A 144,179-nucleotide genomic window follows, 5' to 3' on the forward strand; every position below is an offset into this window, starting at 1 on the left:
CAAAACAGGTAGGAGGTAGAACCGGTTCTAGTGTCTCCGGGATAAAAGCAGAAGTTTGGCAAAATTGACAGGACAAGGCATTGACTTTCTTGTTCTTAGTCCCTGGGATATAGGAGAGAACAAAATTAAAGCAAGAAAAAAAAGAGCCCATCGAGCTTGTCTGGCTTCAGTCGTTGGGCGGATTGCAAATAGGTCAGGTTTTTGTGGTCATTTAGTATAAGTTTCGGTATTTCAGTACCCTCCAACCAGTGTCTCCATTCTGTAAGGGTCAATTTCATAGCAAGACGTTCCTTATTTCCCACATCATAATTCATCTCAGGTGCAAAAAAAACATTTAGAAAAGAAGGCCACTGGATGGAATTCTTTGCGAAAGTACTGCACCTGCTCCCAGGTAACATGCATCCACCTCTAGAATGAACTGTAACTCTGGATTAGGATGTTTAACACAGGTGCAGAACAAAAGGCAGTTTTTAGCTTTTTAAAGGCAGTAATGACTGAGTCAGGCCATTCCTTGCAATTCTGGTTATGTTTAGTCAGCTGAGAGATAGGTGCACTGATTCTTGAAAAGTTCTGGATCAATTTCTGATAATAGTTGACGAATCCCAAAAAACGTTGTATGCCTTTTAGAGTGGTAGGTTGTGGCCAATTCAATACAACCTGTAATTTAAAGTCCATAAAAAAACCCATCTTTAGAGATTATATATCCAATAAACTGTATTTGTACCTTGTCAAATTCACACTTCTCTAATTTAGCATGTGACAAAGTATTTCATAATTGACAAAGAACTTGTAGTACATGTTGTAGATGTTCAGCAAGAGACTTAGAGAAAATCAAAATGTTGTCTAGGTATACAATAACTCTTCTGTATAGAAGATCCTGAAAAATGTAATTGACAAGAGCTTGAAAGACCGCTGCGACATTACAAATCCCAAAGGGCATCACTAAGTATTCGTAATGTCCTGTTCGTAGTGTTGAAGGTGGTCTTTTACTCATCACCCTTGTGTATGCGGACTAAGTTGTATGCCCCTATGTAGATCTAATTTTGTAAAATAGTGGCGGGGTTCTTGAAGACAATCAAATAACTCAGGTATCAAGGGTAGAGGGTATCGGTTCTTGATCATGATTTGCTTTAAAGCCCTATTGTCAATGCATGGACGTAAGCCTCCATATTTTTTGCTTACAAAAAAGAAACCTGCCCCAGCAGGAGAGGGGGAAGGATGGATAAATCCTTTAGCAAGGTTTTCTTGTATGTATTCCTCCATAGCCTTGAACTCCTGTTTGAAAAGAGGATAAGTTTGCCCCTTAGGAATAGGGGCTCCAGGGTACAGTTTGATCTTGCGGTCATATGGGCAATGGGGAGGAAGAATGACCACCCCCTTTTTCTTGAAATACATCTGCAAATGCAGAATACACCTCCGGTACTGTAGGAGATGTGTTAATATTGACTATGGACTTGGAGGATGTACTTTTTGGAGACATGAAAAAAAGCAGTTCCTTCCCCAGGAGACCAACTGACCCAAGGATTGTGTAGGATTGTGACTTTGTAACCACGGAAGACCTAAGATTACAGGCTGAGTAGGAGAGTCTATAATATCGAATTGCAATTTTTCACCCACAGAGAAGGAGATTGCTGGAGTCTCAAAATGGAGCCAAGAGTAGAACCATCCATAGTGGTGATCTTGATGTACTGGGTTTTAGAAAGAAGAGGAATCCCACATTACTTGGCAATGTCCAGAAAATTTCCAGCAGCCCTGGAGTCTACAAAGGCCTGAGAAGAGATTGCTAGTCTGTCGAATTTTAGAGTAACTGGAACCAGGATCTTTGTGGGTAGACAAGCTTTCTTAGAAGTTCTGCTTAATGGTACTCCTCTAGAACCCACTAAGCTCTTACTTTTTCCTGACAGAAGGGACATGACTTTAACAGATGAGAACTTGAGCCACAGTAGAAGCAAAGCCCTTGTTGTCTTTATCTTTGCCTTTCTGCCTCAGACAGTTTAACAAAGGACACATCCGTGGGTTCTCCCTCAGTAGTTAGATGAGACAAAGGAACAGGGGAAGTGGAAGGCTTAGGTACCAGACGCGTAATAGGTTGAGAGGATACTGATCTCCTCTTTCTCTATCTGGCATTCTTGAAAACGAGTATCCAACTGGATACAAAGAGAAATTAAATCCTCGAGGGAAGAGGGTAGATCTTGATAAGTAAGCTGATCCTTGATGCTGTCGTTCAGACCCTTTCTAAAGCCTGCCCTAAGGGCACCACAATCCCAACAGGTTTCATAGGCCAAAGTACGGAATTCCATAGCATTTTGTGCCACAGGTCTATTATTTTGTGATAGATCCAGCAAAGAAGCCTCTGCCGCAGAGGCACGGCCAGGTACAACAACACAGAGATTAAGGCGTCAATGAAGGTGTCTGCGTTATTCAGAAGCTCTGCATCCTTTTCCAGTAAAGGGGAGACCCAAGCTAAGGCTTTACCTTTAAGTAGAGAAATGATGAAGGTTATTTTTGCTTGAGAGGATTGGAAGGTAACAGGTTCGTTGCGAAAATGAAGTCTGCACTGATTGAGGAATCTTCTACATTCAGTAGTAGTACTATCAAACTTGTCCGGAAGAGGAATCTTTGGGATTGCTAAGCTAGATGAAGAGGAACTAGGTTCAGAGGGGGAAGTAGCAGTGGTACTAGAAGTCATCCCAGTAGTAGAAGGAACTCGGACTCCCAAAGAGGCCAACATGGCAGTAATGGCTTCAAGCTTGGAGTCCAAGTTTTGGAGTTGAATAGCATGAGCTCCCAACATTTGTCCCTGATGGGAAACACCCCTCGCTACCTCATCTGGGTTCATTTTATGGCTCGAGTATAATGCCACACATTAGTGTCAGAGTCAGAAATACCCAGAGACTGAGGTAGTACCTGGAATATGAGCTTCCCAGAGCTGCAGGAGGAATATGAACACCAGGAACAGAAGCTGAGGTGCAAGGATAGAAGAGACCAAGGTCACAGCCCAGGCCAAAATTCAAAGCGAAGTATCAGTCTAATCTTGCAAGGTACCAAAGGAGGAAGAAAAGCCAAGGTCAAAGTTCAATCCAAATTCAAAGCCAGGTAATCAGTCCAATCTTGCAAGGTACCAAAGGAGGAAGAAAAGCCAAGGTCAAAGTTCAATCCAAATTCAAAACCAGGTATCAGTCCAATCTTACAAGGTACCAAAGGAAGAAGAAAAGCCAAGGTCAATTAGCGACGCCCAAAAATGATGCGAAAAGGTAAACAAAAGCAGTTGCTGACAGTCACTTTTCATTCAGATGGCAACGAATAGTGAGAGCAGACACATTTGTACCCTGTGCCTGAAGGTCAGCTTGAATTTGTCTGGAAGCAGATCTTGATCCAACATTCGAAGAAATCCTTTGTTTCAATCTTTGATCAATTGTTCTCTTTCGTCTACATCCAGGGAGATTAGCTACAGTGCCATGGGCTGTAAACTTCTTGACAATGTTGCGCACAGTGTACACAGGAACATTAAGATCTCTGGAGATAAACTTGTAACCTTGAGATTGTCCATGCTTTTCCACAATTTTTGTTCTCAAATCCTCAGACAATTATTTGCTGCTCTTTCTCTTCTCCATGCTCAGTGTGGTACACAGAGACACACAACAGAAAGGATGAGTCAATTTTTCACTATTTTAACTGGTTGTGTGATTTCTATATATTGTCAGCACCTGTTAATTGATACAGGTGAGATTAATTACAAATTACAGGAGCATCACAAACTTGAAATGCAATTATTTCTTACAATTTTAAGAAGGTGCCAATAATTTTGTCCAGTCCATTTTTGGAGTTTTGCATGGAATGTGTCCACTTTTTTGTGTCATACCAATACAAACAAAAGAAATAAACAATTTTCTGGGCAAAGTGGTGCATTATCTGACAGAAATGCAGGGGTGCCAATATTTTTGGCCAAGACTCTATATATTTATAGTGAAAACACAGTCCCCCATTGACCGCAATGTGAAGGCAGTTTAAAAAAAAAAAATGTTCATCTTTTTTTGTAAATATAAATGCACTATCCTCTTTATTTTGGGGGCAGTTGGGGCATTTTTTTTAACCTGAGGTCTGACCTCTGGTTATATGCGCTTAGAACAAAGTTAAACTACAAGCTTGCTGTCACATTAACCAGCCATTTGTAATGGCTGTTTAATTAATGTGCTCTCCACTTGTAATCTGGCCCAATATTTCTGGAAATATGTGTAGTAGGAGAGCTGCTTGTTGTACACATTGGCTACACATTACTTTTTTTAATTTAAGTGAGTGCTTTTGCTTTTGTCACCTCTTGCCCTCCCCCTGCACTCATGAGCACCACATGTGTTTACAAGGAGACATGTTTAAAATAGATTACATAACTAAAAGATGATTCACTGTGTAATCTATTTGCATGTTTGTACCCAAAACCCCTAGCTGCAGTTAAAAAATTGCATTCTTAATTGGTGGGAAACCAGGTATCCTGACATATGTGGGCTATGTATGTTCTTCATAATTAAGGGCTTTATTTGTTTGATTTAAAAAAAAAAGAATTCAGAAACTTTTCCAGGATTACCCATGCACCATTTTTTTTTTATTGTTTTTATATTAAATACAGCTTTCAAAAAGGAGTCTGACATATACTGGACAATAATAAAAAAAAATTGTGTTACACAGTGAAATTGTTGATAAGATAATTGTACCATTTCTAATTAATTAAAACAGCCTTTAGAACACTGAGGTGACATGACATGTTTGTTGACTCCCTATATTTAGTCAGTGCAGTGAAACAGGTGAACATTCTTGTTCTAATATCAAAATGACAATGGGAAGAATAGTCCATCGTTCTACATTTTTCCATGTGTGTAGATCCTTAGTGCAGACTGAACCCAGCCATTGTTATTTGTGTCTATATATGGTCTTTGTTCTGGTTGGGCAATGTAATTTAAGCCTCTATCTCAGGTAAATGGTATGATTTTATTAACACTTTATTGAAAGGGTATGGACAGAAAAGTATAATATATGTTAAAAGATAAGTGTAGATCTTAGTAAAGCAACCCAGGCAGCAAATTAATGTACAAACTGCATTTGTCAACTGGATATTATTTGGTTAAAGACATAGACATCATAAGGTGTGAAATCTATGCAGGATGGGAGAAGAAAATTAGAAGTGAAAACTGAGGGTGGTGGTTTCCGGTGGGCGGGAAGTTTGTTCAGCAGTAGCAGTGGCAGACAGAAGATAACTCTCCCATGCCTAATCCTCATAGGCACCCAAGATCGTAGAGAAGCCAGAGGCACTGACAGTGGTCGATGAAAAAGGTTGAGGGGGCTTTCCGAAGTTGCTCCTCGCCTGGAAATCCTAAGCTGCTCTGGAGTACACCTGAGTGCAGTGTCTTGGTGAAGGAAGGCACCTGTTCATATATAGAGAACCCTTAGGAGCAAGCATACCCGGGCGCAAGTACAAAAGAAGCGCCATGATGCACGCATAGAGGGAAAGTATTTGCATCACACCACGTAAGCCTGTGTCCCAGCTGGCCTTTAAGTCTAAGAGCTGCTGCTCAGTGACTGCAGCCCTGTGCCCTATGGTAAGGGACGAAGAAATGTGAGTACGGTATAGCATATACTGGTAAGGGTTAGGTCTTAAATACCCTAAGGGGGGCCAAAAGCATAAACCAATATATTAACTTAGTGAAGAAGCCAGGTGTGATTGAAGTAAGGAGACCTATGATAAAGATTTAAGTGGATTATAGGAAAATTTCCTCTTTGACAACTTGGACTTTCTGTTATTAGGAACTGTGTTTGCTCGAGTTTTTTCTTTTTTTTTAATTATTCGTAGAACTTTTGTTTGTTGGCCTGGAATATATCTGCTTAAATGGATTCATTGGTAACAAATATACGTTTTGATGGCGGGCATAAAAGCCATATAAATAGGCAAATAGGAGAAAGAAAACATTGCAAATTCTGGATAAAAGAAGATTAATGACAATGGATATGGAAGAGCAAGCTTGAATTTGATATGTTTCTTTAAAGCAGAATATATCGATAACAATTACTATTGGATGGTAAAATGTATAATATAAATGTGGTCTAACACAGATATCTAAGGAGTGTTTTTGCCAGTTAAATGTATATGGTATAATATTGATAGTTAGAAAAAGTATTGTAAAACTGTTCTTCTGGATAAAAGAAGAATTGTATAATAAGAATGGTGCCATATAATTAATGGATACGGGAGAGCATACTTGAATGTGTTATGTTTTTTTAAGCAGAACATATATGTAACAACTGCGGTTGAATGGTAAAATGTATAATATAAATGAAGTAGATAATTAAGGATTGTTTCTGCTAGTTAAACTTATATAGTATAATTTTTGATAGCCAGATGGGGAACTTGTATTGATTACGGTATATAATTAAGTATGAAGGTCTGTGGTTGACAAAAAAGGCTTAGTTTCTATTATATATGTGAGTCTACACAGAATGAAAAGGTTTTTCTTTTCCCGAGGAACCTCCTATTGAGGAAGAGGGGAAACATACGCAAAGCTAGGGAATTGATATTGTATTCTCCTGAGGCTGTGCTGGTCTTAAAATATACACTGGTTCTTTCTTTATGCACTTACACATATTTGTTAGTCTATCCATATTTTTAGAGACTATGGGGCATATGTATCAAGCTCCGAATGGATGAAGGCTCGCCAGAAACAGCAGTTATGAAGCAGCGGTCACAAAGACCGCTGCTCCATAACCTGTGCTCTGAGCAGGCGGACAGACATCGCCGGAAATCAACCCGATCGAGTACGGGCCGCGAGTCTGCAGGGGGTGGCATTGCACCAGCAGCTCTTGTGAGCTGCTGGTGCCATGCTGAATACGGCGAGCGTATTGCTCGCCGTATTCAGTGAGGTCTGTCGGACCTGATCAGCACTGTCGGATCAGGTCCGACAGACCTTCATAACTAGAGGCCTATATGTCACACTTGGTTTAAAACTCCGATCACTCAACCACCCACCCACCTTAATTGGTCTTATATTTTTGTTGTTGTTGTTGTTTTTCTTTTCACATGGACAAATTTATTGCACTACATAAAACTAACTCTCCAGCAATGTCCTCTAGGGGTAAGGACAAGAAAACCAAAAATAGCAATGAACCCATTGCAGAAAAACTAAATGAAAGTGTTAGTCAATGGGATACACAAACAATAGTTACAAATCTGTCATACATTTTCCTCCCTCAATTTGAACAGATAAAAAAGGAAATTACCACACTGACTAGTGAAGTAAGACAATATGACTCCAGACTTGTAGAAGCAGAGCAACGTATATCAGATTTGAAAGATGATGCCTGGATATTAAAACCATCCACACAACAGGAAATAAAAGCGAGTGCAACATTTTAAAATTCGGTAACAAGACCGGGAAATTTTTAAGCTAATTTGATAAATAGATGGAGCAGACCAAGGCCTATAGGACCTATTAAAATGATGGATAAAGTATACGTAGAAACTGAAGAGGTATTAAAGATTGTAGAAGAGTATTGCCAAAAGGTATATAGCTCTCAAGAATTAAATTATAATAATAAGGAGAACTTCTGGGCTCAACTAAACGCACCTAAATATAATGAAGATCACACAGAAACGCTTATAGCACCTATCTCAGAGAAGAAAATTAAATATGTTATTAAGAATTTGAAGAATAGTAAATTGCCAGGTCCAGACTTACTGCTGAATGAATATTATAAATTAATGCTTGATCAGGTTACTCTGGCATTAGAAGCTTTATTTAATTGGTACTTTATGGAGGGGAAAAAAATTCATTTAATTTTACATTGTCATGGACGACCTTAATACTTAAACCTAATAAAAATCCAGAGAATCTAGATGCATATAGACCCATATCCTTGTCAAACACGGATTATAAAATTTTGACAGGAATTGTTGCAGATAGACTTCAGACCTCCTTAAGAACCATAATACATCTGAATCAAACAGGGTTTCTAAGAGGCAGGAACTCTGCCACAAATATTAGAAAAAAAAATTCTAACAATTGATTATTTTAATAGAAATACTAGATCTATATTAGATAATGAAGATAGAGATGCATTAATTTTCTCATTTGATGCGGAAAAAGGTTTTGATTTTTTAGAATTGAATAATTTATTTTCAACATTACATCCACTTGGGTTTCCTAGAAGATTAATAGAAATAGGGAAGAATACATACAACAAACCCAAAACGGCTTTTTTAGTAAATGGCCAATTATCTAAGAGTATAGGGTTAGAAAGAGGTATGCGGCAAGGATGCCCCCTCTCTCCTTTGTTGTTTGATATAGCAATTGAGGTATTGGCATGTGCTTTAAGAGATAGGGTTCAAGGCATTAAGGTAGGCACAAAGGTACTGATTGTCTCATTATATGCAGATGATCTGCTTTTATTTGTCCGAGATACGAAGAAGAATATTCCTATTGTACTTGATACCCTTAAACAATTTAGTTCCTTCTCCGGATATAAAATAAATCCAAATAAATTGGAATTGTTATGGATAAAAAAAAAAGGAATCGGAAATAAATAGACTATTTAAGGATACAGGAGAGGAATTTAAATATTTAGGCATTCAAATTTCTATTGAAGATGATAAATGGTATAGTTTGAATTTTTCCCTGTTATTAAAAACAATAAAAGAAGATTTAAAAAAATGGGTTAAATTACCAATTTCTATAACAGGCAGGGTGAACCTGGTAAAAATTATAATATTACAAAATTATTATATATAATGCAAAATGTACCATGACCATTAGTTAAAAAGGACCTCAAAGATATACAGACTGCGGTCTCTCAGTTTTTTGGGGATAATAAAAAACCTAGAGAAATAGGGGATTAGCCCTCCCCCAATTTGAACATTACAACTGGATATGTCTGGGTAAAATAGCGGTTGAATGGCTGTCAGAGGCATCATATTATTCAGTTCCGGAAGTAGAGAAAATTCTTGCTAGTCCCTATTTGCTACAGAATATTTTACATATTCCTTATAATAAGGTCCCAGTTGAGATTAAAAAACTGAAGACAATGTACTATCCTATCTGATCCTAGCAAAAGATATGTATAAAGTTGGGGATTAAATATGGTGTATCTAAATATCTCATGGCAATAGGGAACCCAGCATTTCCGGAAGGGGTAAATTTAATTGTATTTAAGAGGTGGTATGATAATACATTCAAATATATTCATCAATTGATGAATGAAGAAGAAAATGTTGTTAGGTCATTTGAAACAGTACAAAGAGATTATTCGCTATTGAATAGAGATTTCCTTGCATATTTGCAAACCCGGCACTATATAAATGAACTATATAGGGAAAATGGGTTTGAGTGGGGTGGGAGAAAATAGAACCTTGGGTAAAAATGACTAGACAGGGCATATTTTCGATATCGCTATGGTATCAGAGGGTTAGGAAAACCTAGAAAAATTGGCTAGGAACTGGAGCCAACATATAAGGATAGAAGTAACTCCGAAAATTATAAAACACTCTATAAGAGAAGTCGAAAAGTCCACAGAATCAATTTAATCAATTAATAAATGCCCAAAATGTAGCTTTTATGCTGCTGACTTAATGCATCTCATATGGGATTGTCCACTAATAAGACAATTCTGTCGTAAAGTGGAGTTTTGGGTTGATAACATTTTTAAAAAGTCCCTTATGGGAGCAGAAGCAGTTTGCAGCAGCTCTGCTCAAATAATACTAAGAATTAGCTACAAAGGTGATATTTTCAGTAGAATCTGTCCAAATCCCAACCTTTGGGCACCTGTGTATTGAGGAGGATCAATTTTCACAAAAATTTGCAAAGTTTGAGGAAGATCGTAGCGGGCCGGTTCACAGAACCAGAGAAAAAGTAGGAAAGGCTGGGGCTGCGGCCTACACCGGACCCCAGATCACAGTTCGTCACCGGCGAAAAAAAGAAGAAAATTGGATTGTCTCAGATCTAAGGGCTTCACTGGACATACACCAGAGGATTGGAGTAAGAACCCACTATTTTTATTCCTAATTTTTGATTGAAAAAGAAATAACAGCTCAGAGATCACAGAGTTAAGCTGCGGTTCTCTAACAGCAACTGGAGGTGAAATACAGTTAGGATACACTTGGGGAGACTGCTGGCTTGTTCTGGGGACTTGCAAATCATAACTACTACATAGACTGTGTGGCAAGAGGATACAGGAGAGGGGCTTGTGGCGGGAAAGTCGCCATTTTCTATCTGTCCTGTACATATCACTTCATCATCAAAGCCCAAATAATTTGCAAGAGTATTTATAGTGTCTGGAGTGCTAACCTAATAGAACTTTTTATATTCTCACTAAAAAGACTGCTAATCTGATAGCTTGTGCAACATTACAGCGTAACACAGTACAACAGCTTTGAGTTCTTGGAACTTTGAAAACAACTAGATTTTTATCTCCCCCCCCTTTCCTGCCATCCTCTGTGGTGGTGGGTCATATCCCCAATTCCTTCTTCCGTGATCGTCCTGTGAGGACAAAGCTCCTGGGGAGAGAGATTATATGGCAGGACAAGCTTAAGTAACTTGCAATACCTGAGAGGAGTGTTTGCTACAGTTAAAGGACTTTACAGACACTGGTTGCCCCTTCCCTAACCCCACAGGAGTTAGTTGGGCCTGGGATACCAAGGGAGCAGCATTCAATAAGCCTCAAAAACTGGCACCCTCTAGGTACATACTGATTTATAAGCTGCAACCTGTTCAACATATTGACATGAAGCTGAATTAAAAGCATATTCTACAAGCGGACTGAGTGGGAACCCTTTCCTATGCATTTATTATAACTGCCCTAAATATTGTGGTCTGCCAGTGCTTTGTCAATAATTATTGATTTCCAGTTTTTGTTATCTACTGTAATCTATCTAGTTTGCCATGATGAAAGGAAGAAATCAGTCAGTCAAAGACTGTCTCTCTAGATCTCAGCTAAAAAAAAACCAAAGTGCTGGGGAACTATCTGTAGACGCAGAGTCCCAACCATCCTCCCCCAAAAAAACCCACACAGCTGCAGAGGGGGATTCACAGAGTAGTGATCTCCTATTACAGATTAAGCAAATGTTTAAGGAAGAGATGAGGGCAGCTCTCTCAGAATTAAAACAAGATATATCAGAAATTGGAGATAGGACGGCAACTTTGGAGGATAAAATGGACAATATTGCAGAAGAAATACCTATTTTGCAAAACACTATACAAACACAGCAGGAGCAAATACAGAAGTTGGAGGATGCATTAGAGGATCTGGAGAACAGATCCAGAAGATCCAATATTAGAATTCGAAACCTGCCAGAATCATACAACAACTTACCGGATACATTGCTAAAAATATTTCAACAATTAGTACCGGATACAGATCCTTCATTGTTTCTGATGGACAGAGCACACAGAGCACTGGCCAGACCACCCACAACAGCGACAGCAAGAGATGTGATCACCAAGTTACATTATTATCATATCAAGGACCAAATCATGCAAGCAGTACGCAATGTTCCTAGAATAACATTTGAAGGTCATGCCTTGCAGCTTTTCACAGATCTTTCGCCAACTACCCTCAGGAGGAGAAGAGAGATCAAACCAGTGGTTTCAGTGTTAATCAAGGCACAGATCAAATATCATTGGGGTTTCCCATTCAAGCTTATTTTCATGTATGAGAAGTCATCATACTCTTGTTCATCTCTTTCAGAAGGACAAAGCATTTTGGAGAAACTAAAGCTAGAGAAAATAAACGAAGCAGAGTCCTCTTCCCCAAAGCCTCAACGTAAAGCGATTACAAAAGAATGGACATCTGTGGGCAAGAACAGCAAAAATGCTCGGCCTAGTAGAAATCAAGAGAGTCCTACTTGAGGAGAGCAGTTGGGGACACTTTTGATATCCATTTTTGATACTTCAACTCTAATTCTTCATGAGTGGAGAAACCAATAAAGAGTGGCTAATGTCATTATTCTTCATTCAGTTCACTGGTTCAGCTTGGAGTTCCTGGCGGGCTTCTTTTCATGATAACCCCCTTGCTGGACCTTTCCCCTTTCCCTTCCCACTGAGTCCGCTAACAGTTTTCTTACAGGTTTTTTCCTGGTTGTTTTTTGTTATCATTTTATTATGTTCTCAAACCCGGATGTTGGGGTACAAATAATGTTGTTTGTATATTCAGTTCTACAGTTTTATGTTACTGTTGGCAATGTTTATTGTCTTTTCCTCGGCAGGTCAAGGTCTTCTAAGTCGTTGGTTTTCAGGTACCGAATGTATCAGAATGTGTTTAGGGTCCAATCCTTATCTTGTTTATTGTATGCAGGTTCACGTCTCTTGTTAGGGAGAGGTGCACTATGGTTATTTAAAGAAATGTATAGCAATGTACAAATGTTGAAAGCAGATATTAATCGTTACATATATGTCACTTAAGGTGCTTACGCATAATGTTAAAGGTCTTCATTCCAATGTAAAAAGACGCAAAGCCATTAGCATGTATAAATCCCTAGGGGCACACATTATTTTCATGCAGGAGACACATTTCACCAAGACAGCAACCCCTAAATATTGGGACAGAGCATATCCATTACAGTATCACGCCACTTGTAGTAAGAAAAAGTGTGGTGTCTCTATTCTTATGCACAATAGTATCAATTTCCAGGAAGAAGAGTCTTTTATAGATACACAGGGTAGGTACATAATTCTCAGAGGTAAAATTCATGACACCCCAGTGGTAATAGGAAATATCTATGCTCCTAATGAATCTCAGGCGCCTTTCTTGGCTAAACTCAGTAAGTTACTAACGTACTGGAAACAGTATAGGCTAATCATTGGGGGAGATTTTAACACGGTGGTAGACCCCGAAATGGACAGATCAGGGACGAGGTCAGCTTCTCAAACACAGAAATTTAGAAAAGTACTATATGATTTTTTGTTAGATCACAACCTATTAGATAGCTGGAGAGTCCAAAATGGAAATAATAGGGATTATACCTTTTATTCCTCAGCCCATAAGGTTTATTCACGAATTGACCATATTCTTGTGAGCCAAATATTGGCACCATTAATTATGAAATCAGACATAATAGTTAGCACCTGGTCAGACCATAATGTGGTTTTGACGACACTTTCAGGCTTAATAGACCCACTCAGAAACAAGAGTTGGCATTTGAACCCTACCCTATTCAAAGATAAATTGTTCTTAGAGTTTTTGAGAAGGGAAATTGGAGTTTTTATTGGCTCTAATCAACAGTCAGTAGAAAATCCTTCATATGTGTGGGGGGGCGCTTAAGGCCTTTACAAGAGGCATATTAATTAGAGAATCTAGCTCCAAATTAAAAGCGGCACATGCTTATGGTGAGAGGCTAAAGGAAGAAATTAAGCAATTACACAATCTTCACTGCACCACTCAGAGCGCAAATACCCTTAAAAGGCTAAATAGTAAAAGGGAGGAACTGGATAAATTGTTATCTCAGGAAGCATCTAGATCCTTAAAACTTATTGATACACAATATTTCATCCACGCTAACAAGCCTGACAGAATGTTAGCTTGTAGGCTGAAAGATATGACAAGGCTCACAACGGTCCCTCAGTTGCAGAAGCCAGATGGTTCTACCACTAACCATCCTCAAATTATAGCAGATACCTTTGCATCATATTACCAATCATTATATGCACTCCCTCGGGGAGACAGGAATCCCCGACAATTTGAAAACTACCAGGAATTTTTGGGCCATGACGATATGCCTAAGCTTGACGCAGATGATGTAGATGGGCTAAACGCACCTATCACATTAGCTGAAATTAGACAAACAATCAAACACCTAAAAATCAATAAAGCACCTGGTCCGGATGGATACACTGGTATTTTTTATAAGACATTTCTAGACGAATTAGGCCCCTTATTAGTGAACACCTTTAACCAAATGTTAAAAGGGGGATATATCCCGAAAGAATTCTTACTAGCTCGAATTTCAGTAATTCCGAAGCCGGGCAAAAACAAGCAACACTGCAAAAATTATCGGCCTATATCTTTAATTAACCAAGACATATAGATTTTCTCAAAAATTTTAGCCACCAGACTCAACAAACTAATGCCTAAACTAGTCCATCCGGATCAGGTGGGGTTCATAGCGAACAGGGAGGCCCCGGATAATGTGAGAAAGGTGATTGATTTGATTAATCTTGCGTCGGTTAAAGGGATGCCTTCTCTGTTCCTTTCCTTGGACGCAGAGAAGGAATTTGACCGTATTTACTGGGACTACCTCGATAAGGTATTAGATGCATTTGGCATAACGGGAGACTTTAGAAAAGCGATCGCCACGATATACTCTCATCCCTCAGCATTTGTTAAAATTGCGGGGTATAAGTCAGGACCCATTGAAATAGCAAATGGTACTAGACAGGGATGCCCTCTTTCCCCGCTTCTATTTGCCCTGTGTATCGAACCTTTAGCAGCCAGCATCAGACGAAATGTAGATATTACAGGCATACATATAAAGGCAAAAGAATATAAAATCAGTCTTTTTGCAGATGACATTATTCTTTCGATCACAAAGCCACTTATTTCTCTTCCAGTACTGTATTCCACTATAGATAAGTTTGTAGCAATATCAGGTTATAAAATCAACAATGATAAGTGTGAGGCTATTAGTGTAAATCTACCAGCACACACTAAAAAACTCATGGAGATTAATTTCTCTTTCTCATGGGCTGAGAAGGGAATGAGATATTTAGGAGTGATACTTACAAATAGGACTGAAGATCTGTATCAATTAAACTACATGCCTTTGATATTACTGATTAAAAACTTGCTACAGAAATGGGAAAAGTTGAAAATTTCGCTATATGGCAGAATAATTGGAATTAAAATGACAATTCTCCCAAAAATATTATACCTATTTAGATGCTTACCAGTCTCTGTGCCATCCAAAACACTCACACAACTCCAGAAGTATGTAATTTTGTTTATTTGGCAAGGTAAAAGAGCAAGAACTAATAGACAAACTCTCTGCAGAAGTAGAAGAGGGGGAGGGATGGGATTGCCAGATTTTCTAGCATATTACCATGCGGCCCGTGTGGCTTAGACTGCGTTATGGCATAACAAGATTGATAATATTCAATGGGTACAACTGGAGTCAGATATGGTTGGGGTGGAGCCAATTTATAAACTTCTATGGACTAATAGAACTCATAGGCCTAACATATGGAAAACTTTTGCAGCAGTAGCACACTCCGTCTCGCTATGGGACTCTTTGTCTACTAAATTTAAGCTAATCTCAGATACTTCTAAGGCAATGCCATTAATAACGCTATCTACTACACTTGACATGGGGCTTCAGAATAAGTGGGCCAATAGGGGGCTGTACAGAATTGCTGACACTTTAAGGGGACAGAACTTTATGGACTTTAACACATATGCTAGCCTTAATGAATGGGATAGACCCAGTTGGTATCAATATCTTCAGTTGAAGGCAAGAGTTTGCGAGGTGATAGGTAACTCATACAAAGGGAGCACCACATACTTAGAACAAATTTGCTTAGCTGGACAGAGAATGAGAGGGACCATTATTGGACTGTATGCCATTTTTAACTCTCCACCAAAGACTCATAAGCTTCCTTTTATGCAAAAGTGGGAAGAAGAATTTCAATTTACTTGGTCTTTAGAAAAATGGAATGATGTTTTGTTTAGGGGACCCTCCTTTTCCATATGCGCTCATTTAAAAGAAAATTACATGAAGACTGCTTTTCGTTGGTATTTTCACCCCTCGAGATTACATAAATTGGAGATAGGTCATAGAAAATGTCTAAGAGGGTGTGATGAGTTACGTACTTATTCACACATGTGGTGGGACTGCCCACGGGTAGCAAATATCTGGTCACAAACCTTCAGTCTATTGGGCAACATTTTTGGGCGCACTTTAAGAGTGTCGGCCTCTCAAGCCCTTCTGCATGAGCCTATTCCAGGGTTAAACAGGGCACGAAACAAGTTTATTTTTACCATCTTTACTATAGTAAGATTAACAATAGCCCAGTATTGGAAAGTTGAGATCCCTAACTTTCAGATTATTCTAAATAAAATTGGTTACTACTACCAAATGAGTAATAATGCAGCTAATATGCTTGACACTGAAGAACAGTTTGTTTCTGTCTGGGAACCATGGATTATGTTTTCTGAAGCCAGAGTTGTTTGTTAACAACCTAAGTTTCTGAGAGTATTTATTGCTTAATGAGTATTGGTTTATAATGTTACCTGAAATGTACGGTAAAATTTATTGATGTTTATATGACATGCTGACCTGCTGAGATATACCTCAATATGTTTCAAGTTATGTTGATGTAACATTTGCATTTACTTTGTTATGTAATTAAGAAGAAAAATTCAATAAAAATCTTTTCAATTAAAAAGTCCCTTATGCTTGATCTAGAACAAATAATATTACTGATTAATAAGGAGTTAGATAAAGAGTAGAAATTTGTAAATATGGCTATTCTAGCTGCTAGAAATATTATATTTAGAAATTGGAAAAAAAACAAAAAAAACTATTTCAATGAGTGGAAAAACTTTATTTTGAAGCAACTAATTTTAGATCATCATGCTACACCACTTCACCTGGATAATTCAAGTTCTTTGGGAAATGGTTTAGCTTTATAAAATGCCTTCCGGAACCCTCATTAAATCAACTGTTGTATCCTCTTAAAAATACAGACTACTACCGCTTTTTGATGGCTGAATAGAGTTTTTTTTTCCTTTGGGGGAGGTGGGTTTAGTGGAAGTATGAATGTGGATTGAATGGGGAATAAAAAAAGTATAAAATACAGCTGTATAGAAATACAGCTTAGGGTTAATTTACATCTCAAGGCTGATATATGAATTGAATATACATGTTATTAAGTAAAATAAGGACAAGATTGCCTTAATTTAAAGGAATTGTATAAATTTGTTGAATACGCCAGTGAATATACTTTGAATTAATTATTAAAAGGAAAAAGAAGAGAGAAAGTTTATATAATGGATTACCATAAATTGCTGGTTTATTAATTTATTATTTGAAGTATGATTTATGTATATGGGAGAAATATGATGTAATCACAACTATGTGGATATTTTTGATATGTATCTTTTCCTTTGATTTTTCTTTATCTTTTCTGTACAGCGGAGAATAAATAAAGAATAAAAAAAAAAGAAGTGAAAACTGAGAGAGATAGAGGGAGAGAGAAAAAGAGAAAGAGAGAAAGAAAATATATAGGGGGAGTGGCACAAAGAGAGTGTTTGTGTGTGAGAGAGAGAGAGAGAAAGTGTGAGTGAGTGAGTGAGTGTGTGAGTGAGAGTGTGAGAAAAAGAAAGAAAGAAAGAGAAGGGAAGAAAGTGAAAGAAAATGAGATATTAATGTCCTACAATGATAAACAGAAAAAGTTCAAGAGGAGAAAGATAAGGTGCAGTGAATGAGGAGAAATTGAGACTAGTTGCCAGCAAGAAGAAATAGTCATAAGAGGAATACAGCCTATTCATATACCCCCTTTGTATGGAGCAGTAATAAATAAAATGCAGGTCAGAATAAATGACTCAAACAGCCAACCACATCTTAAAGGAATATAAAACCCACAAATTGTATTTTGTGAAACAGACAGAGCATATAATTGTAAAAAAAGTTTCCAATTTACTTCTATTATCAAATTTGCTTCATTCCCATAATATTCTGTGTTTAACAGATATCTAGGTAGGCATCTAGAGCGCTACATGCATAAATTTTTTAACAAAAGATACCAAGAGAAAGAAGAAAACAAGTAAATTAGAACGTTGTTTAAAATCACATGCTCTATCTGAGTTAGATAAGAAAATGTTTGAGTTTCATATCCCTCTGACCACATTGCTTTGTTTTGTTTTGACCAGTTTAAAAGAACCCTGTATTAAAGGCCTGTCTAACCTAGGGGCTACAATGCAGCCAGTGCTTTTTGTCACTACCCCACATTTTTTGTTTTTGAGCTAGGCTAGTGCTTGATCCTAAAATAGCTATAGTCATCATCAAGCAGCAACAATGTATAGGTGTAGGAAATAGAAATTTGGGGGTCCTGGTCTGCATTAAATCACACAATGCAGTCCCCTTACAAGACAAGGGAAGAATCATTTTTGAGTAGCTGAAAAATAAAACAAGAGGTCTTGCTCCTTACATAGCTGGCTAAAACATTGTTACTATCGGTCATTCTCAAGTAACTTTCCCAATCACTCCTGTCCCACCTCAGTCATACCTATGGTAAAAAACCTTACTATGGCTAAGCTGTCACAAGCCCACATGCCTCATCGGACTATGTCATATGGCCCCAAACGTAAATGCGTATTGCAAAGGAGGCTAATGACATTTCCCCCTGGCTATATCACTTTAAATTCTTTAAAACAAAAATCTCTTCACCTGATCAAAATAAGTAGGTTTCAGTATACAAATAGGTTTGGCAAGTAAAAGGTTAAATCCAAAGCAAGAAACCTGGGCTGCACATGCGACCCTCAAAGTAATACAGATTGCTCATCATTGGGCTGTATACTTGTTGTTACTCCGCTTTTATTAACAGTCTCTGTCAGCGTGGTTGTCTTTTTTTTTTTTTTTTAATGCTAGAGACATTTATGTCTCAGTTGCCAAACATTTCTGTGAAAATAATGTGGGAGGATTGTGACAGACATAATTCTCCATCCTACAGCCTCATCAAGTTGAGTTCTGTTAAGCCTTACCCGCTGGGCCCGGCTCCTTTTAAAGTTTCCGCCCTGACAGCTGGATTTATTAGTTTTGAAATTTGTACAAAAATCACACGTCACGTCACAGGAAAGCTGTCAAAACGTCAGCCAGAGGAGATCTCGCATTAAAAGCATTTCCAGGCAGGCCGTCTCTCTCTTTAAAGAAGCAGAACGCAGCCTGAAGAAATATCAGTTATATTCTCCCCCTGTGCTCAGTCCTGCAATGTCAACTGCTTCATCTCAGGTTTAATTATAAGGTGTCAGGTGAAAGCTGTGACATGTGATTACACAGTGGTTCTAACACCAACTGTATGTGTTACCAACTCTCTTTCACTTACAAATACACACAAATATATATATATATATATATATATATATATATATATATATATATATATATATATATATATATATATATACACATATATATGTATTTGTACTGTTGTAATAAAAAAGGGGGGACAAACCTATGATTAAAAGTGGTGCTACAATACAATTCCATGTTATTATCCAGTTATGGATTTTCTTGTCCCTTTTTTATTGTTTACCAATATGATCAGGAGTTAGAACTAGACTACAAGATTCCGTCAATCAAACAAGGGGCGGGCCTAGCTATAATCAGCAACAACCTCAACAGTAAACAAGGATTTCAGGATATTCCTCACCTGTGCATGATTAAGTTTACAAAGCCATCAATTAGCCACCTGTTCTGAAGGATATACTGAAAACATGGTCATTTATCATTGGTCTGTCCGACATGATCCGCTTAGCGGATCATGTCCGACAGACATCGATGAATGATATTCATCATTGCACAAACAGTTCTTGTGACCTGCTTGTGCAATGGCGCCTCCTGCAGATTCGCGGCCAATTGGCCGCTAGCAGGGGTGTCAATCAACCCGATCGTACAGGATTGGGCGGATTGCAGACCACAGCATCAGAGGCAGCAGACCAGTTATGGAGCAGCAGTCTTAAGACCGCTGCTTCATAACTGCTGTTTCTGGCTAGCCTGAAGGCTTGCGCGGAAACAGGGGCATCAGGGGCCATTCGGCCCTTGATAAATTGGCCCCATGTCTTTAATCACTGCAGGGCCTTTTTTTCCCTCCAGAGTGTTGTTCTGAAGTCTCAAGAATGCATTTTGCTACTATTAAATACAATATTAAAATGCTGTTTTTTAGGGCATTTTATTATTGCACAAATTCTTGTTGTATTTAATCACTATGGGGTAGATTTTTTAAGTTTGTCCTATACCCTATAGCACTGTTTTTTAAACCTGTCCTCATGACTCCCTGACAGGCCAGATTTTGAGGATATTCTGTAAAGGTGAAATAATCAGGTTATTAGTAAACATAGGCCTAGATTTGGAGTTTGGCAGTAGCCGTGAAAACCAGCGTTAGAGGCTCCTAACGCTGGTTTTAGGCTACCGCCGGTATTTGGAGTCAGTCAAAAAAGGGTCTAACGCTCACTTTTCAGCCGCGACTTTTCCATACCGCAGATCCCCTTACGTCAATTGCGTATCCTATCTTTTCAATGGGATCTTTCTAACTCCGGTATTTAGAGTCGTGGCTGAAGTGAGCGTTAGAAATCTAACGACAAAACTCCAGCCGCAGAAAAAAGTCAGTAGTTAAGAGCTTTCTGGGCTAACGCCGGTTTATAAAGCTCTTAACTACTGTGCTCTAAAGTACACTAACACCCATAAACTACCTATGTACCCCTAAACCGAGGTCCCCCCACATCGCCGCCACTCGATTACATTTTTTTAACCCCTAATCTGCTGACCGCCACCTACGTTATCCTTATGTACCCCTAATCTGCTGCCCCTAACACCGCCGACTCCTATATTATATTTATTAACCCCTAACCTGCCCCCCTCAACGTCGCCGCCAGCTACCTACACTTATTAACCCCTAATCTGCCGAGCGGATCTCACCGCTACTATAATAAAGTTATTAACCCCTAATCCGCCTCACTCCCGCCTCAATAACCCTATAATAAATAGTATTAACCCCTAATCTGCCCTCCCTAACATCACCGACACCTAACTTCAATTATTAACCCCTAATCTGCTGACCGAATCTCGCCGCTATTCTAATAAATGGATTAACCCCTAAAGCTAAGTTTAACCCTAACACTAACACCCCCCTAAGTTAAATATAATTTAAATCTAACGAAATAAATTAACTCTTATTAAATAAATTATTCCTATTTAAAGCTAAATACTTACCTGTAAAATAAACCCTAATATAGCTACAATATAAATTATAATTATATTATAGCTATTTTAGGATTAATATTTATTTTACAGGCAACTTTGTATTTATTTTAACCAGGTACAATAGCTATTAAATAGTTAAGAACTATTTAATAGCTAAAATAGTTAAAATAATTACAAAATTACCTGTAAAATAAATCCTAACCTAAGTTACAATTAAACCTAACACTACATTATCAATAAATTAATTAAATACAATACCTACAATTACCTACAATTAAACCTAACACTACACTATCAATAAATTAATTAAATACAATACCTACAAATAACTACAATTAAATAAACTAACTAAAGTACAAAAAATAAAAAAGAACTAAGTTACAAAAAATAAAAAATATTTACAAACATAAGAAAAATATTACAACAATTTTAAACTAATTACACTTACTCTAAGCCCCCTAATAAAATAACAAAGCCCCCCAAAATAAAAAATGCCCTACCCTATTCTAAATTACTAAAGTTCAAAGCTCTTTTACCTTACCAGCCCTGAACAGGGCCCTTTGCGGGGCATGCCCCAAAGAATTCAGTTCTTTTGCCTGTAAAAAAAAACATACAATACCCCCCCCAAACATTACAACCCACCACCCACATACTCCTAATCTAACCCAAACCCCCCTTAAATAAACCTAACACTAAGCCCCTGAAGATCTTCCTACCTTGTCTTCACCATGCCAGGTATGACCGTCCGTTCCAGGCTCCGATATCTTCATCTAAGCCCAAGCGGGGGCTAGACATCCATCATCCGACGGCTGAAGAAGTCCAGAAGAGGCTCCAAAGTCTTCATCCTATCCGGGAAGAAGAGTAGATCCGGATCGGCAACCATCTTCTTCCAAGCGGCATCTTCTATCTTCATCTGATGAGGACCGGCTCCATCTTGAAGACCTCCACCGCGGACCCATCTTCTTCCGACGACGACTTCCCGACGAATGACGGTTCCTTTAAGGGACGTCATCCAAGATGGCGTCCCTCGAATTCCGATTGGCTGATAGGATTCTATCAGCCAAACGGAATTAAGGTAGGAAAATTCTGATTGGCTGATGGAATCAGCCAATCAGAATCAAGTTCAATCCGATTGACTGATCCAATCAGCCAATCAGATTGAGCTCGCATTCTATTGGCTGATCGGAACAGCCAATAGAATGCGAGCTCAATCTGATTGGCTGATTGGATCAGCCAATCGGATTGAACTTGATTCTGATTGGCTGATTCCATCAGCCAATCAGAATATTCCTACCTTAATTCCGATTGGCTGATAGAATCCTATCAGCCAATCGGAATTCGAGGGACGCCATCTTGGATGACGTCATTTAAAGGAACCGTCATTCGGCGAGTAGGCGTCGGGAGAAGAGGATGTTCCGCGTCGGATGGAAGATGATGGCTCCCGAAGAAAGAAGATTGAAGATGCCGTTGATAGAAGACTTCAGCCGGATCATGGACCTCTTCAGCTCCCGCTTGGATGAAGACTTCAGCCGGATCATGGACCTCTTCAGCTCCCGCTTGGATGATGACTTCAGCCGGATCATGGACCTCTTCAGCCCCCCGCTTGGGCTTGGATCAGGACATCGGAGGAGCTCTTCTGGATCGATCGGTGAACCTGGTATGGTGAAGATAAGGTAGGAAGATCTTCAGGGGCTTAGTGTTAGGTTTATTTAAGGGTGGTTTCGGTTAGATTAGGGGTATGTGGGTGGTGGGTTGTAATGTTGGGGGGGGTATTGTATGTTTTTTTTTACAGGCAAAAGAGCTGAATTCTTTGGGGCATGCCCCGCAAAGGGCCCTGTTCAGGGCTGGTAAGGTAAAAGAGCTTTGAACTTTAGTAATTTAGAATAGGGTAGGGCATTTTTTTATTTTGGGGGTCTTTGTTATTTTATTAGGGGGCTTAGAGTAGGTGTAATTAGTTTAAAATTGTTGTAATATTTTTCTGATGTTTGTAAATATTTTTTTATTTTTTGTAACTTAGTTCTTTTTTATTTTTTGTACTTTAGTTAGTTTATTTCATTGTATTTATTTGTAGGTATTGTATTTAATTAATTTATTGATAGTGTAGTGTTAGGTTTAATTGTAACTTAGGTTAGGATTTATTTTACAGGTAATTTTGTAATTATTTTAACTATTTTAGCTATTAAATAGTTCTTAACTATTTAATAGCTATTGTACCTGGTTAAAATAAATACAAAGTTACCTGTAAAATAAATATTAATCCTAAAATAGCTATAATATAATTATAATTTATATTGTAGCTATATTAGGATTTATTTTACAGGTAAGTATTTAGCTTTAAATAGGAATAATTTATTTAATAAGAGTTAATTAATTTCGTTAGATTTAAATTATATTTAACTTAGGGGGGTGTTAGTGTTAGGGTTAGACTTAGCTTTAGGGGTTAATACATTTATTAGAATAGCGGTGAGCTCCAGTCGGCAGATTAGGGGTTAATGTTTGAAGTTAGGTGTCGGCGATGTTAGGGAGGGCAGATTAGGGGTTAATACTATTTATTATAGGGTTAGTGAGGCGGATTAGGGGTTAATAACTTTATTATAATAGCGGTGCGGTCCGGTCGGCAGATTAGGGGTTAATAAGTGTAGGCAGGTGGAGGCGACGTTGTGGGGGCAGATTAGGGGTTAATAAATATAATATAGGGGTCGGCGATGTTAGGGCAGCAGATTAGGGGTACATAGGGATAATGTAAGTAGCGGCGGTTTACGGAGCGGCAGATTAGGGGTTAATAATAATATGCAGGGGTCAGCGATAGCGGGGGCGGCAGATTAGGGGTTAATAAGTGTAAGGTTAGGGGTGTTTAGACTCGGGGTACATGTTAGAGTGTTAGGTGCAGACGTAGGAAGTGTTTCCCCATAGCAAACCATGGGGCTGCGTTAGGAGCTGAACGCGGCTTTTTTGCAGGTGTTAGTTTTTTTTTCAGCTCAAACAGCCCCATTGTTTCCTATGGGGGAATCGTGCACGAGCACGTTTTTGAAGCTGGCCACTTCCGTAAGCAACTCTGGTATCGAGAGTTGCAGTGGCGTTAAATATGCCTGTACGCTCCCTTTTTGGAGCCTAACGCAGCCATTCTGTGGACTCTCAATACCAGAGTTATTTTAAAGCCAGCGTTAGCTACGCGGGTCGTTACCGACAAAACTCTAAATCTAGCCGATAGTTATTTTACCTGACCTCACCCAAGGCAATCCTGAAAATCTGTCCTGTCCTGAGGATAGGTTTGAAAACCAGTGCTATATATATTTGTATAAATGTATGTATGTATTTATGTATGGGTAAAATGTTTTAAAGGGACATGAAACCCAAATTGTTTATTAATTGATTTAGATAGATCGGGCAATTTTAAACAACTTTCCAATCTACTTCTATTACCCAATGTTGTTGTGTTCTTTTGGTAACCTTTGTTGAAAAGCATACCTAGGTAGGCTCAGGAGCTGATGATTGGTGACTGCACATACATGCCTGTTATTGGCTCACCAAGGTGCATTGTTGTTTCTTCAACAAAGGATACAAGGAGAATACTAAAGGGATACTAAACCCACATTTTTTATTTTGTGATTCAGATACAGCACGCAATTTAAAGAACCGTTCTAATAGACTCCTATCAATTTTTCTTTGTTCTCTTGCTATCTTTATTTAAAAGCAGGAATGTAAAGCTTAGGAGCAGACCCATTTTAGGTTCAGCCCCCTGAATAGCGCTTGCTTATTGGTGGCTACATTTAGCCACCAATAAGCAAGCACAACCCAGGTTCAAGAGCTTACATGGAAGAAAAAAATACATTTTAATTGCCCTTTTATGTGTACGACAACAATTTTGATCTTAATGCCCCATTAAAGACTAGATTACAAGTGGCTGTGCTAACATTAGCGCAGGCACAATATTGCTAACTTCCACACATATTACAAGCTGAAAGTAAATGTGTACCGCCGAGCACAAATTCAGAGCGACTTAAGACCTCGCGTAAAGATGAATGTTCATCAAACACAACATAAATATATTAAAATAATGTGTTACATTTATATATACACTATATAATAAATTATTCATATGTATACATGTATATTCATATATGTATATAAGTATATACCTACATATATAAACATAAAAACACATATATACATATGTATACAGTTTTATATATATATATATATATATATATATATATATATATATATATATATATATATATATATACACATACAACCCTGATTCCGAAAAAGTTGGGACAGTATGGAAAATACAAAAACAAAAAACAAAAAGAGTAATTTGAAAATGTAATTCACCCTGTACTATATTGAAAACACATTATTAACACATTATTTGATGTTTTACTTTGTGAATGTAATGTATTTTTGAAAATATACACTCATTTCTGATGACTGCAACACACTCCAAAAAAGTTGGGACAGTGGACTATTTACAACAGTGTAACATTACCTTTTATTTTAATAACACTTATTAAGCATTTAGGCACTGAAGACACCAGTTGGTTACAGGGACAGTCAAGTCCCAAAAAAGCTATCATGTTTCAAATATTGCATGTGATTTTAAACAACTTTACAATTTAATTTTTTCACCAATTTTGCTTTGTTCTATTTGTATTATTTGTTGAAAGCTAAACCTAGGAAGGCTCATATGATAATTTCTAAGCCCTTGAAGGCCGCCTCTTATCACATGATTTTTTATTTGCTTTTCACAACAGGGGAGAGCTAGTTCATGGGAGCCATATAGATAACATTGTGATCACACCGTGGCTTGTGGCAGACACTGCACTAATTGGCTAAAATGAAAGTCAATAGATAATAAATAAAATGTCATGTGATCAGGGGGCTGTCAGAAGATGCTTAGATACAAGTTAATCACAGAGGTAAAAAGTATATTAATATAACCGTGTTGGTTAAGCAAAACTTGTGAATGGGTAATAAAGGGATTATCTATCTTTTTAAACAATAAAAATCTGGTGTTGACTGTCCCGTTAAGTTTAGCAAGCGGAATTTTCCTCCATTCATCCATTATTCATCTCTTCAGCTGCGCAACTGTATGGGGGCCTTTGTTGCCTTATTTTGCGCTTCATAATGCACCACACATTCTGAATCGGCGACAGGTCAGGACTGCAGGCAGGCCATGCTAGCACCAGAACTCTCTGCTAATGCAACTATGTGCTTGTAATCTGGGCAGAATGTGGTTTGGCATTGTCGTCTAGATGGCAGCATATGTTGCTCCAAAATGTATACATATCTTTCTGAATGGTGCCCACACAGATTTGCAAGTTACCCATGCCATGGACACTAACACCCCCATATCATGACAGATGTTGGCTTTTGGACCTGACTCTGCTGATGGTCCGGACAGCTTGGATGGTTCTTTTTCCCTTTGGCTGGGAGATCACGATGGCTGTTTTTTCCAAAAACTATTTGAAATGTTGACTCGTCGGACCACAAAACACTATTCAACTGTGCTACTGTCCATCTCAGATGAGACAGAGCCCAGATAAGTAGTCGGCGCTTCTGGACAGTGTTGATGTATGACTTCTGCTTTGCATAGTAAAGCCTTAACTTGCATCTGTGGAATAGTGTTGACTGACAAAGGTTTACCAAAGTTTTCCAGAGTCAGGATATCCATTACAGACTCATGACAGTTTTTGAGACAGTGAAGTCTGAGGGATCGTAGATCACGCACATTCAGAATTGGTTTTCGGCCTTGACCTTTACACACCAAGATTTGAATGAATTCCTTAAATCTTTTATTATATTGTGCACTGTAGAATGTGAAATGCTTAAAGTCCTACGTAACGATTTGTCTTTGGGGAATGTTGTTCTTAAAGTGTTGGATTAATCACTAACGCATCTGTTGGCAGAATGGTGAGCCTCGACCCATCTGCTCTTGAAGGACTAGGACTTTTTGGAGGCTCTTTATATACTATGATTACATGATTACCTCACCTGTTTCACATCAGCTTCTTATTTAAACTTGTCACATCACTATTAGTCCTAAATTGCCCCTGTCCTAACTTTTTTGGAATGTGTTGCTATAGCGAATCATGTCCGCCCTGCATCGCTAAATGCTGACAGCATACGCTGTCGGCATTTAACATTGCACAAGAATTTCACAAGAAATGCTTGTGCAATGCCGCCCCCTGCACAATTGTGGCCAATTGGCTGCTAGCAGGGGGTGTCAATCATCCTGATCGTATCTTATGACCGCTGCGTCTTAATTACAGTTTCCGACGATTCGGAAACTACGTGGGGAGATAGTAGCATCCACTGCTTGGTAACTCTTCCCTTTAGATTGCACACAGGTGGACTTTATTTAACCAATTATGTGACTTCTGAAGGTAATTGGTTGCACAAGATCTTATTTAGGGGCTTCATAGCAAAGGGGGTTAATACATATGCACACATACATATGCAACTTTTCAGTTTTTTTTATAATTTTGTTAAAAAAGTTATTTTCTTAATTTTACTTCCCCATTTTGGACTATTGTGTGTATTTCCATTACATGTAATCTAAAAAAAAATCCATTTTAATTCCAGGTTGTAATGCAACAAAATAGGAAAATTTACACTTTTGCAAGGCGCTGTAGGTAGATATATAAAGCTATATATATATATATGAATACCTATTTAAAAATACAAAGAACATATTCTACTATGTGAAGAACATTGGAATGTGAAATATTTACAGTAAAAACACAGTATCACACTTTATTAACTATGAATATTGCATAAATATGCTTTAACATGTTTTCATCTACTTGACTGCAAAGGGCTCCAATGCACACACACACACACACACACACACATATATATATATATATATATATATATATATATATATATATATATATATATATATATATACAGTATGTATACATATGTATACATATGTATTTATTTGTTTATATGTGCATATATTTCATATGTCTGTAAATACATATAAACACATAAATACACATATACACATATAAATACATAAGTACACACACACATATATATATTTATTATGAATGGCGCAAAACAGCGCACCATTCATAATCTGGTCCTAAGTGTTTAACCCCATTGCAAGCCATATATCATGGGGTTTTATTGAATCAGGTACATTTTATTTTTAATTAATGCCCCTATTTTATTGTTTTTGAAAATTATGTATGTAATTCACTAATTACAAATGAGAAACTAGTACATTGCTTGGTTACATTTAAGGTTGTTACAACTTCATCAGTTTTGTTTCAGTGAAAACACACAGTAACAATGTTAATAAATTCACTGTGGGAATCAATCATTTTAATCATTTTAACTGATTAAAAGGACAGTAAAAACACCTCTTGCTTTTGTCTAAAAATTGTACTTGTCCCATGTTACCTTGAGAGGCCAAAAAGCAGATTGTGTTGTTTTAAAAATTCTGCAAATCATAAAATGGATATTAAACAGTATGCGATTGTAATATAAAGGGCTAGATTACAAGTGGAGTGCTAATTTATCGCGCATGCAAACGGGCAAATTTGCCCGTTTGCGGGGTGTGCAATAAAAAAACAGCCATTGTAACAGTGATGTGCAGTCACTAGAGGCAGGTGAGGCAGTGCTTCACCTTTCATATGGGCAAAAATATATTTTTTTTTATTAGCTTTAAAAAAAAAAATTGTAATTTTTTTCCCCCAGCATTTTTTTTTCTCACAGCTAGATGTTGTGCAATGGAGAGGCACAAGCAGGTCTGCCCACCATTACACAACATGCTTCGCCACCTACTGGATGCAAGTGGTTAAGATCATTGCATTGCCCATTAACTGCTTATTTGAGGCAGTCCTATTTGGGCTGAACCAATCCAGCGAGAGGCATTAGTAAGTGGAACATAGGGTTGGGGCTGGATGTTAAATCATATAAAACAAAACAAAAACGGAAAAAAACAACTTTCATATATTTTGTTGCTGTCCTGTGAACCTGCTAGCTTTGCTAAAGTGAAAAAGAGAGTTCTGTTCTTCCCCTCTAAGTGCAGTGGAATGTGCCACTGTCACTTCCTGAATCCTTACAGAGCAGGAAAAGAGGCACAGAGAGCAGTGTTTAAGCCACATCTTATTAAAGTAAGATTTTACTGAAAGGGATTCTGTTAGTGAAAATGATAATTTAATGAATGTGGTTTAGTGTTTTTTTACTCTTTTACAGCAGGGTCATTTTTGTATTTTGTTTACTCAAAGTTTACACCCACTAACTTAGCAGCTTGCCTCTGTACTTCACACTAAATTATAGACTCATTTTCTGAACTCTCTGTAGCTCTGCTGTTTTATTACTTTAAAATGCAGTGGTCCCCCCCCTTGTGTGTGTGTGTGTGTGTGTGTCTCTCTATCTATCCATCTCTCTCATGTGTTGTTCTCCCCCATGGTCTCTTTCTCTCTCTGTCTTTCTTCCTCCCCCTCTGACTCTCATCCCTTATGTAATGAAAGAATCTATAAGCATGATTTGCAGCATTAAAGTAAAAAGTATGTTTAAACATATTTTAATTGGCATGGATTTCTAGATCTCATAATCAGAGCAAGCATTGTGTTATCTGGCAAGAGTTTCTGTTACAATCCTTTTAGACTAAAATCAGATGCTTACTAAGTTGACTAGTTTTCCAAGACACCATTTAAAGGGACATGAAACCCATATGCAAATTTAAATAACTTTCCAATTTACATCTATCTAATTTTCTTCATTCTTTTGATGTCCTTTGTTGAAAATCATATCTAAATATGCTCAGTAGCTGCTGATTGGTGGCTGCACATAGATACCTCATGTGATTGGCTCACCCATGTGCATTGCTATTTCTTCAACAAAGGATATCTAAAGAATGAAGGCGTATCCTAGCCACTGCCTCACCAACCTCTGACGTCACTGCACGTCACTGCATTGTAAGTGGATGGTTATTGCTACCGCAAACTTGCGGTAGCAATTAACACTTATACAATTAAACAGAGATCAGATCTCTGGTTCATTTTATAAATGTCCACAAAATGCCCCTAAAATCAAGTGTGATATGTGAAAAAGCAGTTTTGGGGGTCTAAAGGGAGCGGGTGTGGGGTGTTAGAAAAAAAAAAACAGCACTAAAAAGTGCCTTTACATCAGGGTCTATGGGAACTGTGCGTTCCCAGTAAATATATATGTATATGCTTATATACATATATATTTATGTGTTGTTAATATGTGTTTATTCACATATTAACACACACACACACACATATATGAATATATATATATATATATATATATATATATATATATATATATATATATATATATATATATATATATACAGTGGGGCAAAAAAGTATTTAGTCAGCCACCAATTGTGCAAGTTCTCCCACTTAAGAAGATGAGAGAGGTCTGTAATTTTCATCATAGGTATACCTCAACTATGAGAGACAAAATGTGGAAACAAATCCAGACAATCACATTGTCTGATTTGGAAATAATTTATTTGCAAATTATGGTGGAAAATAAGTATTTGGTCAATATCAAAACTTCATCTCAATACTTTGTTATATATCCTTTGTTGGCAATGACAGAGGTCAAACGTTTTCTGTAAGTCTTCACAAGGTTGTCACACACTGTTGCTGGTATGTTGGCCCATTCCTGCATGCAGATCTCCTCTAGAGCAGTGAGTGTTTTGGGGCTGTCGCTGGGCAACACAGACTTTCAACTCCCTCCAAAGGTTTTCTATGGGGTTGAGATCTGGAGACTGGCTAGGCCACTCTAGGACCTTGAAATGCTTCTTACGAAGCCACTCCTTTGTTGCCCGGGCGGTGTGTTTGGGATCATTGTCATGCTGAAAGACCCAGCCACGTTTCATCTTCAATGCCCTTGCTGATGGAAGGAGGTTTGCACTCAAAATCTCAAGATACATGGCCCCATTCATTCTTTCATGTACACGGATCAGTCGTCCTGTTCCCTTTGCAGAGAAACAGCCCCAAAGCATGATGTTGCCACCCCCATGCTTCACACTAGGTATGGTGTTCTTTGGTTGCAACTCAGCATTCTCTCTCCTCCAAACACGACGAGTTGTGTTTCTACCAAACAGTTCTACTTTGGTTTCATCTGACCATATGACATTCTCCCAATCCGCTTCTGGATCATCCAAATTCTCTCTAGCATACTTCAGACAGGCCCGGACATGTACTTGCTTAAGCAGGGGGACACATCTGGCACTGCAGGATCTGAGTCCTTGGCGGCGTAGTGTGTTACTGATGGTAGCCTTTGTTACGTTGGTCCCATCTCTCTGCAGGTCATTCACTAGGTCCCCCCGTGTGGTTCTGGGATGTTTGCTCACCGTTCTTGTGATCATTTTGACCCCATGGGGTGAGATCTTGCATGGAGCCCCAGATCGAGGGAGATTATCAGTGGTCTTGTATGTCTTCCATTTTCTAATTATTGCTCCCACAGTTGATTTCTTCACACCAAGTTGCTTGCCTATTGCAGATTCAGTCTTCCCAGCCTGGTGCAGGTCTACAATTTTGTTTCTGGTGTCTTTCGACAGCTCTTTGGTCTTTACCATAGTGGAGTTTGGAGTGTGACTGTTTGAGGTTGTGGACAGGTGTCTTTTCTACTGATAACAATTTCAAACAGGTGCCATTAATACACGTAATGAGTGGAGGACAGAGAAGCCTCTTAAAGAAGAAGATACAGGTCTGTGAGAGCCAGAAATCTTGCTTGTTTGTAGGTGACCAAATACTTATTTTCCACCATAATATGCAAATAAATTCTTTCCAAATCAGACAATGTGATTGTCTGGATTTGTTTCCACATTTTGTCTCTCATAGTTGAGGTATACCTATGATGAAACTTACAGACCTCTCTCATCTTCTTAAGTGGGAGAACTTGCACAATTGGAGGCTGACTAAATATTTTTTGCCCCACTGTATATATACAGTATCTCACAAAAGTGAGTACACCCCTCACATTTTTGTTAATATTTTATTATATCTTTTCATGTGACAACACTGAAGAAATGACACTTTGCTACAATGTAAAGTAGTGAGTGTACAGCCTGCATAACAGGTTAAATTTGCTGTCCCCTCAAAATAACTCAACACACAGTCATTAATGTCTAAAACATTGGCAACAAAAGTGAGTACACCCCTAAGTGGAAATGTCCAAATTGGGCCCAAAGTGTCAATTTTTTGTGTGGCCACCATTATTTTCCAGCACTGCCTATACCCTCTTGGGCATGGAGTGCCCCTGGAATCCTCTTCCATTCCTCCATGACAACTTCACAGAGCTGGTGGATGTTAGAGACCTTGCACTCCCCCACCTTCTGTTTGAGGATGCCCCACAGATGTTCAATAGAGTTTAGGTCTGGAGACATGCTTGGCCAGTCCATCACCTTTACCCTCAGCTTCTTTAGCAAGGCAGAGGTCATCTTGGAGGTGTGTTTGGGGTTGTTATCATGTTGTATTACTGCCCTGCAGGGCAGTCTCAGAAGGGAGGGGGTCATGCTCTGCTTCAGCATGTCACAGTACATGTTGGCATTCATGGTTCCCTCAATGAACTGTAGCTCCCCAGTGCCGGCAGCACTTATGCAGGCCCAGACCATGACACTTCCATCACCATGCTTGACACACTTGTCTTTGTACTCCTCACCTGGTTGCCGCCACACATGCTTAACACCATCTAAACCAAATAAGTTTATCTTGGTCTCATCGGACCACAGTACATTGTTCCAGTAATCCATGTCCTTAGTCTGCTTGTCTTCAGCAAACTGTTTGCAGGCTTTCTTGTGCATCATCTTTAGAAGAGGCTTCCTTCTGGGACAACAGCTATGCAGGCCAATTTGATGCAATGTGCGGCATATGGTCTGAGCACTGACAGGCTTACCCCCCACCCCTTCAACCTCTGCAGCAATGCTGGCAGCACTCATACGTCTATTTCCCAAAGACAACCTCTGGATATGACGCTGAGCATGTGCACTCAACTTCTTTTGGTCGACTATGGCAAGGCCTGTTCTGAGTGAAACCTGTCCTGTGAAACTGCTGTATGGTCTTGCCCACAGTGCTGCAGCTCAGTTTCAGGGTTTTGGCAATCTTCTTATAGTCTAGGCCATCTTTATGTAGAGCAACAATTCTTTTTTTTTCAGATCCTCAGAGAGTTCTTTGCCATGAACTTCCAGTGACCAGTATGAGAGAGTGTGAGAGCGATAACACCAAATTTAACACACCTGCTCCCCATTCACACCTGAGACCTTGTTGGGCCCAATTTGGACATTTCCACTTAGGGGTGTACTCACTTTTATTGTTAACGGTTTAGACATTAATGGCTGTGGGGGATATTTATCAAAGGTCTGGCGGACCTGATCCTACAGTGCGGATCAAGTCCGCCAGACGTCACTGAATGCGGAGAGCAATACGCTCTCCGTATTCAGCATTGCACCAGCAGCTCAACACATAACCATTAATGTCTAAACCGGCCAGAAATGTCTAAACTAGCCAGAAACACGGACCCTCAAGCTCCATCCGGAGCTTGATAAATGGACCCCTGTGTGTTGAGTTATTTTGAGGGGACAGCAAATTTACACTGTTATGCAGGCTGTACACTCACTACTCTACATTGTAGCAAAGTATCATTTCTTCAGTGTTGTCACATGAAAAGATATAATAAAATATTAACAAAAATGTGAGGGGTGTTCTCACTTTTGTGAGATACTGTGTGTGTATATATAAATATATATATATACAGTATATATATATATATATATATTTATATTTATATATATATATATATATATAAGCATATACATATATATTTACACCTTGCTGCCATCGCTGTACTACTTATCCCATGCGCTGCGTGAGTTCTCATGCCGTGTTTCTTACACCCTTTTTGTATCATGCAGCAGTAATAGTAAAAAAGTTATTTTAAAATGACTATTGTTTCTTGTCACTTTGAAATGGCTGCCAAGCTCTGCCCACTGATCACATAACAATCTGGGCTGCATTAAAGGGTTCACTAGTTACAAAAGACTCACTAGTTGGATTCAACAAACTGTAAATGCTATTCAGCAGAGTGCATAGATGCCGCCCCGATCGTGATGTCATCAGTGGGTGGAGCTTGGCAGCCATTTCAAAGTGACCAGTATCAATATTCATTTTAAAATAACTTTTTACTGTTACTGCTGCATGATATAGAAAGGGTGCAGGAGGCTATTTGCAGTTTAATCTAAAGTAAGACTTTAAGATGACTGAGGTATAGGCTGTCCCTTTAAGTGATTTGCAGCATATAAAAAAACCAACAACCCAGGTTGCATAATTTACGTTTGTGCCTCTCAAAGGAGTTTGTGAACAAGCACAATTTTTATGTAAAGGAAGTGGTCTTTAAAGTCTTTAAAGCTGCTCTGCATTGGTAAACAAAGGCAATACTGATAATGCAGATAAAACTATGAAAATGTGCTGTTTATTTGCCCTATTGCTGGCAGACTGACCCTTCAAGAAGACAGGGTTTGCCATATACAACTTTCTAAAGGGATAACAATGTTACTGGGTCCTGAGCTGATAGTATGTGATTACTTTGCAAAGGAAGGGAACCATGTATAGCTAGTTATCTGTAAATGCACTTAGTTCTCATAAAGACAAATACCTAAGAGGTAACATATGCATTTCACCCTCCCACAATAAAAAAGTAAAACAATAAAGAGGGGAAAGAAAATATTGGCCCCATTTCAGGCACATTATCAACACCCACATATGTATGTTATATGTCAAAGACAATTAGTCACAATAAAACTGAGTGAATAATATCCATGTATCATTCTAAGGGAACACAAATGGTTAGAAGGAAGTCTATGAAGTGGAAATAAAGGGGCATATGTATCAAGGTCTGGCGGACCTGATCCGACACTGCAGATCAGGTCCGCCAGACCTCGCTGAATACGGCGAGCAATACGCTCTCCGTATTCAGCATTGCACCAGCAGCTCACAAGAGCTGCTGGTGCAACGCCGCCCCCCTGCAGACTTGCAGCCAATCAGCCACCAGCAGGGAGGTGTCAATCAACCCGATCGTTATGTACAGGCGGACAGGTTATGTAGCAGTGGTCTTTGTGACCGGTGCTTCATAACTGCTGTTTCTGGCGAGCCTGCAGGCTCGCCAGAAACACGGGGCATCAAGCTCCGTTCAGAGCTTGATACATATGCCCCAAAGAGAGCTGTTTCATTATCAAATGGGCCTGGGACTGCATTTGGTCTGTTTTATAAATGTCTCTTTACGCAGTTGCAGCTCTCAATTTCTGTTTCTTGATTTATTTATTTTTAATTAAAACTGTCAAATAATGTGCCTTTGAATGGTAAAAGCAACAATTAAACACATTAAACATGTTTTGGGTGAAAACTATAATGCAATAGCTGTTTAAATTTATACTGAAACTAATTATGCTTGGTGCACAAGTGGCACTGCAGTGCTACATTATATACATGTTCATTGGCTAATAAGGACAATTCCCATAGCTGTTTAATATTCCTAAAGAGATAGTAAACCCCAACATTTATTTTATGATTCAGATAGAACATACAATTTTAAATAACTTTCCAATTTAATTCTATTTTAAAATTTTCTTCATTCTCTTGTTATCCATTGCTGAAGGGACAGCATTGCACTACTGACAGTAAGCTGAAAATATCTATTTAGCCAATCACAAGAGGCAAATGTGTGCAGGCATCAATTAGCAGCAGCTCACACTCGTGTATGATATGTGCGTATTCATTTTTTAACAAGGGATACTAAGAGAACGAAGCACATTTGAAAATAAAAGTGAATTTAAAAGTGTCTTAAAATGACATACTCTATCCGAATCATGCAAGTTTAATTTTGACTTTCTTATCCCTCTAAAGATAAGGCTTTATGATATCTGAACAATTGCCTTTCAACTCAGTCCTTACATTATGTTCCTGTTTTTCAGCATTTTTGTGCACCTACTTAGTTTATGACGGTATTAACTATTTAACTGCCTAGGGGCAGCAACAAATGACTTGCCCTTTAGCTGCCAAATAATTCGAAAGGGTGCAGTCTGCCTTCCAACAGAGAAACACAATATTCAGTGAGATAACATCTCTGAGCTCATACGATTAATGTATGTACTTGCTGTTCATACCCAGGTGACAGTTTTGTTCATCACGGTGGGGAAAAGCTTTTTGAAGTATTAAAACCGGCTTTCATGTTAAACTATCCGTCAAAAAGTTCTCTATAGCTGTAGACAATGTGTCACCTTAATTATGAAAACTTTGACGGGGAAACGATGCGAACGAGTGTGTTACATTCACAGTGTGAAGGGCCCCCGCGCTTTCAGAGCAAAGCTAATATTTCACTGTGCTTGCCTAATTAAATCAATTAAATCTTACAGAGTATTTATAAATGAGTACAGTAATCACAAAGAGAACTCTTTGTAGTTAAGATCTGTGTCTTGGCATTGACCTTTTGTACAAAAAATATAGCTGGCTGTATGTTAACTCTTTCTCTTTGCAATAGGGTATTGAGTTATATGAAAAAGTACAACTACTTTTTTTTTTTTAACTTGTTGAATGAATAAAGTATAATTACAAATCATTTCAAATGTGTCCTTAATTAGTTGTAAAGGGAAATGCAAATCCTTACAACAATCTCCTTATAAAGTAATAAAATAAAAACATTTAACTAAGAAAAAAAGCCTTTTCAGTGTTTCAAAATGCTGAGAGCACAACTGTCTCCATTTAGGTTTGCACTTCCTATAATTGTATGCATATGAGACTTATGGCTGTATTGGCTCAAGATTGACTGAGGGAATTTCTGTAGCCAATCCAGACTCACCTGCTCATGCCTGTCAACCATTCAAAGAGCTGCATTTCTGTATGGATTTTTAATGCTACACAAGTTAGTGCTCCTTACTGATATTGTCTCAGAAGGGTCCTACTCTGTTTTTCAAAATTTGTATGTTATTGTAAATTTAAAGATCTGAATAAAAGGATGGATTTGAATAAAAAGTTTGAAATCTTACCTGTGAGGTCTGTGGGTTTTTTAAACTATGGATTCATCTTAGAGCTAACTTAGGGATTGATCACAATCTATCGCCTGATAATTATCTGCAGATGAACCATTTCAATGCCAGCACAATCACAATCAACCACTCTCATTGATTATCAGCAGCACTGCTTTCATTATCAGTTTGTTTAAAAATGTCCACAATATTTATGTATTATATGGGCCAGTACTGGTCAGTCCAGTCAAATTCTGGATAATGAATGACAAATTTTCAGGGACATTTTTCGCTTATCATATTCTACAGCTAAAAAGACTTGATAAACCTAAGACCAACACTTTTCCATTCTGGAAGGAGAGTTCTATTTGTGATTCACTGTGTTACACTATGTGCTGTTCTCCTCCAACTTCATAGTTGCCTAATATTGTTCTCTCAACTGGAGGCCAGGGACACACCAGGTTATGATACTTTGCTAGACAACTAGGGTTAACCGATTTATAATAAAACAAATAAATGAAATATTTAGAGAACATAGGCGTGGGAAGGCATTATGCCATAGAACTTCAGCTTTGCTGTCCCTCTAAGTCTTGCTGCTCTAGGAACAGGATGAGATGGTTGGCATAGGCCAAAATATTTTGGTGTCTGAGTTATTACGCCAATGCCATACTTGCATATACACATAATTGACCTTGGAGAAGAATACATTTCATAGGGAACAATTTCTATTACTTGTAAATGGTGGTCCTGTTAGTGCAGTTAGTGTAGAGAGCTAGAGTTATAGAGAGATTATTACTTTAATAAACACCTAGAAACCTGTTCTTCACTTTGCCATAACCTGCTTTATTACAAAGCAAAAATGACAACCACTATATACTGAAAATAGCCTCAAGGGCTACCATTATTCTTGATGTTTGTCTACTCCAAGTAGGATTCAGGGGCAGTCATAGGACTTAGAATTTGAATGGCTTAAAAACTCATAACAAGTTAAATATCAAGGGTGGTGGATGGTATTGGTTCTGGGGTGCTGTCTCTTCTTATTTTATATAAAATCCTTATTATATTCCCTATTCACTATTTTTTATTTTGATCCCTTATTTTTTATGCATTCTCCAGCCCTCATTACTTGTGCAGGCATAAAACAAATAATTATGCATGCAGGTTCAGTTAAATTATTTGCAATTTAATATTCACAAAGTAGCTGTATAACCAACATCCCCACATGCAGTGTCCAGGTGCATAGCTAGTAATCCAATATACAAAAACAGGCATATCTATATAGTCACTAACTCTCAAATGCGTAAAGTAGGAATGAAGTCACCTAATTCAACATACTGCTAAAGTCAAAATTAAACTTTCATGATTCTGATTGAGAATGCAGTTTTAAGAGACTTACTCAAATTGTGCGCAGTATTATATGCACACTTTCTCAGGCACAAGCTACTACTGAGCATGTGCAAAGGTTCACAATGTATATGCATACAAATCTGTGATTGGGTTATAGCTGTCACACATGATGCTGAGAGCTAGCAAACTGAAATAATTTTAGAAATTTGTCAGAAAAAAATCACTGCTATTCCATTGTTTGTCTATTATGTACTATGCAATTATACTGTGTTAATGTTTTTTAAGGTACAAATATAGGGCTAGATGTCAATTTCAATAGTAACTGAATGGCTGCCACCATTTTAGTCAGCAAAGAAGCTTCAGTAACCATAAGCTCTCATATCTAATCAATATAACATTTTCTAGCAGTATCTGCTTAGCCAGATCATCTTACATCAACCTAAGGCTAGATAACAAGAGGCACTCTATTTAGCACTCCAGCTCGAGCATAAAAATCGCTAGAAATTCAATTTTAAGTTCAAAATAGTATTTCTTAGCTACAATTTTCTTTTATAATGCAATATTCAAATTCGTTTTTATAATTCAGTTATCTTATAAATATTAGAATTATTTAATATTCAAATTTAAGTATTCCAATCAACTTTTTCCCTCCCATATGTAAATGTTATAGTTGTAGTTGTTAAAATGTCATTTGACAGGTTTAGTTTTGGAGAAAAGGGACGTACTGGTTTGGTGGTAGTGTTGGAATAGTTTAATACTGCTTTTTTTCTATATACTAACTATTATCTGTCTATTTGCTCCTGTGGTATCTTTTATTTTTTATTTTTGTGTGGACACAACTGTGGAGGGTGGACTGCACACCATGAGAAGACGCATTTTTTATCTTCATCGTGAATTAATTTCATATATTTTTGGAGAGGTAATATGTGGTCTATAATATTTTATAGGCAAAAAAATTCAGGTGATAGTGATAGGTGGCTACCTGCTTTTACTTTGTGCATTTATTTAGTTGTTGTTTTTTAAAGAATTTAATTTGAAAACTGATTCATCTTTATATTCATTGTAATTTTTTAAGTCTATTCTATATTAGTGTTTCTTAACCAGAAGTGGCCCTAACAAGCCATATTTTCATGATGTTTTAACTAGAGCACTGGTATAATAATCAGTACCTATGGGGAGAGCCAGGTTAGTTACCATGGTTACTGATTATTTTACCTGTGCTCCAGTTAAGACGTTCTGAAAATATTGCCTACTAGCCTAGGTTTACTTGAGGACTGTGGCTTAGAAGTACTGATGTTCATCATAGAGATGTTGTACTTGTAATGTAGTGTGGGTTGTGTTTTACTGTGCTTGTCCTGCCTTGTATCTGGGTACTATTTAATGGGCATTGGCAACCAGTGATGCTGACTGACTAGGGTCTAATTTATATTTGTAGACTAGATTTTCTTTTAGATTTGTGAAGTATGATATGTTAAAAAGATACATTTTGGGGGGGCGGAGCCTGGAGCTCAATGTGAATGGAAGTGTAATCCTTGAGCTCCGTTAAACACTGCCTAAATATATACTGTTAACGGGCAAATAACTCCCTAGCACAAGTTGAAAAATGTCAGGGGAAGTTGTGTGAACTGATCTGTAACAATTGAGAGACCAAGCCAGCCGTTATAAGACCCGACAGGTAGCAGATATAAGACGGAGCAGACAGAGCCGCATGCCGCCCGCCATCTTGGGTATGGGGCCTGCAAACTATGGGCCATCAAGAGACGCACTGATCTGACTGCCGATTCCAACACACTGTCGGTAAGCTACTAAAACCGGGTTCCGGATCCTATCCGACTGCACAACTCAGCAGCACTGTACCGGGCCGACCGTTAGCCAGCTAACCTGAGAGACGGCTAAGGAGAGGAGCGGTTTCTCCTCTCACCTTCACTAACGCTGCGGTTGACGGTCCCGCTGCAGGGATATTTGAAATAAAAGGCGAAGTGCTGATTATAGGTTATACCGACCAACAGATGGGGACAAATAACCTCCGGTAGGAGACGCACTAATTAGAGACCATGAAGTCTGACTAACAAGGCATGAAACAATCGCCTGTTAAAATAAACTGACAATGACAAGTGGGGCAAGAAAAGAGTCGATTAAAAATAAAGACACAGTCTGCACTCACATGTGACTTTAACTTTAGTGATTGCCAACTCAAGTAAAGAAAGGTTTAACCTGCCACAAAGCATAGCTGTACTAAGAGGATATGAAAACCATGCCAACATTAAGGTTGCACATTTAAGACACTGCACTGTAGATCTCCATAAGCCGCCATTTTAATACAGTAAAAGCAGAGCCATGCTCCTTCACCACTAGATATTAGAAATTCAACTACTGTACTGATAAGAGACCCGGCTAAGATCTATACGAGCAGTCTACACTAAAGGCCACTGTAATAAAGACAGAAATATATAACCTATCATGAGTAGGGGAAACAAGCTTCAGAAACAGTGGAGTACAGATGTTTATTTGCCACAGACGACATCAGAATAATCTGAGAACCAACGACTGCGGATTAAACCGCTAAGTAGATGCAAGATAGATAAATGCTACGGATATAACTACTAAGGTGTGAAACAACAGATCACAACAAGAAGAGCAATTAGGTATATGCCAATATCCCCAACTTAAAGCTGCTATTATTTTCTCTCCAGAGGCGAAAGTTAAACATCTATCATGGCGGCGAGGAAACATACTAAATCCTCTCAGGGTCTTAAAACACCTACGGCTAACTTATTTTTTAAGCCCGCACGAGAAAAGGTTACAGAGTCAACTAACAACGCTACAGAAGAAGATATAGACTCTGAAACAGATTCGCAGTTCGCTGAAGAGGACTCTATTCCTGTCACTAAGGCTGACCTCAGGTCACTGGTATCTAAAAAAGATATTGATAAAAACTTCAACAAACTTTGGGAAAAATTTGACGCTTTCCAGAGCACTGTGACTAATAGTCTGACTGAAATAAAACAAGATGTGACAGAATTAGGCACTAGAGTAGCGGCTCTAGAGGAAACTGAAACTTCAGTAACAGAAGAACTCACAAGTGTCACCCAAAAACTTGCAGCACAACATCAAGAGCTCTCTGAGATGCAAGATAAACTAGAAGATCTTGAAAACAGAAGCCGTAGGTGTAACCTGAGACTAAAAGGGATTCCGGAATCTGTAACAGCTGAAGAATTGAATATTTACCTCCACCAACTCTTTCAAGCTATCTCAGGCGAGGTCAACGATGAGAAATACCAACTAGAAAGGGCTCATAGAGCATTACGACCCAAACCAAAAGAAGAAGCACCCCCCAGAGATGTGGTTGTCAAGTTCTTCAGATTTCAGGAAAAAGAAGAAATCCTTTCAGCAGCAAGAAAAAATCCTACATTTAAATTCCAAGGATCGGTGATCCAATTCTATCAAGACCTCTGTGTCAAAACGCTGCAGAAGAGAAGCGAACTGAGACCACTCACTTCGCTATTGAGGAAACATCAAATCAGATACAGATGGGGATTTCCTTTCAATTTATACATTCTACACAACGGCAGATCTCTGAGCCTTAAAGATCCAGCAGAGATCCCAACAATCTGCAAGCAACTAACATTAGAAACGCCGGAACTACCGCAATTGGAACAAACAGAGGAATTGATGCATCAATCATCTAGATCTACTCATCAGAGAAAGCAACAGTGGACAAAAGTCACGAAAAAGAAACCCAAGCTCTGAGGTTCCTGCCCTATGCACAATGAGGTGACCATTTGCCTGTGGAGATGGTGAAGACACGAAGCAAGGAGATCAGGAACTGTAAGTGTTAGAAATTCATTGACTGTTGAAGATGGTTTAAGAACTAGACTATTAATGGCAGAAACAAGGTAAACTTGAACATTTTCTATGCCCAACGTTACTCTCTTAGCAGTGGGAGTAAACATACACTCATAAAGTGGATAATGTAAAGAGGGGGGGGGAGGGTGGGAGTAGGGTTTTTCTTCCTTTTTTATGTTTTACTTCTACATTCAGTTTTTAAATGTAGGAGACTTTGGTTTTACACTGTTTTTTATGTTCTCACTCAGTGTGTCATGGATATTTTGTTGAAAGTACTATGTAACTTGACTGTTCTTGCTTCTGTTTTTGTCCTGCTGTGTTGTTTTCTCTACTCAAATAAGTTTCCCAGAAACAGAGGTTCCTGTTTGAAGTCTCCAGAGAAGACATCAATGGAATTGGTACAGACAGATCCGGGGGTGGGAGCCCCAAGCCTCAAACTGTAAGTAATGACTAATGACATTCGTTTAGTGTCACACAATGTTAGGGGCCTTAATTCAGACCTTAAGAGACGAACAGCATTAGCCCAGTATCTGAAACTTAAAGCTAATATAATATTCCTACAAGAGACACACTTTACTAAAGAAGTAATTCCGAAATATTGGTCGAGACACTTTACTCAACACTATCATTCAACGACAGACAAAAAGAAAAGAGGGGTCTCGATCCTGATACACCAGTCCCTGGGTTTAATAGTAGAGGAAACGATCAGAGATCCAGAAGGGAGGTTTTTAATAGTAAGAGGGAGGCAACGAGATAAACAAATTGTTTTATGCAATATTTACGCCCCCAATGAGACACAGATTTCTTTTTTTACGCATATTTCCTATCTGATCACCCAGTGGTCACAAGATAGAATCCTTTTAGGTGGTGACTTTAATATAGAGCTGTATAAATACCAAGGTACAGACCAAACCAAACTGACTCAGAAACAACTTAGACATAATTCTATGGTAAATAAAATAAGAGAGGTCTTCCTATCTCACAACATACTAGACTCCTGGGACACTCTATATGGGAGAACGGTAGACTACACCTATTATTCGCATGCTCATAAAACATACTCAAAATTAGACTACATTTACGTGAGCCAGATCTGGCTTCCTGACTTATCATCCTCTACCATCCATGCATGCGCCTGGTCAGACCATTCCATAGTTCAAATCCACATTAAAGAAACATTCCAGATTAGTACAGCACGTTCCTGGAATTTTGACCCTTATGTTTTACAAAAACCAGGTATACATAACTATATCTCACAAGCGATGTCAGAATACTGGACATTAAACACGGGTACCACCTCCAATCCGATCAACACCTGGGCAGCACACAAGCCTTTCATTAGAGGGTTACTCATAAAAGAAAAGGCGGCCTTTACCAAAGCTAATAGATCACAGATAGACTCTCTACAGGCTCAAATAGATTCGCTCACAAAACAACATCAACAGGGCCAGTCAGAAACGGTATTCCAAGACCTACAAGCAAAGAGAGTAGAATTATCAACCATTATGAATAGGGCATCTCTTAGGGCAGCTCACAGGTTGAAAGCAAACTATTTTCTCTACTCTAACAAGCCAGACAAGTATTTAGCGCATAAGCTCAGGGAACAGACAAAATCCTTTTCTATACCAATCCTACAAAAACAGGACGGAACATGTACTTCAAACCCACAAGAAATAGCTGATAGCTTTGCTCAATATTATGCCCAACTTTATGACGGGGGAAAAACGACGCAAAATGACAGGACGAGACAGACACTGCATAGATTTTTAGATAAGGCTAATCTAACACCAATTGATAAAACAGTTAGGGACGAACTGAATGCGGGGGTGTCGACCAGGGAGGTCCTTATAGCTATTAGGGAACTTAAAGCTGGAAAAGCATCGGGCCCAGACGGGTTCCCAGGGGAATATTACCAACTCTTTAAATCCATCCTAACCCCACACGTTGTAACATTCTGCAATGACATTCTCCAAGGTAAGACAATCCCAACAGAAATTTTACAGGCTAAAATAGTGGTGATACCTAAGCCAGGAAGAAATCCAAAATTGTGCCAAAGTTATAGGCCCATATCCCTAATCAACCAAGATATAAAAATTTTTAGTAAAATTTTGGCAAATAGACTCAAAACACACCTGCCGACCTTGATCCACCCGGATCAGGTGGGGTTCATAGCGGGAAGAGAAGCCCCTGATAATATAAGACGTACAATCTCCCTGGTTGACTACCTCCACAAGACAAAAACGCCTTCTCTGGTCCTATCTTTGGACGCAGAGAAGGCGTTCGATAGAATAGACTGGGATTTTATGTTCGAGGTCTTAGGCAAATTGGAATTTCGTGGCCCATTCGTTCAAGCTATCAAAAGCATCTATTCTAACCCCACTGCACACATTAGAGCGGCAGGCTACCAGTCTAAAAGGATTGATATACGTAATGGGACAAGGCAAGGTTGCCCCTTATCGCCGCTTTTATTTGCTCTATGCATAGAGCCTCTGGCAGCGGTGATTCGCTTAACCCCAGAAGTACACGGAGTTTTGTTAGGTAGCGAAGAATTTAAAATTTCTTTATTTGCTGATGACATCCTTCTTACCCTGACCAGACCAATGGAATCCCTACCCCACTTATATCGTATTTTACAGGATTATGCTGACATTTCAGGATATAAGGTCAATCAGGAAAAATGCGAGGCGCTAGCTATCGCCCTCCCTGCCCATACCAAAAAGACCATTGAAGCTAATTTTTCGTTTGAATGGGCTAAAGGGGCAATCAAATACCTGGGGGTCAAATTGTCAGGTGATACCTCAGACCTCTATAAACTAAACTATGTTCCTCTGTACAAGATAATCAGAAAGGAGGTTAAAAACTGGAAAGCTGGGGGTTTCTCTTGGTACGGCCGAATGTCGGCGGTCAAGATGAACGTTCTTCCCAGACTGCTATATTTTTTTAGGGCCTTACCGATCAGGATTCCACTCCTAGAATTAAATAAACTTCAATCAGATCTAATTAGATTTATAAGGGGAAACAAAAAGGCTAGAATACCCTCACAAGTATTAATGCAACATAAACAGCTGGGAGGAGTGGGGATACCAAATTTGCTCAATTATTTTCAAGCAGCGAGACTAGCACAGACCACCTTAATGAGCAAAAAACAAAAAGAATTGATTTGGGTGAGGGTGGAGACTTTAATAGCAGGATATAAACACTCAGAAGATATCCTATGGGAACACCCGAAAAACATACCTAAGCTGACTGACGCCTCGAAAATAACAGGAGAGATGATGTCAATGTGGCACTCGATATCTGACAAACTAAAGCTCCTGCCATCCGACTCATTAATGAGACCATTAAGGACACTGATGGGCCCAGACTTTCAGAGACTAATTAGTAAATGGGCAAATAAGGGGCTCTATAGACTAGCAGATTTTCTCCATAAAGGGAAATTAGCCACTCACCAACAAATACAGGAAAAAATATTGCCAGATAAACTGCATTGGTTCCTATACCTACAGATCGCATCCACCATAAATGGGGTCCTACCCAAACTTTCCAGACAACACCTAACGACACTAGAAAAACTGTGTAGTGCTGATTCGCGCCATAGAGGTTTAATCTCTACCCTATACATAACTCTACAGACAGCCAAACACACTGCTAAATCTCCCCTAATGATGAAGTGGGAAAGAGACATTAATATAACATATTCCAAGGAGGAATGGGAGGAAATCTTTAAGGGCTCAGGTAGGGGTATGATCAGTGCAGATCTGAAAGAAAATTGCATCAAGACTGTTTTTAGGTGGTACCTTACTCCAATGGTCACATCACACTATACTCAGACTAGCAGCAGACACTGTTATAGAGGCTGCGAAGAGGCAGGAACATATATCCATATGTGGTGGGAATGCCCCCAGGTACGTCAATTATGGGTTAAACTATCTAAGTTGCTGAGTGAGGTGCTTTCAGAAAACATCTCCCTAACCGCGACTCAAGCTTTATTAAATGAACATATAAAACCCTTCAACTCAGCCACGAACACATTCATACACATTCTATGCACAGCTACTAGGATATGTGTGGCGCGTTATTGGAAGGTAGGGGCACCCACATGGGGAGAGGTTATGGAGAAGATTAAGACAATATACAAACTATCTGAAACAGCCTCATTCATTCAAGCTAACCACGAACAATTCTTAAAGATCTGGAATTATTGGATTTTAAGCGGACACTAGCCTCACACAGAAAAGGAAGATAGCCACAGTACCAATTTAGAACCAAGGTAGCATATACACCGTAGAGGGGGTTGAGAAATGACAATTGACTGCAGACAACTATAAAGATGCAGGAGAGGTGGGGCTCTCTCCCCGGATCGTCGACAGGTGAAATGATGAAACAGGCAAGTTGATGTTTGGAAACACACTGAGTGAGAGGGGGGGGGGGGGATGTTTATGGTTCATTGTTGTTGTGGTTTATTGAAGGGGAGGATTGGGTAGAAAAGTTTTAAGAAAATATAGCAAAGCGCCATGGAGGGAAAGAGGATGCCACGGAAACTTTCATGTCCTCTAGTAACGATCTGCTGCATTCCCTAATCCATGGTGCTATTAATGAACGTATGAATAATCACACAGACTGTTAGAACTCACTGGTCTACATATCCAATCATCATCTACCCTATTAGCAGTCCTTGCTACCTCCAAACTCTGATTGTGGAAACTTAATAACTGTTATAGACTCTTAACTGATGGACACATAACAAAAAAGGAAAATAGAGATGATGATATTTGCATGACAAATGTATGATGTGTGACATACTCTGTATATGTTTTGTAATAAAAAAATTATTTCAACTAAAAAGATACATTTTGATACATTTCGAGTATTCAATTTCAATCGAATGTTTTCGAATGTTATATTCGATTTTCAGAGTCATCTTCGAAATAATGCAATCCATTTTGATTTGGAAAGTTAAAAAAATGTATGTACATTCGAAATCGAAAGTGACATTCGAAATCGAATATACACATTCAAAATCGAAAGTGACATTCGAAAACTGTAAATAACATTTGAAAATAGAATTTTTAAGAATATTCGTTCTTATCAACATTCGAATTTGTAATTCGAATTTCGATAATAACATTCATTCTAACATTCAAATTCGAAAATGTACACATTCACCCATCCCTAATTACAAGTTGAAAGTAAAAATTTTCTATGCAAGCTAAACATGATGCACGCTAACTACAGGACTTCGTTATCGCATTCGCACTGTAGACTTCAATGGCAAGCATAAAAGAAACTAACTTGACAGGATTTATCAATTTTTCATATTCCATTGTTCTTCACATTCAGAAAAATGTTATTTTATTGTAAATACATATATCTATATATACCTATACCTGTATATCTATTCCTATAAATACAAGAAGAATCTCTTATGTACACTTCCCAGACCACTTCTTATACTCCACTGAGAACCGGGACTTTACAAGCACATAACACAGTATTGTGTAAAAAAGTTCATACCTTTATTTTCAGTGTTTATAAACAAAACACGCAGCAAACAGTGTGCAAGGTGATTACCAGGAGACACAGGTGCTAACAGAGTGTGACGTCATCTGGCGCGTTTCACGCCCTTCTGGTGCTTTGTCAAAGATGTGGGGGTGCGTGTGCATTGACTGCTTTTAAACTATTAACATTTCAAGTTACCACCCCTATATTGGTGTCACAGTAATAAATATATTATTGGTGCATTTGACCTCGCTTGAAAGGGATCCACCTAAGACTCCGGTAGCTAAACACTACCACAATCATGGAGTTTCCTTTGAGCAAAACAAAAAGGTTTTTAAATTTCAAGCAATTGACTTCATATCGGCTAATAAGAGAGGAGGTAATAGGTTTAGAAAATTGCTAGATAGGGAGGCTAAATGGATATTTAGACTAGGAACTAATGAACCCAAAGGGAATTAATTCCAGATGGGACCTAGATCTATATCAAGGGAACTAATATAGTGTTAAATTAATTTCCAACATCAACCTACCTTCGTAACACTATTTCTCTTCCTCCCTAAATTCATTTATAATACAATACTATATTCTCCTTGATAAGTTTTAAGTAAGGAACAATTTAGACATTTTTCTAAATATTTTGTAATTGTAATCTGAAATAGACTAACAAAGGATTCAGGTGTAAAGTTAATTTTGGTTTTAATTTCAGTGATGAAACCACATTTTGGGCTTAAATAACCAGAATTTTTTTTTCATATTGAACATATTATATTGAAAAATTAAATATAATCATTTAAAGTAAATAAATGTACAGTCCAATATGCAGAAATTATGGTTTAGAACTTTGGAGCTTAAAAGGTTTAAAACTGTTTGAATTATCGTCTATATTCTAGACTACTATATTAAAACTAACATCATGGTTCTTAAAACCTCGATCTATAACAAGCAATCACAGCTCATGATACTAAGTTTAAATGGACAAATCATAGTAACAATAGAATGCGAGCTGAATCCTATTGGCTGATCCAATCAGCCAATAGGATTTTTCCTACCTTAATTCCGATTGGCTGATAGAATCCTATCAGCCAATCGGAATTCAAGGGATGCCATCTTGGATGACGTCCCTTAAAGGAACCTTCATTCTTCCTTAGGACGTCGTTTGAAGAGGATGGCTCCGCGTCGGCTGGATAGAAGATGGCTCTGCTCCAGAAGGATGAAGATAGAAGATGCAGCGTGGATGAAGCCTTCTGCCATCTGGAGGACCTCTTCTGCCCCGATCGGATGAAGACTTCTGCCGTATGGAGGACCAATTGTGCCCGGCTGGGTGAAGACGGCTCAAGGTAGGGTGATCTTCAAGGGGGTAGTGTTAGGTTTTATTAAGGGGGGATTGGGTGGGTTTTAGAGTAGGGGTGTGTGGGTGGTGGGTTTTAATGTTGGGGGGGTATTGTATTTTTCTTTTTCAGGTAAAAGAGCTGATTACTTTGGGGCAATGCCCCGCAAAAGGCCCTTTTAAGGGCTATTTGTAATTTAGTATAGGGTAGGAAAAGTTTATTATTTTGGGGGACTTTTTATTTTATTAGGGAGATTAGATTAGGTGTAATTAGTTTAAAATTCTTGTAATTCTTTTTTATTTTCTGTAAAAAAAAAATTCCCGTAATTTAGTTTATTGAATTTAATTGTAATTAATTGTAGGTAGTTTAGGTAATTAGTTTAATTATAGTGTAGTGTTAGGTGTAATTGTAACTTAAGTTAGGATTTATTTTACAGGTAATTTTGTACTTATTTTAGATAGGTAGTTATGAAATAGTTAATAACTATTTAATAACTATTGTACCTAGTTAAAATAAATACAAAGTTGCCTGTAAAATAAATATAAATCCTAACATAGCTACAATGTAACTATTAGTTATATTGTAGCTAGCTTAGGGTTTATTTTACAGGTAAGTATTTAGTTTTAAATATAATTAATTTATTTAATTATGTTAAATTAATTTAGTTTAATTTAAATTATATTTTAATTAGGGGGGTTAGAATTAGGGTTAGACTTAGGTTTAGGGGTTAATAACTTTAATATAGTAGCGGCGACGTTGGGGGTGGCAGATTAGGGGTTAATAAATGTAAGTAGGTGTTGGCGATGTTAGGGACGGCAGATTAGGGGTTAATAATATAATGTAGGTGTCAGCGATAGCGGGGGCGGCAAATTAGGGGTTAATAATTGTAAGATTAGGGGTGTTTAGACTCGGGTTCATGTTAGGGTGTTAGGTGCAGACATATTTTTTATTTTCCCATAGGAAACAATGGGGCTGCGTTAGAAGCTGAACGCTGCTTTTTTGCAGGTGTTAGGTTTTTTTCAAGCCAGCTCAGCCCCATTGTTTCCTATGGGGAAATCGTGCACGAGTACGTTTAGCCATCTTACCGCTACCATAAGCAATGCTGGTATTGAGGTGAGATGTGGAGCTAAATTTAGCTCTACGATAACCTTTTTGCGGCTAACGCCAGGTTTAAAAAGACCTGTAATACCAGCGTTGGCTTAAGGTAGCGTTAGAAAAAAAAGCCTCGTTAGCCCCGCACCCCTATTAACGCCAAACTCGTAATCTTGGCGTATATTTGCGTTCCTCAGCTTAGCAAGACTGAAGACCTTGCATAAAAGGTTAGGGCTAAAAAAAACTACATAAATACATTACATTTATCAGTTATACTCATACATACACTATCTAATAAAATTATTTATATAAATATTTAAAAAAGATGAAAAAGGTTGAAAGGTATATGGTATATGACAAGGTATTTGGATGGATGTATATACATATGTATACATAGGTTTATATATTTTGGAGCCTTTCAACTCAAATACCTGAAAACAAGAGAATTAATTTTTAATACATTTTAATATTTTATAATGTGTTTTATTGTGTATGTACTGTAAATATTTTACATTCCAATGTTCTTCACATAGGGGAAAATATTCTAAGTATTTTTAAATAGATATTCCTATAAACAGGTATATCTGTATATATTCATATAGGTATATATATATTTTACAAAAAATACATTATATATGCATATACAGTCTATATATAAAAAGAACATTTTTAGAACAACATTGGAATGTTAAATATTCATAACTACCTTCGGCTTAGCGAAGTAGGTTTAACGCCTGTCAGGTTCGTGCATGAGCATGTTAAATTTTGCGCTCTCCATTAAAGAAGTAAGTGCGGTCGCAATAACCTATGTGCGGTGGTATTTGTGCGAAAGTAAAAGTGCTGAATAGTGGCCCATAGTGAGATGGCCAAACCCTTGACTAACTTGACCAAAAAGAGTTGTCCTGATGAATCCTGTGGTCCTCAGAATGTGCTGCTACCTTTCAAGAACTAAAAACAGCATTGGCAAGTGCTTCTGTCCTGGCTACTCCGGACTTCAACACTTTCTTGTGCAAACAAATGACTCTATAAGGCCCATTTATCAAGCTCCATATGGAGCTTGAGGGTCTGTGTTTCTAGCGAGTCTTCAGACTCACCAGATACACAAGTTATGGAGCAGCGGTGTAAAGACCGCTGCTCCATAACCCTGTCTGCCTGCTCTGATGAGGTGGGCAGGAATCAACACAATACAACCAGATCGAGTACGATCGGGTTGATTGACACCTCCCTGCTGGCGGCCCATTGGCCGCGAGTCTGCAGGGGGCGGCGTTCCACCAGCAGCTCTTGTGAGCTGCTGGTGCAATGCTGAATAAGGAGAGTGTATTGCTCTCCGCATTCAGAGATGTCTGTCGGACACTGTCCGACAGACATCTTTGCACTGTCGGATCAGGTCCGACAGACATATGATAATTCGGCCTCATTGTGCGGACTGGGAGCAGTGCTGAGCCAAGTCAATGGCCTTAGAGAAGAATACCCAGTAAACTTTCTCATTCAGAAGCAGTTGCCTTGGGAGGTTGCCTATGATGCTGTGGAAAAGGAGTGTCTGACCCTAGTGTTGGCACTCAAGAAACTGCAAGCATACCTTTATGGATGATTGTTTACAGTTATCACCAATCAGAATCCTCTGGTCTGGTTGAATTGATTGGCTGTGGATAATGGCAGACTGTTGCACTGGCGCCTACGGCTTCAAACTTAAAATTTTACATTACAATATTGGCCAGGCAGGCCAAATGTTGATGGCTTATCTAGTTAATCAGAATAGAGCCCAGCAGATATACCCTGACAGACGGCAGCCGACCTGCCAAACGATTTAGCTCAGTCTGCTGGATCTTCGGTCAAGGGGTAGAATTGTGACACAAAGCCTGTTGCTTTTTCTACAGCCCAACCACTCTTTATTTTATCCTTTTAATAATGTAAAGCACACTTTGTGCCACATCCCCTCACAGAAGCACCCTTTTCAAGGCATTTTCTAGCCAATTGGATGTTTTTTATTAAACCCGCAATACCCCTACCTATCCTGGCTATGCTACCTTGTGAGCACCCGGTTAACACAAAATGGCTTGTCGCTCCCGCACCATGGAACTCCCAGCTGGAACTGGACACAAGGAGTGAGAGCTGGTGACTGTATGTAATTGGCTTTTGCATGTTTACATTTCACACCTTGTATTGTATAAAATTCTGTGTCTTGACCATTAAAGGGACAGTCTACCATAGAATTGTTATTGTTTTAAAAGATAGATAATCCCTTTATTACCTATTCCCCAGTTTTGCATAACCAACACAGTTATATTAATATACGTTTTACCTCTGTGATTACCTTGTATCTAGGAACCTTTTCCAGCCCCCTGATCACATGACTGTGACTGTTTATTATCTATTGTCTTAAATTTAGCACTGTTTTGTGCTAGATCTTAAATAACCCCTTGTGCCTGAACACAGTGTTATCTATATGGCCCACGTGTACTTTCTGTCTCTTTGTGTTGAAAAGAGATTTAGAAAGCATGTGATAAGAGGCAGCCCTCAAAGGCTTAGAAATTAGCATATGAGCTTACCTATGTTTAGTTTAAACTAAGAATACCAAGAGAAATTTTGATGATAAAAGTAAATTAGAAAGTTTATTAAAATTAAAAGTCCTATCTGAATAATGAAAGTTTAATTTATACTAGACTGTCCCTTTAAGCCTTGTCTGGTGTTTGTATGGGAAGGAAAGAGCTTCTTTCACTACAGCTGATATATTATAAGTAATTGAAAATATATTAATATAAAAACAATTTTACAGTGTACTGTCCCTTTAGTCACTGAGGATAATGCAAGTAGCTGAGTAGCACACCAATGAGCAGAAACTCTGGTCCCTGGAGGTTTCTGGTGGCACTTGGAGAAAAATGTACAGCAGGGCAGGACTGCTCTGTACCTCACATCACGGTTCAAGCTCTTAGGTTATGTCCTAGGGGCCGATTTATGAAAGTGCGAGCGGACATGATACGGTGCAGCGTATCATGTTCGCTGCACATCGATAAATGCCAACAGCATACGCTGTCAGCATTTATCATTGCATAAGCAGTTCTTTTGAACTGCTTGTGCAGTGCCGCGCCTTGCAGATTCGCGGACAATCGGCAGCTAGCAGGGGGTGTTATATAGGATCGGGCAGATTGATGTCCGCAGTCTCAGAGCAGGCGGACAAGTTATGGAGCTGCTTCATAACTGCTGTTTCCGGCAAGCCTGAAGGCTCGCGCGAAAACAGGGGCATCAAGCTCCATTCAGGGCTTGATAATTCGGCCCCCTAGTATACACAACAAATAAACATATATTTAGTCATATAATTGTTACAGACATTTGTATACACACAGGCCCATAAATATATAGATGTGACGTACACAGTAATGTGCCATATTTCAGTGTGTTGCAGATGTGGAGCTGTAGAGGAGATGTGTGGGATGGAGTAGGGAGAGACAAATATGCAGTAGAAGGCTGCACTGTAGCCTTATGTTGGACAAGCCTTATCAGTATAAGCAATCTCGCCAGTCTATTTTCCTTGACTTGAGAAATACCTATCTTTAAGAACTGCTTGATAAATCTTGACCTTGAAACAAATTTATGTTAGAAAATATTTCTTCACATGGGATAAAATTATACAGGATGATAAATCAAGGCCATTATGCTAGCTCAGTAAGCAGTATAATTTTTGCTGACAACAGTCAAAACATGTGGTTTTAATGTGTCTGCTTCTTTTACTCGGTAGAATAAAGGTGTGCTGATCCTTGTGGTATTCATGCACACAGGGGCTGAGTTGTCATCTTTCAGTCTCTGCTGGATGCCCTATCACACAGGTGAGGAGCCTGCTTTTATCACATTTTTCTTTCTTAACACAGGAAGATCCATTTGCATTTCAAACATGTCAGTCTGCCCCATGTGTCATCCCCATGTTACAAAAGAACAAATATGGCACAAGTTTGTTTAACATGCTTTCATTTTTTTCCTTGTTACATTCCATTATCAAACATAGGAACTGTTTACCTGTCTTTTTATAAAAGCACAAATCATGAAATATTTTGTTATTTTACTGTAATATTGAATGCATTGGCTAAGGCTTATTGTCTTTTTAAGAAGTGAGTTTACAACAAAACATGTAAACACATAAACAGAGGTAGAGCTATTGGAAATGTGTGCTCCAGTATAGAAACAAACACCTAGATTACGAGTTTTGTGCTAAACAGGGTGCGAAATGAATGCAACAAAAGTTGCGTTATTTCACCCTCCATAGCGCTGCCATTACGAGTTTCTGAAAAGCCTCCTTGTGCATGCGATATGGTGGCGTTAAGCTCCATACCGCACAAAAGCCAAGGGCTGCTTTGACGTGCTCATGCACGATTTCCTCTATAGACATCAATGGGGAGAGAGTGTTAGAAAAAAAACTAACATCTGAAGTGTGGAATCCCAATAGGATTTCAGAACCTCTCATCCTTTTGGCTGATTTGAATTTGAAGCATCGCCTTCCAGGATGGCTCCACTCCGCGCCGCTGGGATGAAGATAGAAGACGCCCCCGGGATGGATAAAGACCTCACCGCCTGGATGAAGACCTCGCTGCCTGGATGAAGACCTCCCCGCCTGGATAGAGATAGATGTCTGGACTTCAGAAACCGTGAGTAGATCTTGTGGAGTTAGTGTTATTTTTTTTTATTTTTTTTTTGGGGTGTTTTTTTTTTAAGATTAGGGTTTGGGCTTTGAAAAGAGCTGAATGACCTTTTAAGGGCAATGCAAAAGAGCTAAATGCCCTTTTAAGGGCAATGCCCATAAAAATGCCCCTTTAGGGGCAATGGGTAGCTTAGGTTTTTTTTAGAGTAATGTTTTTTATTTTGGAAAGTTGGTTAGGTGTTGGGTTTTACTGTTGGGGGACTTTTTACAGGTAAAAGAGCTGATTTCTTTAAGGCAATGCCCTACATAAGGCCCTTTTAAGAGCTATTGGTAGTTTATTGTAGGCTAGGGGGTATTTTTATTTTGGTGGGGCTTTTTTATTTTTATAGGGCTATTAGATTAGGTGTAATTGTTTTTATTTTTGATAATTTCGTTTATTATTTGTAATTAGTGATTTTTATTTTTCGTGATTTTAGTGTTAATTATTTTTGGTAAACTTAGATTATTTAAATTTTTCGTAGGATTTGTTTTTTTTAGTTGTAATTTAGAATTTTAAATTTTTTTCGTAGCGTTAGGTTTTTTTAAATTTGTAATTTAGATATTTTAATTGGTAGTATATTTTATTTTATTAGATTAGTTATGTTAGGTTAATTTATAGTTTAATGTTAGGTTTATATTTATTTCACAGGTAAGTTTTAATAGAGTTATATAGTAATTGTAATTAAAAGTTAGGGGGTGTTAGGTTTAGGGGTTATTAGTTTAATTTAGTGTTTTTTGCGATGTGGGAGGCCAACGGTTTAGGGGTTAATAGGTTTAATTGGTGGCGGAGATGTGGGAGGCCAGAAGTTTAGGGGTTAATAACTTTATTTAGTGGCGGTGATGTTGGGGAGCGGCGGAATAGGGATTAATAATTTTATTATAGTGGCGGCGATGTCAGGGTGCGGGAGAATAGGGGTTAATATATTTAAATAGTATTGGCAATGTGGGTGGGCGGCAGATTAGGGGTTAATAACTTTATTGAATAGTTGCGATAATGGTGGGTGGCAGATTAGGGGTTAATAGGTTTAATTTAGTGTTTGCGATGCAGGAAGATGGCAGTTTAAGGGTTAATAGGTAGTTTATGGGTGTTAGTGTACTTTATAACACTTTAGTTATGAGTTTTGTAAAATATTTTTGTTACACAAAATCCATAACTACTGCTTTCAGATGGCGGTATGGATCGTGTCGGTATAGGCTGTAACGAAAGCATTGTAGCCTCACCGTTAGGGACGGCAGATTAGGGTTAGTAATATTTAACTAATGTTTGCGATGCGGTAGTGCGGCAGTTTATGGGTTAATATATTTATTACAGTGGCGGTGATGTCTGGTTCGGCAGATTAGGGGTTAAAAAATTTATTTTAGTGTTTGCGATGTGGGAGGGCCTCAGTTTAGGGGGGGATAGCAGTGGAGATAGGAAAGTTAGTGTAGGTTGTATGCGTTCCTGAATAGTAGAGTCTTCAGGGAGCACTTAAAGCTTTTAGAACTAGGGGAGAGTCTTGTGGAGCGAGGCAGAGAGTTCCATAAGATTGGAGCCAGTCTGGAGAAATCTTTTAAACGGGAATGTGAGGAGGTAACAAGAGAGGAGGAGAGTAGGAGATCATGAGCGGAGTGAAGGGGTCGGAAGGGAGAGTATATGGAGACAAGGTCTGAGTTGTAGGGGGGAGCAATGCAATTGAGGGCTTTATAAGACAGATTGAGAATTTTGTGTTTAATCCTGGAGGATAGAGGAAGCCTGTGAAGGGATTGGCAGAGAGGTACGGCAGATGAAGTGCGACGTGTAAGAAAGATGAGCCTGGCAGAGGCATTCATTATGGATTGTAAAGGAGCTAGGTGGCAGCTAGGGAGACCAGAGAGGATGGAGTTGCATTAGTCGAGTCGGGAAAGGATGAGAGAGGATTAAAATCTTATTTGTGTCTTGTGTAAGGAAGTGTCTAATTTTAGCAATGTTTTTAAGGTGGAAGTGGCAGGCTTTAGCCAAGGACTGAATGTGAGGAGTGAAAGAAGATCTGAGTCAAGTGTGACCCCAAGACATCGTGCATGTGAGGTTGGGGTAATGATGGAGTTATCATCAACAGTTATAGAGACATGGGGTGTGGATATTTTGGAAGAAGGGGAAAATAAGGAGCTCAGTTTTGGAGAGATTTTGCTTGAGGTAGTGAGAGGAGATCCAAGATGAGATATGAGAGAGACAGTTAGTGACACGGGTTAGCAAGGAAGTAGATAGTTCTGGTGCAGAGAGGTAGATTTGGGTATCAGCAGCATACAGATGATAGTGAAACCCGTGGGACTTTATTAAGGAACCTAATGAAGAAGTGTAGATTGAGAAGAGAAGGGGACCGAGGACAGAGCTTTGCGGTACCCCAACAGAAAGAGGTAACGGGGCAGAGGATGCTCCAGAAAAGGCTACACTAAAGGTACGGTTAGACAAATAGGAAGAGAACTAAGACAGAGCTGTGTCGCAGATGCCGAAGGATTGGAGGGTATGGAGCAAAAAAGGATGGTCGACAGTATCAAAGGCTGCAGACAGATCAAGGAGGATAAATAGAGAGAAGTGGCCTTTGGATTTGGCTGTAAGTAGGTCGTAACCTTAACAATTGCTGTCTCTGTTGAGTGAAGGAGGTGAAATCCAGATTGCAGTGGATCAAGGAGGGAGTTTAATGTAAGGAAATGGGATAGATGTGCATATACTAGTTTTTCAAGAAGCTTTGAGGCAAGAGGGAGTAGGGAAATAGGTTGGTGGTTGGATGGGGAGGTTTGATCGGGAGAAGTTTTTTTGAGGATAGTTGTGACTAATGCATGTTTAAGAGATGTGGGAACTATACCAGTGCTGAGGGAGAGGTTGAAGATGTGTGTGAGTATAGGGGTAAGGGAAGAAGAGAGGGAGGGGAGTAGTTGTGAAGGGATGGGGTTGAGGGGACAGGTAGTAAGGTGAGAGGATATTATAAGGGCAGAAATTTCCTCCTCTGCAACAGGGGCAAAAGAGCTAAATTTATGGCTATGTGGGTTTTGGATGATTGTGAGCTTTTGAGGGGGTGGGAGACCGGTAGTATGTTGAGAGCTGATTTCATTTCTGATGGAGTCGATGTTGTTGTTGAAGTAGCTTGCAAAATCTTGAGCTGAGAGAAAAGTTGTGGTGGGAGGTGGGGGTGGGCGGAGAAGAGTATTGAATATGGAGAACAGACGTTTTGCGTTTGAAGAAAGAGTAGAGATAAGAGTGGAGAAGTAATGTTACTTATATAGATTAAGGTCAGAATAGTATGAGTTCAAGATGAATTTATAGTGAAGAAAGTCAGCAGAACTCCAAGATTTCCTTCAGTGTCGTTCAGCAGTAGGGGAACATCTACGTAGGTACCGTGTCAGAGGAGTATGCCAGGGCTGAGGATGAGTGTATGTTTTCCGAGCTATGGTATGTGGGGCCAGATTATCAAGGACTGATGTAAGGGTGGAGTTATAGTGGCAGATAGATTCATCACAGGAAAAAGAGGGGATAGAAGAGAGACAAGGTTCAAGAGAGTTAGCGAGCTGTTGCTGATTTAGTGACTTGATACTTCTGTGAAGTTTAGTCTGAGAGGTAGAAGGAGGGAGAGTTGTAGGGAGGGAGGTGATGGTACAAGTGAGGAGGTGGAGGTCAGAAAGAGGAAAAAGTGAGTTTGTGAAGTCTGAGATAGTGCATCGATAGCTGAAAATCAGATCAAGGGAGTGACCATCTTTGTGAGTGGGAGAGTCAGTCCATTGTGACAGGACGAAAGAGGAAGTGAGTTGCAGAAGTTGTGTTGCAGAGGAGGCAGTGGGATTATCAACAGGGAGGTTGAAGTCACTGAGAATGAGGCCAGGCGGCAAAGTGATCTAGAAAGAGTTTTATGCAGTCTCCTAGCCAATACTGTTATAGATTCCAGATTTCACAAGACAGCAAAGTTAGATTAATTCTGCTGTTTCTCCCCATGACCAATCTCAGACAGATGACCCTACAAAAACTTTAGGAGCAACATAAACCCGCCATTTTACCATCTGCTTCAGAAACCCCCATAATCTAGGATGAGCTGTTATTGAAGCAAAAATTTCCATGACTAAAATAAGTGTCCAACTGTCACCTAGATTACAAGTTTTACGCTATAGAGGGTGCGAAACGAATGCAACAAAAGTTGCGTTATTTCACCCTCCATAGCGCTGCCATTACGAGTTTTGAAAAAGCCACCTTGTGCGTGCGATATGGTTGCGATGAGCTCCATACCACACAAAATCCAAGCTCTGCTTTGACGTGCTCGTGCACATTTTCCCCATAGACATCAATGGGGAGAAAGGGTTAGAAAAAACCTAACACCTGCGATGGCGGAATAAAAAGCTCCGTAACGCAACCCCATTGATGTCTATGGGGAAAAAAAAGTTAAGTTTGAACCTAACACCCTAACATAAACCCCAAGTCTAAACACCCCTAATCTGCTGCCCCGACATCGCCAACACCTAAATAAAGTTATTAACCCCTAATCTGCCGCTCCCGATATCGCCCCCACTATACTAAAGTTATTAACCCCTATTCCCCCGCACCCCAACATCGCCCACACTATAATAAAGATATTAACCCCTATTCCACCTCTCCCCGACATCGCCTCGACTAAATAAAGTTATTAACCCCTAAACCTCTGGGCTCCCACATCACTGTCACTAAATAAACCTATTAACCCCTAAACCGCCAGCCCCCCACATCGCCAAAACTAAATTAAACTATTAAACCCTAAACCTAAACAACTCCCTAACTTTAAATTAAAATTACAAGATCCCTATCTTAAAATAAATAAAAACTTACCTGGGAAATTAAAAAAAGTTTAAACTATAAATTAAACTAACATTATACTATAGTATACTATCATACTAAAATTAAAATAACTATCAATTAAATAAATTAAATTACTCATTAAAAAAAACTAACACTACTAAAAAAATTAAATCTACAGTTACATAAAAATAAAAATACTAAATTGCAAAAAATAAAAATATACTAAATTACAAAAAATAAAAAAATACTAAATTACGAAAAATAGCAAAACGAAATTATACAAAATAAAAACAATTACACCTAATCTAATAGCCCTATCAAAATAACCCCCCCCCAATAAAAAACCCTAGCCTACAATAAACTACCAATAGCCCTTAAAAGGGCCTTTTGTAGGGCATTGCTCTAAAGAAATCAGCTCTTTTCTCTGAAAAAAATACAAAGACCCCCCCAACAGTAAAACCCACCACCCAACCAACCCCCCAAAATAAAAAACCTAACTCTAAAAAAAACCTAAGCTACCCATTGCCCTGAAAAGGGCATTTGTATGGGCATTGCCCTTAATTTTGTTTAGTAGTGCGGTTTAGGGGTTAATAGGTTTATTTAGTGGCAGTGATGTGGGAAGCCAGAGGTTTAGGGGTAAATAACTTTAGTGGCGACAATGTCGGGGAGCGGCGGAATAGGGGTTAATATATTTATTATAGTGTGGGAGATGTTAGGGTTGCGGGGAATAGGGGTTAATAACTTTAGTATAATGGTGACGATGTCAGGGAGCGTCGGAATAGGGGTTAATATATTTATTATAGTGTGGGAGATGTTAGGGTTGCGGGGAATAGGGGTTAATAACTTTAGTATAATGGTGACGATGTCGGGGAGCGGCGGAATAGGGGTTAATAAATGTTATTAGTGGTGGCGATGTAGGGAGCGGCAGATTAGGGGTTAATAAGTTTAATATAGTTTTTTGATGCAGGAGGGCCTCGGTTTAGGGGTTAATATGTAGTTTATGGGTGTTGGTGTACTTTGTAACACTTTAGTTATGAGTTTTGTGTAACAGTTTTGTTGCGTAAAACTCATAACTACTGCTCTCAGATTGCGGAACGGATCATGTCGATATAAGGTGTAACACAAGCTTTTTAGCCTCACCGCAAAACTTGTAATGGCAGCGCTATTTTATAACCCCATTCATTATTGTGCACAATTTTCTTAGTAACTGTTTAAAAAATTAAAAAAAAATAAAAAATCATAAAATTATTTAGAAAAATGCGTTTATATAACCTTTAGAATAAGTCTATTTTGCATGATGACAGAACTTGCTCCAGTACAATCCTGTTGCCAGAAGGGCATATTTACTGAAACTCTGTATGATTAGATCTTCTATGTGATCTGTTTTATTGATACTTATGCTTTAAACCAGTCTATATTTGTGTTAAACGTTACATAATAAGTGTTGCTGACTTGTGTGATCTTGTTATTCAGAGACATTTCTGTTAGTGTGACCTGAGGACAGGTGTCAGAAAAATCTCCAGTTTCTATGCTAATCTCTAGCTTCTTTTTCAATTTGGAGGGATCTATGTGCCTAAGTGGTTAAAATTGACTGTGGCTGAAGACCTGCTGATATTTATTTATATCTTGCTCTCAGTGTATACAATCCCATACATTAGTTAATATGTGTGTGGAGCTGCTTTTTCTTCTGTAACAGCACTTGCTGTTTCATTGCACTACAGAGTTTAACATTTATATCTGAAAATTGTAAACTTCCATGTGCCTGTGTCACTGAGAAAAATATATCCGAATGATACCTTACAGTGTTAAAGGGCACTAATGAAAAGCCCCTAGTTCAGTGCTGCTGAGCAACTGAAGGTTTTCAATCATCTGAGTACTGGCCAGATTACGAGTGGAGCGCTAAATTACATGCGAGCGATAAGGGGTATATCGTGGGTGTTTGTGCTCGTGAGTGTAATCACGATTCACGCTAGATTGATAACCGTGTCCTCAGAGCTCTGGTTAAATGTTTCCCAAAAAAAAAAGTCTAATACAATTGTTAAATTACATTTTTTTTTAGTTCTATTGTAATTAGGGTTGCACCGATACCATTTTTTTAAGACCAAGTACAAGTACCGATACTTGTTTTCAAATACTCGCCGATACCAATTACCGATACTTTTTTTTTAATGTCATGGGACAGTTTACCAAGCACAATACAGACTAATTATTTAAGATTGCTTCTTTATAATTATGAAGGACTGTAGCTCAAAATACATTATGAAATAATAAAACAGGTTTTATTTGTTACAAAGTTCACAGAACATGTAAAGAAATAAAAATATTACAATAAAATATATTAACAACAACAATAAATAACAAATATAAAATTGCAACCAACCAAAAGTGCCATACAGTAAAATATAGAACAGAATACTGTTTAATGATGGCGAACAACACTATGGGCTAGATTACATTTGACTGGTAAGCTTTACCAATGCTCTCATTACACGTCCTACTCCATTAAAGGCTATGGAGTTGGAAATGTGAACAGAGCATTGGTAAAGCTTATCAATCAAATGTTATCTAATTACCTTTTACCTATAATTGCAGGATGAGTGTTCATTGGGATTAACTTAATTTTTCCTATGAGTACTCTTCCTGCAATTATATAAGCTAAGATGTTCCTCAGAGTACAGTATGTTTTGAACATAATTGTGCAAGATGAGAAGTAGCAGTATAACAGGCAATCTAGCAATTAGAATAATTTTTCAAAAGTTAGTGGCAAGTTCTTTTTAAGGAACAGAACAGAAGCATCTCTGCATGTTCAGCTATAAGTCTGTTTTTGCTATCAGTAAGGAGGTTCAACTTTCCACACTACTGCATGGGGCAGAAAGATATTTTTGGGTCATTTTAGCCAGAGCTGGAAATCTCAGTTTATTAACTGCCCAGTACTTTAGGGGTTTGTTTGAACGCAGTACAGTGATCTCTCCTACAATAATACAAATAAGAGCAATTTGTATTGGCAGAACAGTAGTAAACAATTTTTAGTTTAGTCTCCACTCCAGCTTTAAATGAAATGGGAACATGCAGTTTGAAAAAAACACCACAAGATAGCATATGGGTAGTAAGTGGAGGTATCGGTTTAAGTATCGGTGCATTTGCACGAGTACAAGTACTCATGCAAGTACTTGGTATCGGTACCGATACCGATACTAGTATCGGCATCGGTGCAACCCTAATTGTAATGTATGCATCTCACAAGTCCAGATAATCTCACAAATCCAGATATCTTCATATGTTAATGGCAGGAACACCCACATATGATTGAATAGAAAAGATGGGTGAAATAAGCCTCAATGAATTTTAAACATGATCTTGTCGTCTGAATAACAAGACCCCTCTGCAACATAATGAGGATCCTATGGGGCCGATTTATCATGGCCCAAATGGGGCCAAATACATCTGTTTCCGTGCGAGCCTTCAGGCTCGCCGGTAACAGGAGTTAAGAAGCAGTGGTCTTAAGACCACTGCTCCTTAACTCTTCCGATCGGGTTGAATAACACCCCCTGATAGCGGCAAATCTGAAGGAGGCACATTGCCGAGTATGCTGTCGGCATTTATCGATGTCTGGCGGACATGATCGTTCCGCCAGACTCATGATAAATCGGGCCCTATGTATCTAGTCCAATGTATATTAAAGGGAAATAAAACCCCATTGTAAATATAGGGCATGCAATTTTAAAAAACATTCCTATTCACTTCCAATGAGCAATAATGTACTACTGGGAGCTAGCGCATATATGCCTCTTTTCATTAGCTGACCTGATGTATTCAGCTAGCTTCTTGTAGTTCATGGCTCCTTCTTCAACACAAGAGTTTGGATTTCATGTCCCTTTAATGTTGTTCAGGTCCTAATTTAGCAGTTTTGAAGCAAAGTTCAAGCTTGATAATCTTGATATTTGCAATTTATTTGATCTATTCCAATTAATTTATGAGTGTACCGATATTTTAATTTGGCATATCTTACTGCTAACATATAGATATCTGCAATAAGAACAATCTAACCCAATGAGGCCGATTTATCAAGCTCCGTATGGAGCTGTATGCAGCTGTTTGCATGCAAGACTTTAGACTCGCCAGAAACAAGAGTAAAGAAGCAGCAGTCTTAAGACCACTACTCTATGGAGCCCATAGAAACACCAGCTACCACAGAAACACCAGTTACCACAGAAACACCAGTTACCACAGAAACACCAGTTATGAAGCAGCGTTCTAAAGACCACTGCTCCATAACCTATCCGCCTGCTCTGAGCAGGAGGACAGACATCGCTGCAATTCAACCTGATCGAGTACGATCGGGTTGATTGACACCCCCCTGCTGGCTGTGAATCTGCAGGGGACGGAGTTGCACCAGTAGCTCACAAGAGCTGCTGGTGCAATGCTGAATATGGAGAGCGTATTGCTCTCCGCATTCAGCGCGGTCTGGCGGATCATGTCCGTTCGCACTTTGATATATCGGCCCCCATGTCTATGTGACCTATGGCTGTTTCAATACATCGGCATAGTTGTATTTTTAGAATTAACTTTTAACAGACTAAAATGCATATTTAAATTCATTATATATTATCATTTCAGAAAGATGAATGTGTAGTCCAGCCCCGAAATACCAGGCAATTCTCCTCTGAACAAGGAACATGACAACCCCAGTCGATCGTTTCAGCCTCCTATGGGCCTCGTCAGTGAGGTTCAGCCACATTCCTCTAAGCACACTGGGCAAGGAGCCGATATCTATGTTCTTTCTATGTTCTTTCTATGTTACCAAATACATTATGGGATAGATTAGTGGAGCACTAATTTATCGCATGCACGCAAATTTGCCTGTTTGCGAGCTGGGGTTAAATAACCAGCCATTACAAGTGATCAGATCAGATCTCTGGTTAATTTTATAAATGTCCACAAAATGCCCCCAAAATCATGTGTGATAAAATAAAAAATAAAGATAGTAGCCTCTTTATTTTTTTATTAAAAAAAAGCAAAAAGCAGTTTTTGGGGTCTAAAGGGAGCAGGTGTGGGGTGTTAGAAAAAAACGGCACTGAAAAGTGCCTTTACATTGAGGTTTATGGGAACTGTGTGTTCTCAGTAAATATATATGTATATGTTTAAATACATATATATTTATGTTTTTAATACGTGTTTATATACATGTGAATGCATAAATATACATGTATATAAGCATATACATATATATTTACACTTTGCTGCTATAGCTGCACTTCTTACCACCTGCACTGCGCGAGTTCTCATTCCGTGTCTGACGGCATGAGAACAATCCTTCCATTGGTGCCTGTGGAAGGTTGCGTTCGCATTGTGCTCAACTTGTAATACCAGCGCACATTAGTGTGCACTGGTATTACTCAGTGGAGCGCTAATATCACTTTCTCGAAATATTGCTGATATTGCTTTCTCCACTTGTAATCTGGCCCTATGTTTGTTATTGTTTTTTTCTCGTTATATTAAAGGGACATGAAACCCCAAAAATATTTCATGATTTAGAGAGAGCATGCAATTTTAAAGAACTTTCTAATTTTCTTCTATTATCTAATTTAATTTATTCTCTTTATATCATTTGCTGAAAAGCATATCTAGATGCCTTGTGTGATTGGCTCACCCATGTTCATCGCTATTTCTTCAACAAAGGATATCTAACGAATGAAGCAAATTAGATAATAGAAGTAAATTGGAAAGTTGTTTAAAATTGTATTCTCTACCTGAATCATAAAAGAAAAATGTTGCGTTTAGGGTCCCTTTTAATAACTCATGTTCTGTTTTTTAGGTTAAGCAGATAAAAGCATATGGAAGCACCACTGTGTATTTTCCTTTGAAGATATAAGTACCTCGGACTACTACCAAAGTTGAATGTTGCTTGCTTGTGCTATTTTTTTCATCTTGGACATGTGACCTACCAAGCTACAATGTTTCTATGTGAAAAAGTTGTACAAACAGAAATAGACGTATTTTTCCTAACTGCCCCCCCTTCTCCTTCGCCTCAGTTGTGAAACTGAATCTTGAGGTTTAGTTTTGCGTCCCAAGGCTGCCTTAGGGAGGCCGTGCCTGTCACTAGAGATTGAATTTGACAGATAACTTGCTGGAATTGTGGCTGATGGCAGGAATCTGCTCCAAGGGAGATGAGGATCACTAGAAGATGACATAATCTTGGATGAGATGAGTGGCAAAATTATTGAGCTTTGAAGTGGGAGATCTAGGATTGAGACACCATGCCAGGCCCAGTGAATCATATTAACCTCTTGGGCTACAGTGCACTGTGGATACAGATACACAGTTGCATTCTAATTTTAACCCTTTTGCTATTCAGAAATGAACACAAATTAGAAATACACACCAGAAAGTATTAATATTACTGAAATTGTTTCACATCAGAACTTATCTTTGCATTTGTTTCTGATAATCATGTTCTGTTATTTGATACACTTTACAACCACTCAATTGTGATTAAAATTCACAATAGATTTTTGTCTAGAGACCTTCGGTGTAAGACAACAGAATCCTGTCTTGAAGAGACATTTTCCAGTGTCACAGCAAGTGTTAGCCTCTCCATTAGGCTCACAAAATGCTAATTCAGTACAGGTACTCTCTGGATAATATGGATCTATTTTAGGGAACTGAGGCAGTGTAAAGATGTGCTACAAAAATACATTTAAAGAGACAGTTAAGTCAAAATTAAAATGTCAAGATTCAAGTCTAAATTACTAGTGGAGCGCTATCATTTGCACATGGGCGATATAGGGGTTTTGTGGACATTTGCGCGTTAAATTCCTCATATATTACAAGTTGAAAGTAAGGGGCATATTTATCGAGCTCCGTATAGAGCTTGAGGCCCCTTGTTTCCGGCGAACCTGCTCCATAACTTGTCCGTCTGCTCTGAGGCAGCAGACAGAAATTAACCCGATCGACACCCCCTGCTAGCGGCTGATTGCCCTTGAATCTGCAGTGGGCGGCATTGCACCAGCAGTTCACAAGAACTGCTGGTGCAATGATAAATGCCGACAGCGTATGCTGTCGGCATTTATCAATGTGCAGCGATGTGCAGAGGACGTAATATGCTACTTCGTATCATGACCACTCGCACATTGTTAAATATGTCCCTAAATGTGAAACCCGTGAGCACAATTGTGATTTACACTAGAATGATTAACGCAACCTCAGAGATCTGGTTAACTGTTATGCGAGTCAAAAAAGTGTCACAAAACACTTCAAAAATACATTTAAAAGTACAGTTACACTCATAATTACATCTATAAAAATTATCAAAAAACAATTGCATTGCAAAGTTATAAGGGCTCAAAGATATGAGGTCTCGTGAAAAAAAAAAGGACTGCAAAGGGCTTTAACAATGAGATACATACATATCTAAAAATGTCTGTATATACAGTATATATGTATAAATATATATATATATATATATATATATATATATGTGTGTGCGTGTGTATATGTATATATATATGTATTCATATGTGTAATTATGTATTTACAGACATATATGACTGTTTTTTTTTCAACTTTTTTAGCTCCATTGAAGTCTATGGGGGAATGCAATTTTGTATTAGCGACTTCTCAAAGTCTATTTGTTACCGCGACTTTGCAAACTCGAGAGAGCAAACTTTTTACTTTCAACTTGTAATACGAGCCTTAATCACCGAGCACAAATAATTATTCTAGCGGTTTTAACGCTCAAATGCTCGACCTGCCACTCCACTCGCAATCTAGCCCTCAGATAGAACATGAATTTTGAACAACTTTCCAATTTACTTCCATTATCAAATTCTGCACTGTCATTTTATACGCACACTTTCTGAGCACCAGATCCTACTGAGCATGTGCAAGTGTTCACAGTATATACATATATGCATTTGTGATTGGCTGATGGCTGTCACATGATATAGGGGAGTGGAAATAGACATAATTTGTAAAAATAAAATCTACTCATTTGATGTACAAGCTGTTCATTATCTTTTTATCATGTATTTGTTGACAATACAATTCTACTGTATTTACTGGTCTTTTAAGTTTAATTTCTGGATCACTACATTTTAGATAACTAAATTTCATATAAATATATAAAGCCTGTGCTATAAAATTCATGGTTGAAAACATGAGCTTTTTGTGTCACTTTAACTATTCTGAAATTTGCATGAACAATTTGGAATATGTCCATAGCTTGAAACTGTAAGTAGCACTTGGATACACAAATGAACACCAAGCCAATTACAGACATCAATTAACTACATGCTCAAATTACCTGTGTAACAAACCTTCTAACTGTACTCCTCTAAATTAATTATTTCTTCTGGATTTTTACTTCAAAGATGTTTCCCTGTCAAACTAACTCAGGCATAATTGTGGTTACCGCTGAGCAGCCAGAGTCGGACCTAATTCTGGTGTGCAGGCATTAGTTGTCCAGCTAGTTCCCATTTCTTCATCCTCCTAGGCTGTCTTAGCTTTTAGTTTTGCTCTTTTACCTTTTTAGAACATATTTTGGACACAAGACATTTCCTAAATCATAAACAGGATAATTATCTTAAAGGGACATGAAACCCAAAATGTTTCTTTCTTGACTCAGACAAAACATACAATTTTAAACAACTTTTCAATTTAATTCTATTATCAAATTTGCTTCTTTTTTCATAGTGTCCTTTGTTGAAGAAGCGTCAATGCACTACAGGCTGAACACATTGGGTGAGCCAATGATAAGTGTTATTTATGTGCAGCCACCAGCAGCAGCAGCTAGCTCCCAGTAGGGCATTGCTGCACCCAAGTCTACCTAGCTGTGCTTTTACCAAGAGAATGAAGCAAAGCAAATAATAGAAACAATTTGAAAAGTTGTTTAAAAATTGTATCTTTTATCATAATCATGAAAGTTTAATTTTGACTTTACTGTCCCTTTAACAATAATTCATCAGCTTACACACTGTTTTAAAACAAATACAGGTGCTCGGTGGACAGTGTCTGTCAGAGTCCACGTTCACCACTGGAAAGTGTCAACAACATGGTAAGATACTACAGCGTTATGGTCTGGCTGACCTCTCATATTTCCTTTAAAGCCTAACATTTATCACTTGTGGTGTAACAATTATTGTATATTGAGCTGATCTATATAGCTATCTATCTTTCTATCTATTATCTATCATCTATCTATCTATCTATCCATCTATCTATCTTTCTATCTATTATCTATCTATCATCTATCTATCTCCCTCTATCTATCTATCTATCTATCTATCTGTCTATCATCTATCTATCTATCTATCTATCTATCTATCTATCTATCTATCTATCTATCTATCTATCTATCTTTCTATCTATTATCTATCCATCATCTATCTATCTATCTATCTATCTATCTATCTATCTATCTATCTATCATCTATCTATCTATCTATCTCTCTATCTATCTATCTATCTATCATCTATCTATCTATTTCTTCCTTTATTTATTTACATCACACTATGTTTATGTTTTTTGAGATGCACTTTCACTTACAAGGCATGCAGTCTGGGCTTCTAAGAGTCATTAACAGGCACAAAAGGATTGTCTGCACAGGCTATCAGCTAGGCAATTACATTGATAATCCTGTTTGCCGCTTAACTGGCTCTTCTCAACTGGTTTATTGAAGAGTAAAAGTGGTGATTGTGTCTTTATTTGCTTTCCAAACAAGTCACGATCCAATGAGTATAGTCATGGTGAGGAAATGAGGTTCACTGAGAGGAATTACAGGAGGATACATGCTGTAAACCTCAGTCAAAAGTGCTGTAAAGGTAGATTGAAATCTTTCTTGCCAGATGTCGTTCTTATTACTCTTTTTGTATATATATCTGCTTAATAAACTACAGTTCCTGAACACATTACATTACCTACTCTACTTATATTGGTGCTGATATATTAATGCATTTGACTTTATTTTGAAGTCAACAAAATGCTTTATATTCAGCCTCATAGGGAACTCTGTTTTGTAGATTAGAGAAAGATGGGATGGTTTATTGTCCTACAAAGCAAGTTTTAGTTAAAAACACAAAAACATAGCATTTCCTCCAAATGTCTGGTTTCAAAATAATGTAATGCCAGGTGTCTGAGTACTAAAGTTGGAGCATTTATAGTTCAAGGGCTAATATATTGAAAAAAAAAATACATATTCTTATTCTTTAAGAGAGCATGTCATTTTATCACTATCGCCTCTTTGCAGGGGCTAAACACATAGTTAAAATACTGTTCTGAAGCTGCAGAAAACTGTTTATCCCAAGCGGAAACTGTCACTGACCCAGCTGTGTGACTATCGCTGCTGATTGGCTCAGTGCAGGGTTAAGCACATAGAGTTGCAGGGTCAATAGTGATAAAATGTCATGCCACTATAATGGCCCTTTAACTTTTAAGAATATATTTAGCTTGAATAAAGAATTACTTTAAGGCAAACTGCATGTTCTTCTTAGTAAGTTTTTAGTTAGATACATTTCATTACAGCACAGAGAGAGCAATAGCAATCAGTACTTGCCAAGAATTTGAACCTTGCATTCTCTGAGGTTTAGACATGATGTAAGTTAGTGTTTTGACCAGCAAGTGTTTCAGAAACAATTTAAATTTCAGGGAAGCATACTCAAAGTGGTAAGAAACATAACTCCAGCTAAGCAACAAACAGTGGGAGTGTCCCAATACTGTATAGTCTTGAGACAAGCCTAATTTTCCTGCTTTCATCTTTCTTAAAACAAAAAACAAAAAAAACAATAGCTGTTCCCTTGTGCACAGTGGCAAAACTGCTACTTGTAAGGCCCTCGAGTCACATGGTCTCTATGCATGTATATTACGCTTGGCGGCCATATTGGGTTCCTCACATTTCACAGGAATAAAACAAAATGAGGCCCTGTCCCTTACCAGTGCTTCTTACAAATCACAACTACTGTTCATTCCTAATATGGAACTTGCAAATATTAGTGATATATTGAAGATAAAGTTGATAAAATGCAGATCTTATTTCTATGCCCAGAATCCATAGCTACAGTAGCTACTAGCTTACCTGTCTATCAAGCTAATGCATGAGATCATACTTAACAATCAGACATTGTACTGTAAACATTTCTGCAATTTAACCCCTTCATGCTATTAGGGCATTAAATACTGTACTTAAAGTGCTGGGCTTTAACATCATCAGGATGGCATAGAACCTTCTACCTAATATGGTGTCCTGCAGCGTAGGCAGTCCCCCATGATTTGTTCCTGGTCTTGAAATCATGTGATCGCATCGACAATTGCGTGATTTCATTTTTATAGCTAGTGTTTACATCGGAACTTTGTTCCTGATGTTAGCATTTTGATGCCGGCACGAAGGGATTAATGTGTTTCCATTTCTCAAATGTGTATTGTTTACAACAGCTCTGTTACCTTTATTTAGTCATTTGATGTAGCTGATTTGGCTTTTGAAGCTGCTACCTATATTCGTACTATAAATACTGCAGTATTTTCTGCAGAAAAGCTTTGCAAACAGGATACAGCATAAATTAACCTACTGAGAGAGAGAGAGACAGAGAGTGAAAGTCATTGGAGAAATACATTTTATAGTAATGTGTCCCTTTAAAGTGAAAGTAAAGTTGGTCCCTTTCGAACACATTAATTTTTTCTACTACCTTAGTATATTAAGATCGCTAACTTTATTTTCATAAATGTATCAATAATTAGAAGTTTTATTAAAACTCTAATTTCCTACCGTATTTATTCCAACTCCTCCCATCCTCTACTTCTTATATTTCTGTGTTCTGACGTATAGAGCGGTCCCAACCCGCTCTATACGTAGCTCCAAAGCGCCTTCACAGTGACTATTTGTATTGCGCATGCGCTAATCAGGTACGGCTCCATCTACTGTGCATGTGCTTCTTGCCAAAACTGTTTGTGCCCAGAGAAACGGGAGCACGCTCCTGATATCTTAGTATATGGCCTTGTAATGCTCATGCGCAAATACTGTACGGCTCCGTCTACTGCGCATGCGCTTCTCAGCGAAACTGTTTGTGCCCAGAGAAACAGGAGCACGCTCCTGCTATATTAGTGTCTGGCAAAACATTTGCGCATGCGTAGATTAATAAGTAGGCGGGTGACATGGTTTCACTGCCACCTAACGGCCAGATTTTCAATTGGCTGTTGAAAAAACGTGACACGGAGTGAAAAAAAATAATTATTAACGGGTTGAATTTGGATAGTCTAAAAAGTTTTGTAATTAAGGCGATAACTTTGATTTTAGCTAAATTTAAAAAAAAAACGATGAATGAAAGTCATATTATTTATGCCCAAAGACTGCTACTGAGAATCGCAAACCAGATAACTTTACTTTCACTTTAAGTACTCTCTTTCATGGGCACCAATGATGCTTTAGAGCTGCCAATCTTGTGTCAAATTAATGCATTGCAAAGTGCCTCTATAGGCCCAGTATAATTTTAACTTTCATGTCCCTTTTAAGAAGAATAATATGATACAGCTATGAAATTATTCACCGTATGTTATAATTACAAAACATCAAATATTGCAATAGACTTTTAAGGTTATTAGGGATTTTTTTGCTACAGAGAGGCTACACGAAAAGTTGTTTCATGGGTGAATGCTAGGGGCTGCAAGTTTATTGGTTGCCAGCTTGGGGTAATGACAATTTATCCCTCTCGCCTCTTAACGAGCCCTCATTAGCATTTATCTCTACAACACAATGGCAATACAAGGGAATCTGTTCTGCTGCGTGTGCTCTTCAGTAGCTAATTAAAGGCAGGGCATTTATTTTAGATTCTGGAGAACATTCAAAAGATTTTTTTGAGTCAGTGCTTTCCTAATTAAATTTAACTCTTTCTCTGCCTAGTGTGAGCTACACATTATGTGCCAAAATAACAGATGTGAGACTTGTCATTCCTGTCCAATCGTACCTGTTACATGTTTTTAATTAATTTTATTGTCTTTGTCTCAGAATGTCGAAAAAAACACCAGCTGTGTAGAGATTCCATTATACATTGGGATTCCTTTTTCTTATTCTAGCAAAACATATTAAAAGAGCATTTCATTTTGAAACAAATTATTTTCTTTAACTCTGTTTTTAACCTTTGCAAAGGGGCCAAATATATACTAGTGCTCCTGTACCACCCCAGATGAAGATACAGGTAGCGAGCCAATCAGAAGTAAGCATACATTACAATGCTCCAATCACTGGTCCTATCTTCATCTAGAGCAGAATAGTTTTTTTCTTCGGAGTGCAACTTTAACTCTTTGGAAAGCATTAAACATGCAGTAAAAGAAAGGAATTTGTTTAAAAAAAATATAATCTAATGAGTTTTTTTTTTTTTTTTTTTAAACCGAATGTCCCTTTAAAGTGAGCCCATATTGACTATGGGTTCACTTATGCAGATCTCTCACTCCAGTATACTACAGATCAGGTTAATTTGGTGATAGGAATCAGTATCAATTAAAGGAAATGAGGATTGCCAGGTGACCAGTATTCAACTGCACAGTCCAGTATTTTAACAACCTGTCCAGTAAAATCTTCACAAAAATTCTTACATTTATTTCAAATATAGAGCAGAAAGAAGTGAGCGCTAGTCAATTAAGTAAATTCACTTCTGTTTACTTGTGTTACTGGCAACCAAAGAGGTCAAATAATTGATTTGTAAGTTACTGGCAGTCAAGGGGTTAAATGATTGCTTAGTTGTGAAAAATATACATTGTGGGATCTCGAGTGGAGGCTAAGGTAGCGCTTTATGTGACTCCATCTACCATTGTACCCACCCTTTCACCAACAGACTTCCCAGTATTTTTGTGGAGGACAGCGGCCAACCCTACAGGAAACACATGGGGACTTTGAGTCTTTAATACAGACACATATATGGAATGAAAGACACAAACCTAACACTGGTCTCCATAATGTTTAAAGGGATACTAAACATTGTTATTTCCAGTGTTACATTGATGCATGCTTTTTAAGCATACACTGTGTCTATTTGATAGGCAAACTGCTATATTTTAAGTCTTTTACCCCCCTCCCCATGGTGACTTGTGTGATATAGGGACACTGAACCCAATTTTTTTATTTTGTGATTGAGATAGAGCAACAATTTTAAGCAACTTTCTAATTTGCTCCTATTATCAATTTTTCTTCTTTCTCTTGCTATCTTTATTTGAAAAAGAAGGCATCTAAAGCTAAGGAGACAGACAATTTTTAGTTCAGACCCTGGACAGCACTTGTTTATTGGTGGGTGAATTTATCCACCAATCAGCAAGAACAACTCAGGTTGTTCACAAAAAAATGGGCCGGCATCTAAACTTACATTCTTGCTTTTCAAATAAAGACACCAAGAGAATGAAGATTAGAAAGTTGCTTAAAATTGCATGCTCTATCTGAATCATGAAAGAAATTTTTTGGATTCAGTGTCTCTTTAAGCACACTAAGGGCTAGATATATTAAGCCCATACGGCAGCAAGTTCTCTCAAGAACTTGCTCGCCGTCATTTATCAAGCAGCGGTCACCAGACCGCTGCTTCCTGAGCCTCTTCGCCACCTCTAATCTGGCGAAATTCAATCTCCTTGGTCTAGTCAGATCGAGGAGATTGACAGCTCCTGCCCGCGCGTGATTGGCTGTGCGCGGGCAGGGGGCGGGATTGCACGTGAGCGCAAAATTGCTCTCGTGTGCAATGCCGAATACCTGCAGGTATTTTCGCCCCGCCACAGGCGAGCTGAGGCGCCTCAGCTTTAATAAATCTAGCCCTAACTGTTCACATACGACTCACCTTTCACTCTAGGTTGTTTGTGAAGCAGGGCCACAGGAGCTCATTTTTTTATGTATTTTCAGTGGTTGGTACAGCTTGAGATTAGTTATACAGCCCTGGTTTGTCAAAAGAGAAAAAAATGCCTGGGGAAGTGAGCAGCTGGTACTCTAAGCACATAAGTAGACATGGTAGGGTTAAAAAAGTAAAATATTGTAATTTGGGGATATCAAACACACTATTAGAATCTTGCAGGAAATAAGCAGGTTTAATGGTGTATTCAGCAAAAGAAACAAAATGGGGTTATCTATGAGGCTAAATCTAGGGGGTTAATCAATGTTTTACATGGGGCTGTGTGGAAGACGTCAAGCACCAATCTATACGTGTCTCTCTGGAAAGGGTTATAATTGTTTTATTTATGCCTGAAAGAGTTCATGACCAATCTTATATGTGGTTATATAGATCAGAGCTTAAAGGGACACTGAACCCAATTTTTTTCTTTTGTGATTCTATCTGAATCACAAAAGAAAAAATTTGGGTTCAATGTCCCTTTAAAGGGACATTAAACCCAACATTTTTCCTTCATGGTTCAGATAGAGAATACGATTTTAAACAACTTTCCAATTTACTTTTATTATTTAATTTACTTCATTCTTCAGATATCCTTTGTTGAAGAAATAGCAATGCACATGGGGGAGCCAATCACTCCAGACATCTATGTGCAGCCACCAATCAGCAGCTACTGAGCCTATTTAGATATGCTTTTCAACAAAGGCTATCAAGAAAATTAAGCAAATTAGATAATAGAAGTCAATTAGAAAGTTGTTTAGAATTGCATGCTTTTTCTAAATCATAAAAGAAAAAATTGGGTTTCATGTCCCTTTAACCTCTGATCTATATCCACCTGCCTGAAAATAGTTATCAGAGCTCTCGCTACATGTGCCTGTCTGGAAGAGGTTAATCACTGATTTATTTGCCTATGATTATAAGTGGTCAATAATGAACAAATGTGAAATAAAATTAGCAAAGATCACTGGTACAATAGTGAGGCCTAGGGCACTATAAAACCTAAACACACCAGTGGTTTACATAAATATTATTTTGTACCAGGTTATGGAAACAAATAATGCATTTATCTATTGGCTTAAGCAAACCTGTAAGAAGAAGTGATATCATCTGAGGACTTGAGCTCTTTATTCGTTATGGGCCAGATTACGAGTACTGCGCTAACAGTTATAAACCCGATCGTTTGAGAGCAATTTCATTTTACGCATGTCAGAGCTCTGGTTAATTGTAACTCTCGAATAAATAGTGTCCCAAAAACATCAAAAATACATTTAAAAGTACATTTACACTCATAATAACACTATCTGATAAAACATATTTTCAAAACATGTTATTAAAAAGTTATAAGGGCTCAAAGATATGAGGTCTCAGGTGTAAGAAAAAAAAAAGGCAGGCAAAGGGCTTTAACATAGAGATACATATATATACATGTCTAAATATATGTATATATATATATATATATATATATATATATATATATATATATATATCGTGCATTGGATCCCTTCACAGTCAAGTATATGAAAACATGTAAAAGCTTATCTATGCAATATTTATATTTAAAGTGATGGTAAACTTAATCATTTTAATTTACAATATTTGAAATCATAAAATAACACATAGGCACTTTCATTCATGAAAGGCTTCGTAAACGCTTATTTTTTTTTTGTTATTACCCTTTCATGTTTTCAGATATTCCGCAGTTCCTCCTCCCTTAACAGATACTCTATTTCTTACTTCAGTGACGATTCATGGTGTAGCCATTGTCTCACGTCCCCATTGGTGTTCAGCAAGTAAATAATAAAGCCCCTGGTTTTTGATGCCAACGGGGGCACTATATGATTGGCTACAGTATGAATCGTCACTGAAGTAAAAATAAGAGTATCTGTTAAGAGCTGAGGAACAGCAGAATATCTGAAAACATGAAAGGGTAATTAAAAAAAAAAAAAAAAGCTTTTACAAAGCTTTTCATGAATGAAAGTGTCAATATTTAACTTTATGATTACAAATATTCGGCTAGATTACGAGTTGTGCATTAGGCTTAAAAAGCAGAGTTGGCCAGTCCCAATGCTGCTTTTTAACGCCCGCTGGTATTACGAGTGTTGCAGGTACAGGTGTACCGCTCACTTTTTTGGCCAGACTCGGAAATACCGCAAATCCACTTACGTCAATTGCGTATCCTCTTTTTTCAATGGGAATTGCATAGCGCCGGTATTACGAGTCTTCCAAAAAGTGAGCGGTAAACCCTCTCCTGTCAAGCCTGGTACCGCATTTTAAAGTCAGTAGTTAAGAGTTTTACACTACAACGCCGTAGCATAAAACTCTTAACTAAAGTGCTAAAAAGTACACTAACACCCATAAACTACCTACTAACCCTTAATCCGAGGCCCTCCCACAAACACTAAAATTAAATTTTTAACCCATAATCTGAAGAACCGGACATCGCCGCCACTATAATAAATATATTAACCCCCTAAACCGCCGCACTCCCGCCTCGCAAACATTAGTTAAATTTTCTTAACCCCTAATTTGCCGTCCCTAACATCGCCGACACCTACCTACATTTATTAACCTCTGTCCACCCTGTCTGTCAGTCTGCCTTTTTAATCTTTGTATATCGTCTCCAATAAAGGATTTATTTTTTACCCAATATTTTGTGGGTCTGTTCTGTAGTGCCTGCCACCTGTACCTTTTTTGCTACATTTATTAACCCATACTCTGCCGTCCCCAACGTTGCCACCACTATATTAAAGTTATTAACCCCTAAATCTAAGTCTAACCCTACCCCCCTAACATAAATATAATTTAAATAAATCTAAATAAAATGACTATCATTAACTAAATTATTCCTATTTAAAACTAAATACTTACCTATAAAATAAACCCTAAGCTAGCTACAATATAACTAATAGTTACATTGTATCTAGCTTAGGGTTTATTTTTATTTTACAGGCAAGTTGGTATTTATTATAACTAGGTTGAAAAGTTATTAAATAAACTACCTAGCTAAAATAAAGACAAAAGTACCTGTAAAATAAACCCTAACCTAAGTTACAATTACACATAGCACTACACTATAATTAAATTAATTCCCTAAATTAAATAAAATTATCTAAAGTACAAAAACAAACAAACACTTAATTACAGAAAATAATAAACAAATTGCAAGATTTTTAAACTAATTACACCTAATCTAATCCCCCTAACAAAATAAAAAAGCCCCCCCAAAATAAAAAAAAAAGCCCTACCCTACACTAAATTACAAATAGCCCTTAAAAGGGCCTTTTGCGGGGCATTGCCCCAAAGTAATCAGCTTTTTTACCTTTTAAAAAAATTACAAGTCCCCCCAACATTAAAACCCACCACCCACACAACCAACCCTACTCTAAAACCCATCCAATCCCCCCGTAAAAAAACCTAACACTAACCCCTTGAAGAAGATCACCTTACCTGGAGATGTCTTCATCCAACCGGGCAGAAGTGGTCCTCCAGACGGGCAGAAGTCTTCATCCAAGCCGGGCAGAAGTGGTCCTCCAGATGGGCAGAAGTCTTCATCCAGACGGCATCTTCTATCTTCATCCATCTGGCGCGGAGCGGGTCCATCTTCAAGACATCCGACGCAGAGCATCCTCTTCTTCCGATGGCTACGACTGAATGAAGGTACCTTTAAGTGACGTCATCCAAGATGGCGTCCCTTCAATTCCGATTGGCTGATAGAATTCTATCTATCTAGAATTCTAAGTATTATTAAATAGATATTCCTATATATATATATATATATATATATATATATATATATATATATATATATATATATATACACTTCTATATAATGATCTATACATATATATATAAGGTATAGATATATAATTTACCAAAAAAATCATATATTTATATAGAAATATTTATCTTTGAATAAATAGAACATATTCTTCTATGTGAAGAACATTGGAATGTAAAATATTAAAATTTTCATGTTGCGTTAGTACATTTGATAAAATGTGATCAGGATTATGAGCGAGTACAATGTTAATTTTTTCCCCACTTTTCGCGCTTCATTGAATTCTATGGGGGAATATGTTAACGCAATTGCAAAGTTCGAAGTTCAGCTTTTCTGCGCATCAGGTTAGTGTGAGAGTGAAAACTTTTTACTTAGGTTAGGGTTAAATTGAAATGGGGAGGCTAGGCTTTTTTGAGGTGGGGGTTATTTACCATGAGTGTCCAAGGGTTAATACCAAGGTTTTTAGCATGACAAGACAAAATCCTTATGGATGAAAATATATATGTGGCTCATTTGCAGTTCTTGGACTGCTTTTTGCTTCCCATTATTAGTATAGGACATACAAAGTATTTAGTGTGCAAAGTAAAGGTCTTTATGTAAATTTATTTTTTATTTTTTTATGTGATTTGAAGTGATGGTTTTTGCTTTATAAGCAACACGTTTAATCTGATCTGGCCCGTTACAAAGAATTCAGTTTTATGCCCCTTTAAAAGTCATTTAATGAAGATCTTTTTTTAAGCTAAACTTTATGCTTTAGGTTTACTTCTTAATTAACCCATAACTTAGTGTTAGTTCCTAAATGTTTGTCACTGCAAGGCATCAAGAATGGCAGACCCAGGTCAATCATTTTTTCCCCCATAGTTGTAAAATCCTTTACGACAAACAATTTTGTCCATGACCCGTGACACTTTCCAACCTCCATCCTGTTCTGTTACATGCAACAATAAACCTTTTGTTCATTAAGTGTTAATTAAAGATTTATCTCTAAACAATTTAACAACAGCTGTTCCAAGTAGTTCAGTCTCTGTATTTAACAATATAATTCTCTTCTTAAGGAAATATAATCACACTGAAAATAATGATATGGATGGTTAGGTAAGTTTAGAAATACAACAAAACAAGAACATTAAATACGTGCAAATGAAAGTTACAATAAGCTGTTGGTTCGACTAGCTGGAAAACCATTAAATAATCTATGGCTTCCTAAAGATTCACCAGTCAAAGAAATGATTAATTAACTCAACAACATACAGAAATACTCTTGTAGCACCTCAGGGTAGGCAGAACGCTTTGGCTATGGGGTTGATCAACCAGACGGTTTCACAGTATGGTGACAGCTGCATCAAACAATATGTATGCAAAATACCAGGATATCTGAAAAACTTCATAGACTTCTTACAAAAGTTAGAAAATGCAAAACTACTTCTTCAATCATTTAATATGTTTGTTACGGTTGACATTATTAATGTATTCTTAACACAAATATATTGCACCAACCTGATTTGACAGCAGTAAGCTGCTGTACAGTGTTGTTATACCTCAGGCCCGGGGCAGTCATTTTATCTAGCACCTTCATCTCTATCAATAACTTCTTCTCTAGCTGCCATCTGCAATATACCAAGTGCTCTTCTCTAAAACGGAGTCACTCTCTGTAACTCGGGGGTAGACTGGGTCAGGGTGGCAATTGCCCCACAGACGTCTCTTGATGATGGAGTCAAGGCCAGTGAAGAAGGTGCAGTGCTCAGGAGTTTATTTTTCAGTTCTTTTCTGTAAGCCATTTAAATGCGTGTCTACAGCATTTGTATATAAACATACACACACACACACACACACACACACACACATATATATATATATATATAATATATACTGTATATATATATAGGTGTGTAGGGTATGTTTGTAGCTGTAGGTATATTCACACCTTCCTGTCTTTCCGTAAACTGTCCTGCTTGTTCACAAAGCTGTGCCTGCCCAGCCCAGTGGCCAAATTACATGCACCTTAGCTGTGGGTTGTCACTAGTGCTCTTCAGAGGTCTTGGTTACTATAACTGTACGCTGCCTTTCATGCATGTTGTAGAAGGGGCCCATGATAACCATCCAATATAGCATTTTAAAATGGGTGGGTTGAAATAACTAAGCCACTGGATACTTGCCCTCCCCCCCCCCCCCACGAGCCAAAAGTTGTCAGTCCTTCCCTGCATATGTTTCTGATCGGGTGTAAATGGAAAAGGTCAAACTGTTAAAAAGTGCTCCAATGAAGTTTGTTTACATTGCTTTGGACAGATTTATTTCAATTACTATCATTTTTAAATGTGTTCACTGGTCCTGCAAGTGGATAAAAAGTAAAATGTTCTTTTAGTAGGTCACCCAGGGAACTTTCTAATGTTACACTATATAATTTCTTCTGAATTATTAATACTTATTTGTCCCAACATAATCATATATCTTCATGCCTATTTAGAAAACCAAAAGCACTAGACATAGAAATGATCATGATTTTTTGTAGAGGGTCTTAGAACATAGTTCTGCTAATGTTTATTAGAGAATGTATCTAGAAAAAAAATCGGCTTGTGATTTTAGAATGAATGATTAAAGGGACATTCAACACTGCCCACAACATTAATCTATGTTTCAAAACTAAATAAAAAAATCAAGCTCCAAGGTGCCCCCTTTCTCTTACTTACCGCCTTCACTGTTGAATCGTCATTGTTATCTTCCAAATTGGTGTCCTAACATGTCTTCCTAACTCTCCCCACCGTGACGTCTTCGCCTTCTTTCTGAAACTAGCAGCCAATGAGAGCCCATTCCCCGGACTGAAATCCAAGCGCGTTCACGGCCGTTAGCGCATGCGCAATAAACTAGGAACACTAAAAGTGGAACCAAAATAATCCAAGTTGTTTCCGTTCCGCTTATATTACGTAATGGAGTACTATAAGTAAGATAATCGGAACGGAAACAACTTGGGTTATTATGGTTCTGCTTTTAATGTTCCTATTGTATCGCGCATGCACTAACGCCCGTGAATGCGCTGGGATTGAAGTAGGAGAAATGGGATATAACTGCCGGCTAGTTTGAAGAAGACAAGCTATACGTCACAGTGGGGGGAGTTAAGCAGCCATATTAGGAGACAAATTTTGAAGTTATCGATGAGGATTGAACAGTGAAGGCAGTAAGTAAGAGAAAGGGGGAACGTTGAAGCTTGCTCTTTATACTTAGTTTAGAAACATAGATTATTGTTGTGGGCAGTGTTGAATGTCCCTTTAACATTAAAATGAAATTTAATGTAACACTTTGTTATATGGATGCTATTTCAGTTTGTGGTGTAGAAATGAGCAGTCAACGTTTATACCTCTAACAGTTACATACCTATTAGCATTTAAAGAGGATGAGGAGGGACATATATTCTTTAAGCGAGTAGCTTATTTGGTGCTGTTGCCAATATACCAAAATCATAATCATAATTTTAAAAATATGGCCTAGATTACAAGTGGAGCACTCCAGGGTGAGCTGTCCTTTTTGTGACTCTGCGCTAAGAATAGCACACAATCTTTTCAATTGGATAAAAGATTTACTATACAGTGTTATCGGGTCTGACATATATATATATATATATATATATATATATACACGTATATATATATATATATACACGTATATATATATCCAACATAGCAGGAGGATAGGCACTCTCACTTAAAATCAACAGCCAGGGTGTCAGGAACAACAAGTATTATAAATGGAAAGATAGATCAGCACTCACTGGACTTTTCAAAAACAGGTGCCATCAAACCGTCCCCTTCATCAGACTCACAATAAATTGGCACCTGTTTTTTTTGAAAAGTCCAGTGAGTGCAGATCTATCTTTCCATTTATTTATATATATATATATATATATATATATATATATATATATATATATATATATAATCCTGAAGAAAAAGCGCACTCCAAAGGTCTTAATATAACTTCCGCTTTAATGTGTTAACGTTTTCGAGCCTTAGCAGCTCGTCCTCAGTCCTTTGTCCCGGAGCTCTGCTCTTTTGGGGATTGGTGCCCCCTAGGAAGGACAAGAGGTGGGAATTTGGGGTTTCGGACCCCCCTACAAGCCCTACTCCACTCGCTCTTACTTGGTGTACATTTGATCCACTGCCGCTCCGGCCCCCAGTGACGTATCATGTCGTTTTTTTGGACTGGAACACCTTGGGGCCCGGAGCTCTCCATTGGTACCTGGGAATAGCCACCGCTCCCTCAGGATCACCTGAAACCACCACCTCTCTATTACGGGAACTGTATAGAACTATGTCTGCTATGGGAGCGCCAGCCTGTATATATATATATATATATATTTAATGTGTTAATATATATATTTAATGTGTTAAGCTTGTGTGCAGCTCGTCCTCAGACACACAGAAATTGAACAGTTACACTTACTGCCACCATAACTTTATACACAGCACACCTGAGCGTCACGCTCTACACGGTAGACCCTCCAAGAAGTGGGAGTAGTCAGCTGTGTCAACGTAACTCTCCATAACAAAACCACCTAAAACAGTGATATATAACTTTTTAACCCACTAAAATGCAGATAATACAACAGTACAGGAAACAAACACCAGCGGAGACAAATATGTAGGGCATTCACAATACTTATAATGTTCCTTTAAATACAAGTATTGCTGCAATGAGAGCCACAATTCATTAGATAAATTGTGTAGTAGCCTGTTGATGTTTTTTAAACATAGTAACCAACACTATCCGCTAGATTTAGAGTTTTGTCGGTAAAAACCTGCGTAGCTAACGCTACTTTTTTTCCCAACACACCCTTCCAAAAACGCTGGTATTTAGAGTTGTCTGAGGGGCTGTGTTAGGCTCAAAAAAGGGTGCGTTGAGCCTAATTTAGCTCCACTTCAACCCTCAATACCAGCGTTGCTTACGGTAGCGGTAAGCTGGGAAAACGTGCTCGTGCACGATATCCCCATAGGAAACAATGGGGCAGTTTGGGCTGAAAAAAAACCTAACACCTGCAAAAAAGCAGCCTTCAGCTCCTAACGCAGCCCCGTTGTTTCCTATGGGGAAACACTCTCTAAGTCTACACCTAACACCCTAGCATGAACCCCGAGTCTAAACACCCCTAACCTTACACTTATTAACCTCTAATCTGCCGCCCCCACTATCGCTGACACCTGCATTATACTATTAACCCCTAATCTGCTGCTCCGGACACCGCCGCAACCTACATTATCCCTATGAACCCCTAATCTGCTGCCCCTAACACCGCCGATCCCTATATTATATTTATTAACCCCTAATCTGCCCCCCCAATGTCGCTGCTACCTTACCTACACTTATTAACCCCTAATCTGCCGACCGGACCTCGCCGCCCCCCCAATGTCGCCGCTACCTTACCTACACTTATTAACCCCTAACCTGCAGACTGGACCTCGCAGCCAATAGAATGCGAGTTCAATACGATTGGCTGATTGGATCAGCCAATCAGATTGAACTCTATCAGCCAATCGGAATTTAAGGGACGCCATCTTGGATGACGTCCCTTAAAGGAACCTTCATTCGTCGTTAGTCCATCGGTTGAAGAGGATGGCTCCACGTTGGCTCCTTTGATGATGGCTCCGCTCCGGATGGATGAAGATTGAAGACGCCGCCTGGAAGAACACTTGTACCGGATGGAGGACCTCTTCTTGCCCCGCTTGGATGAAGACTTCTACCAGATGAAGGACCTCCTCTGCGCACCTTGGATGAAGAATTCGGCTCGGCTGAGTGAAGACGACTCAAGGTAGGATGATCTTCAGGGGGTTAGCAATATATTTATTTAAGGGGGGTTTGGGTGGGTTAGAGTAGGGGTATGTGGGTGGTGGGTTGTAATGTTGGGGGGGTATTGTATTTTTATTTTCAGGTAAAAGAGCTGATTACTTTGGGGCAATGCCCCGCAAAAAGCCCTTTTAAGGGCTGGTAAAAGAGCTGATTACTTTTGTATTTTAGAAAAGGGTAGGGCATTTTTTATTTTGGGGGGCTTTTTTATTTTATTAGGGGGCTTAGATTAGGTGTAATTAGTTTAAACTGCTTGTAATTCTTTTTTATTTTTTGTAATTTAGTGTTTTTTTTGTATTATAGAATAGTTTCTTTTATTGTATTTTAGTTTAGGTAATTGTAGCGGTAATTTATTTAATTAATTTAATGATAGTGTAGTGTTAGGTGTATTTGTAACTTAGGTTAGGATTTATTTTACAGGTAATTTTGTATTTATTTTAACTAGGTAGCTATTAAATAGCTATTGTACCTATACAAAGTTGCCTGTAAAATAAATATAAATCCTAAAATAGCTACAATGTAATTATTAGTTATATTGTAGCTATATTAGGGTTTATTTTATAGGTAAGTATTTAGTTTTAAATAGGATTAATTTATTTAATTTTAGGAATATTATTTCGTTTAATTTCAATTATATTTATGTTAGGGTGGTGTTAGGGTTAGAGTTAGGTTTAGGGGTTAATAACTTTATTATAGTAGCGGCGACGGTGCAGGCGGCAGATTAGGGGTTAATAATTGTAGGTAGGTGGTGGCGATGTTAGGGAGGGCAGATTAGGGGTTAATAAAATTTATTATAGTGTTTGCGAGGCGGGAGTGCAGCGGTTTAGGGGTTAATACATTTATTATAGTGGCGGCGAGGTCCGGTCGGCAGATTAGGGGTTAATAAGTGTAGTTAGGTAGCGGCGACGTTGGGGGGGCAGATTAGGGCTTAATAAATATAATATAGGGGTTGGCGATGTTAGGGTCAGCAGATAAGGGGTTCATAGGTATAATGTAGGTGGTGGCGGTGTCCGGTCGGCAGATTAGTGGTTAAATTTTTTTATTATAGTGGCGGCGATGTGGGGGGGCCTCGGTTTAGGGGTACATAGGTAGTTTATGTGTGTTAGTGTACTTTAGAGCACAGTAGTTAAGAGCTTTATATTCCCGCATTAGCACATAAAGCTCTTAACTACTGACTTTTTTTGTCGGTAGGAGTCTTGTCGGTAGAGGGTCTACCGCTCACTTCTCGGTGTTAGGCAGATCCCATTGAAAAGATAGGATACGCAATTGGCGTAAGGGGATCTGCGGTAGCCTGGAATCGCGGTAGGGAAATGAGCGGTAGACCCTTTCCTGCCTGACTGCCTGTGTATGAGAGCTATTATCTATTGAATATAGAATGGGATTTTATCCCACCTAGTTTATTTTAAAAAAAAGAAATTGGTTGCTCTGATAAATAGGCCAATATATTGTATAAATGGTTTCATTATGATTTGACAGCTTTGATGTCATTTTCAATAGTGCTTCTCTGTCTTAAAATATCTCTATTGGTTTGATTACCTCCTTGTCCTGCTGTTCTGTTGCTTAGCCGCTTATTGCGGTGCTGGCTGTCTTGACTGACAGTTTTTTTGCCAACATCCATGTTTTGGGTGTATATAAGTCGCTCACATACAGCGGGCAAGTAGGTCAATCTGGTGGCTATCTGCCATTTGAAGCCTGATGTTAGGTCCACATATATGACTTATTTATACATTGTAGTTGCTTGTTGTGCTTATTTTTAATTATTTTTCATTATTTTTCACAATTTGCCTCGTCCAGTTGTTGGCTTAGTATTTATATACCTTTCCAGGTGGTGGACATATGTGTGTTTCTCACACTTTGGGGTTTGCATAAGTTTGGTCAGATGACTAGACCACTGGATCCTACGGTAATACTTGTTCTTTTCGACAGGCCGTAGATTTATTTAATCCATTGGGTTAGAAATACACATCTGTCACCACTCCGTGTCCATCTGATTGTTCTGTCTTAACTTGTTCGTTGCTATACTTCTGTGTTTACTCTGTTCTGGCTATGTGGGCTCTATTTTTAGGTTATAATATGATTTATAGCCCGGATGTCATCTACATGTATCCGACACACATTATCCGGTACACATATGGCAGAGGCTCTCTTTTTCAGCTCTGCAATTTTTCTGACAGCGGTTTTGTTGACAGTTTCTATGGTTACTATGTAGCATACAGACTGGCAACAATTTATCATAAGTATTGTGAATGCCCTACATATTTGTCTCCGCTGGTGTTTGTTTCCTGTACTGTTGTATTATCTGCATTTTAGTTGGTTAAAAAGTTATATATCACTGTTTTAGGTGGTTTTGTTATGGAGAGTTACGTTGACACGGCTGACTACTCCCACTTCTGGGAGGGTCTACCGTGTAGAGCGTGGCGCTCAGGTGTGCTGTGTATAAAGTTATGGTGGCGGTAAGTGTAACTGTTCAATTTCTGTGTGTCTGAGGACGAGCTGCACACAAGCTTAACACATTAAATATATATATTAACACATTAAATATATATATATATATATATACAGGCTGGCGCTCCCATAGCAGACATAGTTCTATACAGTTCCCGTAATAGAGAGGTGGTGGTTTCAGGTGATCCTGAGGGAGCGGTGGCTATTCCCAGGTACCAATGGAGAGCTCCGGGCCCCAAGGTGTTCCAGTCCAAAAAAACGACATGATACGTCACTGGGGGCCGGAGCGGCAGTGGATCAAATGTACACCAAGTAAGAGCGAGTGGAGTAGGGCTTGTAGGGGGGTCCGAAACCCCAAATTCCCACCTCTTGTCCTTCCTAGGGGGCACCAATCCCCAAAAGAGCAGAGCTCCGGGACAAAGGACAACCAGAGTGACCTGGGGTAAAGGTTAGCAGGCGTCCGAGATAGTCTGGGTTGGCCAGTAGTTCCAGGAGCCCGGCCAGCCAGAGTGGGGTCATGCAGTAAGCGAAGAGCTCTTCCATAAGGAGGTACATACAGTAAAAACATGAAACAGGAAGAGTTTGGGAGATCCCGTAAGCCATGAAAGGGCTAAAACTGGTGTAATAATTAGTGAGACAGTTAGTGGGGGGGTAGCCTTGGCAGCTTGGTATCCGTGACAGTGCTCCCACCTGAAAAGTCCGGCAGATCCGGTTAGATCCACACACATGGGTCGGCCTGGCGCTGTCCGGGGAGCTCCTCCAATTCAGTTTGCCGGGAGAGTCAGCATTCCCATTGCTCCTTTCCGACCGGTACTGAATGGTGAAGTTAAAGGGATGCAAGGCCAGGCTCCACAGCAACAGTTGTCCATTGTCCCCAGAGACCCTGTTGAGCCAGACCAGGTGGTTGTGGTCTGTCAGTACGGTGAAGGCCCTTCAATATAAGTACGGTTGTAGTTTCTTAAGGGCCCACATCAGTGCATGCCAGGCATTCTTTTTCCACCGCCATGTAGCCTACTTCCCTGGGCAATAGTTTCCTGCTGATATAGGCTAAGGGGTGTTCACGGTCCTCCTCATCCACCTGGCTTAATTCTGCTCCCAACCCAAACATGGATGCATCTGTGTGGACACAAAAATGTTTGGATTGGTTAGGTGTGGCCAGGATAGGGGCAGAAGTTAGAGCTGTCTTTAGGATTTGGAAGGCTGCCTCACACACTGGAGACCACAGGACTTGTTGGGGTAACTGTTTTCAGGTCATGTTGGTCAAGGGTTTGGCCAGGGCACTATAGTTGGGGACAAACTTGCGGTAGTACCCTGCTGTCCCTAGGAAAGTTAAGACCTGAGTCTTGGTTTTGGGGGTTGGCCAGTTCGCGACTGCCTCAATCTTGGCTGGCTCTGGCCGCTGTTTCCCACAGTCTACCCAGTGACCAAGATACTGGATCTCTGAGTGCCCTACCATACACTTGTCTGTCTTGAGCGTCATACTTGCAGCCTTGATGCGGTCCAGAACGGTACCTAGATGGACCAGGTGGTCCTCCCAGGTATCGCTGTAGACTGTGATGTCGTCCAGGTATGTGCAAGCATAATCCTGGAGGCCATCCAGGAGGCCATCTACCATCCTCACATTCTTCATCCCAAACAGCATGACCTTAAATTGGTATAGACCGAATGGGGTGATGAATGCCAACTTCGGAATAGATTCCAGCTCCAGGGGGATTTTCCAGTACCCCTTGCAGAGGTCTAGGGTGGTCAGGAAGTTGCCGTGGGCGATGCGGTCTAAGAGGTCATCCACTCGAGACATATGGGGCCCTATTCTGCCCGGGTAGCTCCAGCATGGTTAGACTCTCTGAGTCCTCTTTGGCAGGAGTGCATATGATGGCTACTTCCTCCGGCCTCTCCTAGTAGGCCTTCAGCATGTTCACATGAAAGGTCCGGCAGACCCGTTTATCTGAACATTTGGCTACCAGGTAGGTTGTATCGCAGAGTTGCTCTACCACCCAAAAGGGTCCTTGCCAGGAAGCCTGTAGCTTGCTTGTCTTGACAGATTTAAGGGCAAGGACCTTCTGCCCACGTCTAAGGTGCAGTTATGAGTATTCCTTTCGTACCACCACTTCTTCCTACCTTGGGCGATCTGAAGGTTCTCTTGTACTCTAGTGGCGAGGTCCTTCAGTTGGTCCCTGAACTCCAGGACGTACCCCACAATGGAATGTCCTTCCTCCCCAACTGATGCTTCCCAGTGGGCTCTAAGTAAGTCTAGTGGCCCCCTCACCCTCTGGCCATACACTAATTCAAAGGGGGGGAGAACCCAGTGGATTTCTGGTGCACCTCTCTATAAGTGAACAAGAGGTGCGGCAGGTATCTTTCCCAATTTTTGTGAGAGGCAGAGAATGTCCTAAGCAGCTGTTTCAGAGTCCCGTTAAACCTCTCACACAGCCTGTTGGTCTGGGGATGGTATGGAGAGCTTGGCAGGGGTCTTATCCCGGAAAGTCTCCATAGCTGCTGGGTGAGCTCAGCAGTAAACCGGGTCCCATGGTCTGAGATAATCTCCCAGGGGAAAACCTCTCTGGCAAATATCCAGATCAGCGCATTGGCCACTGTCTCTGCCTGGATATTGGCCAGGGGGATTGCCTCCTGGTATCGGGTGGCATAGTCTACTACGGTCAAGATGTACTTCTTCCCTGATGGACTGGGGCGAGGCAAAGGGCCAACAATGTCAACAATTACTCTGCTAAAGAGTTTGTCAATGATGAGGAGGGAGTGTAGGAAGGCTTTGGAGTGGTCCCCTGTCTTACCTACTCTCTGGCAAATGTCACAAGTCTGACTGTACTAATGTCCCCTGGGATCCCTGGCCAGAAAAAGGTCTGAGTTAACCGGTGACGGGTCCTAGTAATCCCTAGATGTCCTGCTAGGGGAATTTCGTACCCTATGCTCAGCAAGTCGTACCAATACTTTTGAGGTACCACCACCTGGCGTTTGGGCATCTGCCTGCCTCCCCCTCTGTAACCCTGTATAGAAACCCTCTGTTCCACTCAAAACAGTCCCCTCCTAGCCCCCCTGGGCCGGTCCCTGCCTAAGCAAGGTAGGGAGCTAATGTCGGGTCCTTCAAGGTCTCCTGTGCGAAGTTGGTGGGGGACACTCAGGTGGTCGGGTCAGCTGTCGGGGAGTAGTGGCTTACCAGGGTCTCATGTGCAGTGGCCTGATGTCCGGCTTGCTGGCGGGTGATAACTGGGTAAGTGTCCGTGGGGCTATCCAATACAAAGGAGGAGGCGAGGTGCCCCAAATCGTTTCCCAGCAATACCTCTGTGGGTAAATGAGCCATGACCCCTACATCCACAGCACGGAAACATGCACCCCAATCCAGGTGAACCTGAACTGTAGGGATCCGGAGCACCTTACCCCCAGCCACACGAACTGTAATGGACCTCTGTGTCCGGTCCACAGAGGTCTATTACAGTTACCCCCAGCCACACGAACTGTAATGGACCTCTGTGTCCGGTCCAAATTGGTGACCATGTGTGACTGGACAAGGGTAACAGTTGCTCCACTGTCCCGCAGTCTCTGTGCCTGCCGGATGTGGATCCAGTCTACTTGGTGGTGGTGCAGGCGGTTGTTGCCTGTTGCTGCTTGTACAGGGTCCACCTCATGTAGGACCCCAAACTCTTACTCTGTTCAAGTAGCGTGGTGAGCAGGGCTCTCCGCCTCCAAGCAGTAAGTGGAGGCCCTGGAGCCCACAGCAGGTGCTCTTGTCCATTGAGCCGATGGCAGGTTGCTTGGGCAGTTGGACCGTCTGGTCGCACTTGTAGCATCAGATCCATTTATATAGCCCATCTGGGAGTGTTTTTGTAACAATGTATAGTTTTGCTTATTTTTTAATAACATTGTGCTGATTTTCAGACTCCTAACCAAGCCCCACAGTGTCAGATGTATACACGTGTTTACAAACTCTTGCTGGCTCGTGTTTATGTTATCTGTCTTTTCATATGCAGGGAAGGAGGGAGGTGGGGAGTGTCTGCTATTCTTGTTTACCCAGCCCCTTTCACTTGGTGTCCCAGAGTACCTCATCAACAGTGACAAATTGGGAGCTTCTAAGTAAGTTTTAAAAAGGTTTTATACTGGATTTTTAGATCAGCATTTGTGCATATTCTTCTTTATAGTAGTGTCTATTACATGCAGTTATATGAAAATTGGTGTAAACTGTACATTTAATCCAGCCTTGTACCCTGTACCCTGCAGTATCCAGTCTGGTATCCAGTATCCTGCCATTCTTAGTCTGGTATTTAATATCATGCAGTATCCAGCCTTGTATCCATTACCCTGCAGTATCCAGCCTGGTATCCATTATCCTGTGGTATTGGGCTATTTAGCCTTTGCGTAACATTTTAAACATATTAAAATCTAGCATTTGAGTGAACTCTGATGTGGTAATAAGGGTTTAACGCCACTATGTAAGAGAAGAGGGATGTTTAAAATGGCCATGTAGGATGGATAGTAGAGATGTAAGAGGAGGTGCTTGAAGGCAATCTAGGGTGAGATGCAGGTGGTCATTCTGGATTATCTCATGGTAGATGAAGCTCTGTGCCCACCTTGCTTTCTGCATTGTTTGTAGGATACTGTCACAGATACTAGAAGAGGTTCTTGACCTGGTGTTTGTGTGTTCAGATATTGTATGATTTTTGCTTGAACGCAAAAGCCCTTTTTTAGAGATGTGCCTTACTGTTTACAGCATGATGATGTGCAGGTAAGCACTGATTATTCATTTGTTATGTATCATTTTATAAAACCGGAGTATTTTTTCATTACCTCTACCATTTGTGGCTTGGTGTTTTTATATCATAGTAGGCCCCAGATAGTGAATGTACATGTGGAGGTAAAGAGCATTAATTCAGCTTTACTTTTTAGCATATCTAGATTTAGCTAGATCTTTTTAGACATGGGGGCCGATTTATCAAGGGCCGAATGGCTCCTGATCCACCTGTTTCTGCACGAGCCTTCAGGCTCACCGGAAACAGCAGTTATGAAGCAGCAGTCTTAAGACCCCTGCTCCTTAACTGGTCCGCTGCCTCTGAGGCTGTGGTCTGCAATCCACCTGATCCTATACAATCAGGTTGATTGAAACCCCCTGCTAGCGGCTGATTGGCCGTGAATCTGCAGGGGGCGGCATTGCAAAAGCAGTTCACCAGAACTGCTTGTTCAATGTTAAATGCCAACTACGTATGCTGTCGGCATTCAGCGATGTTTGTCGGACATGATACGCTACAGCGAATCATGTCGGACAGACATTGCTAAATCGGCCCCATCGGCTGAAATAATCACTATGTGCTTTTTATAGGGACAGTAAAGTCAAACTTAAAGGGACAGTCTACTGGAAAATTTGTTTAAAAAGACAGATAATCACTTTATTACCCATTCCCCAGCTTTGCATAACCAACACGGTTATTTTAATATAATTTTGACCTCTGTGATTACCTTGTATCTAAGCCTCTGCAGACTGCCCCCTTATCTCAGTGCTATTTACAAACTTGCATTTTAGCCAATCAGTGCTGGCTCACGAGTAATTTGACAGGAGTGAGCATAGTGTTATCTCTATGGCACAAATGAACTAGTACTGTCTTGCTGTGAAAAGCTAATAAAATGCACTGAGATAAAGGCAGCCTGCATTGGCTTAGAAACTGGAAATCTTACAGGTTATAAAGTATATTAATATTACAGTGTTGGTTATGCAAAGCTGGCAAATGAGTAGTAAAGGTGTTATATATCTTTTTTAAATAATACAAGAATTATGTAGACTGTCCCTTTAAACGTTTGTGATTCATATAGAACATCTAATTTTAAACAACTTTACATTATATTTCATTATCAAATTCACTTTGTTCTCTTGATATCCTTTGATGATCCTTTTTTGGGGGTGGTTGAGGTTTGGGCTTTTGAACACAGTGGGATTATACATGGGGGGACATTTAAAGCCCCTACACTGGGGGCTAAGAGGAATTGTTGATAGGAGCATATAATATTTGAGTGCCCTTGCTTATGGGTGTCATGCATAGCGGCTCAATTAAACAAAATAAACTTAGTTCTGCAGGTGCCATAGAGAGGTTGTGTTGCTCGGTATGAGTGCTTTCAATGGGGTAAGTATAGAAAGAATGGGTTTTATGTGTAGTATTGTAGTTTTAATCAATGTATTTGTATTAAGTTAGGAAGGGGATAACAAATTAGATGGGATATCTATTGAACATATTGCAGTGGAGGATGGGTTACTTTGGATACATTAGGTCTACAAGTGTGAGCATTAAAGTGTGAATAATGCTGCCAGCTAGGCTAGCAGTCAGATGTAGAAATTATTAATGTGGTAGGATGCAACAGACGACTGGCAGCTTTTGGCCCTGGGGGCAAGTACATTCAAGTGGCCAAGGTATATCGAGCAACCCTTTTACAGGCCCAATTTTGCTAACTTCTCCTAATAGTTTAAATCCTCCATTCCCCTTATTAGTTGTGTGGCCCTCCTCTGAACTTTTTCTAATTCTGCAATATCCCTTTCTAAACTTGGTCTCCAGAACTGCACTCCATACTTAAGTGGAGATCTTACAAGGGATTTTTACAGCAACAGAATTATGCTTTCCTCGTTTGCATTTATGCCTCTTTTAATTCTTGCTAGTATATTATTAGCTTTAGAAAGGATGGAAAATTGTATCAACTTTAAAATTTGCCAGAAAATATCAAACTGATCATTTCAAATTTATAACCATTGTCTTTATATAGTGTATTTGTCAATTTCTCAATTCTACTGCATTTAGCGGTACTTTAGAACATTTCCCTTTACACTGCTTCCAAAATGATAAGTAAATGGGTCTTAAAATAACTTCGGTTGCAGCTTAAGTCTCTGAGGATCTATGGTCTTTGGAATGTTAACAGGCAGATACAATTCTTTATGATTTATAACATATAACATGACATTTTATAAGGTAAGAAGATATTGAGGGAACCAGACAGTGTAAAGCAAGTTCTTTTTTTTTATAATTTCCAGTAAGGTAGAAATGATTTGTTTTGTTTAGTCTGTTTTATGTATCTATATGTATGTGTCTGTAAGGAAGCATCAATCAGGCGCAAAGTATGTCAGACTTGCATTAACACTGTTACCATGTTCATTTGTAAGATTTTGAAATAAAGTAGCTTTTTATTTTTACCTGACTAGTGCACACTTTGCTTTGATTGAATCCTGTGCGGAGGATGACTGTCTGCCTTTGTAGTGATGCACAGTACAGGTCTGGTTTACAGTGGGTGTGTATCTTACCCCAGAGCTGACTGAGAGTTTGCCTGAGTGGCAGCATGTTGTGTCCCCCTATAGTATAATGTACCCACTGCTCTGTTGTAAATTTGTCATGGGAGCCAAACCCCTTGTCGTACTGATCATAGTCCATCTAAAAAAAAGTTACTGGTGATTCCTGACATTTCATGTTTGATTGACATCTTAGTTAGCTGTAGTTTTGCTTAAGTACCTTCCTTCTAATACCAGAGATACTGACTATTCAATTATTTTTTGTATTTTGTTTTCAACTTAACTGACCTTGAACATATCTTAATCTCTCATACTACTTTGTGGATAAAGAAGCTATATAAATGCAAATATATATGGCTTGGATTGATAAAAGGATTACATGTATACATTATTGATTCAACTAACCGATTTGACAAAAACTGATTTGTGACTGACAGCTATAAACAACATGTTTTTTTGATACTTATGTATGTCTATTTAGCATCTTATGGTATCTACTTTACTTAGAGTCCAGGAGCATGGCTACATTATGTTCATTGTGCCCAGTTCTTTCAGCTGAATTTTGGTTGAAAAATATTCCTTAAGAAGATTCACACAGCACTCAGATACACCCTTTGCTTTAGCAAATGATCTTCTTTCATATTGTATAAACCAAAACCCCCCAGAAAGATCTAGAAACATAGTTGCCAACTGTCCTGTTTTTCTGGGGACTATCCTGTTTTTTGGCTTCCAGTCCTTGCCTTTTAAGCCTTTCCTTTGTTCAATTTAATCTGTATTTAGTTTAACAATATTGTGTGCAGTATAATACTTCCACCACAGTATGTTTTTATTGTAGTCGTATTTATCCGTGGTCATCTTTTAAGAGCATTGCACAATTTGGAACATGTTTGATTATCCCAATTATATAATGAGGTTTTGCTTAGCATGGGCTTACAGCATCAGGCTCTTCATGTACTGGGACTGGAATTTAGAGAACATACAAAAACAAATCCAGATTTACTGGGGCATTTCTTGGTCTATTAACCTGCTGCCCACAATCACTGCATTAGCAAAGATCAACCATGAATCTTAACTTATAAAGGGTTAGCTTACAAGCGGAACAATAATTTATTGTACGGCAGCAAACGGGCAAATTAGCGCTTATAGCAATTTGCTCTTATAAAATTAATCAGAGGCAGTATTTGGGGATAAAGTTGGAGTGGGTGTTAGAAAAAAAAATGACACTGAACAGCGTGTGCTGGTATTACCCAGTGGAGCACAAATATTGATTTCACGAAAGCGATATTTATGGCTCCACTTGTAATCTGGCCCTAAAAGTGAAAATCTTACTAATGAAACTTTTACTAATGTCTGAACAAAAGTAAAACACAAAGAAGAAATCCTCAGGGTATCTACATACAGTATATTGTTCTCTTTTCCAGCAGCCTCTTTAAAGGGACAGTAAACCTTAAAAATAATGTTATATAATTCTGCACATAGTGCAGAATTATATAACATTATTTAGGTGCTATAGCCATAAAACCCTTTTTTACCTTTTAAAATGTAAAAATGACAGCGCTTTTACAGACCCGCTCTCTGCTCTCTGCTGAGCGGGTCTGTAATATTTAGTCAGCGCATCGGGCCAGCTGTATAGTCACAGCCCGGCCCGATCGCGCCATAAGACTGTCACAGGAGCGAGCTGCACTTAGTGCTATGGCGTGGTCGGGCCAGGCTGTGACTATACAGCTGGCCCGATGCGCTGACTAAATATTACAGACCCGCTCAGCAGAGAGCAGAGAGCGGGTCTGTAAAAGCGCTGTCATTTTTACATTTTAAAAGGTAAAAAAGGGTTTTATGGCTATAGCACCTAAATAATGTTATATAATTCTGCACTATGTGCAGAATTATATAACATTATTTTTAAGGTTTACTGTCCCTTTAAAGCAGTTAGCAGGCTAAACATATTGAGGTAATAGGTTGTGTAACACCTATATAAACTAGGGTGAATTGTGGTGTCCTGCTTTACAGATGCTGAAGGGTTAATAAGGAAGGTGATGAGGAGCTTACATGTTTAAGTTGATGTTAAAGGGCTATAACAGTGCAAAAATGTTAGAATAATTTTATTATTACATTATTACTTGTACATACAGTATGTTTAACAAATAATTAAAGTTAGTTTCAGAGCAGCAATTCACTACTAGTTAGCCAATGAAAGAGACAATTGTGTCTAGCCACCAATCAACAGCTAGCACTCAGTAGTGTATTTCTGATGAGGATATGCACATTTTCTTTTCAACAAAGGTACTCAATAGAACAATGTAAATTTAATTTAAAAAAAATAAGTGAATTTAAACATTACATGCTCTATCTCTTTAAGCAATCAATATGGCTAAATTACACTACTAGTATTTTACAACCTTGTTTTGGGGTGGATTGAAGTGGGTGGAGCTATGATAACTATACATGGGCGTGGCTCTGCTTTAAAGTGTCCCTGGAAAAAAAATTCAAATGTTGGCAAATGTTGTGGTGAGCAATTTTTAGCCATGAGCAGTACTAGTCAGAATACCTTTATATAAGTGTGCATAAGTATGAAGGGCCATTTGAAAAACACATGTGAGTAAACAGCCACAAAATCTATTTCAACAGAAATATTCAGAAAATATGTAAATGTCTATGGTCAAGATGACAAAGTTTAAACCTAATTTATATAAACAAACAGACAGTGCTACAAATATGTATCCAAAAATGTATTTATTTTTTTACAAACTTACGGCTTGATTACGAGTTTTGCCTTTTGAGTGGCTCGGTGCTAACTTTCAAGTTATTGCCACCGCTCACCTCCCTATAGCGCTGCTATTAAAGGTTTGAGCTGGTTTTACGTGTTTGTGCACGATTTCCCCATAGACATCAATGGGGAGAGCCAGCTAAAAAAAAGCCTAACACCTGCTATAAAGGAGCGTAAAGCTCCGTAACCCAGCCCCATTGATTCCTATGGGGAAAGAAAAGTTATGTTTACACCTAACACCCTAACATAAACCCCGAGTCTTAACACCCCTAAACTGCCACCCCCGACATTGCCGCCACCTACAGTACACTTATTAAAAACCCTAATCTTCCGCCCCCAATGTCGTCGCTACCTACACTTATTAACCCCTAATCTGCCGCACCCAATGTCGTCGCTACCTACCTACACTTATTAACCGCTAATCTGCCTCCCCCAATATCATCGCTAACTACCTATATTTATTAACCCCTAATCTGCCGCCCCCAACGTCGCCGCCACTATACTAAAGTTATTAACCCCTAAACCTAACCCTAAGTCTAACCCTAACACCCACTAACTTTAATATAATTAAATCTAAATAAAACTTACTATCATTAACTAAATAATTCCTATTTAAAGCTAAATACTTACCTGTAAAATAAACCCTAAGGTAGCTACAATATAACTAATAGTTACATTGTATCTAGCTTAGGGTTTATTTTTATTTTACAGGCAAGTTTGTATTTATTTTAACTAGGTAGACTAGTTAGTAAATAGTTATTAACTATTTACTAGCTACCTAGTTAAAATAAATACAAACTTACCTGTAAAATAAAACCTAACCTGTCTTACACTAACACCTAACCTTACACTAAAATTAAATAAATTACATCAATTAAATACAATTAACTAAATTACAAAAAACAAACAAACACTAAATTACACAAAATAAAAAAGAAAATTTCAAATATTTAAACTAATTACACCTAATCTAATAGCCCTATCAAAATAAAAAAGCCCCCCCCCCCCAAATAAAAAACCCTCTAGCCTAAACTAAACTGCCAATAGCCCTTAAAAGAGCCTTTTGCGGGGCATTGCCCCAAAAAAATCAGCTCTTTTACCTGTAAAAAAATACAAACAACCCCCAACAGTAAAACCCACCACCCACACAACCAACCCCCTCAAATAAAATCCTATCTAAAAAACCTAAGCTCCCCATTGCCCTGAAAAGGGCATTTGGATGGGCATTGCCCTTAAAAGGGCATTTAGCTCTTTTTCAGCCCAAACCCTAAGATAAAAATAAAACCCACCCAATAAACCCTTAAAAAAAAACTAACACTAACCCACAAAGATCCACTAAGAGATTTGAAGACCGGATATCCATCCTCAACGAAGCTGGGAGAAATCTTCATCCAAGCGGCAAGAAGTCCTCAACGAAGCCAGGAGAAGTCTTCATCCAAGCGGCAAGAAGTGGTCCTCCAGACGGGCATCTTCTATCTTTATCCTTCCGGCGTGGAGCGGCTCCATCTTCAAGACATCTGGCGCAGAGCATCCTCTTCTTTCCACGGCTACTGAAGAATGAAGGTTCCTTTAAGGGACATCATCCAAGATGGCATCCCTTGAATTCCAATTGGCTCATAGAATTCTATCAGCCAATCGGAATTAAAGTTGAAAAAATCCTATTGGCTGACGCAATCAGCCAATAGGATTGAGCTTCAATCCTATTGGCTGATCCAATCGGTAAATAGGATTGAGCTTGCATTCTATTGGCTGTTCCAATCAGCCAATAGAATGCAAGCTCAATCCTATTGGCTGATTGGATCAGCCAATCGAATTTCAAGGGACACCATCTTGGATGACGTCCCTTAAAGGAACCTTTATTCTTCAGTAGCCGTGGAAAGAAGAGGATGCTCTGCGCCGGATGTCTTGAAGATGGAGCCGCTCCGCGTCAGAAGGATGAAGATAGAAGATGCCGTCTGGATGAAAACTTCTGCCCATCTGGAGGACCACTTCTTGCCGCTTGGATGAAGACTTTATTTGAAGTATTCAGGCTGAACCGAATGCCGAAAATGGCACCTGCAAGCCGCACTCAGCAATTTTCTGAGATGGATTTATTCTTGTGAAAGTGCAACACACTAAGATCTGGATTTGCAAAGATCCACGTGACATACATGAATTTCGCAATAAGGCAACTTTAAACTAAACTACTAAATCAAGAGAACAATCTTTCAAAGGTGGCGGAAACCGAGTTCCCAGTAAACCACCCCACACTACAAATGTCAGCAGCCCAAGTTAAGTGTAAATGTTGAGCACTTTCCATGCACATCCCTTCAAAGGCCAGGCATCATAAGGAGATGCAGGACAGCCATCCTTTGGGGTGGGGCACCTTTGGCTCTAAACTGAGGTTTCATGCACCCCATTGGCCTGACCTCACCCCCTCTGAATCATGGGCTTAGTTACAGAACATCTGCCACAAGAGAGCACAGGAGCACCACCTACCAGGAATGCACATTACTACCAAGATAATAGAACTGAATTTGAAAACTATACTTTTTTATTATTGTACAACATACATGTTAAGGGCACTTTTAATTCACTGGATACTTTTTCAGGCTGGTTACTATATATAGCTATGATGTTGATTTCTGCACCACTGTGATTTTAAAAGGATACAATAAAAGTATATTTGTACTCCTGCAGCCGGTCTATTCTATTTTGGGACTTTTTTGATTCATCACCTTTAATGTTACTCTGGAACAAATTGAGCCCTTTGTATGAAGCACATCTGGGCAGTACAAACTCTGCCTGTCACTTACCAATAATGTTGTCATGCCTCACTACAAAGCCCCCAGTGGCCATTACTGTACTTGCCATCTCCTTATTTATTTTTTTCCTAATCCTATAATCTGACTTTTGTGCTGACAAGTGCCTCCAACTCATCTGGCGATGATATAAGACCAGCCTAAATGCAGCCCTAGAAAGTGTGATGAAAGCCACCTCCTATTTGACTTTATGAGGTTAATTAATTATGAAGGGCACAAGCCGCTGTTTACTTTTGCATTTGGATCCTCATGAAGGATACAAATGCACATCCTTATTATCAACCAACATAACCTGACAACAAGCCACCACTCTCTGAACATGCAAGGTAAGCCATGCCTTCTTACCTTCCTGATCCGTCTTAAATCGTGGCATATACAACATCAACACATTCTCCCCAAGGGGTATATTTATGTAAGTGCGAGCGGACATGATACAATGTGTCATGTACGATGTAGCATATCATGTTCGCTGCACATCGATAAATACCAACAGCATACACTGTCGGCATTTATCATTGCACCTTGTGCATCTTGTGAACTGCTGGTGCAATACCGCCCCTTGCAGATTTGCAGCCAATTGTCCGCTAGCAGGGGGTGTCAATCAACCCGATCATATTTGATTGGGTTGATTTCTGTTCGCGGCCTAAGAGCAGGCAGACAAGTTATAGAGCAGCGGTCAACGCTTGATAAATCGACCCCCAAATCTCAAATAACTCCCTTGTCCAGAAACTCTCCTAGACAAAGCCACCAATTCCCCTATTCTAAGAGCATTAAAAAAAAGCTAAAGCAAAGGCTGCACCAAAAAAGCAAAATTAGTGTTCGGAAGTGTACACCTCCCAACAAAACCGCTGTGCAGTGATAGGCTCACTTTGGTCTGGCTGTCGAGTCTCAACTCTGTCCCAGCCCTGCACTATCGGCCTATATACATACATACATATACACTCAATGGCCACTTTATTAGGTACACCTTGCTAGTACCGGTGTTGGACCCCCTTTTGCCTTCAGAACTGCCTTAATTCTTTGAGGCATAGATTTAACAAGGTGTTGAAAACATTCCTCAGAGATTTTGGTTCATATTGACATGATAGCATCACACAGTTACTGCAGATTTGTCAGCTGCACATCCATGATGCAAATCTTCAGTTCCATCACATCCCAAAGGTGCTCTATTGGATTGAGATCTGGTGACTGTGGAGGCCATTGGAGTACAGTGAATTCATTGTCATGTTCAAGAAACCAGTTTGAGATTATTTGAGCTTTGTAACATGGTGCATTTTCTTGCTGGAAATAGCCATCAGAAGATGGATACACTGTAGTCATAAAGGGATGGACATGGTCAGCAATAATGCTCAGGTAGGCCGTGGCATTTAAACGATGCTCAATTGGTACTAAGGGGCCCAAAGTGTGCTAATAACATATCACCCACACCATTACACCACCATCACTAACCTGAACCGTTGATACAAGGCAGGATGGATCCATGCTTTCATGTTGTTTACACCAAATTCTGACACTACCATCTGAATGTCGTAGCTGAAATTGAGACTCATCAAATGAGGCAACGTTTTTCCAATCTTCAATTGTCCAATTTTGATGAGCCTGTGCGAATTGTAGCCTCAGTGTCCTGTTCTTAGCTGACAGGAGTGGCATCCGGTGTGGTCTTCTGCTGCTGTAGCCCATCTGCTTCAAGGTTTGACGTGCTGTGCATTCAGAGATGGTATTCTACATACCTTGGTTGTAACGAGCGGTTATTTGCGTTAATGTTTCCATTCTATCATCTCAAACCAGTCTTGCCATTCTTCTCTGACCTCTGACATCAACAAGGCATTGTTGTCCACACAACTGCCACCCACTGAATATTTTCTCTTTTTTGGACCATTCTTTGTAAACCCTATAAAAATAATAATGCTAGAAAATCCCAGTAGGGATCAGCAGTTTTTGAAATACTTAGACCAGCCCGTCTGATACCAACAACCATGCCACGTTCAAAGTCACTTAAAGGGACACTGAACCCATTTTTTCTTTTTGTGATTAAGATAGAGCATGCAATTTTAAGCAACATTCTAATTTACTCCTATTATAATTTTTTCTTCGTTCTTTTGCTATCTTTATTTGAAAGAAGGCATCTAAGCTAAGCCAGCCAAATTTTGATTCAGAACCATGGACAGCACTTGTTTATTGGTGGGTGAATTTATCCACCAATCAGCAAGAACAACCCAGGTTGTTCACAAACAATGGACCGGCATCTAAACTTACATTCTTGCTTTTCAAATAAAGACACCAAAGAGAATGAAGAAAATGTTATAATAGGAGTAAATTAGAAAGTTGCTTAAAATTGCATGCTCTATCTGAATCGCAAAAGAAAAAATGTGGGTTCAGTGTCCCTTTAAATCCCCTTTCTTCCCCATTCTGATGCTCGGTTTGAACTTCAGCAAGTCATCTTCACCATGTCTAGATGCCTAAATGCATTGAGTTGCTGCAATTTTATTAGCAATTTGTGTTACCAAGCAATTTAACAGGTGTATTTAATAAAGTGGCCGGTGAGTGTGTATATATATATATATATATATATAAAAAACTTACAGTGCTAAACCCCGAAGATAGTTATGAATATTTTACATTCCAATGTAACTGTCGGGTTGGCGCACAATTGATAAGTGTTATTTTTTTTTTTTTAAAGCGAGCTTCATTGATGTCTATGGGGAGAAGTTAAAGCATTTGCTAGGTTTGAATTCCTAACGTTAGTGCGCATTGGATTTCGCTTGTGTGCTAACTTTAAACATGTAATACATGTGCTAACCTGCCCGTGTTAAAAGTTTACTTTGAGCGCAGTTAGTGCACGAATGGAAAAAAAAACCCAGATAGTGTGCAACTTGTAATCTGGCCCTTTATATTTATTTTATTTGAAATTTTAAACGTACTCGCTATATATATGTTGCTCATTTTAAAAAAAATATATAATTTATTTTTTCAGTAAAATGGTCTTTCCCCCCCCCACTATAAAACCCTGTCAGGACTATAAAGAAAGCGATCCAAAGGAAAACATGTAAAGTAAAAAAACATAAAATACTGGCCTTAAATGAGGTAGGAATACATTTATCTCCATGTGCTACTAGAATATGCATTTAGTGCACCAGTTAAAAGATTGTCCTATAAATCTGTCAACTCCCATCAGATTTGTGGTACTATTGCAGCTAAAATGCAGTTCCATATAGCCAGAATATCTTTACGAGAGGGAACATGCATTTTAAAAAAGGCCCCATAAAATATTTGAGAGCTTATTAATGCAAAGGGACCGTATTACTATGCAAATAAGGGCACCCTAGTTTTTACTAGAATCAGAACAGAAAGGTCTAGATTAGCAAAGGTTTGATCCCCAAATATTGATTTGTAAAGGTCAATTAAAATTCTTAGCTCAGATGTGTTAAGAAAAAAGTTACATTTGCTATGATTTAATAAGATGGAAATAAATATGTAAAAGACTTTCGGATAGATTACGAGTTGTGCGTTATGAGTGAAAAAGCAGCGTAATGGCTCTTTTTCACTACCGCTGGTATTACAAGTCTTGTAGGTATAGCTGTACCGCACACCTTTTTGGCCATAACGCAACGTAACTACCGCACCTTTCAAAAAGTCCTTTTTCAATTGGACTTCCATAGCCCCGGTATTACGAGTTTGCCTGTCCGGCCAAAAAGTGAGCGGTACAGTCAGCCCATAACTAAAAGATCTGTACCGCCACCTGAAAGTCAGTAGTTATGAGTTTTACGCTACAAAGCTGTACTATAAAACTCATAACTAAAGTGTTACAAAGTACACTAGCACCCATAAACTACCTATTAACTCCTAAACCGAGGCCCTCCCGCATCTCGAACACTAAAATAAAATGATTAACCCCTAATCTGCCACTCCGGACATCGTCGACACTATAATAAACATATTAACCCCTAAACCGCTGCACTCCCGCATCACAAATACTAGTTAAATCTTATTAACCCCTAATCTGCTGCCCCCAATGTCTTCGCCACCTACATACACTTATTAACCCCTAATCTGCTGTCCCTAACATCGCCGCAACCTACATTACTGTTATTAACCCCTAATCTGCTGCCCCCAAAATCGCTGCCAGCTAACTACACTTATTAACCCCTAATCTGCTGCCCCCAATGTCGCCGCCACTATACTAAAGTTATTAACCCCTAAACCTAACCCTAAGTCTAACCCTACCATAACCCTAACCCTAACACCCACTAACTTTAACATAATTAAAATAATTCTAAATAAAAATTACAATTAATACCTAAATTATTCCTATTTAAAAATAAATACATACTTACCTGTAAAATAAAACCTAAGCTAGCTACACTATAACTAATAGTTTTATTTTTATTTCACAGGTAAGTCTCTATTTATTTTAACTAGGTTGATTAGTTAGTAAATAGTTATTAACTATTTACTAACTACCTAGTAAAAATAAATATAAATTTACCTGTAAAATAAAACCTAACCTGTCTTACAGTTAAACCTAACATTACACTAAAATTAAATAAATGAAATTAAAAAAATACATTTATCTAAATTACAAAAAATAATAAACACTAAATTAAACAAAATAAAAAAGAAATTATCAAAAATAAAAACCAACTACTCCTAATCTAATAGCTCTATTAAAATAAAAAAGCCCCCCCCCCAAATAACAAAAACCCTAGCCTACACTAAACTGCCAATAGCCCATAAAAGGGCCTTTTGCAGGGTATTGCCCCAAATAAATCAGCTTTTACCTGTATAAAAAAATACAAACAACCCCCCAACAGTAAAACCCACCACCCACACAACCAATCCCCCAAATAAAATCCTATCTAAATAAACCTAAGCTCCCCATTGCCCTGAAAAGGGCATTTGGATGGGCATTGCCCTTAAAAGGACATTTAGCTCTTTTACATTGCCCAAAACCCTAAGCTAAAAATAAAATCCACCCAATAAACCCTTAAAAAAAACTAACACTAACCCCCGAAGATCCACTTACAGTTTTTGAAGACCAGACATCCATCCTCATCCAGCCGGGAGAAGTCTTCATCCAAGCAGCAAGAAGTCCTCAACGAAGCCGGGAGAAGTCTTCATCCAAGTGGCAAGAAGTCATCCTCCAGGCAGGCAGAAGTCTTCATCCAGACGGCATCTTCTATCTTCATCCTTCTGACGCGGAGTGGCTCCATCTTCAAGACATCCGGCGCGGAGCATCCTCTTCATACGGTCCCAGCCGTACACTGAAGGTTCCCTTTAACGGACGTCATTCAAGATGGCGTCCATTGAATTCCGATTGGCTGATTGAATTCTATCACCCAATCTTAATTAAAGGGTAAAAAATCATATCAGCCAATAGGATTGAGCTTGATTGAGATGATTTTAAAGGGATATGATACCCAACATTTTTCTTTCATGATTTAGATTGAGCATGCAATTTAAACAACTTTCTGATTTACTGCTTTTATCATTTTTCGTTCTCTTGGTATCTTTTGTTGAAAAGCAGGGATGTATGCTTAGGAGCCAGCCCATTTCTGGAGCACTGTTTGGCTGCAGTTTTGCAAGAATGTTATTTATTTGCAAGAGCATTAAATAGCAGCACTATTTACTGCTGTGTAGTGCTCCATGTGCCTACCTAGGTATCTCTTCAACGCAGAATATCATGGGAATTAAGCAAATGTATTAATAAAAGTAAATTGGAAACTTTTTAAAATTGTATGCTCTGTCTAAATCACAAAATATATTTTTAGGTTTCATATCCCTTTAATAAACTTTGTGAACTAGATTACAAGACGAGCGCTAACATTAGCGTGCACGCAATGTTGAAATATTGCGCCCGTATTAACTTGCGCTCATATTACAAGTTGAATGTAAACACTTCCGAACAAGCGCATAAAATTTTGTGCTTTTCAGGTTAGAGTGACAGAAGTCATTGTGTAAAGGGTGAGGGCTAAATAAAAGTTGCACCAAACACAACATACGTACATTGAAATAAAGTTTTACACTGTTATATACACTATCTAATAGAAAATACTCATAACTGTTAACTGTGTGAACCGTGTTATTTTTTAACTTGGATTAATAAAGCTGTTTTTTTATTCAAATTTGGACATTGGGACCGCTTGTTCTCTTTTTTTCATTATCTACGCATCTAGGATTACAAGGAATCCTTCAAAGGTATCCCTTATCCACAAGTACATACAGGCAACCCCCGGCGGACCGCCTTATCTGTTACAGAGCTCCATACACTTGGATGATGTTATCTTAGCTGCAAGTACGAGCACTACATTGGATTGGCTCACCGCTTACCACGTGAGCCCGCATCTTGATCCTCATTGGCATAACGGATCTGCTCGTCAGAATCACAGGGGTAACCCGGAACCGGCTAAACAAAGAGCCGCATAGCCGAAGTCACTGCAGGAGCAGGACGTAATAGGCGGCGGCTGAAAGTTTAAACCTGTTTGTGAGCAAAACACGAGTATTTAGAGCACCTGGTTTGCTCTATCTCCACGCAGAGTGGATACTCGTTAGAGCCTACTTCAGATCACAGCGGGTGAGTAATCAGAACGGTATTTAACATCTGATTGTATTATTTAAACAAGTGTTGTGCGGATATATGCCTAACAAGTGTTGTAATTAAGGAGGCTTAAGCATTTTAAGTCCAGCGCTATATACACTTAAAATCCTTTAACAAGTGTTGTGCGGACATATGCCTACCAGTGCTCATTGTATTGCTTCCATACTTTAGTGCTTGAATTGAACTAACATACGGAGCTGTGGACTGCCTTATTATCTATCATACGGCCATTCACGGTTTAACCACAGAAAAACTTTTGTTTATTTTTTTTTTACTCATATTAATATTACAAATAAAAAGTTATAAGGGTTCAAAGGTATATGACAAAGTATTTAAATGGAAAGGACTATAATGTATAGATACATAAAGTGCCCTCCACTAATATTGGCACCCTTGGTAAATATGAGCAAAGAAGGCTGTAAAAAATTGTCTTTATTGTTTAACCTTTTGATCTTTTGTTAAACAAATACACAAAAATACTCTGCTCACATGGATATCAAACAATTGCAAACACAACACAGGTTTACTACAAGAAAAAACAATTTTGTTAAATAGATGTGTGCCACAATTATTGCCACCCCTATCAATTCATATGAGAAAAAAATATTTGAACTTTATTCCCATTTATATTTTACGTTGTTTAGTAAACCTGGGTTACAGTAAATTGTTCAACCATGACTTCCTGTTTCACATGGGATATAAATATTAGGTAACAAATAGGCCAAATTCCCTTAGTCATTCATCACAGGGGGTAAGACCAAGGAATATAGCTGTGATGTGAGGCATAAGGTTGTTGAGCTTTACAAAATGGGAAGTGTCTATAAAAAAATAGCAAAAGCATTGAAAATGCTATTTCCACCATCAGGGCAATAATTAAGAAGTTCTAGTCAACTGAAAATGTTATGAATCAACCTGGAAGAGGACGTGTGCATATTTTGGGGCCTATTTATTAAAGGTCTTGCGGACCTGATCTGACAGTGAGGATTAGGTCCGTAAGACCTCGCTGAATACGGAGAGCAATACGCTCTCCACATTTAACATTGCTCGATCGGGTTGATTTCCAGCGATTCCTGTCCGCCTCATCAGGGCAGGCAGACATAACTGCTGTTTCTGGCGAGTCGGAAAACACACCTGGCCTTCCAACTGACCTTGTGTCGTGTGGTGGAGTGGGCGTGGCTGGACGGGTGCGAAGTGGGCATGGCCAGGCGGGTGCGGAGTGGGCATGGCCGGGCAAGTGTGATGTGGGCGTGACCAGAGGGTGCGACGTGGCTGGGCGTGGCTGGGTGTGACGAGGGCGGGGCCAGATGCCGAGAGACAGAGAGCAGAAGAGGGTAGATAGAGCAGAAGAGGGGGGGATAGAGAGAGGGAGAGAGAGACAGCAAAAGAGAGAGGGGGGAGAGAGACAGCAAAAGAGAGAGGGGGAGAGAGACAGCAAAAGAGAGGGGGAGAGACAGCAAAAGAGAGGGGGGAGAGAGACAGCAAAAGGGAGGAGGGAGAGAGAAAACAAAAGAGAGGAGGGAGAGAGACAGCAAAAGAGAGGAGGGAGAGAGACAGCAAAAGAGATAGGGGAGAGAGACAGCAAAAGAGAGGGAGGAGAGAGACAGCAAAAGAGAGGGGGGAGAGAGACAGCAAAAGAGAGGTGGGAGAGAGTGCAAAAGAGAGTGGGGAGAGAGCGCAAAAGAGGCGGGGGATAGAGCGCAAAAGAGAGGGGGGAGAGAGCGCAAAAGAGAGGGGGGAAAGTGCACAAAAGAGAGGGGGGAGAGAACGCAAAAGAGAGGGGGGAGAGTGCGCAAAAGAGAGGGGGAGAGAGCGCAAAAGAGAGGGGGGAGAGAACGCAAAAGAGAGGGGGAGAGAGCGCAAAAGAGAGGGGGGAGAGAACGCAAAAGAGAGGGGGGAGAGAATGCAAAAGAGAGGGGGAGAGTGCGCAAAAGAGAGGAGGAGAGAGCGCAAAAGAGAGGGGGAGAGAGCGCAAAAGAGAGGGGGGAGAGAGCGCAAAAGAGAGGGGGGAGAGAGCACAAAAGAGAGGGGGAGAGAGTGCAAAAGAGAGGGGGAGAGAGCGCAAAAAAGAGGGGGAGAGAGCACAAAAGAGAGGGGAGAGAGCGCAAAAGAGAGGGGGGGAGAGCGCAAAAGAGAGGGGGAGAGAGTGCAAAAGAGAGGGGGGGAGAGAGCACAAAAGAGAGGGGGGAGAGAGCACAAAAGAGAGGGGGGAGAGAGCGCAAAAGAGAGGGGGAAAAGAGCGCAAAAGAGAGGCGGAGAGAGCGCAAAAGAGAGGGGGAGAGAGCGCAAAAGAGAGGGGGAGAGAGAGCAAAAGAGAGGGAGAGAGACAGCAAAAGAGAGGAGAGAGAGCAAACGAGAGGAGAGAGAGCAAACGAGAGGAGAGAGAGCAAACGAGAGGGTGGAAGAGAGAGAGAGAGCAAAAGAGAGGGAGAGAGACAGCAAAAGAGGGGAGAGAGAGAGCAAAAGAGAGGGAGAGAGACAGCAAAAAAGGGGGAGAGAGAGCAAAAGTGAGGGGGGGAGAGAGAGAGCAAAAGATAAGGGGGAGAGAGAGAGCAAAAGAGAGGGGGAAGAGAGAGCAAAAGAAAGGGGGGGAAAGAGATCAAAAGATAGGGAGGAGAGAGAGCAAAAGAGAGGGGCGAGAGAGAGAGCAAAAGAGAGGGAGGAGAGAGCAAGGGGAGGGACCGCTGTACTGCAAAAAATGGCCCGTGTACACGGGCTTTAGGACTAGTGTTGTTTATATTTGAATAGTACATGTTTAAATGCAAATGTACAAATAATTTTTGATCATTTAAAATGTACTGTACAGATGAGTCAATGCAATGCTATCTATGGTGTCTGTAATTTTAAAACAGAACAAAATTTTGCGCAATACATTTTATGCATTCTCAAACAAAGAATGTAATAAACATCTACTTTTGAGATGAAAGATTGAACAAAAGGAAAATAAAGATTCATATCACTTAGCTGTGGAAATACTGTATACTGAGTGATTTTGCAGGAAAACAGGTTTTATGACCTGTCTGAGACATGAAGATAGTGTGATGATAGATGTGTGAATATTAAATGTCAAACATAGTCCGGCAACAGTTTCTTGTTTTCATATACACAATAAATCCTAATACTACTTACACAGTCACAGACAAATAGCTAGCTTAAATGCTCATAAGAAAAAAATTTTTCGGTTAATAGGTCAATTTAATCACAGATGAGCATATCTTTACAACTTTCTAAGTAATGATACAAAGTTGAGACTTACACAGTCCTCATTTTAAAATTTGAATTTGTACATGAAGATTTTGGCCTAGACTCATAGGTGCTGGTGAGGTTGCTGAGGAGCCTGATTATAAAGTTGAGATCATGTTCAAAATTCATTCACTGAACATCTATTCACCTATATTTCCCTGTGATTTTTTTAACGGTCGATCCTCAGGGGCGGAACAGATATTTTTCTATCCCCCCCTCCGAGCTATATTTATGGTGCCGCCTTTAAGCCAAGTCTCAATGACATGAACACAAGCATGGGGGGGTAAGTGTAACAGTGATGTCAAAGTGGTATGTTGTGTGACTGGTTTTATTTTTAATAGATGATTCAACTTTAACCAGCTATAAAAGTTTGCAAGTCGGTATCACATATTCAGCGAAAATGGAGAAATTTGACTCCATTTTCACCTCGCCACACATAGGCAGGAGCAGCAAGCCTTGCGCTGAGTTTTTGAGCACCATAACTCCCTGGAGGTCTTAACAAACACCTAACGCAAGCACAATATCTACCTCTTAATCGCCATCCCCCCACCTCAATAACTAATAAAATTTATTAACCCCTAATCCACCACCCACCCACAACACAAAGTATCTAATTATACTATTAACCCCTAATCGGCCAACTCCCACATCGCAAAGTACCTAATAAATTTATTAACCCCTAATTCACCCCCCACATCGCAAACTACCTATTAACACTATTAACCCCTAAACCGCCAATCCCCCACAATACAAACTATCTAATTAAGCTATTAAAGGGACACTAAACCCAATTTTTTACTCCTATTATTAAATTTTCTTCATTCTCTTGGTATCTTTATTTGAAATACAAGAATGTAAGTTTAGATGCCGGCCCATTTTTTGTGAACAACCTGGGTTGTCCTTGCTGATTGGTGCATAAATTCATCCACCAATAAAAAAGTGCTGTCCAGGTCTGAACCAAAAAAAAGCTTAGATGCTTTCTTTTTTAAATAAAGATAGTAAGATAAAGTAGAAAAATTTATAATAGGAGTAAATTAGAAAGTTGCTTATGTTTATGTTTTTTACTCAGGTGCCGGCAGATCAAAAACTGCCGCAAGTCACTGGTGACTCCAGAAATCTCTATTTCTGCACATTACTGAGCGTCGCCGGTTTATCCGACTTATGGCAGTATCTAATCTGCTTGCACCGTATATGTGTTTCACCCGATGTGCAAAGTGAACTTACGGACGGCATGGGTTTCAGCAGTTGCACTGAAACTTACGCCGTATATGTAATCTCGCCCCTGGTGTCCTGGTAGCCAAATTAGGCAATGCTGAAAAATTTAAAATAATGCTTTTATTAGATATCTTAGCAAACCCAAGGTCTGAACAGTAGGCATTTAGATACTATAATTCCACTCTATCTGTGTGATTGGTGGTTTACAGTTCATCTATCCCCATAGTGATAACATGTGTCAGAAATATTACAGGTGACATAAAGGATTAGTGGTTTAGACAGTTTCATATATGATGGAGTCACAATGCTAAGCAGTATCCTAACTCTAGGCAGATCTAGGCAGATCGTTTTTTTTAACAATAAAAAGATAAAAGTTGTAAAATATTAATTATAACATTATGGGAAATTATATGATAATGTTAATTGCAGTTGTCGGTTAAAAGGACATAAAAGTGCAAAAAGAAAATTCTCTAACATGTTAGAGCATTTTATTATTGCACTGTTGCTTGCATATAGGTATGTGTTTAACTCCTGCAAATGATTTAAACACACAGTTAAAGTCAGTTCCAGAACAGTAATGCACCACTGAGAGATAGCTAAACACATCTGGTGAAAGACTAGAGATCAGTGTATGTAGCTCCCAATCACCAGCTAGCTCCCAGTAACGCACTGCTTCTGCTGAGACTACGTACATATGCTTTCAACAAAGGACACCAAGAGAACAAAGTAAATGTAATAATAGAAGTGGATTTAAAAGTGTCTTGCTCTCATGTATCATGACAGTTTAATTCAAAGTTCATCACTTCTAATGCACCAGAATACCGTAGAAATGGAAGCTAATAATCTATGCACTAGTATGGGAGCTAATGTTCTGCTGATCAGTACATTTAGGTACTCAGAATAATTATGAATTTCCCACTAGACGTTAGTGTTTTGCAGGAGAAGGGTTAACTCTTGCAATTCCTGTAACCATTTGCATTTCCATGTCACCTCTGTTAAATTTTTTACAGGGTAACAAGCAGGCTTTGTCTATAGCCCCCCCCCTCATCGCTCAGATCCAAATACATCCACCACAGAAGAACAGAAGATGATAAATTTCCCCCAGTGACATTACAGACAGTCATAAATAATCCTCTCTTCTGTGGTGCAGGCACTTTCCATTAGACCTGTCTGTTGACACCCCCAGTCTATGCTGGGACTAGCAGTGAAATTTATCAGCCTGTTTTCTTCACCTAATAAATCATCTGCACTGGGAGCCATATGGCAGATTAGGCCTTCAGAACACTATGAAGGCCGCAGCTTGCTTAGAATTTCCGACACACTCTTTTGTTTCAATGCAATGTCAATGCCACTCTGTCCTGTTTTTTTCCTTTGCGTTTTAACTTCTTATTTAAACGGTTTTGTAATTACATCATCCTACAGGGATCAAAGTCAGTGGGATTTGGGGACATAAATGATATTTTAATGAACAATTACTGTATTTAATAGAGTCTCTGAAAGCTCTGAGCTAGTAAATCAATGTGACTTGAGTCCAGGTTATGACCAAGAGAAAATCACTGTGTGTAAGAAAACCTGAGTACATTACAGGATTTACAAACATTCATTATAAAACTGTAATAATAGCAACATGTTGTGTAAACGGGAAAACTAGAATTGGCCACCTATATGTACCTTCCTGCTAATTCTCCTTGCAACTTACTAGACACCATCTTGAGCAGCTAGACAATTGAGATCTGTCAAGCAAACAGCAGAATGTTACTTTAAAGAATGCTTAGGGATAGCACACCTTAAGAGTTAGCCTCACTATGAAGCCAGAAAGTAGCAAAGGAATATAGATAGGAATTAAAATGATTGGCTGCTCAACTTTTTGGCTAGAAATTGGTGGTACTGCAACTTTAAGTTCTACTTAATTTAATTTGCGCTTAAACAGCTAAAACACTTGATAGAATGTTGTACTATTTATATCACAGAAATCAGAATCGCATAAGACTATATTTGTCTTCATCATATGTCCAATAACTATACTAAGTGATCTTTCTATAAAAATATGATATATCTGACACACTACTCTTCAAAACAATGCTATATAATTATGTAGGCGTATTTGTGAATCAATGTTCTCTTTACCAAAAGTTCTTTAATGTCATCTTTCAGTAGTTAGTTTTCTGTGTTCCCAAAACACCACACTGTTTAGTGAAATACGGCATCTCTGATCATGTGAATTGCTACATGATGTCAGTGGGTCAACTTGTAGCTGAACTCCAATCGCTTTAAAAGTTTATTAAGAATAGAAGAGCAAAGGTAAAAAATAGTTACTAACGAGAATTCCACTTATTAACTCTTCTTCTCCCAGGCAATCATTGTGCCAAATTTCTAAACTGCTAGAAGCAAAGAATGGTAATTTGAAGTTGAGGGACGGCAGATGCCACCTTTATCAATATGCTGTCATCATCTAAGGTGATTTATGCAGTCTCCAGAGTCCTCTGTCCAGTGTGACTGGGAACCATACTTTTCTGTATTTCATTTTACTTTTACTTTTTATACTTCAGCATTTTAGGTTTGGTTAAATTTAGGTAAGGTCCAAAACATTGCATTTCAAACTATATTCCAATCAGACTTTTTCCCAACACTCAAATATATATATATATATATAGAATGCCACCTTTGCCACAAGTCAGTTTGTGAAATATCTGCCCTACTAAAGCTTCCCCATCAACTGTAAGTGCAATTATTAAGAAGTGGAAGCCTCTAGGAGCAACACCAGTTCAGTCATGAAGTGGTAGAATAAGTAGCAAGTAAGAATCCAAACTGCCCCTGGAAGTAACATCAGCACAAGAACGTTGAGTCTGGAGCTTCATGAAAGGGGGTTTCCATGGCCCAACAACTGTAGAAAAGCCTCATATAAACAGCTGGCATGGTGTAAAGCAGACCATTACTGGACTATATAGCAGTGGAAATGTAATCTTCAGTTTGCTAAATCACATTTTACTGTCTGGTAGTCTGATTGAAGAATCTGGGTGTGGTAAATGCCAGGAGAACACTATCTTCTGGAATGCATAGTTCCTACTGTAAAGTTTGTTTGAGGAGGGATAATGGTCTGGAGCTGTTTTTGAGGGCTTGGAGTAGGCTCCTTAGTTCCAGTGAAGGATCACCTTAATGCTACAGGAAAAAAGTCATTTTAGACAACTATGTGCTAACAACTTTGTGGCAACAGTTTGGGGAAGGCCCTTTCCTATTCTGGCATGATTGTGCTCCAGTGCACAAAACAAGGTCTATGAAGACATGGTTTGGTAAGTTTTGTGTGGAGAAACTTGAGTGGCCTGCACAGAGCCCAGACCTCAACCCCATTAAATACATATGGGATGAATTGTAACGCTGATTGCAAGACAGACCTTCTCGTCCAACATCAGTGCCTGACCTCACAAATGCTCTTTTGGCTGAATGGGCATAAATTCCCACAGACACACTCCAAAGTCTTGTGAAAAGCCTTCCTAGAAGAGTGTCAGCTGCTATATCAGTAAACTCCATATTTATGCCCATGGTTTTGGATTGGGATTTCGAACAAGCTGATATAGGAATGATGGTCAGGTGTCCACATATTTTTGGCCATAATTATATTCCATCATTTTGGAATATAATTATTCATTATATTAATTATGTATTTTTATTAATATATAATATTATTAAAACTTAATGTTATTCCAATCCATTACGGAAACCAGAGTGAAAACTATTTTCAGTGTCTTTGCTTTGGTAGTATTAAAGGGACAGTTCACCCAAATATTGTCTCCCCTTTAAATTGTTCCCAATGATTTATTTTACCTGCTGAAGTGTTTTAAATTGTAGCTCCTTTACCCCTGTTTTGGCATTTGAAATAGCTGATTTAGACTGTGGTATCCCAACCTATACTGAAAGTTTCTATAATGGAGTATATTCTATTGAATAGCCTAAGTAAACACAGCCAGCAGAAGAGATTACACTCTCAGTGGGGGGCGTGATAGTTAAGTAATAAAATTATAATTTTCTATCATTCTTTCTAAGTATTGAGCTTTGGTTTTCTAGACAAATATTAGATAAGGAAGCAAGTCTGTACATAAAAGTGATAACATAATAAGATCTGATATTACCTGAAGCTCAAACCATTGTAATAGGCTGTGGTTTGAAAGCACAAAACCAGCTACTTCATATACACAACTAAACCGAAAAATGCAATTTCTCATAAATGTTATACTCTGCAGCTGGTATAACAAGTCATTGAAAATACATTCATATAAAAACAATTTTACAGTGTAATGTCCCTTTAATGTTTTTTTGCATGGTCCCTGGTTTCATAAAAAGTTAACAATATATATAAAACTTGTGCACAAGCATAAGGGTGGAACAATGCTTATGGGATTGTCCTACAGGACAAGTCAAGTTTCTAGACCAAATCAAACATCAGAAAAATATTAAAATGTTTAAATATTAAATACAATTGCCTGACATAAGATATTAGACTCAACTGCCCTTTTCACTTCCACATTTATAAGATACTATAAAAGTGAATACAGCATACTATACTGTATAGGTGATGGCTCATGCAACATATCTAATTATTTCTGCAACAGATAACAATTCTTTATTAAAAGTAGCACCACAGCTAATTATGACAGCCAAAGTTGAAAATAGGAGAGGTTGAGCATCGGCTATTCATTGTAATTAGTAATCAGCCCTGTTGTTTTTTGTTCTCTCTAGAGGATGGGTAGTCACAAATAAGAATCATGGCTATGTGTTTACAGTGCAAGCCATTATTGATAATTATTGACATTTCTTCTAGCATCTTTTGATCTTGTGATCCATCTTCAAAAGTCATTTGATTGATTCTTTGGTTATATCCTTGGCCAGATTGTTTTCTTCTTCTTTTACTTAGATACATATCAGTATAACATTGCATCTCTCTCATGAAAAGAGAGCCTGTTCCTAGGTCTTTGTCACTGGATATAATGCCCATATCATATAGACACTCAAGGAGTTAATGTGTTATTGAATATCCAAGGCTGAAACTCATTTTGACAGTTTGGTTTGATTTATTAGGGTTCAGTTACAGTAATGGGTTGGCATACTGACTCTCCCACTACTTGTACATATCCCGTATCTGTGAGGCCAGAGAACTGAGCCATCTGCTCTATAAGATGCAATCTATCTGCTATCACTAGATTTACTCCAGCCAAACACAGCTGCTGTTCTCCATGCCACAGCAAGCCTGTGTCTCATGCAGGATTCATCTGAATGACCTTTAGCAACAAGGATTGGACTATTGCATTCAAGGATATGCTATTTCCAGTTTCCATGTAAATAAGAATGGATGGACTACCCTTTAAAGAAACTGGGACATTTGCAATTTGTTGCCTATAAGCTTAGAACTGATTCTGTATTATAGAACAGGTGATATATATACAATAACTTAATGGTCTACATTCGATAAAATGTATTTGTGAAACTAACAGCTTGGGACATAAACTCAACAATATTGCAACTCATAAATTGCAGAATTCACAAAAAATTGTACCCGGCCCCGTCATCACTGCCTTAGTTTCACCTAGAGTTTTGCAATATAGAGGGTGCGAAACAAACGCAACAAAAGTTGCGTTATTTCACCCTCCATAGCGCTGCCATTACGAGTTTTGGAAAAGCTGCCTTGTGCGTGCGATATGGTTTGCGATGAGCTCCATACCGCACAAAATACAAGCACTGCTTTGACGTGCTCGTGCACGCTTTTCCAATAGACATCAATAGGGAGAACACCTGCAATCGCGGAATGAAAAGCTCCATAACGCAACCCCATTGATGTCTATGGGGGGAAAAAAGTTACGTTTAAACCTAACACCCTAACATAAACCCCACATCTAAACCCCCTAATCTGCTGCCCCCAACATCTCCGACACCTACATAATGTTATTAATCCCTAATCTGCCGCTGCCGATATCGCCACCACCGAAATATATTTATTAACCCCTAATCTGCCACTCCCGATATTGCTGCCACTATACTAAAGTTATTAACCCCTATTCCCCTGCACCCCAACATCACCCACACTATAAGAAAAATATTAACCCCTATTTTGCCGCTCCCCGACATCACCGCCACTAAATAAAGTTATTAACCACTAAACATCTGGCCTCTCACATCACTACCCCTAAATAAACCTATTAACCCCCAAACCGCCAGCCCCCCACATTGCCAAAAACTAAATTAAACTATTAACCCCTAAACCTAACAACCCCCTAACTTTAAATTAAAATTACAAGATCCCTATCTTAAAATAAATAAAAACTTACCTGGAAATTAAAAATAAATAAATTTAAACTATAATTTAAACTAACATAACTATTATACTAAAATTAAAATAACTACAAATTAAAATAATTAAATTACACATTAAAAAAAAACCTAACCCTACTTAAAAAAATTAAATCTACAATTACAAAAAATAAAAATACTAAATTACTAAAAATAAAAAAATACTAAAGTACAAAAAATAACAAACACTAAATTACGAAAAATAACAAAATAAATTATCTAAAATAAAAACAATTACTCCTAATCTAATAGCCCTATAAAAATAAAAAAGCCCCCCAAAATAAAAAAAAAACCTAGCCTACAATAAACTGCCAAGAACCCTCTACAGGGCCTTTTGTAGGGCATTGCCCTAAAGAAATCAGCTATTTTCCCTGAAATAAAAATACAAAGACACACCCAACAGTAAAACCCACCATCCAACCAACCCCCCAAATTTTTTACATATGCAAAAAAGAAAACCTGACGATATCTAGAGATAAACAAAAAAATATAGAACCGAGACAACCTCTTCAGCTTTAAAATGGTGAGACACGACCACGACATAAAGTACTTTGCAGAGCCAATAAACTCTTTATGGATTCCATAAACTTGGCCAAAGTGTAGGTAAAAGTTCCAACCGCAAGAGTGTTTCCTAGTGTTCATAATTAATGGTTTCTACATTGCTAGTGGTACTCGTGCAAGATATCATGTACTGTGTATCTTATACAATAATAGATGTTAATGGCAGGTATGCCCACTAACGATATACTGGAAACTATAGGTGAAGAGATGCTCAATTAATTTTGAACATGATCTCACCATTACAACAAGGTCCCTTGGCAACCTCCTAATCATCAATGAATCTAGGCTAATAAATGTTTCCAAATCTTATCACTTTGGTCTGTGTAATTGTGTGTTTTTATCAGTATGACCTTCTTTACTCTGGTGGATGTTTTATAAATAAACAATAGGAATAATAACAATAATAATAGTATTATAGCATTATTTTACTTACCTAGACAAGCACATTTGTTATTTTACTGGATTTGTACTAGGCAAAGGAAGAACAAATAATCTGTGGCTCTGCCCCCCTTACCTGCATGGTCTGCGATAAATCATTAAGTTATTTCCAATCATCATATTAGATTGGCTGTGGAATTATTATGGCTAGTACCTGGGAAGCCAAGCCATCCTATTTGTATTATGTGCACTTTGGAGCTATGCTATTGGTTTGTGACAAGATATTTTGGTGAACATAATTTCTTCAGTGTTTTAGTATTTTGTTACGTGCTCTTGTTTATGAAGAGGTATTTCTTTCATGTAATTGGTAAGAGTCCATTAACTAGTGACGTATGGGATATACATTCCTACCAGGAGGGGCAAAGTTTCCCAAACCTCAAAATGCCTATAAATACACCCCTCACCACACCCACAATTCAGTTTTACAAACTTTGCCTCCTATGGAGGTGGTGAAGTAAGTTTGTGCTTGATTTTCTATGTTGATATGCGCTTCTTAACATTTTGAAACCCAATTTCTCTCAGAGTACAGTGAATGTCAGAGGTATGTGAAGGGAGTATCACCTATTGAATTCTATGGTTTTCCTTGCAGGAAATCTTTTTCATAGGTTCTCTGTTATTGGTCGTAGAGATTCATCTCCTACCTTCCATTTTAGATCGACGATATACTCTCATATTCCATTACCTCTACTGATAACCGTTTCAGTACTGGTTTGGCTATCTGCTATATGTGAATGGGTGTCTTTCGGTAAGTATGTTTTCATTACTTAAGACGCTCTCAGCTATGGTTTGGCACTTTATGTATTAATATAAAGTTCTAAATATATGTATTGTACTTATATTTGCCATGAGTCAGGTTTATGTATATTTCCCTTTGCAGACTTTCAGTTTCATATTTGTGAAAAAACATATTTAGTCTTTTTTCAAATTGACTGCTTTTTCATAAAATTTTCTCAGGCAAAATTAGGCTCGCGAGGTCGCAAAATGCAGATGTTTATTGTGTCATTTTTGGTGCAAGAATTTTTTGTGCGTGAAGGTACGTCCGGTGACGCAAATTCGCCATTTCCGGCATCTTAGTTGACGGCCGCCGAGTTTCCTTGCACAAGGTTGCGTCTGCAATGATGCGAGTGGTGTCATTTACGGATGTTGTTAGCGCCCAAAAATTTCTTTTTGCATTGTGCGTCATACTTGGCGCCAAATAATTTCATTATTTAAAACCCCATTCCTATATGCCTCTTGCCTTTTTCTATGTCAGAGGGCTATACTGTTTCCATTTTTCCCATTCCTGAAACTGCCATATAAGGAAATTGATAATTTTGCTTTATATGTTGTTTTTTCTCTTACATTTGCAAGATGTTTCAATCTTATCCTGTCTCAGAAACCACTATTGGAACCCTGCTGCATGATAACAGCTCTACCAAAGCTAAGTGTATCTGTTGTAAATTTGTGGAGACTATCGCTCCAGCTGTGGTATGTAAGCTTTTACATGCAGAGAATGTATCCATCAGTAATAGTACAATGCCTGTTGTTCCTTCAACATCTAATGTACATGATATCCCTGTGAATATAAAAGATTTTATTGCTGATGCAATTCAGAAGGCTTTGTCTGCTATCCTGCCTTCTAATAAATGTAAAAGGTCTTTTAAAACTTCTCATAAAGTTGATGAAATTTCAAATTCAAATAACCAACAACATACTGAATTATCCTCCTCTGATGAGGATCTATCTGATTCAGAAGATCCATCCTCAGATATTGACACTGACAAATCTACTTATTTATTTAAAATGGAGTATATTCGTTTCTTGTTAAAAGAGGTGTTGATTACATTGGATATTGAGGAAACTAGTCCTCTTGATACTAAAACTAGTAAACAAATAGATTCTGTTTATAAACCTCCTGTGGTTACTCCAGAGGTTATTCCAGTTCCTGATGCTATTTCTGATATGATTTCTAAGGAATGGAATAGGCCTGGTACTTCTTTTATCCCTTCTTCAAGGTTTAAAAAATTGTATCCTTTGCCAGCAGTTAGATTGGAGTTTTGGGAAAAGATCCCTAAAGTTAATGTGGCTATTTCTACTCTTGCCAAATGTACTACTATTCCTATGGAAGATAGTACTTCATTTAAGGACCCTTTAGATAGGAAACTTGAATCTTATCTAAGGAAAGCTTATTTATATTCTGGTTATCTTCTCAGGCCTGCCATCTATGGCTGATGTTGCAGCTGCATCAACCTTTTGGTTGGAAAGTTTAGCGCAACAGGAAATGGATCCTGATTTGTCTAGCATTGTTCTCTTGCTTCAACATGCTAATCATTTTATCTGTGATGCCATTTTTTATATCATCAAAATTGATGTTAAATCTATGTCTTTAGCTATTTTAGCTAGAAGAGTTTTGTGGCTCAAATATTGGAATGCTGACATGGTATCTAAGTCTAGATTACTATCTCTTTCTTTCCAAGGTAATAATTTATTTGGTTTTCAGTTGGATTCGATTATTTCAACTGTCACTGGGGGAAGGGAGTTTTTTTGCCTCAGGATAAAAGGATAAATCTAAAGCTTCTAACCATTTTCGTTCCTTTCAACAAAATAAGGAACAGAAACCTAAACCTTCCCCCAAAGGATCTGGTTCCAATTGGAAACCTTCTTCAAGTTGGAGTAAATCCAAACCGTTTAAGAAACCAAAGCCAGCCCCCAAGTCTGCATGAAGGTGCGGCCCTCATTCCAGCTCAGCTGGTAGGGGGCAGATTAAGATTCTTCCAAGAAATTTGGGCAGATTCTGTCTAAAATCAATGGACTCAGAGTATTGTCTCTCAAGGGTACCGAATAGGATTCAGAGTAAAACCTCCTGTGAGAAGATTTTTTTTCTCTCACACATCCCAGCAAATCCAGCAAAGGCTCAGGCTTTTCTGAAGTGTGTTTCAGACCTGGAGCTTTCAGGGATAATCATACCAGTTCCATTTCAGGTACAGGGTCTGGGGTTTTATTCAAATCTATTCATTGTCCCAAAGAAAGAAAATTAATTCAGGCCAGTTCTGGATCTGAAAATTTGAATCATTTTGTAAGAGTGCCAGCTTTCAAAATGGTGACTATAAGGACTATTCTGCCTTTTATTCAGCAAGGGCATTATATGTCCATGATAGACTTACAGGATGCATATCTTCATATTCCGATTCATCCTGACCACTATCAGTTTCTGAGATTCTCTTTTCTAGACAAGCATTACCAATTTGTCGCTCTTCCATTTGGCCTAGCGACAGCTCCAAGAATCTTTTCAAAGGTTCGTTTGAGCCTATGCATTCTTTTGACATTAAACTACTTTCATGGAAAGTGTTGTTCCTTTTGGTCATCTCTTCTGCTAATTACATGAAAGAAAACATAATTTATGTAAGAAGGCAAGAGTCCATGAGACCCACCCTTTTACGGTGGTTATGATTTTTTGTATAAAGCACAATTATTTCCAAATTCCTTTTTTTATGCTTTTTACTCCTTTCTTTATCACCCCACTACTTGGCTATTCGTTAAACTGAATTGTGGACTGGTGATGGGTGTATTTATAGGCATTTTGAGGTTTGGGAAACTTTGCCCCTCCTGGTAGGATTGTATATCCCATACATCACTAGCTCATGGACTCTTGCCAATATGAAAGAAATTAATTTATCAGGTAAGTTCTTACATAAATTATGTTTTTTTTGGGTAGATATATTGTAGAGCTGTCATTTGTACATTTTTACTTGAACTTGACTGTCACCTCAAACCAAATTTAAATGCAATATTCAAACTACAGTTAAATTGTAACTTGGCAAGTCATTTACCCCAAAAAATCCTTTACATAGATGCAAAGTGATGCAAGAAATAGGAGTTACAAAAGACTGTTGTCCCATTCAGCAGCGCTAGTCCAACGCCCTAGCGGTACAACTTCCAATGCTGATTGGATGAGCGGCAGTTTCCTCTAGGGACCAGTGGCTGCCAAGTGTTATTTTGCAGAGGTTAAACACATACATTTGCAGGGTAAATAGTGATAAAATCACATGCTCTAACTATGGTTGTCACTCAGATATTTTTTTACTGACATGGTAGGCATTTTTGAGTTTTCCCTTTAAGGTTAAAATACTAATTTATTTATTCATATGGCTGAGATTATGAGACACCAGAACTGGTTTATGAAATGTGATATACATAGCAGGAGGTAGAATGATTCCTTGGCATAGCCTGAATATTTAAAGGCACATAGCAGGAATGTGTTCACATCAAGTTGATAGCTTCTATTAGGAAACAGATGAAGAATATTGTTTATGCTACACTGCCTATTGCATATGGAAAACACACAGTAAATGAGAGATTGCACCCACAAAGTGGACTTTAGAGTAGCAAATCAGCTTTTTATTTTTTGGGAGACATTTATCTATTATAAGGCATTTATATTATTTTAAAACAGTGTGGGCTAGATTACAAGTGGCACGCTTTTGTTAGTGCGGGTCACGATAACCAATATCCTAACCACTCTAACTTGCGTACATGTGACAAGTTAAAAGTAAATGCGTTCGCTCGAGCGCAAACTAAATTTGCAAATTATGTGTTAGTGTGTGTATATTTGTGTGTGTGTGTTTGTGGTAGTGTGCGTGTGTGTGTTAGTGTGTGTGTTAGTGAGTGTGTGTGTGTTAGTGTGGGTGTATGTTAGTGTGGGTGTGTGTGTTAGTGTGTGTGTTTGTCTGTTTGTGTTAGTGTGTCTGTGTGTCTGTGTCTATAAGGACTTAAATATACTTCTATAACCTTCTGAGTGAAATAACTGTTGCAGGTCTACCCCATGGGTAGATGATAGAAAACAGAATTTTACAGCAGTTTGTTCATTTACATGAGAGTAGTTCTTATTTTTATCAAATAGTAGATATTACATTCAGGGTGTCGGTTTTCTATGCTTTTTACTTAAGAATATTTTCCACAATTAATATATTTTCATAATTTTAGTTGACAAATTATGTATAAATTCCCCACCAAAGAGAGATTGTTTCCACAACAAACTTTATTTTTTTATCCCACCTATTTCCTCCAATTTTGTAGTTTTGAAATTGGCCTGAGGGCAATAAAGATGTTAAATCTATTTCTATGCAGTATGCATGATTCAGAATTTATTAGTTAAAGAAACAAACAATCTTATTAAAATGAGGCATAACGTATCATAAAAAACATTCTGTTAAACAGACTACAATTAAATACATTTAAAGAAAAGTGATAAAAAATGTAAGACATTTCTTTTTCTAAACTCACAGTAAATCACAGCAGAAGGCTACGTGGTTCAGCTATGCATGACGTGAGATAAATATTTTGTTGCAGAGATATTTTGTTAGTAAGTAAACAAGGAAGTAGAATGTACAAAGATCTTTAGCTTGCACTATGGGATGGTGCCCATCCAGGGTGCATCCTCTTTTAGCCCAGCTGTGTGTTTTACAGAAGGGAGCTTTCCTGCAGTATATCAGTCTGAGCATATTCAAAAATATAATCCAGCTTTAAAGTACCAGGCAATTTTCTTTTAAATTAATCATTATTACAGCTGACACCAAACTATACTTTACCCTATATGGGCCTTGACCGTGAAGATGCAGCCATTCCATTCTAATGACCCTTAATTTTGTCTCTCTAAGGTGATGTGGACCCCTAGCCCACTGTGCCTAAGCGGGATCCAGCTGTACCTCCACTGATAATGTCCATACAGACCTGAAACATACCTCTGGGCTAAGCTGTACAAATGCTTTGTTTAGAAGAGAATTGCTTGGTATTTTGGGATGGGACTGTCCTTATAGATAGGATCCGGCTGATATGCTTCAGGAATGTTCTCTTCTGTTAAAGGCACAAGTGGCCTATTTGGCTTCTTTCTTATAATTTCTTCCCTTTTTCTGCAGGGGAAAATGTTGTTTAATATTATGTTTGATGACAGCTTTTTACTGACTTGTATTTTTGAATAAATATACGTTCTACTTTGTCCTTTCTCAAACAATTCAGGCATCTGCCAATAAGGAATATACAATTATTTAGATGGTATAGTATAATTTAGGTGAAGGGAGTTCAAATTAATATTTAATTTACAGTAATCCTTTGACCATTTTATTCAGCTTTCCTTGTTCAAAATATAAACTAAAAATAAGGATTGCTCGCTATTAACAAATTGTCAATTGTGTCTGCTGGTCTCATTGATCTAATTGCAGTCTAGGAGGAAACTGGCTAAGATTCTTTATCAGTTCTGTCATTGTGATTTATAGTTAGCTTCTGATTACTTCAGCATTCATTTTATTTACTTATCAATAAACATATTAGTTTATCAAAGCTAAACCAAGTAATGTGTTCTAAAAGAGCCATAACTAACAAACATGGCGCTTTGTTAAAGGGACAGTGTAGTCAAAATTAAACTTTCATGATTCAGATAAGGCATGCAATTTTAAACAACTTTCCAATTCACTTTATCACACATTTTCTTTGTTCTCATGGTATTCTTAGTTGAAAGCTAAATCTAGGTAGGCTCATATGCTAATTTCTAAATTCTTGAAGGCCGTCTCTAATCTCAATGCATTTTACAGTTTTTCACAGATAGAGGGCATTAGTTCATGTGTACCATATTAGATAACATTGTGCTCATGCCCATGGAGTTACTTATGAGAGGGCACTGATTGGCTAAAATGCAAGTATGTCAAAATAACTGAAATAAGGGAGAAGTCTGCAGAGGCTCAGATACAAGGTAATAACAGAGGTAAAAAGTATATTAATATAACCGTGTTGGTTATGCAAAACTGGGGAATGGGTAATAAAGGGATTATCTATCTTTTTAAACAAGAGAAATTCTGGAGTAGACTGTAACTTTAATATAGGGCAACATGGTGGTAACATTACATACAGGGGCTAAACTGCAAGGGTCTCATAGGTCTCAAATGAGACTGGGCCTACACCTCTTGGGGCCCCATCTTGCCCTGCAACGAGAAGTGACATCACTACAGGATGGTCTGGGTTCCCACTTCATCCTGCCTGGACCCTTTGTATGCCCCCTGTGTAAAAGCTCGGAGCTTAAGGAAAGTGCATGTATTAGCCTGTACAATATGGTGGCAGGGTTTCCAAGGTGACATCACAGTGTTGCTGTACAGACAAACCTACCACTATATTTGTATAGGAAGGCTGCACAAGTCCATCATCTGGCACAGAGCAGCCAGGGAAGGATACTCAGCCATAAAGAAAAAGCAACTGTTTCTCCTATATGTGACTGCCAGCTCAGCTTTTGCAGATTTCACAAATCTACAAAGGGCACTGTTGAAATAGGAGGAGTCGTATCACAGCCTTTGCCTTGGGGCCCAGTGAGATCTAGTTATGCCCCTGATTACATAGCAGATATTTTTCAACAATAATCAGAAAATCAATTAAATGTTACCCCTAATCTCATGTATTCTAATATTAGCTGTATGAAAATATTGCACCTATCAGAAAACTCCTCCCTGCCCAAAACACCTTATCGTTAAGGCTCTTAGGATCTGATAGTACCTGAGGTGTTGCAACAGTGCTACAGATTTAAGGGTTGGGACTAAGTTTACTGTAAAAATGAAGACACTGTGGTTCTGAGCAACTTCTTCTTTGTCTCTCGCAGCTTCTCCCTCCCACTCCTCAGGTGAACAGTAATCTGTACATGGCTACCTTAAGGGTTGCTTGTAAATTTTAAACTTGATCAGGGTTAGTAAACCTAGATGTGTAAGAATAGGGACAGTAATTTCACTCCCCCTGGATCAGTGTATTGGACAACTAGTCGTCTAGGGTCAGAATGGTGTGGCATGTCTTTCTCTATATACCATAACATAGGTGGTTTGTCATGGCCCAGACAGCAGGAAGATGATGGTCATTGCAGGTAAGGGTTATGTCTCTAGGTACAAGCCTGGGTGTGTTCCTCCCTGGGTATGTGACAGACAAAAGAGCTCTTGTGTGGTGTTGGCTCTGTCTAAGGGCATAATAGCGGGGGCTCCACACTGTGTCAGTGAATATCGGCCTATTGCCATCTTTGCATGGTTTAATTAAGATCTAATTGCTCACACTTAAATTATTACTTAAAAAGTTTGTTTAGTGCACCTTGGGGTTGGTTCATGAGCAAAAGCCAGGGTTTTAAAGCATGTAGCAAATAAACAAAAATACACTGCAATCCTTTAAAAGCGAATTTCTTCTTTATTTATTCAGTCAGAGAAACTTGAAACAACACTCATTTTTACAAGAGAAATATAAAGTTGCTTACAATTTTAACTTTGTTTTTATTTTCTGTATACCTTACAGGTTTTATTGTTTACATTTAATACGATTTTTATAGTGTACATTTCATTGAGCACTATCATTTAAATATGTATCTCGTCATCACATACGGAAATGTAGGTTGCACACCTTAGCGAGATATACAGCTCACAGTCACCTAGATTGCGAGTTTTGCGTGGCTATTTCAAGGTAAAAGCAGGAATGCACTATTGGGAGTTGTGTCGGTATAGCTGAACCGCAAGCATTGTAGCCTGTAACGCAAAGTCAATCCCGCTATTAAAAAAAATGACGTTTTTGTGTGGGATTTTCATAGCGCTGGTATTACAGGTTGTGTGGTGAGGCTAAAAAGCTTGCGTTACAGCCTATACTGACACGATCCATACCGCCATCTGAGAGCAGTAGTTATGGATTTTGTGTAACAAAAATGTTTAACAAAACTCATAACTAAACTGTTACAAAGTACACTAACACAGATAAACTACCTATTAACCCCTAAACCGCCACCCTCATGTATCGCAAATACTATATTAAACTTATTAACCCATAATCTGCCACCCACCCACATTGCGGCTATTAAATAAACCTATTAACCCCTAATCTGCTGCCCACCCACATCGCCAACACTATTTAAATATATTAAACCCTATTCTGCCGCTCCCCGACATCGCCACCACTATAATAAAATTATTAACCCCTATTCCGCCACTCCCCGACATCGCCGCCACTAAATATAGTTATTAACCCCTAAGTCTCTGGCCTCCCACATCTCTGCCACAAAATAAACCTATTAACCCCTAAACCGCCAGCCCCTCACATCGCAAAACACTAAATTAAACTATTAACCCCTAAACCTAACACCCCCATAATTTTAAATTAAAATTACAATAATACTCTATTTAAATAAATAAAAATAAACCTAACATTAAACTATAAATTAATCTAACCTTACTATTCTAATAAAATAAAAAATATTACCAATTAAAATATCTAAATTACAAATTTAAAAAAACCTAACACTATGAAAAAAATTAAAAAAATCTAAATTACAACTAGAAAAACCCCAAATCCTACGAAAATATTAAAAAAAATCGAAGTTTTCCAAAAATATTAAACAGTAGCTCTCATCCTATTGGCTGTTTTGAACAGCCAATATGATTTCAGAAGCTCTCATCCTATTGGCTGATTTGAATTTAAAGAATCAAATCGGCCAATAGGAATACTAGGGATGCCATTTTGAAACGGCTACCTTGCATTCAACTTCAGTGTACGGCGGCAACCATATCAAGAGGACGCTCCGCGCAGGATGGGATTAGCTTCCAGGATGGCTCTGCTCTGTACCGCCGGGATGAATCTAGAAGACGCCCCCGGGATGGATGAAGACTTTGCCGCCTGGATGAAAATCTCGCTGCCTGAATGAAGACTTCTCGCCGCCTGGATGTCCGGACTTCAGAAACCATGAGTAGATCTTCTGGGGTTAGTGCTAGAGTTTTTTTTTTCGTTTTTTTGGGGTGTTTTTTTTTTTAGATTAGGGATGGGCACTTGAAAAAGAGCTAAATGCCCTTTTAAGGGCAATGCAAAAGAGCTAAATGTCCAAACAAATGCCCATACAAATGCCCCTTTTTTGTAATCTTAGTGTTTTTTATTTTTCGTGATTTTAGTGTTTATTATTTTTGGTAAAACTTAGATTTTTTACATTTTTCATAGGATTTGTTTTTTTTAAATTTTTGTTCAGATTTTATATTTTTTTTCGTAGTGTTTTAAATTTGTAGTTAGATATTTTAATTGGTAGTTTTTTTTTATTAGAATAGTTATGTTAGTTTAATTTGTAGTTTAAAGTGCCATGAAACAGGTTGAGATCTGTGCATATCCTAAAAGGGCTAATAAATGTAAAATAGATTGTATAAAAAAATTGTTTATAAAAAAGCTGGCAAGTATTTTAAAATTATTTTCAAAAATAAGCAGAATGAATTACATAGCTAAACTGCCTGGAGCAGCTAACTCCACCCCTCTTATTAGTGTTTAGACACAGGCATTGTATTCAACTGAATTCACAGCTTCTAGGCTTGCTCAAACAGATAATCCCTATTCACTTTTGCATTTTACCAAAAGAACAATAAACATAGATACAGCCATTAAAGGAATTGTGTGGGGGGAGTTAGAGCTTTACAATTCAGAAACTAAAAAGAAAGAGTTAATGGCGAGGCACTGCAGTATAATTTTCAGGTAAAGTAATTAAAGTACATTACTGATGTCGCAAACAGTTCGCCAGAGAACAGTTCCCGGCGATCTTAGCTTGTTCGCGTTCGCCGCGGCGGGCGAACATATGCAATGTTTGATCCGCCCCCTATTCGTCATCATTGAGTAAACTTTGACCCTGTATCTCACAGTCCTGTATCAGCCAATCAGCAGCAGACACTCCCTCCCAGACCCTCCCAGCTCCTGGGCAGCAGCCATTTTAGATTCATTCTGATCCTGCATTCTTAGTGAGAGGAGTGATAGTGCTGCTGCTGCTGATTTTTTAGGGAAATTGATAGCTAGGCTAGTGTATTCAGTGTCCACTACAGTCCTGAAGGACTCATCTGATCTCTGCTGTAAGGACAGCACCCCAAAAAGCCTTTTTTAGGGCTAGAACTTCAGTCGTTTTTTTTTTTTTGTAATCTAATTGCAGTTGCCTGCCTCTCAGCCTGTGTGTGAGGCTCACAGCATATACTGTGCCTACTTCCTCAGTGCCACCACTCATATCTGGTGTAACATTAGTGTAATTTTTTTTTAAAAAAACTTTTACATCAGTCTGCTAGTGTAATCTAATTTCAGTTGCCAGGCCAGCCTGCCACTGCCAGCCTGTGTGTCAGGCTCACAGCATATACTGTGCCTACTTCCATCCTCAGTGCCACCACTCATATCTGGTGTAACATTAGTGTACATTTTTTTTAAAAAACTTTTACATCAGTCTGCTAGTGTTATTTAATTTTAGTTGCCAGGCCAGCCTGCCACTAGTGCCAGCCTGTGTGTCAGGCTCACAGCATATACTGTGCCTACTTCCATCCTCAGTGCCACCACTCATATCTGTTGTAACATTAGTGTAAATTTAAAAAAAAACAAAAAACTTTTACATCAGTCTGCTACTGTTATTTCATTTTAGTTGCCAGGCCAGCCTGCCACTAGTGCCAGCTTGTGTGTCAGGCTCACAGCATATACTGTGCCTACTAACATCCTCAGTGCCACCACTCATATCTGTTGTAACATTAGTGTAAATTTTTTAAAAGAAAACTTTTACTTCAGTCTGCTAGTGTTATTTAATTTTAGTTGCCAGGCCAGCCTGCCACTAGTGCCAGCCTGTGTGTCAGGCTCACAGCATATACTGTGCCTTCTTCCTCAGTGCCACCACTCATATCTGTTGTAACATTAGTGTAACTTTTTTAAAAAAAAACTTGTACATTAGTCTGCTAGTGTTATTTAATTTTAGTTGCCAGGCCAGCCTGCCACTAGTGCCAGCCTGCGTGTCAGGCTCACAGCATATACTGTGCCTACTTCCTCAGTGCCACCACTCATATCTGTTGTAACATTAGTGTAACTTTTTTTTAAAAAAAACTTTTACATCAGTCTGCTAGTGTTATTTAATTTTAGTTGCCAGGCCAGCCTGCCACTAGTGCCAGCCTGTGTGTCAGGCTCACAGCATATACTGTGCCTACTTCCATCCTCATTGCCACAACTCATATCTGTTGTAACATTAGTGTAAATTTTTTAAAAAAAAACTTTTACATCAGTCTGCTAGTGTTATTTAATTTTAGTTGCCAGGCCAGCCTGCCACTAGTGCCAGCCTGTGTGTCAGGCTCACAGCATATACTGTGCCTACTTCCTCAGTGCCACCACTCATATCTGTTGTAACATTAGTGTAACTTTTTTTAAAAAAAAACTTTTACATCAGTCTGCTAGTGTTATTTAATTTTAGTTTGCCAGGCCAGCCTGCCACTAGTGCCAGCCTGTGTGTCAGGCTCACAGCATATACTGTGCCTACTTCCATCCTCATTGCCACAACTCATATCTGTTGTAACATTAGTGTAAATTTTAAAAAAAAAAACTTTTACATCAGTCTGCTAGTGTTATTTAATTTTAGTTGCCAGGCCAGCCTGCCACTAGTGCCAGTCTGTGTGTCAGGCTCACAGCATATACTGTGCCTACTTCCTCAGTGCCACCACTCATATCTGTTGTAACATTAGTGTAACTTTTTTTAATTTTTTTTTTACATCAGTCTGCTAGTGTTATTTAATTTTAGTTGCCAGGCCAGCCTGCCACTAGTGCCAGTCTGTGTGTCAGGCTCACAGCATATAATGTGCCTACTTCCATCCTCAGTGCCACCACTCATATCTGTTGTAACATTAGTGTAATTTAAAAAAAAAAACAACTTTTACATCAGTCTGCTAGTGTTATTTAATTTTAGTTGCCAGGCCAGCCTGCCACTAGTGCCAGCCTGTGTGTCAGGCTCACAGCATATACTGTGCCTACTTCCATCCTCAGTGCCACCACTCATATCTGTTGTATAGGCTTCCTGTACACTTCTGATGTAATCTCACCTGATTGCCAACCTCCACATCCAGATAATGGATTTTCTGTTTGTTTGTTTCATGAGTGAAACGCAGATTAAAATCGTTCTGGCCCAGGTATTTCACAAATTCATCTACTGAGTATTTCTCACTGTCCCAAACAAACAGCAAATCGTCTATGAAACGATGATACACCTTGATCGCAGGCCGGAAGGTGTTACTATCTGCATAGATGTGGGACCGCTCCCACCAACCCATGTATAGGTTGGCATAGGTAGGGGCGAACTTGGCGCCCATAGCTGTCCCACATCTCTGCAGAGATGTGGGACAGCTATGGGCTGTCCCACAAACAGAAAATCCATTATCTGGATGTGGAGCTAAAAGGTTGGCAATCAGGTGAGATTACATCAGAAGTGTACAGGAAGCCTATTTCAGGCAATAGTATCTTACATGCCAAGAGCTGCCATCCTCGACAGGTGCCATACTCTGTGGCAAAAGGACAGTTGATTTGCCTCAAAAGAAATTGTACGCGAACAAAAGACTATGAACATCATGCTGAAGCGTTGCAGGATAGACTGAGGGACAGGGGCTATAGCACCAGAGTTCTCAAGAAAGCCAGGAATGAAGTAGACAGTATAAACAGAGATTCCCTCTTGGTAGATCGTATAAAATCTAACAGTAACTCTGAACGAAAATTAACGTTTGTTACGGATTATTCAGAACAATATCACACTATCTGCAATATAATCCGGGGGCACTTCAAATTGCTTGCAGCTGATGATGGTCTAGTTTTTGTACAGAAGGAACAAATCTGTGGGGAGCATTTTATCTCCCTCACAGCTTAGAAAACCTGCTTCTGCTACACAATCTTCTTGGCTCAGGCATAGGGGTACATACATATGTGGGAACCCCCAATGCAAAGCTTGTGAACACGTTCACATAGGCTCATCCTTTCAATCCTGTACTACAGGGGAAACATTTGAAGTGACTACCTGTGTGAATTGTAGATCCACCTATTGTATTTACCTCTTGTGGTGTACAGTTTGCAATCTCCAATACATAGGGTTAACAACAAGGGAGGTACGCTCACGAATATGTGAGCATTTATCAACCATTAGAGTGGGTAAAAGCAGTACCCCCATAGTTAGTCATTTTGTTAACACACATAACAAAAACTGTGCAAGCCTCAGATGGATGATAATTGAGAAAGTCCAGGCCCGGGGGAGGGGAGGGGACAAGTTCCAAATTTTATCCAGGCAGGAGATGTACTGGATTTTCAGACTTCAGACCAAGGTTCCTTTTGGTCTGAACTCTGAATATTACTTTATTAATCACTGGAATTGAACCTGTCCCCCACCCACCCTCTGGGTCCTTTAATGATATGCATCATTACATGCCTAAAATAAATAAATAGATAAAAACTTAAGTGAATAACTATCATCTCTGTATCTCCATCTCCTAGTGGTTGTGAGCTATTGTTTGAATGAATATAAGTGTCTAGGTTTAGTAAGCTCTCGTACCTATATTTTATGATAAGACACTATATTCAGCAATAATAAATATTATGTCCCTTGTTCTCAATTAATTAAAAAATAAATCTTTCAAAAATCGAACCTTTTATGATCATAGAGTCCTTGCGTTGTACATAAAATGACTCTGTATCAAGCATATCTCTACATAATCTAGGATCTATGGCAGTTTAGGATATCCACATTGTCTATTTATTTGTAAATACTGTATATTCGGAACAAAGTGTTTCACCATTATTATGAGGGAACTGTTGTGAAACCAGGAGCATCTTTTCTTCTATTCTTCTCTTATCTATCCATTTAACCAATTGTCCACCAATAGATGCCATCTGAAATTCATATGCTCTCGTATATATTCTATAATATCCTTTAATTAATGTGTTGTCAAACTGAACAAACTAAGACTAAGCCTTGAATACAAATATATTATAAACAAATGATCAGACCTATTAGTGTAGTAATAATACAATAAAGTAATAATAGGTGATTTTGAATATACTGGATCTATGATACTGTTAATGTGCACACTATACACTGTGAATATGAATACAGGGAGTGCAGAATTATTAGGCAAGTTGTATTTTTGAGGATTAATTTTATTATTGAACAACAACCATGTTCTCAATGAACCCAAAAAACTCATTAATAGCAAAGCTGAATAGTTTTGGAAGTAGTTTTTAGTTTGTTTTTAGTTATAGCTATTTTAGGGGGATATCTGTGTGTGCAGGTGACTATTACTGTGCATAATTATTAGGCAACTTAACAAAAAACAAATATATACCCATTTCAATTATTTATTTTTACCAGTGAAACCAATATAACATCTCAACATTCACAAATATACATTTCTGATATTCAAAAACAAAACAAAAACAAATCAGTGACCAATATAGCCACCTTTCTTTGCAAGGACACTCAAAAGCCTGCCATCCATGGATTCTGTCAGTGTTTTGATATGTTCACCATCAACATTGCGTGCAGCAGCATCCACAGCCTCCCAGACACTGTTCAGAGAGGTGTACTGTTTTCCCTCCTTGTAAATCTCACATTTGATGATGGACTACAGGTTCTCAATGGGGTTCAGATCAGGTGAACAAGGAGGCCATGTCATTAGATTTTCTTCTTTTATACCCTTTCTTGCCAGCCACGCTGTGGAGTACTTGGACGCGTGTGATGGAGCATTGTCCTGCATAAAAATCATGTTTTTCTTGAAGGATGCAGACCACTGCTTGAAGAAGGTGTCTTCCAGAAACTGGCAGTAGGACTGGGAGTTGAGCTTGACTCCATCCTCAACCCGAAAAGGCCCCACAAGCTCATCTTTGATGATACCAGCCCAAACCAGTACTCCACCTCCACCTTTCTGGCGTCTGAGTCGGACTGGAGCTCTCTGCCCTTTACCAATCCAGCCACGGGCCCATCCATCTGGCCCATCAAGACTCACTCTCATTTCATCAGTCCATAAAACCTTAGAAAAATCAGTCTTGAGATATTTCTTGGCCCAGTCTTGACGTTTCAGCTTGTGTGTCTTGTTCAGTGGTGGTCGTCTTTCAGCCTTTCTTACCTTGGCCATGTTTCTGAGTATTGCACACCTTGTGCTTTTGGGCACTCCAGTGATGTTGCAGCTCTGAAATATGGCCAAACTGGTGGCAAGTGGCATCTTGGCAGCTGCACGCTTGACTTTTCTCAGTTCATGGGCAGTTATTTTGCGCCTTGGTTTTTCCACACTCTTCTTGCGACCCTGTTGACTATTTTGAATGAAACGCTTGATTGTTCGATGATCAAGCTTCAGAAGCTTTGCAATTTTAAGAGTGCTGCATCCCTCTGCAAGATATCTCACTATTTTTGACTTTTCTGAGCCTGTCAAGTCCTTCTTTTGACCCATTTTGCCAAAGGAAAGGAAGTTGCCTAATAATTATGCACACCTGATATAGGGTGTTGATGTCATTAGACCACACCCCTTCTCATTACAGAGATGCACATCACCTAATATGCTTAATTGGTAGTTGGCTTTCGAGCCTATACAGCTTGGAGTAAGACAACATGCATAAAGAGGATGATGTGGTCAAAATACTAATTTCCCTAATAATTCTGCACACAGTGTATATACAATTTATCACATTGTCAATAAGCATATTTTGTCATGTATTGTTCCTTTAATACCCTAATTGATATTCAGGATTTCCACCAATCAAATCCCAGAGGTGGGTTTTTAAACTTGAGTGTTTGTATGGTGTTTTAAGACTATGAATACGGCGCAAGCCGAAACATGTTAGTCTACTTTTTCCTCTAATAGGGTATGTACCCTCCATGTTTTAATCGTTTTCAATAAAGAGACTTTTTATTCTAATGACAGCAACTGACATTTCGTTTATTTTTTGAGTTACAATTTTTTGCCCAGGTCAGTTGCTGTTATCCTACTGAAGCTGCACTGCAGTCCGGACCTGCCTATAACCCTCTCTCTGGATAAAGACTTCAATGGTTCCCCGAGGCCATAACAAAACAGCATTTGCAAAGCACCTGCACAGTATTTTTGAAATACCTTCTACCGTTTCTTCTTCACACACAGACAACGGGAGCTGTACAACAAAGAACCAAGAGAAATACGCTGATTGGTCCACGCTCCCTCAGGCTCTAATCCCAGTACACTTACGGAGTACCGTAAACTGACAGGAGAATCCAGGAAGTGACATCACACCACACGTGGGGCGATACGGAAGACGCTGAATCCACATGGTGTGGACGGACGGGGGTCCGGAACAGCGTACAGAAGGGCCAAGGAGGATTCAGGTCAGAGGTACTGGGGCACTGGAGGGAGCGGAGGTACGCATGGTGTACATGGGCAATAGATACTCGACTGGTAACCAGGATCGTTAAACTTACCTAATTTTGCCATGTCTGTGTTACTCCTATAAGTGCTGCTTTGTAACTTGGTCATATTCAGTAATTTGGGGATACGCTAAATAAAGTCAATGAATAGTGCACTACACAGAAGCAAAGTTTACTAGTGGTAGCGCTTGTTTGGTCTTTTAGCCTCAAGAGAGAGGGAGGCATATTACTGCAACTTAATTAATTACTACTTGGATTATAAAGGCATTTATATGTTAGTTCTTATCTGGACATTACTCTAAGTTGAAGCAGTAACCTTTTTTCTGTTGCATTGAACCATTCTCCTTTCTCTTGATATTTAATTTTAGTTGCCAGGCCAGCCTGCCACTAGTGCCAGCCTGTGTGTCAGGCTCACAGCATATACTGTGCCTACTTCCATCCTCAGTGCCATCACTCATATCTGTTGTAACATTAGTGTAAATTTTTTTTAAAAAAACTTTTACATCAGTCTGCTAGTGTTATTTAATTTTAGTTGCCAGGCCAGCCTGCCACTAGTGCCAGACTGTGTGTCAGGCTCACAGCAAATACTGTGCCTACTTCCTCAGTGCCACCACTCATATCTGTTGTAACATTAGTGTAACTTTTTAAAAAAAAAAACTTTTACATCAGTCTGCTAGTGTTATTTAATTTTAGTTGCCTGCCAGCGAGTGTGCCAGGCCCACTTGCCACAAATCATATTTGTTGTAACAGTAGTGTAAATATTTTTTTAAAAAATTATTTGACTGTGAAACATCAGTCTGCTAGTGTAATCTAATTGAAATTGCCTGCCTGCCAGCATGTGTGCCAGACCCACTTGCCAAGTTAGTGGCACCACTCATATTTGTTGTAACAGTAGTGTAAATATTTTTAAAAAAACTTTTTTGACTGTGAAAAATCAGTCTGCTAGTGCAATCTAATTGCAGTTGCCTGCCTGCCAGCGTGTGTGTCAGGCCCAATTGCCAACTAGTGCCACCAATCATATTTGTTATAACAGTATTGTAAATATTTAAAAAAAAAACTTTTTTGACTGTGAAACATCAGTCTGCTAGTGTAATCTAATTGAAGTTGCCTGCCTCCCAGCGTGTGTGCCAGGCCCACTTGCCAAGTTAGTGCCACCACTCATATTTGTTGTAACAGTAGTGTAAATATTTTTTAAAAAAATTATTTGACTGTGAAACATCAGTCTGCTAGTGTAATCTAATTGAAGTTGCCTGCCTGCCAGCGTGTGTGCCAGGCCCACTTGCCAAGTTAGTGCCACCACTCATATTTGTTGTAACAGTAGTGTAAATATTTTAAAAAAAAACTTTTTTGACTGTGAAACATCAGTCAGCTAGTGTAATCTAATTGCAGTTGCCTGCCTGCCAGCGTGTGTGCCAGGCCCACTTGCCAACTAGTGCCACCAATCATATTTGTTACAACAGTAGTGTAAATATTTAAAAAAAAAAAACTTTTTTGACTTTGAAACATCAGTCTGCTAGTGTAATCTAATTGCAGTAGCCTGCCTGCCAGCGTGTGTGCCAGGCCCACTTGCCAAGTTAGTGCCACCACTCATATTTGTTGTAACAGTAGTGTAAATATTTAAAAAAAAACTTTTTTGACTGTGAAACATCAGTCTGCTAGTGTAATCTAATTGAAGTTGCCTGCCTGCCAGCGTGTGTGCCAGGCCCACTTGCCAAGTTAGTGGCACCACTCATATTTGTAGTAACAGTAGTGTAAATATTTTTTAAAAAAACTTTTTTGACTGTGAAACATCAGTCTGCTAGTGTAATCTTATTGCAGTTGCTTGTCTGCCAGCGTGTGTGCCAGGCCCACTTGCCAAGTTAGTGGCACCACTCATATTTGTTGTAACAGTAGTTTAAATATTTAAAAAATAAACATTTTTGACTGTGAAACATCAGTCTGCTTTTTTGTGTCAGGCTCACAGCGTATACTGTGCCCACTTGCCCAGTGCCCCCACTCATATCTTGTTTAATAGTAGTGTAAGTGTACATTTAAAAAAAAAAACTTTTTGGATTGTGAAACATCAGTCTGCTTTTTTGTGTCCGGCTCACAACGTATACTGTGCCAACTTGCCCAGTGGCACCACTCATATTTTGTTTAATAGTAGTGTAAGTCTACATTTAAACAAAAAATGACAGGCAGAGGCAGGCCACCCCGCAGGTGCCGTCATGGTCGTGGTGCTGTGATTCCCTTTGACCCTACAATAATGCACAGTGTTCAGAGGCCACGTGCCATGAATGCAAAAAGTTCTGAGGAGGACCTAGTTGACTGGCTAACTCAGGACACCCAATCTTCTACAGCTTCCGCTCGGAACCTTGACGCACCATCCACCTCCAGCTTAGCTTCGGGCACCTCTCAAGTGACCAGTGCCACTCGCCCGCCTGCCACCACCACCAACACTAGCACCACAGCCGCTTCACTTGATCTGTCAGAGGAGTTATTGACACATCAGTTGGAAGAAATGAGTGATGCACAACCATCATTGACAGAGGATGTAGATAACAGTGATATGTCTCAGTCAGGCAGCATTACAGACATGGACGCACGGTGTGATGATGATGGTGATGTTGTACCCGCTGCTGCTTCCTTTGTTGATTTGTCAGATACAAGTGAAGCGGTTGATGATGATGCGTCCGTGGATGTCACGTGGGTGCCCGCTAGAAGAGAAGAAGAAGAGAGGGAAAGTTCAGATGTGGAGACAGAGAGGAGGAGACGAGTTGGAAGCAGGGGGAGGTCGTCGCAAGGAGATAGTGGCACAGTCAGACAGCATGCATCGGCACCCGGGGTCAGCCAGACAGCACGCCAATCAACGCATGCTGTTGCCACCACCAGAATGCTGTCATCGCAGAGTTCAGCAGTGTGGCTTTTTTTTTGTGTGTCTGCCTCTGAGAACAGCGATGCCATTTGCAACCTGTGCCAAAAGAAACTGAGTCGTGGGAAGTCCAACACCCACCTAGGTACAACTGCTTTGCAAAGGCACATGGTCTCACATCACAAACGCCGATGGGATGAACACATAAGTAGAAGCAGCACACAAACTCAAAGCCGCCATCCTCCTCCTTGTCCAGCATCTTCAGCCACGTCAACCACTGCTGTACTCCTTGCCCCCTCTCAACCATCCGACACTCAGTCTCTCATACGTAGCAGTTCCTGGTCATCTGCCCACAGTCAGGTGTCTGTCAAGGACATGTTTGAGTGTAAGAAGCCAATTTCCCAAAGTCACCCCCTTGCCCGGCGTCTGACAGCTGGCTTGTCTGAACTCTTAGCCCGCCAGCTTTTACCAAACAAGCTGGTGGAGTCTGAGGCGTTCAAAAAATTTGTATCTATTGGGACACCGCAGTGGAAGGTACCCGGCCGAAATTTCTTTTCACAAAAGGCAATCCCCAACCTGTACTCGATTGTGCGAAAGGAAGTAATGGCATGTCTGGCACACAGCGTTGGGGCAAGGGTCCATCTGACCACTGATAGCTGGTCTGCAAAGCATGGTCAGGGCAGGTATATCACCTACACTGCGCATTGGGTAAACCTGCTGACGACTGACAAGCATGGAATGCGTGGCTCTGCAGAGGAGTTGGTGACACCGCCACGACTTGCAGGCAGGCCTGCTGCTACCTCCTCTACTCCTCCTACTCCATCCTCTTCCATAACCTCTACCTCGGCTGAGTCCTCTTCTGCTGCTGCATCTTGCTCCACATCAACGGCACCCCCCAGCTCCCCATGTACTATTCAACATCCCGGATACGGCAGTGTCACGCTGTCTTGGGGTTGACTTGCCTGAAAGCAGAGAGTCACACCGCACCAGCACTCCTGTCCACCCTGAACGCACAGGTGGATCAGTGGCTGACTCCGCACCAACTGGAGATTGGCAAAGTTGTTTCTGACAATGGAAGTAATTTGGTGGCGGCATTGAAATTGGGCAAGTTGACACATGTGCTGTGCATGGCACATGTGTGTAATCTGATTGTACAATGCTTTGTGCATAAGTACCCAGGCTTACAGGACGTCCTGAAGCAGGCCAGGAAGATGTGTGGCACTGGCCATTTCAGGCGTTCCTACAAGGCCATGGCGCACTTGTCAGATATCCAGCGGCGACACAACCTGCCAGTGAGGCGCTTGATTTGCGACAGCCTGACACGTTGGAATTCAACACTTCTAATGTTCGACTGCCTGCTCCAACAAGAAAAAGCTTTTAACGAGTATTTGTATGACCGGGGTGCTAGGACAGCCTCTGGGGAGCTGGGGATTTTTTTGCCACGTTACTGGACGCTCATGCGCAATGCCTGTAGGCTCATGCGTCCTTTTGAGGAGGTGAAAAACCTAGTCAGTCGCACCGAAGGCACCATCAGCGACATCATACCATTTGTTTTCTTCCTGGAGCGTGCCCTGCGAAGAGTGCTGGATCAGGCCGTAGATGAGCGTGAAGAGGAAGAGGAAGAGTTGTGGTCTCCATCACCACCAGAAACAGCCTTATCAGCATCGCTTGCTGGATCAGCGGCAACGCAGGAAGAGGATTGTGAGGAAGAGGAGTCAGAGGAGGAATGTGGCTTTGAGGAGGAGGAGGAAGACCAAGCACAACAGGCATCCCAGGGTGCTCGTTGTTGTCACCTATCTGGTACCCGTGGTGTTGTACGTGGCTGGGGGAAGAAGATACCTTCAGTGAGATCAGTGAGGACGAGGAATGGGACATGAGTAGCTCGGCATCCAACCTTGTGCAAATGGGGTCTTTCATGCTGTCGTGCCTGTTGAGGGACACTCGTATAAAAAAGCTGAAGGAGAACGAACTGTACTGGGTGTCCACGCTACTAGACCCCTGGTATAAGCATAAAGTGACTGAAATGTTACTGAATTCCCGCAAGTCGGAAAGGATGGAGCAGTTAAAAAATAAATTAAAAAGTATGCTTTACACAGCGTATAAGGGTGATGTCACAGCACAACGGGAATCTAACAGGGGAAGAGATGAAAGTAATCCTCCTCCTCCCACGACCACGCCGGCAAGGACAGGATGCTTTCCAGACGTGTTGTTGATGGAGGACATGCGGACCTTTTTAACTCCTATGCATCGCCACAGCCCTTTGGGATCCAGCCTCAGAGAACGACTCAACCGACAGGTAGCAGACTACCTCGCATTAACTGCGGATCTCGACACTCTGAGGAGCGATGGACCCCTTGACTACTGGGTGTGCAGGCTTGACCTGTGGCCTGAGCTATCCCAATTTGCAATCGAACTTCTGGCCTGCCCCGCTTCAAGTGTCCTGTCAGAAAGGACCTTCAGTGCAGCAGGAGGTATTGTCACTGAGAAGTCGCCTAGGTCAAAAAAGTCTTGATTATCTCACCTTTATTAAAATGAATGAGGGATGGATTCCGAAGGGACTGACATTCGGCGATACATTCGAGTAAAAAAGGTCTGATGAGATGAGCTGCCTTGGGCTAAAAATGGTACACACGCTGCTGTATTTTATCTTCGAATGCCGGATGAATTGCGTGACTTCAAGCCGCAATGTTTTAGGGCACTTTCTAACTGTCAAACAAACATCAATTTTTCTGGCCGCTGCTACAGCAACAATACCTAATTTTTCAGGCATGTGTACATGCCTAATTTTTCTGGCCTCTAGTGCTGCACTGTGGCTTCAAAACCCAAACCAAAAAAAGGCACATAACAGGGATTAAACTGCTAAGAATAGTACTACTTAACACACCACTCATATCTGGTGGCACAGTAGATTGCACGCGCAGTGCCCCAAGGACCGACCAAGCATCTTTTTCCATCTCCCGGTTCCTAAAAATTATTTACGGGTTCCTAAAAACGATGCCATACCTGTACTCGATTGTGCAAAAGGAAGTCATGGCATATGGGGTCTTTCATGCTGTCGTGCCTGTTGAGGGTCAGGGACCCTCGTATAAAAAGGCTGAAGGAGAACGACCTGTACTGGGTGTCCAAGCATCTTTTTCCATCTCCCGGTTCCTAAAAAATATCTCCGGGATCCTAAAATCGATGCCATACCTGGACTCGATTGTGCAAAAGGAAGTCATGGCATATGGGGTCTTTCATGCTGTCTTGCCTGTTGAAGGTCGGGGACCCTCTTATAAAAAGGCTGAAGGAGAACGACCTGTGTCCAAGCATCTTTTTCCCTCTCCCGGTTCCTAAAAATTATCTCTGGGTTCCTAAAATCGATGCCATATACACGTCCCCTGATAGGGGACACCGCAGTGGAAGGTACCCGGCCACAATTTCTTTGCACAAAAGGTAATCCCGGACCCCAACCTGTACGCGATTGTGCAAAAGGAAGTAACCTTACCATGGGTCGCAGCCGCACGTCTTTGTAATTCTCTGTCTGGGAAATTATATATCTATCAAATCTATCTATTTATCTATCAAATCTATCTAACTATCAATCGTATCTATCAAATGTATATTGCATCTATTGATCTATGTAATTCGTATCTATCAAATGTATATTGCATCTATTGATCTATGTAATTTGTATCTATCAAATGTATATTGCATCTATTGATCTATGTAATTCATATCTATCAAATGTATATTGCATCTATCGATCTATGTAATTCGTATCTATCAAATGTATATTGCATCTTTTGATCTATGTAATTCGTAGCTATCAAAAGTATATTGCATCTATTGATCTATGTAATTCGTATCTATCAAATGTATATTGCATCTTTTGATCTATGTAATTCGTATCTATAAAATGTATATTGCATCTATTGATCTATGTAATTTGTATCTATCCAATGTATATTGCATCTATTGATCTATGCAATCTATGTATCTATCTATCTATCTATCTATCTATCAAATCTATCTATCTCGTGGCCGGACTGTTTTGTGACAGCCACTTGTGTTTCGGCCAAATTTGAAGTAGGAAGACCGACCAAGCATCTTTTTCCATCTCCCGGTTCCTAAAATCCATGCCATATACACCTCCCCCGATTAGGGGAGTAACAGGTATTAAACTGCTAAGAATAGTACTACTTAACACACCACTCATATCTGGTGGCACAATAGATTGCACGTGCAGTGCCCCAAATTTGAAGCAGGAGGACCGACCAAGCATCTTTTTCCATCTCCCGGTTCTGAAAATCCATGCCATATACACGTCCCCTGGCGGTGCAACTGCCTCTGGGAACCTTACCATGGGTCCCAGACCGCACGTCTTATTGTAATTCTCTGTCAGGGAAATTATATATCTATCAAATCTATCTATTTATCTATCGAATCTATCTAACTATCAATCGTATCTATCAAATATATATTGCATCTATTGATCTATGTAATTTGTATCTATCAAATGTATATTGCATCTATTGATCTATGTAAATCGTATCTATCAAATGTATATTGCATCTATTGATCTATGTAATTCGTATCTATCAAATGTATATTGCATCTATTGATCTATGTAATTCATATCTATCAAATGTATATTGCATCTATCAATCTATGTAATTTGTATCTATCAAATGTATATTGCATCTTTTGAGCTATGTAATTTGTATCTATCAAATGTATATTGCATCTATTGATCAACGTAATTCGTATCTATCAAATGTATATTGCATCTATTGATCTAAGTAATTTGTATCTATCAAATGTATATTGAATCTATTGATCTATGTAATTTGTATATATCAAATGTATATTGCATCTATTGATCTATGTAAATCGTATCTATTAAATCTATATTGCATCTATTGATCTATGTAATTCGTATCTATCAAATGTATATTGCATCTATTGATCTATGTAATTCGTATCTATCAAATGTATATTGCATCTATTGATCTATGTAATTCGTATCTATCAAATGTATATTGCATCTTTTGATCTATGTAATTCGTATCTATCAAATGTATATTGCATTTATTGATCTATGTAATTCGTATCTATCAAATGTATATTGCATCTATTGATCTATGTAATCTATGTATCTATCTATCTATCAAATCTATCTATCTCGTGGTTGTGCAAATGGACTGTTTGCGGTTGTTTGCGGTGCGTTACATGGGGAGTTTGGTCTGTCACTGTGAAGCGGGCGTAACCCTTACACTACCTGATCGATACAACATCATACCTGATTTTTTAAAGCACGTTATTACAAACAATTTAGGAATGTTAGGTGATTTAGGCCCTTTGTGGCTTAAAACCAGACTCTGCATCAACTATGTAATTTTCCGTGGGAATTTTGCCATGGCATGCCACAGTGCAGGTGTTAGTCCCCTTGAAACAACTTTTCCATCACTATTGTGGCCAGAAAGTGTCCCTGTGGGTTTTAAAGTTCGCCTGCCTATTGAAGTCAATGGCGCTTCGCGACATCACTAAAGTACATATATACAGTTGTGCTCATACGTTTATATACCCTGGCAGAATTTATGATTTCTAGGCCATTTTTCAGAGAATACGAATGATAACACAAAAATGTTTCTTACACTCATGGTTAGTGTTTGGCTGAAGCCATTTATTATCAATCAACTGTGTTTAATCTTTTTAAATCATAATGACAACAGAAACTACCCAAATGACCCTTATCAAAAGTTTACATACCCTGGTGATTTTGGCCTGATAACATGCACACAAGTTGACACAAAGGGGTTTGAATGGCTATTAAAGGTAACCATCCTCACCTGTGATCTGTTTTCTTGTAATTAGTGTGTGTGTATAAAAGGTCAATTAGTTTCTGGACTCCTGACAGACCCTTGCATCTTTCATCCAGTGCTGCACTGACGATTCTGGATTCTGAGTCATGGGGAAAGCAAAAGAATTGTCAAAGGATCTGCAGGAAAAGGTAGTTGAACTGTATAAAACAGGAAATGGATATAAAAAGATATCCAAGGAATTGAGAAGCAGTGTTCAAACTCTAATAAAGAAGTGGAAAATGAGGGGTTCTGTTGAAACCAAACCACGGTCAGGTAGACCAACTAAAATTTCAGCCACAACTGCCAGGAAAATTGTTTGGGATGCAAAGACAAACCCACAAATAATTTCAGGTTAAATACAGGACATGTGATGTGGCTGTTTCAAGATGCACAATAAGGAGGCACTTGAAGAAAGATGGGCTGCATGGTCGAGTCGCCAAAAGAAAGCCATTACTACGCAAATGCCACAAAGTATCCCACTTACAATACACCAAACAGCACAGAGACAAGCCTCAAACCTTCTGGCACAAAGTCATTTGGAGTGATGAGACCAAAATTGAGCTTTTTGGCCATAACCATAAACGCTACATTTGGAGAGGAGTCAACAAGGCCTATGATGAAAGGTACACCATTCCTACTGTGAAACACGGAGGTGGATCGCTGATGTTTTGGGGATGTGTGAGCGACA

The sequence above is a fragment of the Bombina bombina genome, chromosome 6, assembly GCF_027579735.1.
Source record: "Bombina bombina isolate aBomBom1 chromosome 6, aBomBom1.pri, whole genome shotgun sequence".
In the NCBI taxonomy this organism is placed as follows: domain Eukaryota; kingdom Metazoa; phylum Chordata; class Amphibia; order Anura; family Bombinatoridae; genus Bombina; species Bombina bombina.